Genomic DNA, 144,179 nt, shown 5'->3' with positions numbered 1-144,179 from the left:
CAAAGATTGTCATAATCAAGATCTTACTCATCCTCATTAAAGTGAAAACTAATATTCAATTTGAATTTTGTTTGACGTTTGATTACTTCCCTCCATTCTCACTTCTTTTTTTCCCATCCTTACTAGTTTCTTCTTCGTTTTCCTTCTTGTTTCTAATTCACATACTTTTTTCAGTCCAATCTTCTAATCACATCGTTAGCTATAAATAAGTCATCCAATGATCTCTACAGTTCTAGTAAAAGGCCTTTCTATCATCTTCATATTGAGTTGGATAATGAGTATGAACCAATAAGGAAGAGAACAAAATCCATTACTATTACAGAGTCTACAAAACATATACTTAGGTTTGAAGGAAAGAAGAATCTTGATCTTTGGCTAGATGGTAGGCTATATCCCAAAGATCCTAGCAAACATAGCACTTCGCCTTTCTATAATAGCTCTTTATTGTTGAGGTTCATTGGTGATGGTTATAATGGGTTTTTAGGCTATACACTTAACTTGGTTGCAGAAAAGGATGTCCTCAAATTGGAGAACCATCTTTTATCAAAACATAACAATGAGTTATTGCAAAAGCTAGAAGGCTATCAATAGAGGATTCATTTGTTGGAGAAATGCATCAAATCTTATCAAGGAAAGCAAAACTATTTTAGGACTTTGAAATCAACAAAAGGCTCTTAGAAATATTGAGAGTCTTAGACAAGGAGGAGGTGGTTGTAGTAAAAGAATCCAAGCAGCAAGGTAGATTTTTGTTCAACTTTAAAAATATGAAATGTGACTTTGTTTATAATTAATTGTATTGATTTGTGATGTTGATTTTGTTTAGGTCTCTTCTTCAACCAAATGCAAGTGAAAGAGATTCTTTCAAAGCATCTCAGTTTTATTATCATCTTCTTCCTTTAGTAGTTTTAAAAGATATTTTGGAGGAGAAGAAATTTAAAAAGGCAAAGAAACAATGCTTATAGTCATTTATAAAGGATCTCTCTTAGGATACTGAGTTAGTGCAGAAGACACTAGATAATATTGGTATCAGTCGAGATGCTTATATACAACTTTTTCAGCTTTACAGTCAAATATGAAGTAAGGAAAAGTACATAATTGCATACTTCCAAGGCCATTTGTTATTAGAACTATTAGACAGAGAGTGAATAACAAGGTAATGGAGATTCTGGGTGAGCCTTTTCATATCAAGACTACCTTCAAGGGCAAGAAAAAGGAAGTTGTATTCAATGAATTTAACAATATTTTCCTTGACTTTCCCACCCTACAATGCTTAATGATTAGATTCTATGACTTGTTACTAGAAGAGACACAAGGAGTGGCTAGTTTTGAGGTTAAACTTGATGAAAGTGAGATTCTCAAATGTACAAAACTAGAGAGGATCTCTATTACCTTGATGAATAGAGAACTTTCATTAGATCATTACTATCACTCAATGCCATTCAGTGTTCAATCGAAACACAACATCTGGTGTCTAGGAGCATTCGAAGTAGATATAGAGGATTTTGATATATTGTACTGGGTTTTTCATTGAACACCAATACCTGATGTTATTAAGAGACAACAAGTAGGAGAAGAGCTATTTGTTGAAGGATTTGGAAACTATAAGATTGAGTGGCACATAGCTGGTGACTTAAAAATACTTAAATGTATGTACAATATATCAAAGGGAGCCAATTCTAGATCTCCTTGCCTATATTGCATGTCCCCAGCCAGAGAGTTAAACTCAAGCAATTGGAATAGAGCTCCCTCTGGGCACAACAAAGATCCACAATTTAAGCTAGTCCTAGATATTCCTTTAGTGAATGTCCATATCATTCACTTTGTAGGATAATTGAAAAGATTGTTCATATTTATATAGGATTTGTATGGAAGATGAAGCCATTATCATCTAGAACAAATGCTATAACAAAGATTGAAAAAGTCTTATCTGCAATTGGTTTACATGGTGGTAATGTTGTTATTGAACCAGATCTTCAAAAGTCTAAGGATGGCAATTGTGTCCCCAAAAAGCCATCTATTGGTGGAGTGAAGGCTAGAAGGTTCCTAGACTTTCATGGGAGACTTGGTAAGATAAAGTCTGGGAATGGTGGCTCAACTATTAGATACAATCAATGGAGGTGCCTACATAATGCAGTTAAGGATCATGCAGATAATAGATAAGCTCGGAATATAAAAGCCAATGTTTGGAAAACACTAGGCAAAGTATTCTTTTATTGCGATAAAACAGAGTGGAATGATGATGATCTCAAAGACTTCAAAAACAAATTTAACCTTTTTAAAAAGACAATGATAGAAGCGTGGGATAATCAACACTTCACTCACTATATGGTAAGAAGTTTGCATATGTATGTCTCTTTATTGTTTGACTCATATAGGGTTTTCTAATTGAATTTTTTTAATTTGTTAACTATGTAGCATATTTTATACAACCATACTCCATATTTTATCAAGAAATATGGATCTCTATCTATTTAGTCAACCCAAGGTATGGAAAAATCACATTATCAAGCAAGAACAAAATACTTTAGACACACAAGACATGGAGGTGGAAGATATTAAAAAAAAAAGTTTATTAGAGGTCTTTCAATGGTTCTATAGACAAATTTGGCACAAATTCAAGCTCAAAGACACAATCGCATCATGCAATACATCATCTTTGGCAAGGACTATATCCACTATTACCCAAAGAAGAAAAGAGGGATATTTAAACTCTTGTGTAAAGCAGAGATATTCCGAATGGTTAAAACTAGAAAAAGAGATGGAAAAAGATGGGGTTTCAAGAAACCCTTAACATATTTTAGACTGACTCTGTTGTAGAAGAGCCTTTAGTTTCAGGAAATTCACTAGGTCCTCTAAGGGAACCTATTGTTTCATCCCACTTGATGAGACCTCTACATTTTAGGAACTCTTGTTTCCTATAGCCTAGAAGGAGCTTCAAATTATTGGCATCTCCTACATGGGAGAGCAAATAAGAGGCAACAACTCCAAAGTATCCTGCCCTAGATCCACTATATCCAGGCATGAAGCCAAAAACTCTTACATCTTCTTCCTTATCCACCAAAATTATCCTGTCTGAACCTCTATTGAAAGCTTGGGATTCAATCACCTTGGAGATAGCTTTCAAAGCCATTATTGGTAAGCTTGGAGAGCCTGACAACTTGCTATGATAAATTGCAACTGTTTGATTATTTAAGCTTTCAATATAATGACCAAGGCCTTGACTTTTGCCAAGCTTCAATGGCCTTGAGCCCTTGGCTCTTCCAAGAAAGTTGTCTGCATCTTCAATTTCTATCTACACAATAAACCACAATTGTATAAGATGTCAGTAGATAAATATCCAAAAATATTTGTGTATAATGCATAACATACTCTAATATAAATCACAATGGATATCTTAGAATCATCTTTCATATCTTAGGGTTTTCATCTTCTTCAAGAAGACTATCATCATATAGATTTATTGAACTTTTTGGTTTCTCCTCTAATGGAGACTTCAATTTCTCTTCATATCCCATGTTATTAATACTAAATCTCTTTTGAATTTGTAAGTACTCTTCCTCTGAAGGTATCCCCCCCTTTTCATATTCCACGATGTGATTAATACAAGAATGCAAGGCTACAGAACTGTCTTGAAAATTCTCTCCCTCTACGTCAAGAGTTGCTAGCAATTCCTCTTCATAACCTATAAAATTCTTATTATTTTGATGGCATGCAGCAGCAAGGATTGCCAAGCGGTAATCTTCTCTAAGATTAAAAAGGTGTTGAATATCATTTAGCAATACATATCTCTTTTTGTTGATGAGATAACTGGGAAACGTTGGGACACATTCAAGAGGATCTGTTTCAATCTCTGCACTCAACTCTATCTCCTTTTCTTCCACTTTTGTAATGTTCTCACTTTTAAACAAAGCAACATCAAATCCCTACACTAATTGGTTCTCAATATCCTCTTGAAATATTTCACCCTTCTCTTCAACTTGTTTGTCTTTGCATGCAATATCCTCCATCTTCTTCTCTTGTATTGTATATGAAGAACAACTATCCATATATTGAAGATATACAAGAAATCCAACATCCTTCTGTACAAGAAGACATTGTTGTTGATTTTGATGAAAAGGGCAATCCGCTTTCCACTTCTTGAATTCTTCATCAATAAGGCTAAACCTTGTTTGCAAAGTTATTCTAGCAGCATTAGAAGCTTCCATTACATCGCTATAATGGACAAATCCCTCAATCTCTAGGCCTTCCATATGTCTATCATAAAACACCTTAAAACCCTTCAGTTTATCTTCAAGATCCTTCAAAAGCTCTTGCAAATCAAAGGGAACATTGAGCATATCTTTGATGTAAATAAATCTAGATGAATTTCTAGTTGCATGAAGAAAATCAAATAACTTTTCATTACAGGTGACCTCCAGATCCTCCTCCTCCATTCCCTTTAAAGAAAACTTCATTTTAGTCATCCTGATTACTCACAAAAGAAAATCCATAAAACAAAAATAAGGGTCATAATATACAAATCCACATTTGCTCATATGTAGTAGACTAAAGAAAGATTGCTAAGAAAATTTAGGAAATACAAGATAAAAGAAATGAATTAAAACTTTATGCAACAGATAAAGCATGAAATTCCAAGTCTCATCAATCAAACTTTGTTTAACATTTTCGACTCATGAAACATGAAAACAATGATTCAGACCGCCTCACAGTTCACAAAACCACGTTTCACATGTCACTTATAAAAAAAATTTGACCAATTCGTGTTTTATACATCCGAAAAATTTGATTAAAACAATGTCTCAAGAACATTAAACTCCATCATTTTACATGTTTACTAGACCAATATCCCTTGAAAAACAAAGTAAAACCATTATAGAATTTCTAAGTCCATAATGTATCTTTCTCCTTTTAAACCAACTAACATCTTCAATGCCTCGAAATTCAGGATTGCAAAGAAAACTATTAAGAAAGGTGTGATACCTGATATTTTCAGACCTTGCTCCTGAGAATAAATGGTTTTTTGTAAGCATATGCTTGGTTTGGCTTGTGATGCTTACAAGATAAAAACCTGGTCAAAGACAAGACAAAATACCTGAGAGAAACAGTAACCAAAACCCAAACCTGAGTGTTCATATATATATATGCCAATGGTCACCGCATGCTTGATCAAAAAGTAAGCTGCACTAATTTGGAGGACATGTGCTTAAAAAGAAAAAGAAAAAGAAAAAGGCTTGAAAATCAGAGCTATAAAAGCGCTATCATGCCGAAAAAGTAAGTGACACATGGCACAACTTCCTACATAAAACAATCTTCAGTTGCACATGTGAAATTAACTACACATTACAGCCGCCACACATGTAAACCAATATCATTATAAACCCGATTTTTGAACCGCAAAAGAGTTATTTTGAAGACAAAACCCTCTCTATGCTCAACCACACCAACACAACACTAATTTGCAGTACAAAATTATTCTTCCACGCAAGGGTACTAAAGGAGGTTTCATCGACAGCATAGGTACTCAACACTCAAAAATGTAAGTTTTTTTCTAAAATATGAGTAAGTTCTGAATCGCTTGAATACTCCTACTAAATTATCCCCAAAAATGCTAAACATATGAAACGTGATGGGTGCTAGGTTTCTCTTGTCCACATGAGACCTCCTTGTGTTTCATACGACTAAGGCCTGCAAGTTTCTGTTGTGATGTGGATGCTAGGTTTCCTCTGTGGAAAAACATATACTACAAAGTCAAAATTTAAAAAAATTAACAATCAAGAAGGATAAAGACGTTTAGGGTGAATAATTTTACCCAAAACATAGTCTAAAAGCTGAGTTGATTCTCATAGAAGGTTAAAGGTGAAGATACCTCTCGTAGGATAGATGAGTTGAATACAACTAGGCCTGCCATACTTGTTATGTGACGTATGAAACATGAATGGTGTTAGGTTCTTTTTTTCAAGTAAGTCCATATTGTGTTTTATCCAACTTGAGCCTGTATTGTTCCCCTTGTGCCATACGAAATGCGATATGGTGTTGAGTTCCCTGGTCTTCAAGGCTTACTCGCGTTTCATACATCTTGTGTATTGTTTTATTAAAATTGGATTTAGACTTTGTGATTAGTGTTTACCTGTTGCTTCATGATTATAGATATATTGATATGAGAGATTAGGATATCTTTCCTAATTTGTTCGTATTATTTGTTTTTTTGGAAGTTTCAGATGACTAGAACTAAGTCCAATGCAAGAAGTAGAAAGTTGATCCTAGAGGTCTTACTTCAAAGATAGATCAGTCCTCCAAGCCTTCCAAACTTTCAAGGAAATCAAATCCAAGAAGAAAGTTCTCACAGCATGTGAGGTGCCGTAAGGAGATTAGAAGTGCAATGAAGGCTCTGAATAATGCTATTCCAAAGTTGTCTTTTTAGAGGCTTGCTAGAGAAATATGTGACAAGCATAGTCTATAGAGTTTTAGATGGACTAGGGTAGGTCTCAACCGTATTTAGGAGGCTAGAGAGGATTTTTTGATTGAGTTTTTCCAAGATTCTTATATCTGTGCGGCTCATGCACATAGGCTTACACTTATGGATAAATACATGATTATTCTTAGAAGATTGAGATACAAGTTTTCAAAGGTCATTGAGCCAGTCCCTCTTTTTGGTGTTAAGGCTTTCAATATTTTAAATGTGCTTCCATATAGAAAGAAGAAAAATGATAATGGTCTGAAGGTTGAAGATGTTACGCATGAAAGTGACACAAGACAACATGAGAAAAAGGCCACAGTAGAGCAGGGAGATAAATGGAGGGAGTTTAAAAGAAAGAAGGAAGAAGAAAAGGAAGCATAAAAACTCCCATCTTTTGAAGAGGAGTTATCTACCCTGAGTTATCTACCCTTCTTGAAAGGGCTGACCCTAAGGGCTTCAATGTTTCTTGCTTTTTATCTGCTGATATTAATAAGAGATCTGATATGGTATTTTTGGACTCTGATTGTGTTCTAATTCTCGAGAACAAAGTGAGAGAAGTAAATGACTCGTTCTTCTTGTTGGGATGAGGTATAGTTTACCAAAATTTGTTTAAACTCACCATATTCTTCTAGCAATAGACGTTCATGTTGATGCTTACTATCTCCATTCCTTTGCTAGGTGTGTAATGTATGAGCTTCCCTTTGATATACAACAAAAGATTGAGGTTCTTGATCCGTCCATCTCATGCTATATGAGGAGTGAGCTTGATCCAAGTGCTTTTGACCATTGGTTCAATTCAATTGACTTTGAATCTTTGGAGTTTCTTCTAATTCCATACAATGAAAAGTAAGTAATTTGATATTTCCAAAGATCTTATGAGATCTTGTTTTGCTAGATTATTGAAGGAGAGGAGGTGCATGTAGATATAGCAGGTGAAGCTATGCCTTCAACAACCAAAGCATAAAAGATAGGAAAAAGGACTCCTAGAAAGGATGTTCATTCTCAAAAAAAGTAGCTTTGCCTCAGATTGTAATCCCTTGTGTATAAGTCATGGAGATGGCTGACAAAAATTTGTACATGTATTTTATATTGATAGTAAAGAGATATTTTCTTCAATATCCTTGCATTTTATATTATTCTCTCTCCTCATCGATATCTTAAAAAAAATACGTTACAAATATTCATTAATTAAGAAGTGAAATCAGATATACAACAAAAAAAAAAGAAATAAAAATTTACTCGTTTGTTATTTAGTTGGAACACAAATGAGTATGGTACTTCAATATCTTCATTCTGTAAATCCATCCTCACTTGATGTAACGTACATGATGATCTAACCTTTAGGATTGCAATAATGTCCTCATTGTACCAAACATCAAGATCCATTATAGGATCTTTGCTAAAATGATTAAGATTTTGGTTTAAAGTGACTAAACTACCACCAACATAATGCCATCTTAGATATAATTTTTTCTTCTGTCCTAGTGTCCCATCCCTCATCAACAAATTGTATAACATGATCATATGTTTTGTCTCTTCACTGAAAGCATAATCTTTGATTTTCTTATCTCAGCATTAGAAAAGAAGTCAACAAATATATTAATAGGCATGAATAAAGTAACTTTTCTTAGCCTACTTGAGATACTAGGTTTTAATGCTCTTTGTATCTCAAAAAATATTTTACATCTATAGCCAACACTAGTAGTTGGACTTGGCAAAGGCCACTCAAAGCTTGAAAAATCTGGCAAAGGAAGGGGGGATATTGATCCCCATTGGCTACGCTGCATGGGGACAATATAAGAATGGTCATAGAAGAATATTCCATTGTCTGCAAGCTCTGTCTTCTTTCTACCTTTGTACATCTCTTCTCCAATCAAGCCATGAATCGCATCAATCACATCAACAATAGACTCGACCAATTGCCATTCCTTAAGATTATAGGGATAGACATCTAGAAGATAAATGAGCAAATGTTATAATGGAAAATCTTAAACCAAGTTCAAGAAAAGAAAGACTTTATGAATTAAGTCCTTACAATTTGGTTTATGCATTCGAAAATTTGAACTTCCAGGTTCCAAATATAGCTCTCTATGCATAAACACATGTTGCACCATAACCTCTTTTATGCTATTTTTATTTACTCCAAGCTTGAAATCTCGGATTCTACCATTCCAAGCAAAGATGAACGAGCTCTCATATCTTCGCCTTTTCCCATGTTTTTCCTGTTGCATGGTGATCCAACTACCTTTGCTAATGATTGTAGGAATCTATCTTTCATCTTTTTCGAATGAGTTAAACACTCATATGGATGTGATTTGGGAGCTTGGACGCCTTGTTGAAGGTTGAATTTCTGTATCCATAGCACATTGAGAGAGAGAGAGAGAGAGAGAGAGAGAGAGAGAGAGAGAGAGAGAGAGAGAGAGAGAGAGAGAGAGAGAGAGAGAGAGAGAGAGAAGGCTATCATGAGAGGGATAAAAGAAAGGAGGGAAAAAAATATGTGCCAAGCTTTTTACTAATTTGAATTTAGAGTAAACATGTCATTATCATTAATTTAGACATATCATTAAATAAAAGAGGTCGGGACTGTATATCATTAATGCAAAGAATGTCATAATCATGAATATAAGAGGCTAAAAATAGATATTGATAATACAAATTTGTAATATTATTATATATGTATCTTTTTGTAAAATAATTTTTTACATTTTTAAAAATAGAAGTTCCGTTATGGAGGCTTTCCTCCCATTGGTCTAGAGCACTCTCTTTCTATCTCCTAAAAGGCATTTTCGAGACCTCAAAACTCCCCTAATGATTCTACACAAGTGCATAAGAGGCAAAGAGACAATAGAAAAAAAAAGTGAGCGACATAACATATGAAGAGACAATTGGGGGAAGAGTTGTGTGCCTGAGAGATGTTTGACATCTCCAATATTGATTGTGCTTTGGCTTGTGCTAGTGTAAGTTTATTTGTGATCCATACATTTCTTTTCTTAAAACATTTTGATTTATTGTGTTTTAAGAAGAGAATACTTCAAATTTATCTTGAATGTTTCCAAACTACAAAGTTGCTTGATTCTTTCCTTGCTTAATGACTCACCATGGTACCATCCAGTTGAATCCTTTTTCTTTCAATATTGGCCTTAGTTAGATCTCTAGCCTATATGACAGTGAGCATTCTTGCCATTCTTCATTAGCTAGTTCCTCTTGTGTTTCTTCATGCCATCCCTTAAGGAAATTATGGGTAAGAGCTTGTTAGCCTAGGGCTACCATGAAGAAAATTTCTAATGCATTGGTTAAATGCCTTGGCCCTGATTGCAAAAGAAAGTCCTTAGCAAGAATCCCCAAGGGCAACCACACCATCTACTTTCTTGGATGCTACTTGGGAGAATGAGCCACCTACATTGCTTAAACTACAAAAGAAGAAGCTACACTAACCACCCAACTCTTGAAAAAATAGTAGCAAAGTGATTCAATGTCAATGAAAGGGATGTAGCAGACGCGAGAGAGAAGAGCACACACAATGTAGGTGCTATCAACAATGTTATGACAGCCTTATTGCACTTTCATATATATATGAATAAAGAATATGGGCGGTCATTGTACACGAGCAGGCCCAAGGGCCTTTTACCCCAATAGTCAATAGGAATTCTCTACTAATTGATTATCACATTCTCATATGCTAATTGATTATCACATTCTCGTTTGCCCAAGGAGATCCACAAACTCTCAAGTAGCTAATTAAGATGTTCATGTCAACCACGCCATACCCTAACGTTCCACTCAACCCAAGAGAGATAGAAACAATCATGACCTTGAGCCACTAAATGAGGAGTTTATGGACTCTCAAGTTAGATGTGACATTCTATCGCTCTTGATTGTGTGATCTCACAACACCTCAAACACATTTTCCCTATGCTTATTGTCTCAGGTCAACAGTTGATATAGCAATGAACTGGCTCATCCACATTGATGAAGAAGCCTTTATCTAATCTTGTAGAAATAACAAGGTTTGGCATGCAAAGTATGGCCTAAAGCTAGGAGAAGCATATGGAGAATAACCCCCACAATAGCACAATATCTTCGATATAACAACCTTGCATGGTTTGCTTTCCACAACAAAGAAAGAGAGGATTCTCCGTTTTGCCCCTATCTATAGAGACATGGACCTTTCTAGAAACTAAGCATGATAGGCACAATTTCTCAAGATTCACAATGTCAATGCTAGCCACATGGATGTCTATTTCTAAGTGGTGCTTCAACTCTTATGGATAAGGCTTGGTGGTTATATTTTCTAGTCTCATTATCTCCAAATGTTTAAAGCAAATAAAATAAGAACTACAAAAGAGCAAAAGCTCTACCCTTAAAATTAGGCGTGCACACTCACATTGCACCTAGGGTCATCAGGTTTGTATTTTCTAGTAACCTCAATTGGTCAACTAATACACAAACACCATGATTTGTTACAAAACATATGTAATGATCATGAAGATGTCAAGAAAGAACAAAATGTCCATGGGAATGATTTCAAGGGAAGAAGGGGTTTGGGGGGGGGGGGGGCGGGGGTTGGGGTTGAGAGAGATGGGGGGATAGGGGGATGGGAAATTTTCCATTTTTTATTTAAATAGTTGATTTTTTCCTTGCTTTTCTATTCTTATGAGATGGGTGTTGCCCTTGGTTTACGCTTATCCGAGATACGAGTGTTGACAATGAGGGCTTGGAACAAAAAGGAGGACGTCGAGGGAAAAAAAAGTTAAGGATGATATTTGGAAATGAAACATGAAAGGTGGAGCTAGAGTGAGAGCACAAGTAGAAGCAAGAGGATGCAAGAGCTATGGAGGTTCAACAAGAGAAAGAAAGGCAATATGTGGGAACTCTAATAGTTACACATATTGCCCTTTCTTATTCTATTGTCATATAAAGAATAAAGAATAAAGTGACAATGATAGACAACCACCACTTGTAGTGTATAGGTGTGCAAACAATAAGTAAATAGTAGGTGGCTAGGCATAGGTAGCCTTTAACCCTCAAAAACTTCCCATGTGTTTGAGTGTGGAGAAAAAAAGGAAAAAGTGATAGAGTACAATGTGTACATAAAAGTACAACACGATAAGAAATAGATATCATCTTATCCTACGTGCATCATCTTCCTAAGGAAGGTATAATGTTCCATTGGGATACTTTTAGTGAGCAGATCCATAGGATTCTCATCAATCAATATCTTAACAAGCTCTATCTACTTGTCCTCAATCACCTCTTTGATGAAGTGATAATAGACCTGAATGTGCTTGGTCTTTGCATATAAAAGTTTAGATTACGTGCCAACTGAATGGCACTCATAGAGTTCAAATGCAATGTAGCAGATAAGGCTATGCATTTCTGTACCATGGACATACAAGAAATAATACCTCCAACAAAGATGAAGACATAGCTAGAGGTGAACTTCTTACTATCTATGTGTGCTACATAGTTAGAGTTTGTGTAGCCCATGACTCTAGTATCTCGGCTACCATAATAGATGCACATATTTATAGTGCTCCTAAGGTATCTCTTGATATTCTTCACAACATCTCAATGTTGTTAACCAGGTGTCACCATATAAATGAACCACAATTCCTATTGCAAATGCTATGTGTATATGGGATCTTGGCCATTTCATCTTTCTCGTCATTTAACTAGGGACAACTTGCTTGATTGACCTTCACATGAGAAGGTAACAGGCAACCGATAGGCTTACCACCCTACATATGGAATTACTTGAAACACTCAATGTATGTACTCTTTCTAGAACCATAAGAGAAGTATTGTAGAATAATTGTGCATAATGTGTATACAAAAATGATAAGGTTACCATCAGGGGCCTTCTTCATGTAAAGACATGGATACATAGTGTTACGAGAACAACCCTACAAATGAATAAAAGCATCAAATTTGTGGTACCATTTCTTAGGTGCATGCTTAAGTCTATAGAGATTCTTTCTCATTTTCCACAAATCCCTTAGGCTGCTGCATATAAATACCCAAACAAAGTGCGAGGTAGTCATCTTGATCACATGGGAGAATATCTCATCAAAGTCAATTCTCTTTTCCTATTTAAAACCCTTAGCAACCAAATGTTCCTTGTATGCTACCTTAGGGAAACCAAATGTACTCTTCAATTTATATACCCACTTACATGGCAATGCATGTTTACCATTTGGCAAGAAACCAAGTCTCACATATGATTTTTCTACAGTGAATTAAACTTAGATTTCATGGCCCCCTCCCAAGAGTGACTATTACCTTCGCGGATAGCTTCCTCATAAGAAAGGGACTCATTAAAATCTATCATCAAGATGTAATGCATAGAGGGCTTAAAAGGATCAAGAGGATGTAAGGCTCTAGTGGGGCATCCCAAGACCAGATGTGTTGTCTCTATCGTGTGTCCTCTATGTCTAACATCATAATTCTACACAATGGGTGGATTCTAGGTCACTACATCATTAACAATCTTCTACAGGCTATCTAACAAGGGCTGGCTATACCATAACAAGAGGCTCTTATTGAAAGATCACCCTATGGACTTCAACCATATGCTTTGGTCTCATATGCATCTTTTCCTCATGAAATACAATATTATGGCTATGGATAACCTTTCGAGTCTATAGATCCCAAAGGCACTAGCCCATCTCACCTGCATCACCATATCCTACAAAAATGCATTTAACAGAATTTGGATCCAACTTGTTGCATTTGTCTTTGGAAATATGACCAAAAGCCTCACATCCAAAGACTTGCAAGTATGCATATGAGGGAGGTTTACCAAACCATACCTCCTGTGCAACTCAACCACCAAGAGCAGTGCATGGAAATCTAATCAAACAAACATAACTAGTAATTGCCTTAGCAAAAATATTGTGGTAAGGTTGCATGACTTAGCATATTGTGGACTCTTTCCTAAATGGTCCTATTCATGCACTCTACAACACCATTTTGTGGTGGAATGTAAGGGGTAGTCGATTGAAGTTTAATATCCCTGCCATCACAAGACTGCTCAAATGTCTTAGAAACATATTCATCCCTATTGTTAGATTGTAAGCATTTCAGTCTATGCCTAGACTAAGCATAGCTAGAAAGTGTTGGATCGTAGGCAAGACTTTTGCCTTTGCCTTATGGGATATGCCCAGATCTTATGCATGTAATCATCAATGAATCTAACAAAATACCTTGCACCACCTTATTGACAAGGCATGGGATAACAAGCATTTGAATGCACAAGAGAAAATGACTAACTCATGCGCATATACCTAAAATTTTTATGCGAGTTATGAGTTTGCTTGCCATGTAAACAATGATCACATGAATCAAAACATGAGTAGTCAAGAGGTAGTAAATGCTGCAAACAAGTCAAGACTTTCATTCCTGTAAGGAATATATGCCCAAGACAGTGATGTTGAAGAGATACATGGTCAATAGATCCAAATATAAGCATGGGATCCAAGTTTCCAACCTTGGTACCTCTACCAAAAATGAGGTTTTCACATGTAATCTTCCATACAAAATTGCAAAAAGATATTGAAAGGTGAGAAGGATCGAAGCTTGCTTGGAAGTGAGCTATGACGGAGAGCAAGAGCAAGAAGAGAGAGAGACACAAATGGGAACTCCAATAGTCACAATGTGTGATCGGGCCTTCCTTTATTCAAACTATCACTAAAAGAATAAAGAATAAAGTGACAGTGACGGGCGCCTGCCACGTGCAGTGTGCAGTGGCGGGTACTGTTTACTGTAGTAATACACAGGCAGCTAGGCAGAGGCTCCTTTACCCCCAACAACCTTCCACTTAAAGGAAAATCTGCCCTAGTGAGGAGTGAAAAGAAAAAGAAAAGACAGTACAATGTACACATGTACAATGAGATGAGGAAAAATGTCATCTCATCCAATGCCCTTCAATCTCATGAGGAAGGCAAAGTGCTCAATAGTGAGGCTTTTCGTGAGCAGATCTGGAGGATTTTTGTTAGTGGAGATCTTGATAAGGTCAATAGACTTGTCCTCCATGACCCCACGTATGAAGTGATACCTCACCTCAATGTGTTTTGTCTTCGCCTGGAAGATCGGATTCTTGGCTAGTTGAATAGCACTCATAGAATCTGAATATGCAGTGTAGGTATAGTATCAATCCCAAGGTCATGAACCAAACGGCCCAACCATATGGCCTCCTTGCAAGCCTCAGTGGCGCAACATACTCGGCCTCAGTGGTAGAGAGAGCCGTACACTTCTGAACACTGGACATCCAAGAAATAACACCTCCAGCATAGGTAAAGACATAGTCAAAAGTGGACTTTCTACTATCTACATGTCCTACATAATCGGAGTTTGTGTAGCCCACAACTTTTGTATCCTAGCTACCATAACAAATACACATATCTACAATTCCCTTCGGGTATCTCATGATACCCTTTATATGGCATCCCAATGCTTTTGCCAGGTGTAGCTATATAGCATGCCACAACACCAATTGCAAAGGCAATATCTTGATGAGTGGCTATCATGGCATACATCAAACTGCCCACCATGGCTGATGCATAAGGGATCTTGGCCATCTCGGCCCTCTGCTCATCCGTCTGCGGACAATCGACTCGTGAAACCTTCACATAAGAAGATAATGGACAGCCAATAGGCTTTACGTCCTGCATGCGAAAACACTCAAGGACTTTATGAATGTACTCCCTCTGTGAGAGGTAGAGTAGTCCCTGATGCCTGTCGCACTTAATGTGCATACCAAGAATGTGAGAGGCCTGTCCCAAATCTTTCATCTCAAAGCTCTTCTTCAGCTGAGGTTTAAGAGCATCCAACTCATCATGAGCTTTCCCTGTTATCGGCATATCATCCACATAAAGTACCAAAATAAGTAATGAGTCATCATGGGCTTTCTTCGTGTAAAGACACTGATCCATAGCATTCCTGCTGTAGCCTGTGACTGCATAAATGCATCAAACTTATGATACCACTCTCTAGGTTCTTGCTTCAAGCCATAAAGACTTTTCTTCAACTTGCACACTAGGTGCTCCTTGCCAGGTTCTACAAAGCCCTTAGGCTATTCCATGTATATCTCATCATGCAAATCCTCATACAAGAATGCAGTTTTGACATCCATCTGATACATGTCCAAGTCAAGTTACGCAACTAAGGCCAAAACCAAGCATAGGGTGGTCATCTTGACCACAAGAGAAAAGACTTCATTAAAGTCAACTCCATGCTCCTGTTTAAAACCCTTAGCGAAAAGTCTAGCCATATAAGCCGGCTTGAGGTTTCTAGGGGCACTTTTTAGCTCGTACACCCACTTGCATGGCAAAGTCTTCTTGTTCTAAGGCAGTGCAACCAAATCCTAAGTCATATTCTTGTGTAGGGAGTCTATCTTAGACTGCATAGCCATCTCTGAAACACAGCCAAGACTTCTGACTTAAGCTTAATGGGGTAAGCCTGGACTTTACACGAAAAATTGTCAATGAATGTCACAAAATACTTTGCACCACCCATAGACTGACAGGGCATGGGCCTAGAGACATCCAAATGTACCAATGCTAGGGGCTCACTCATGCATGTCCTACCAGACTTCTTATGCGTATTCCTAGTCTGTCTGCCATAAAGACAATGCTCACATGAATCAAAACATGCGTAGTCAAGGGGTGGTAAGTACTGCAAACTAGAAAGCATTTTCATTCCCTTTAAAGACATACGGCCCAAACGGGCATGCCAAAGAGATACAGGTGGGATGGAACCCACTGATAAAACATGATCAACAGAGGACCCATCAACTACAAGAGGATAGAGACTGCCAGCTTTGGCACCTTTAGCAAGCACAAGTCTGCCCACGGGTGATCTTCCAGGCAGAATCCCCAAATGAAACATGAAACCCAACATCATCAAGCTGCCCTTTGTAGACATAAGACTGTATATAAGCGCAAGTACATGATGTATATCCTATAATAGAAAAGTACTGTCAATAGAGAACTGTAGCCGTACATCCGCAATGCCAACAATAGCAAGTGACCTGTCATCACCCAAGTGAATTGAACCAGAGACAGTGTGGTAGAAGTGGAACCACTCATGGCATGGTGTAACATGAAATGAAGCACCAGAATCCAAAAGCCAACACTGCACATACATAGAGTGAACATCGGTCAATGACATAGCATTACAAGAACTAGCTGCAAGTATGTACTCTCCATCGGAGTTATTAGTCTGCATGACATTTATCTTCTTGATTTTCACACTGGATTTTGCAGGCATAATGCTGCGATTAGAGGACTTTTCTTGTACTTTGTCTTTCCCCTTCTCTTTGTGCTTCTCATTGCGGAACTCATGACATTGTGGGCATATATGACCCTTCTTGCCACAATGATGACATGCCACATTAGCATTTCTCCCACGAGACTTGCTGCGCGACTTACCACACGACTTAGACCTAGACTTCTATGAGTCTCTACCACGGCCATTCCCACACTCATTCTTGCCATTACCATCTCTGCCTCTAACTGTGGGAGCTTTCGCTCAGCCGCCAAGACCCTTGGACCGCTTATTGTTTCAAGCGTTCCAAGCCGAGCACTAATGGCTACCTCTCACATAGCTGATGCACCATCCATATCTACGAGTGTAGTGAGCTTACCTCCATGCCGATCGAGTTGCCTCCTCTCCCGCACATTTCGGTGGCTCCACGATCCAAGTGCAAGCTTCAAGCAAGCTCTATCCTCAAGCTCCATTACCGCGAGCAAGAGAAGAGAAGAGAAGAGAAGAGAAGAAGAGAGGAGAAGATGGAGAACTTCTCCTCCCCGGTCCCTCACCCTCACACACTCACTCCCTCACACTCTCACACTCCCTCTCTCAAGCACAAGCTCAAGCAAGCAAGAAGAAGAAGAAGAAGAAGAAGAAGAGGAGAGCTACTTTTGGCCACACACAAGAATGAGCTTCTCATTCACTTTTCAACTTTATATACAAAACCCTAAATCCCTTTTGGGCGGTCATCCCCTTTTTCCCTTTTTACATGGCCGGCCGTAGCCTAGGCCCTTTTTCCCATTGTCCTTCTATCTTCCTAGCTTCCTTTCCACCGCCCATCTACATTTACAATTTGCACGGGTGAGAGCCGGCGCTCCTTGAATTAAACCATGATGCACTTGCACTCTTTTACAAAAGTTTTGACTTGCACTTTTCCTTGTGTGCCTTTCTCCCTTATTTAAGACTCTTCTCCTTGTGCGTCTTTGTCTTCCGTTTCTCTTTTCCTTGGCCTTTTTCTTTGTCTTCTGCTTTAGCTTTTCTGGATTTTCCACCTTCATTTGTTTGAGGGTTAATATTACCCCCTCCTAGACGAGTGCCAGTCCCATGGCACTCACCATCGTAGGTAGCAGGCTGTAGCATGTACCAAAGACGTTGGTGACAAGGATGCCTATGGTGTCCATGGAGGAGTGTTGGTGGTGGTGTGAAAGAGGGTCCTCGGGGCCTGTTGGTGGGTTAAGTGGTAGGTGGTAGGGCGATGGGAGTTGGTGGTAGGGCTGTTTTTTTTTTTTTTTGGGAATTGCACTGATGGAGTACAAGTGGCAGTTTGTTGGGGATCCTGTACATGCTGGTTCTTGGCAGGCTTACAGGGTGATAAGGATAGGAATTCAGAGTTGAGTGTTAATGAAGAGCGAACGACACCTTCGTTGGAGTCTTCAATACCTGCAATTGAAAACCTCTCATGTGGTCTCTCCCTAAGGGGTAGTGCTAGTCTTCTTATCGTGCACAAGACATATTTGATTAGTTTGGGAGACAGGTCAAAGTCTAAGCAGCTGAGAGCGTTGGCCTGCACTTGAGGACCCAAACTGCGTATATACTTCGGTGCAGATATTATGTAAGTGCTTGTGCATACTTAGATGTTACGTAGTTAGAAGACCGTGGGCTAGTTTCTCGTAACGGTGTGTGGATGAAGCAAAGTTGTCCATGTTGAGAAGAAGTACATGTGAAGGTATATGAGACATCCTTTGCATTGTGACTGCACGACGTAGCATAATTGAATACAGGGACACCGCACTTTCGGTAGTTGGAAGCTATTGGACTTGCTTGATGAGGACGGTGCACTTTTCATGGCGAATCGTGCGGTGGTTACCACCACTGATTGCAATGGTACTAAGGCAGAGTGCAAGAGAGAATTGTACAAGTGGGTCAGGGTGACAAGTCTAACCATAGGCGAGACAAGCTCCCTAGGTATGTCCTGCCCTTGATGTGCCCTGAACAATTGTGGGTGATGCTAAAGGGCTAGGGGACTAGGGACGGAGCCAGTTGATCAAGGTCACTGGACGTACCTAATTTGAGGACCCCTAGGTGCGATGCTGTGATCGTGGGTTTTTTTTTTTTGCTTTTCCCTTTCTTTCTTTCTTTCTTGCCGGAGTACAACCATTAGAATATGTTGAGGCTATTAGCCTTTCAATGGGTTGGAAAATGTCAAGCTTCGAAGGCTCAGGAAATGGACATTAGAGTGATGATTGTGCCCTAGCCTCATTGTTAGAGAAGCAGTTGTTGAGATGGGGAGATACACTTGAGATATTGCGCACCTCCTTGCGACACACGCGATGTTGGTACAATTGAGGTAACGACTGTCGTGAGTCAACTATAGAGCTTGACCCAGAAAGGGGGCGTGGCCCATGAATGTGCGTTGGGCCATGCGATGTGGGTGGTCGGCAAGGGTGATTTTTGCTTTCGGCAGCGTGGCTTTGTCGTGGCTCTTTGTGGGATCAATGGTCTTGCAGTGATCGGGCACTGAGAACTTTCGCACAAGAACCTGTATTATCCTGCATCCACTTGTCACTTCGTGAGAGTATATGCTCGTTTGTGTTAAGTGCATCGAAAAATTATTATGATAAGACATAATTTTTCAGAATTCTATGATGTCCATTGGGATGCCTGTTTCATTGCTTATTAAGGTCGCATACATTAACGAGAAGTAACGGGAATGTGTACAAGTGGGGGATGTCCCTTTACTCATAAAAAAACAAAATGTTCTGGCATGCCGACTTGTCGAGCTACTTGTACATTATAGGGTTTCAGTCGATAGGTACGAGGCGGGGTGAGTCCGGTTGGTTAGGCGACCGGGGCGGTGCTAGTGCGGGGCTCTCGTGAGGCTGGGCAAGGAACATGTTGGTCGGGACATGAATGGTGTAGTTTCGGGTCACTGCCATTTCCAAAATGTCTTTAAGCAATTTATTAAATTCTGCCCTATCCCTGGCCGCTTTGTCACTTCGTGAGCATCTAGTGCCCGAGCGTGTGTTGGGGGTTTGTGCAACTGGCGTTGCCTCATGCTGTGCGTTTCTTTGAGTCGCGACACTCTTGGCCCGAGGATTTTTCGACCTTTGTTCGAAGCGGGACGGTGTCGTTTAGGGCCTTGCTTCTTCGCGTACCTTTTGAGGGTGGGCACGTAGCGCACCGGTGGAGGGGCACGTGCCGCACGTTCTCGTTGGTTGCAAGCTAGCTGTTTTTGGCTCTCCATGCTTTCCTCGTAGGGAGACCTGTAAGATGCGAATGAAGGATTAGGATTCGTTTCATGATAATATCATTTATATGTAAGGGATTATGTTGGGTCGTCAAGCGCATAGGACGAGAAGGGGAGGGGTAGTGCATGCAGTGATTGTTATAGAGGGATGGCCCCCGTGATGTATATTTAGCCTCCTGCCATTAGCAGATCTTGGTTCACGCCGAGTTACGTTGGCTGGCGGTCACCGATTTAGGCAGGGCTCCTTCTCGGAAGGGTAGACCCGGAAAGGGAAGAAGGTGTGTAGGAAGGGACTATACCCTGTCTACACCATCAGAGTTGTTGGTCAAGGCTCCCTAGGGCGGTAATGTGGGTTGCATGCCCTTCACTTGGAGATGGGGATGGTCATACGGCTTTTAAATGCATGATGAGAGGAGGATTTGAGAAGCTTTGCCCGTCCGACCGAACTCTTCTCCTTGCGCTTGACTATCATTGCTTGTGTGTGTTGATGTTGTTTATACATGGTGGCACAAACATCAGTGTTTATTTATATACACATTCATGGATCCATGTCACTTCACGAGGATAAGAACCAATTGTAGAACTCAGGGTTGTACTGGAGCGTGGCAGCTTACTTAGTACCGATAGATATTTTGCCACATCGAGCAGCATGGAACCTTGTTCGAGTCTACTGGCAATTTGTAACTCCTCCTCAGTGAGAACCTTATCAATCAAGGGGCTCTCTAGGCTAGTTCCAGCTGAGTCCATACCCCAAATGCCAGTTAGCACTCGAAGGGAAGTTGGTGCCACATAGGTTGGGTCTCTTTGAGACTGCCATTTGGCCAATCGCTCCTCAGAGACTGTCATGATCCGAGCCCCTAGTTCGGCCATTACCATGCGACATTCACACTAATGCTGCTCAAATTGACTCTGGCCTACTGACAATCGCTTTAGTTGCTCTATGTCCACGAGATTCGGTCGGCAGAGCACTTCATTGAATGTGACGGTTAAGCACAATTCGTCGGTTTCCTTGTCAGCGACGAGGAGTCGCATGCGTTCATGCAAAAGCCTATCATAGTGCTCATTAAGATGTTCTTGCTCCTTCCAGGATAGAGGGAAGGGCAAGTAATCTCCAAGTTGCTCCTTGGGGATTGTGCCCACGTTCGCAAGGATGTAGACTCGTGCAAACACCTTGAGCTTAGCATCCAACTCAGATAAGCAGTCTGCGACACTTCTATGTTCAACGAGGGCTTGCTCTGTTGCCATCTCATGCAAGGTTCTAGGAATTTGTCTAGGCTTTAGCCTAGTTGGGGGTTCAGGCCTAGATGAGCAAGATTGGTCAATGCTAGGATTGCTTATGCTCTCAGGGATCGTGCGTTTTTCCTGGGGTTTTGCTGCTATTTTGTCATGGTTCTTCTTGGATGTGACTGGTATAGATTTGTCACCCTGTTGTGACGACGTTGTATCCGCTCTTGATTGATCGATGTGAGTTTTATTGTCGGTGGATTGCGTGCTGGAAGCAACTGTTGATGGCAACGGCTGCTTTAATTTTTCAGAGCACACAGATGTGACTGTGGTTTCAACGCTATCAGGAGAGGCATCGATGGGTTCATTGGTGGATGGACTTGATGCTTTATTCCCCATCTCTCCGTCACTCTTGGTCTCAATGCTCTTGGGGTCCACATCCACCTGTGACTACTGTTGTCTTTGTTGTTTTCTCCTCTTTTTCCTAGTTAGTGAAGGTGCATCGCTCAACGACTCAAGACCCTGGACCAGTTCAGCCGGCCGTTGATGTGTTGGTTGGGCCTCAGCATTCTCTTTCTCTACTGTGTCCTTATGGGACATGGCCGTGGCCTGCTGAATAGCCTTACCAGGCTGTGAGGGCACAACTGCCTCCCTTTTCGGGAAGTCTAGCTCTTCAGTCAGCTCCCTTGTGATTAACTCCTCCAGCTTAGGCTTTAGGCACTTTGAAAGTGCTAGAGTTTTCGAGGAAGTTGGTTGCAACACCTCCTCCAGAGGTAAACCACTAAGGACACATTCCATACGGGGCATTGCCACAGCCAAGGGCTATGACTGCTATGATCCCTGTTTGGAAGTAGTAGCAGCTAGTTTAGTGGGCTGGCTACCCTTGGTGGATTGCGGTATTAAGTCCCTAGGGCGGCCGAAAGTGGCCGTGTTTTTTGTTGCCCTTTGAGCACTCATCTGTGTAGATCCGAGCATGAGTTGATCTAGCCACATTAGGTTGCTCATGCATATCCTTGGGTTGAGAGCTACAGATGGCGTCATGTCCCTCCTCTTGGACATTTGGAAGCTTAGATGGAGATAGAGATTGGAATTGAGCAGTTTCCCTTAACAACCGCTGTTGTGCTTCCTGTGTCTGTTTGGAAAAAGAGGATGTAGAAGATCTAGGGTTCTTAGGTGGACTTGGCGCTGACTGAATGATTTGCTCGAGGCTATTAGACGATTGTGCCATTTGATTTGTTGAGTGATCAGCCTTGCCTTGAGTAATGTTGTGTCTATGATGCTTGTTCTTCCCTTGGGAAATCAAAGGCTCTTTGGGCACTAACGATTGTTGTGCATGCTCAATGGCTACACATGACATCTGTCTATTTAGCAGGCTAGCTGAGGCTCTTTCCTTTGAACAATCATGTCTAGTTTCTTGCCTCGAGCCCTAGAGTTTCTCTTAGATTTTCTCCTGTGCTTCATTGCTTTTGATGCACCCTGGCCTTCAGCTGATAGGGGCGGTTTAGCAGGGGATTTTGATATCCAAATCCATCGGTTACCTGTGTAGTACCCTTGCGCACACAGCAACGCTATGGATATCCATCGCTGCGTTGTGTTGACCTCCATCGATGCTTGCATCTATAAGGCTTGGACTTCCTTGGGGTCTTCTACGATATTTGTAAGTCCCAAGGCCATCCTTGGCATTGTCTCCTAACCTTCTTGTTTCCGGCATGGCCTCACTCACTAGTTCTCGCGCTGTTCGACCTGCGCTTGTATTAACTCTTCCAACAAGTCCCCACTCTCATCAGTAGGCTTGACTGTCATGTGAGCACCTTGCTTGCCTTTCCCTCGAGGTTCGATGAGGTCACCCTTGCTAAAGGTCATGACTATTCTCACACCCGGTAGTGTCAGGTGTATCCTTTGTGCTACATAGTCAGCCTCACACTTGGTCACCCTTTTGAAGGGTCTTCCTAGGAGGGTTTCTTTCCAGCAGCTAGCATTATTTGGAGGAACATGAAATAGGATAGGCAAGCTTTCCGTTTCAATTGTCACAAGGATTCTGCACTTCCCTATGAGTGCTTGTGGGTGTCCCCCATAAGGGCTAAGAGTTGCACTAGTCGGTGTGAGCTCTGGTTGGCCTAGTAGGGCCCATAATTCATAGGTCAAGATGTTAAAATCTGCTCCTTCATCAATCAGAGCATCGATAGTATGCTCTCTTTTCGTGGTGAGTTTGACCCTAAGATAAGCAGGTGGTACTATGTCTTCATCTTTCGGGTCCTGGCTTGTAAATTTAAGCCTTCTGACAGATGCGCTTGAGCCCCCAACTACACGACCAGATGTGGATTCTCCATTGGTGCCTTGGATCGTCGGTGTAGTGCTATTCAAGGAGCATCTATCGTTAGGACTGTCATATCTAGTCATTCTCACGATTGTAGCTTGATATTGTTGCTTTCCGCCTTGAATAGATGCAATCCGAATGCAACATGTATGTGTTTTTGCAGTGTGGCCTTTTTGCCCCTGTTGGCTAGATGGGCCTGTTGAGGTTCTAGGGTCTCTGTTGGTCTCTATTCGGGCAGGGGCTTTTGGTTGCTCTTTTGCCAGGACGAATCCATGCTCGTGTAGAGCTATTGCTACGCTAGGGTCCACTTTGGAGGACCTATCACGACGCACGTTTTCTCTCCAACCTGCTTGGGGGAGGTGCAGAGGGGGTAGGGCCCGCTCTGCGGGGGTCCTCTCCTACTGGCGGGGTCCTTGAGTGGTTTATTTGGGTGAGTTCCTTTATCGAATACAATCCTCAATTTATGGCCACTCAACGTGTGTGTCCTTTCTTGTGCGCTTGTGCTCAATCATGCTTTCAGTTTCCTTAAGTGTACTTCAAGCGCGAAAATTCAGGGTGAGTGCGGCAACTAATTTCTAGGTGTCTTACGCACTCTCGCGTCGTTTTGTCCTGATAGGTTTGTTGGTCAATTTTCTGGTCGTCTTGGTGGGTTCAGCGGCTTTTTAATATGTTGCAGCGTTCGTTTTTGGCCAATCAAGTTTTGCAACTCAGCGGTTTGCGTCTAAGTCTATGTGTCTCGCAATTGCCTACCTCTGGCTGCTAAGCAGCTGTCGCTACAGTTTTTTTTTTCCTATTACATGTATTAGAATCAAGTTCTGAGCACCCGAAGGATTTCGACAAGATACGCCACTACATAGTTGCCGGGTCGGGTCAAATTTCTGACAGATTTGATAGAAAATTGCACTCGGACCAACTGGTCCGAATTGCAGGGTCCGAGTGGGTCACTTGGACGGGCCGAATAGCTCGGGGTCAAGGGCCCAATCTCCAGATCTGACTCGGGTGATTTTTATTCGGACGGGCCGAATGACATGTTCGGACAAGATAACTCGGACGGACCGAACGACAGTTGGCCGAGGGCCGAATGTGCCACGTGGCGAAGAGCTTGACTCGGACGGCCGAGTGGGTTGACTCGGACAGTTGCCTCGGACGGGTCCGAGGGACGACTAGGGTTTCAGACCGAGTGGCCGAATGGTAAGGGGCCGAGGGCCGATTCTGGGACTTGGCCCAGAAGCGACCGCTTGGATGGGCCGAATGCGGTGCGACAGAAACAACGCGATGCCGATCTTGCTTGATTCTTGTGATTTACTCAACCATTCCAAGCACGAACCTTCAGGTCCTATCTAGAATGATAGGGGAAGGGTTTTATGTACCTGGTTAGCGTAGTAGGCTCATCAATGGCTAGATCGGGCAGATCGTGCAATGGCTCCCTCTCTCTCTCCCTCTCTTTCTCAAACTGAACAGTCACAAATGAACTCTCCCTTGGCCTTCTGGCTCTTATACCCCTTCCCGGGCATGGTGTTGGTGCCCCCAATCATTCACATGCCGATCTTAGGCATCACTAGCAAGCGTTTTGCCAATTCTTACACGATTTTTGCCCTGTTTTGCAACAGTAAACCCTGGTGCTTGTTTTCTTTGTTTTTCCTTGTTTTCTCCTACTCTAATGCATCCAAATCACAAAGTAAATACCTACACTACTCCATCTCTCAACATAAACCTCAAACAAAACAAAAACCTACTTGCCAAGGAGATTAAATACCATCTTCAACCCCCTCACTTCCTACCTATCTCAAGTACGGTTCGAGGAGACCCTTACTTTGATACTCGATTCGAAGCGCGCAAGCGCTCAAGGCTTGAATTCGTTGGTCCCAGCAACGGAACCAAAATGTGGGAGCTTTCGCTCAACCGCCAAGACCCTCGGACCGCTTATTGTTTCAAGCGTTCCAAGCCGAGCACTAATGGCTACCTCTCACATAGCCGATGCGCCATCCATATCTACGGGTGTAGTGAGCTTACCTCCATGCCGATCGAGTTGCCTCCTCTCCCGCGCACTTCGGTAGCTCCACGATCCAAGTGCAAGCTTCAAGCAAGCTCCATCCTCAAGCTTCACGCTCCAAGCTCCATTGCCGCGAGCAAGACAAGAGAAGAGAAGAGAAGAGAAGAAGAGAGGAGAAGATGGAGAGCTTCTCCTCCCCGGTCCCTCACGCTCACACACCCACTCCCTCACACTCTCACACTCCCTCTCTCAAGCACAAGCTCAAGCAAGCAAGAAGAAGAAGAAGAAGAAGAAGAGGAGAGCTACTTTTGGCCACACACAAGAATGAGCTTCTCATTCACTTTTCAACTTTATATACAAAACCCTAAATCCCTTTTGGGCGGTCATCCCCTTTTTCCCTTTTTACATGGCCGGCCGTAGCCTAGGCCCTTTTTCCCATTGTCCTTCTATCTTCCTATCTTCCTTTCCACCGCCCATCTACATTTACAATTTGCGCGGGTGAGAGCCGGCGCTCCTTGAATTAAACCATGATGCACTTGCGCTCTTTTACAAAAGTTTTGACTTGCGCTTTTCCTTGTGCGCCTTTCTCCCTTATTTAAGACTCTTCTCCTTGTGCGTTTTTGTCTTCCGTTTCTCTTTTCCTTGGCCTTTGTCTTTGTCTTCTGCTTTAGCTTTTCTGGATTTTCCACCTTCGTTCGTTTGAGGGTTAACACTAACAATCAAAGCATGCGACACACGAGAGGCATCCAAGTTCTTACGATTGATCTCTTCCTACAGAAGAGCACTCTCTACATCAAGCAAGTTTAAAATAGTAGCAGGAGCACATAAAGTAGTGCGGAATACATCCCATGACTCACTTAGAGTCCCAAGCAAAAACAATGGAGTAACCTCATCATTAAAGGTAATACCTTGCAAAGTCAAGTTTTTGAGAATAGCATGGAAATGAGCAGACATTGTCATATTCTCCTTCATGCGTAGGTCCATAATTTGCTTCAGCCACCAATACGTATGACTTGCCGGACTTTTCTTGTCATAGAGGTTCTTAATTTTATTCCAAAGCTGCCAAGCACTCTGTGCTTCCTCAACCACATTGTAATGCACCTGTTTAGTGAGAGACAAGATGAGGATGGACTTGCATAACTCATCAAGCTCATCCCATTCATCATCAGTCATAGTTTCAGGCTGCTTGCCATACATTCTTAGTGGCTTTATATGCGATTTTTGCACCAATACCTACCAAAATTGGCTCTTCCAATAGGCATAATTCGTACTATCAAGCTTAGTGATGTTGAAGATAGCACTGTCACTGGAAGAATAACCCATAATGCAGGCCAAAATAGTGCAGACAATTCAAAACTACTTGTTTTCTGTTGTAAACAACCAAAATATCACCAATACCAAGGCAAAATGACCACGAACTGATAGCCAATGATGCTACCCACCAAGTACCATCAAAAGTACATAAAATTAGGATGATTCAGCATAAAAATTCCACATCAGTCCATACATAACTACTTGTAATAAATTACAGTCAGGTACAATAAGAGCAAATTGTAGGCAAAATCAATGCACCAAGTCAACCACTGACTGTCAAAGCATAACCAACATCAAGCGGGCATAAATCAACATATGATAGTCATACGGACATGAGCAAACACCCAAGCATATCAAACAAATCCGTCAGTAAGCCAGCACACCCCATGTGTAATAGGGCAAAGTGTACACAACACTGGCAAGACCTGACACAAAGAGGTGTATGCTCAGGGAGTGTGAACCCCAAATTAGCCCAAGTACATATATGTGGACCATGACATATCAATCATGCAGCATCCAAGTGAAGAAGATCCGAGTCTCAGAAGACTCAAAGCTCAATAGCATAAACCACCTGCTCAATGTCTGTCAAATATCCAACGATGCTCCCACTGGCACAAAATCCATATGGATCAAGCCAAGAAGCTCAAGAAAGATATATGAGAGCACCAGTGAGACGAAAGATCCAAGACCAGACATCAATAAGACATCATGAGCATATAGGCTCTTTAGTCTCCAATTAGAGCATCCATAGACATCAATTGTATCCCAAATACAACTCTGGCAAGCCAAGAAATATCCCAAGTAAGTTCCAAGAAGCGAGATGCAAGCCAAGACAAGGCACTAGTAGCAATCGGCTCCAAGCAATGTAACTAGCATGTAGTAGTGGCATAGGCCAAGCATGTCAAGACTGGTCAGACATAGGTAACATACATGCCATATGTACATCCAAGACGGAGCATCAAATGCATTCCAAAGTCGAGCTCAAGCTCCAATGAAGATCCATAATCAAAGACAAACTCGATGTCGTACCTCGAAGGTCAATACTTCATTGCATATCCCAAAGACATAGCCCGAAACCAATAGGCATAACCAAACTGGAGGTAAAATAACTTGTCAACCAAGGTAGCATAAATCCCAACAACGAAGTGTCCGCATCCAAATCAAGGCTCAATAACTCTCAAATAGCATATCCGAGCATAAACCATGATGACCAAGCATCAATACATCCAATATCACACTCGAATGTCAACAAAGAGCATTATGGATAAGCCATCCCTAATAAAACCTTGCTGCAGCAGTCCAAACAATGTACAACAGTAAATCCTTGCATAATTTGAGCTGTGGAAGCTCAAACCAAGTCCTAAAGCATCTCAAAACATTAGGCAAACATCCCCAAAGCATTTTGACATCAAATACCAAGCCTCGGGAGCATCACATAAGCTAAGAGCATGACATTTTCTTACTGTAAATCAACTCAAATATGTTGCAAAAAATGATATGATCAAAATTTGGCAGATTTGACATCGCCATCACGTCCGGAGTGTGCCAAAACCCCAAGTTAGACTCTTATCTTGTCTAAATCGGGTTTCGGATGCCAGAGATATGAGAAAAAATGGGATTTTTGAGCTAGATTTTGAAATAAGTGATAAAAGAAAAACATGAGCTACTACTATGGGGCACGGTGGTTATGCTGAGGATAAGGGGGCAAATGGGGGCATACAAGGCGCCCAATGAAGTCAAGGAACACCTGCAAAGAGCCTATGAGAGCCAGGAAGAGGCAAGAGATGAAATCCTACCTCAGGCGGAAGAAGCCATGACTGGCATTGAAGCTCCAAGCTCTAGGTCTTCAATCCAGACTGAAGTAATGCCGGGCCAAGCTCCATGATCAAGCTCTGATCTAAAGCTCTGATACTAGTTGAAAGGTGAGAAAAACGAGATATGACGGAGAGCAAGAGCAAGAAGAGAGAGAGACACAAATGGAAACTCCAACAATCACGATGTGTGATCGGGCCTTTCTTTATTCAAACTCTCACTAAAAGAATAAAGAATAAAGTGACAATGATGGGCGCCCGCCACCTGCAGTGTGCAGTGGCGGGTACTGTCAGTGTAGTAATACACGGGCGGCTAGGCAGAGGCACCTTTACCCCCAACAGATATATGATATCTATCATTATCCAATTGTATAGTTGAGAGAATGCTTTTAGTCAAAACTAGGATATGACGCACATCATGCAATGTAAATGGAGCATCAATACGAAACTATAGTCTCATATAACTTATGCCAACAATATCACATACATGATCATCACTCAGTCTAACGAAACATGTAATAGTGTGGTAGGTATAAAACCAATGACAATACAAGGTAACATGGAAGAAAGCCTCCCAATCAAGAAGCCAACACTAAGAGTAAGTAGATTGAACATCAAGAAACTACGTAGCATCAAATGAAGAAGTAGCAAGTACGTAGTCATTTGAACTATACTCCAAGGCATTTATCTCTTCAATCTTAACAGTGAATTTAACAATGCTACGATCATCAGAAGACTTGGCATTTTCCTACACTTTACCATTGTCTTTTCTGTGCCTATCATTATGCATCTTATGGCATTGCAACCTTATGTGACCCTGATGCCTCCAAGGCATTTATCTTATCAATCTTAATGATGGACTTAACAATGTTGCAATAATTAAAAGACACGGCATTTTTCTACACTTTTCCTTTGGCTTTTTTGGGCCTATCATTGTGCATCTTATGGCACTGCAACCTTACCTGACCCCACTCCCCACAATAATGACAAGTGAGAGAGGACTTGCGTTCATAGGACTTATTATGTGATTACCCATGAGGCTAATGACTTGCCCTTGTTGGGCTATGAGTCTCTATAATAGTTACCTTTACCATCGTGTTTGCCTCTAACTATAAGTGCATGGGAAGTACGAGTTGCATTAATGTTCTTCATATTCACTTCTTTTTTAAGTAAGGCTCCCTCTACATCAAAGCATTTAAACCTACACTCAAGGGGATTAGCACTCATAATAGTACGAAATGTATCTCAAGACTTGGGTAGTGTAACAAGCAAGAATATAGACTTTATATTATCCTCAAGCTTAATGCTGTGTAAGATAATATGGTTGATAATGGAGTGGAACTCATTCAAATGAGTGGACATAAAAGTGCCCTCCTCCATGTGAAGGTCCACAAGCTTATTTAACCAATACAATTGAGATGTAAGACATATCTTTTTTCATAAATCATAAGCAACACCTTCTGTCTTAATAACAATGGAATAAACCTACTTGGACAACAACAAGATAATGGTAGACTTACATAGCTCATCCAAATCAACCCATGCCTTTGCATTAAACTCCTTGTTATATTTTAATGATCAGATTTGCTTCTTTTGCATTGATACCTACCAAATATGGATCTTATAATAATTGAACATAGTGCCATCTAACTTGTCTATGTTAAAGATGGCACTATCCCCAATATAGCAGATGCCATGATAAGTGCAAAGCACAGAGTGAACAAGTTGCTATAATAACAATATCTACACTTAAAGGATTGCTCAAAGCTAAAATTTCAACATGGCTAGCCACAAAACTATAGTAAATGAGTGTATAACTGTGAGGAAAAAACCAAATACAAAATTTCCACTACCAGGAATATTAGGGTAGTAATCAAGATATGTAATACAACTAGCAGTGCAAGATAGGCATAAACCACAAGGGTAACAAATATTGTCAGAGTTCCAAAGATGTTAGGAACATAGACGCAATCCCAAAAAAGAGAATAGCATGTATCCAAAATTGACAAACTCGTTTGATAGAAGGAAGTACCGGGTATACAAACAAAAGCTAAATCAGCCCACAATCATCAATGCTTGCAAGACAATGTGCACCAAAACCAACTGGGCATATATGCATAAGCAAGAGATTTCCTTTGTCTCAAATAAACCAAGATCTACAATGAGAAAATATCAATGTGCTCCCACACAAGCAAATCCAAAATGTCCAAGCGCAAATTGAAGCTCAATACATATGTCTTATAACATCCAGGTGCCCAAAGACATGAATCAATACATATACAAGAGTATATATCCACAATAATCCTTCGAACCTGTAAATGGAAAACCACATAAACAAATAGCCACTACAAATATATATCCAACAGAGCTCAAAACCAAGGATTAGAGCTCAACATAAGCATATCCAATGCCAAGCATCAATATATCCATGTATCATCTGAAAGTACATGCAAATATGCAATACATAAGCTTTCAACCAGTAATCTTACTGTCCATAGTGTATAACAATAAAGAACATTCCAAATACCAAGCTAAACAAACTCTAATCGATCCAAAAGCCTTTCTTGAGTATCAATATATCATATGGGCATAACTACCCCATAAGCATTAATAGAGCATTAAATTAGTCAAATCCTTATTGTCTAGACAGTATATAGCAATCTATCCTAAACAATAGTGAACAACAAGTCTTTTTTGAACACAATGAACAACAGGCTTGTTCTCAATATAGTAAACAATAGGTCTTTCCACAACATAGTGAACAGAAGATCTCTTGCACATAGTGAATAACAAGTCTATCTTGCTCACAGTGAATAGCAGGTATATCATGAAAAAGTGTAGGTTTTGACATATATGATAGGATAGATATCTAGGACTAAATGTATGACACACACACACACAGAGAGAGAGAGAGAGAGAGAGAGAGAGAGAGAGAGAGAGAGAGAGAGAGAGAGAGAGAGAGAGAGAGAGAGAGAGATCCTTTTAGATGCACAAATGTTTATAGAATATACACAGATTAAAGTTTTTGGTTACAATCCACTTCAAGAAGCCATTGGTACAAAAAAAACCGATGGCAAGGCACTATTGGTACAAAAAAGAAAACCACACTATGACCCAAAAGTAACTTTGTGCTTTTGTGATGAGTTTGCCACCTCAATAAATTGTCCACTTGCCCCAAAGCAACTTAGCACTTAGACTACTTGAACTCCTCTATGGTGACTTTGCCACCTCTACAAACTACCCATATGCCCTCCTTTCCAGTTGCCTTCATCTTGGCAACTTTAATTGATTGTGCTTTGAGTTAATCTAGTGTAAGTTTATTTGTGATCCATAAATTTCTTTCCTTGAAACATATTGATTAAGACTTCAACTTTATCTTCAATGTTTCCAAACTCCAAAGTTGCTTGTTTTTTTCCTTGCTTAATGACTCGCCATGATACTATCCACCTGAACCCTTTTTCTTCCAATATTGGCCTTAGTTTGACCTCTAGCATGTATGACTTTGAGCATTCTTGACATTCTTCATGAACTAGTTCCTCTTGTGTTTCTTCATGCCATCCCTCAAGGAGGGCACCTATGTATGCATAGAATACTATCTTAACCAATACTTATTCTTTATGGTAATTTCTTGGCTTCATCTTCAATCTTTTTATTGGTTGTAATCACTTTTGTTGTTAGCTTTTCCTCTAATTCTTGTAAGCACTTTGACAAAGTGAGTCCAAAATCAGATTCTCAACTTCCAATTTGCTACCTCATAGACATAAATACCCCTCCCATAAGACTTGGACTCCCTTTTTTTTTTGTCGAGGGGGGGGGGAGTGGGCAAGGTGTGAGGGGGGGAATGATGTTTGAGAGAGAGTGTATACAATTAAGAATATAGCTACTTCAATGTGAATTGAAAAAGATACACACACATGTAGTGTGCACACTAAGAAGTATGTGTGATTGAGACAACTGGGATACAAGTGTGCGTACTTACATGTTTTCATGTTTATATGGCATTACCTAATTTGCAACACTTAAGGTGTGAGGTATATAGGATATAGGAATTAGGAACTAGGGCTTAGAATTTCTACTATGAGTACAAGTTTAGGATTTAGAGTTTTTGACATTCAAAATGTTGAGTTATGTAGTTTGAGATTGAGGGGGTCTATTGCCCCCATTTCTATTTAGGATTGTATATACGTTTTAGGAGATGGGATAGAGTAGGTCTAGCATGGAGAGAGAGGGAGAGCCCTATGCAATATATAAAAGAATTAGTGGTGTTACAACTCAATTACACATGAAGACAAAAGATATTGAGGATGAGGGAATATCCCCTTTTTCCTTTTTTGTTGTGTGTGTGTGTGTTTTTTTTTGTGGGGGGGAGGGGGTGGGGGGTGTGTTGTAGTAGTCAAAAGCTCAATAAGTGGCGTGGTGGTGGTCTCCTAGTCATCGTTGTCATCGAAAGCTCAATGCACAGTTATTTCTTCTATGTTCTCAATGTTTCAGTTGTGGTGGGTGGTCTCCTAGTCGTCATGGTCATCAAAAGCTCAATGCACAGTTATTTCTTTGTTCTCAATGTTTCAGTTGACTGTTTGCAAATACCAACCAATGGAAAATTGAGTTAGACCAATCATGTATTCATGTACAGTACATATGGACTTTAAAGTCTAAATTGGGCAGCAAACAAAAAACCAGATCTTAGAGCTTGAAATGCACAAGCACCTTGATTTTGAAAGATAAACAAGCTAGTTCTGACTCATTGTACATCACAACTGAAGCCTGGATGTACATGCAAGCAATGCAAGCAATGAAAGATTTTATGTTGAATGATCTAAGGAAATTGTTTGCGAAGGGTAAAATGCATATGCAACTTAAATTGGAGCCCCAGTAGGTGACTCTTTTTGACTCCACATTCCAACTTTAGAAAACCCAGATGTTGACACCTATCACCATCTTTGAAGATCTACTAAGAACTACCATTTCCTTCTCAGCTCCAAAAGGAAATTTTAAAATTGATATCAACACTGTAGATACAACCTTATTGATCTAGTGTTACAATGGTATGTTTGCTCTAACTTCAGAAAGTAGCAGGAGCTGAAAAGGTGCTGCTCTTTTTCGTCAAATGGCATAAATACACCAATTTACAAACCGCTATGACCAAAAAGCTACCCCTGGATTCTTTTGCATGGTCATCAAGCAACTCAAATTCTTGGGAAATGATTGCAGATGATGAGAGAGATTAGGATTCCAGCAAGGTCCACAGAAGAAAAGCCTACATGTATAGCATGTAGTTAGAATCAGCAAACCTAAGTATGTCTTCTCATCAGGGAATGCAAAGGACAATTCAGAACCATGAGCTTATGGCTTCATATTTCTACCTATTGTCAACAAATGAGGTGACCTCCAACAGTAGAAAATTTCAAAATTGCCAGCCTTGGAAAAACTTAGTAATACCCTGCTTCATTTACTCCATGAGAGTCGCATCTGTTTCACAAAGAGGTGCTGCCCACTTCACATGATAACCTGCACTTTTTGCTGTATGCACATTTGACAAATTACTGCTACAGATCAGGTGGAAAATTGTTGATCTGGCCTTGCTCGAGTGCATCCTGTCCATTTGCTTTATATCCAAATCTTAGCCTCATAGCAAGACTTTTCTGCACATTGGATAACAGAATCACCAAAGGTTCTTTTCACATTGATCCACTGAAGCAGACCACTTGAACAAGACACATTTTACCAAGAGATCCTGCCCTATCAAAAATCGTAAGACAGTATTGACTTCAAAAAGTGCACTTTGCCAATCAAAATATTGTAAGTAACTTGACCTGCCCATGCATGTTGTTGTGCACGACCATTGTCTGTGTAATAACACCATCTCCCTTTGGAGGTAGCATATTGCTGCTTGCAGGATCGAGATGTAGTTGCATAAACTGGATATATATGGAAAGTTAACAAATCAGTTGCATAAACTGAAAGTGTACCCTTGAAATTCAGTAAGAAAAAAAAAGCGCACACACACACACACACACAATTCCCAACTTTCAAATTGATGTGATCAATGGAAAGGTAAAATGAGGAGACAATAAAACCTTTTAACTCTGCAAAAGAGCAGAACATCTAAAAATTTAACTCTCGACATAATTTAAAAGTAATGTGTTTACTTACCTTGGGAACAGCTGCTTGAAAAATAAAATCTGAATATGGAGTAGATGACAGATTTGCATAAGTGGCTTTTATCATTGTTGTTTGAGGTTTTCCTGAAGGCTTTGAGAAGCTAAATGTCACTTTCAGCGCTTTACTTTGAAACACATCTACAGAAGGAAACTGTGGCTCCTCTGCAATCGAAGGGATCAATCATATTTAGGCAAGAGTCTTGAGGTGTTATTAAATAACATAGACAGTTCTGTTGAGTAAATCGGCATTTAGAAAGGGGTTTCAGGTGATATAAAACGAACTCAAAGAACTCATAACGATGCAATCAGCACCTTTTTTAGTAGACAGTTCCGTTCCAAAGTCGCTCAATAAATCAGCTGCTGTGGATGCTGGTGTACTAACTGAGGCACCATTCCCGGAAGGAATTAGGTTTGTATCAACTAGTGATGGCCCAGAGAAGGTCGAGACCGACAAGGAGTCTATAAGATTATTCTGCATGGTTCCCACTACTGAAGGAGAACTTTGTGTAGATGAGATGCTGGGCACAGACAAAGGTGTTGCCACAGATGCGGGTGCCGCTGAAATTGGACCACTAAGTGATAGGAGATCCAGCAATGCATCGGCTCCTCCAATTGTAGTCTGTCCTGTATCAGTCATACATACATGTACATACATATGAGAGAGAGAGAGAGAGAGAGTGAAATATAATGCTTCCCTTAAAGAAACACAACACATTAGAAATTTGATATTGAAAGTTATGGCAATTTCAACCCTTCTCAAAGCATCCAAATGGCTTTTCACTAACATAAGCTCGCAAGCAACCTACTTTAGGTGTTAAGGCTATCAACTTGAATCTCCATCATTCTAGAGCTTCTAGCAGTAGGCCCTTTGTTACAGGTTGCTTCATTTACTTCAGGAGTCCAAAAGCAATTTTCATCAATACCTGGTTGTGTGATGTTTGTTGAAGAAGAAGCAGAGCTGACACCAAGAAGATCTTGCAAGAAATCACCAGCAGACTCTGGCCGTGTGGTAGGTGTATCATCCACACTCAAGTCAAGAAGGTCCATAAGAGCATTTGCTGGTGTAATGTTCGTCTTTGTTGACCCATTAGCAACAGGTTTGGTTGTTGATACAGGAGAACTAGGTACTACTTTCCCATCAGCCAGCCCAACACTAGCCTCATCAGCCTTCTTGGCCGCATAACTGGCTTCATCTAGTGCTGGCATTCGTTCAACTAAGGCTGCCCTGCATTGATAAGAATAAAAGCAAGACCATTGGAAACCATTAGTAACAAATCACACATGATGAAATTGATTTACTTGCAGATATACCTATCTCCACTTATCAATTCACAAAATGGTTGACAAACAATTAAGTCATTTATTACTATTAGACAAAAGAATTCTCATATATGACACAATTTGATTTTTTGTGATAGCTAAATAATAAATTGAAAGCTTTAGTGAGAAGAAATTTAAATGCTATTGAGCATTCTGTCTGTTCTGACGAGCAAGATGCTTTGTAGACTATTTTATCCAGCTTAGCTCATGTTGCAATTCTATCACAAAAGTAAAAGGGTGCACTCCGAAACTGCTAATCAAATGAAACTGGAAAGAATGGTTCACTTTTTGACATGACTAGAGTTTATAGTGACATGGAGCAGGTTTTGGGAATGGGGACAGGGACTGGAATTCCATCCCCTGTCATCATCAGAGGGGGCTCTAACATTCAAGGACAGCTGGCTGGATCTGGGACTGGAAGCTAGAAAATGGCCATCCTATGTCCCTATGCTAGAGAACCTCTTGTCACATTGATAAAAAAATGTAAGACAACCCATCAACAATAAACGATTCCAACAAGACCAATCCATGCATAAAAACTTAGATCTCTTTTCCAAACAGGACATCTTACTAGGGGTCATTGCAACTGCTAGAGACAAGAGCTTCACCTTCACAGTTGAGGATTATGGCTGACATCAGAGAGAGGACTTGGATCTGGCAGAGTCTCAAGATGTTCTAGGAAGAGAATCAAAGAATGGGGGATGGTGCATTGACCCGGATCTAGCTACTTGCTTATAGATAGATGGAGACTTTGGGCCTATCAGAGTAGGCCCCTAAAAAGATTACAATGAAACCCAGAAGAGTGGGTCTGGATAGATCCATTCCTGGGAAAACCATGTGATGTGGCTTTCTTCAACTACACTACCAGGTTAGGGAGGAGGATATAGATGAGCAAGGTCAAAGCAGAGTCATCAGCCAGCAGCACTAACTGCTGGTACAGAGGCACAGACAGGGCATCTCAGGGCCCCTCTTGATATATTTTTGGAGGATATTGGACGATAGCTTCAAGACCAAGAAGATGTCACTCTTCCTATGACTTTTAGCTCATAAGACTGTTAGGTTAGGGTTCAGCAGCACATGCACACTCACCTAGAAGGTCACATCCACTATGTGAGAATGAATATGAGTACAATCCCTAAGGTACCAAGTACCACACCCATTGATGGGTGTTCACACAGGGGAAAAACTCTTCTTGAGCTAGAAGGTAAAAAGTGCCCGTGGATAAGGGAGAGTTCACACCAAAACATAAGAGGAACACAATAAGTGTAACGAAACCCCCTTGAGTGAATGATGTGAACGTATACAAGGAATAGGCAGATTAATCCCCAAATGATGTCAAGCCTAGAACCTTGCAAAAGGCTTCAAACTTCTCCGTAGAGAGAGGATTGGTACAAGCTATATCCTTAACTTTCCGCACTATAACCAATAAAAATACATTTGACAGCCTTGTCTTGCAGTTTATGTCTTCATGGTTGTGGAGCCAAAGCATATGCAAAACACTCAAAGACATGAACATGCAACACCGTTGGTTTCCGGCCATTCCAAGCCTCATAAGGTATACATTCAGCCAATGCTTTAGTTGGGCTGTGATTTAGCATATACACTTCCCACATGATAGCATCAAGCTAAAATTTTGGAGGCAACTTATTGTGTGACAATATACAACGTGCCATTTTAATCAAAGTGTGGTTTTTTTCTTTTAGCCACACCGTTTTGTTGAGGTGTGTAAGGTGTAGTATAATGATGGATAATGCTCCTTTCAGCCAAAAAAGAGTTGAAATCCCGTGACATCTACTCTCCTCCTTGATCAGTATGTAGTGTAATTAGCTTGCATCCATTGCCATTTTTAGCCAAGGCCAAGAATGTTTTAAAGCATGCAAACACTTCAAATTTGTGCCTCAAAGCATATGCAAAACAATGAGTCATGTTATCAATGAAGGTAACAAAGTACAAGTATCCTTCAATGGATTTGATACGCATGGGTCCACAAACATCAATATGCACAAGCTGTAATTTCTGATCCGCACACATAGAACCACCCTTGGAAAATGAAGCATGATACATTTTGCCAAGTACACAACTTTCACATACATTGTGAGTAGGTGCTTTCAATAGAGAGCCCTATATTTTTGCTTTTTGGGCAAAGCAAACTACCATAACTAATATGACCAAACTGAGAATGCCATAACTCAATGTCATCCACAATGGTGGCATCAACCTATAATGCATCCTCTGATGCTCTCCTCTTATATAAATCAAGCCGATAGAGTCCATTGTACAAAGTCTTAGTGACAATGAGGGAATCCCCATCACTACAGTTGATATTGCATCGGTCCACGTGGAATTTAAACACAAAACCAACACATGCAATGACTGAAACTAAAAGCAAAATTTTCTTTATGCCTCGCATATATAAGACATTTTTAAGCATGATAGTTTTTCCATACACTGCAATAATGGGAATCTAACCAGTGCCTTCAATTGCATACGAAGCTTTGTTTGCACATACAACGGATCCCCGCTTTGTACATTTGCATATGATACAAATAAGTCACGAAAGGACATTACGTGCTTAGAAGCTCCACTCTCAAAATATCATGCGCTGCAATTTTCAGCAAATAAAAGACCATGCTCATGTGAAGAAGGATCATACAAGCAACACACAACAAAGGTATAAGATTGACCAATGTCCAAGCTTGCCAAATGTGTGGTTGCATCCTTCGCATTTGCTGCATTTTTAGCAACACTCATGCCCGATTGTTTCTTCTTTTCACTTGCCATTCTCTTTTTGCATTCTTCAATAATTTGCCCCTTCTTCCTGCAATAATTGCCCCTCTTTTTCTTTGCACCATCATCCTTGGTGCTTAAGGAGTCCATAGAAAAACTTACTTTGCCTTTACCCTTTGAGTTTGAAGGCTGTCATGACTTCTCTTTGTTTCGATGGACTGGCTGCAAATGCTTGATTGCCCATACTTATATTAGAGCAATTCAGTGTTGATTGCTCTTCTTGTAACAATAGTGATACCAATGAATTAAATGTGTATGCATAAGCATCTCCTTTTGTAAGTAAATGAAGTGTAGTAGCAAAGCTTTGATAAGTATCAAGTAGACTAGCCAAGACTGTAGATACAAGAGAGGCACAAGAATTATTTCATCAATATTAGCAAGTTGCTCTGTAACGTCCTTGAAAAGTGTAATGTATGTATCCATAGATTCACCCTTTGTCATGTGCTCCATCTCAAGTTGCTTATGCAAATAGGCTACACAAGCTTCATGGCCTACCTGATACAATGAAGCAAGCTTATCCCAAGCATCCTTGGCTGTTGTACATGACCGAATATGTAGGACAACTTGTCTCTTGCACGAAAGTGAAATCAAAGTATGAGCCTAGACAACATGCCCATCCCATTTTAATTGATCTGTTGTGGAAGGTGCAAGAGTTGGAGCAGAACATTCACTAGTGATAGTGGATGAGCTAGAAGAACTTGTAGCATTCTATGTAACCGGGTCTACAAGCCTAACTTCTAAACCACATACATAACCCCAAAGTTGCTTGGCAACAAGTACATGCCTCATCATGTATGCCCACATGATATAATTAGTGCCATCCAAATTGTCTGAGTCCCCAAACATGTTGACCAAATCATTTTTCCTTGCCATTGCTTGCTGAAAATTCTGGTTGTTTTTAACCAGCTGCTGTCCAAAGTACAAATGCACTTGCAGCATAAAAATAAAGCAAAGAAAAGACCGCAAACTCACAATTTTTCGAAATATTAATGGCTTGATAAAGAATATGCAGTTAAAAGGGCTTTGATGTGTGCAAATATTGACATACACCGTAAGGTGTAATTGGCCTCAATGCCAATGAATTTGGAAAATTTTAACAAAACACCCATACTTATGAGTGAAATTTGATGAAATTTGAGCTCAAATGTGAAAAGCTAAAAATTTTGACACAAGATCGAGCAACTTTTGAGCATTGAGTGAAAAATCCCCAACAATTTGATGAGCTTTGGGAACTATGACAAAAGCCCTAAACTTCTTGAAGAAATTTGGGAAAATTTAAGGTTTGATGTTAAATTCCCAAAATTTGTGTTTGGCAAGGATATGGCACGCAAACATGAGCAATTTAAAGTAGCTTAATGTTGATTAAGGCTTGGGAGATGAATATTTTAATGTAAAATGATGTTGAATAGTGCCATGGATTAAGAATTAGCATGTGCAAGTTTAATCAAGCATGTGCAAGTTTAATCAATGCTTGGTGGGAGCATCGAGATGAAAAACGTGTGCCATTTGCGTTGAACATAACTACTGTATTAGCATAAAGGTGTCAAGCATAGTCACATGAAACGGGAAATGGAAAGGGCTATGAATTACCATTTCATGTGACTATGAATTACCATTTCATGTGACTATAGTCACATGCAATAGGCTTGAAATGGGAACTAGGAATACGGAATGGGGATAGAAGACCCAAGAATGGCCATTCCATGTGACTATGGTATCAAGCTTGTTGGCAGGGATGTTGGGCCTCCGCAACATGCGAAACAGGTGCAGGCGATGTGGGAATGTGTGTTGTCCTGTTTGTTGCATTAGCTACTATAGGTGCAAGAGATGTGTGAATAGTAGTTGGGCAGTCTTGTCACCTGCTCAACCTGTTGATTTAGCACAAGATTGTCAAGAGCACAAAGCAAACTGGCAAAGGCTGATAGGCACAATCAAGTGCATGTGTGAGTGTTGGAACAGGTTAGAGAACACAACGAGCAGCTAAGCATTGCTGACAAGCAAGGAGAAGAGCAGCCAAGCATAGGTCTCAATGGTGGCTATGGCAGTGTGTAAGCAAAGTGGTAGTAGCAAAAAGATATGGCTTTGATTATTGATACCACTCTTAGGTTAGGGTTCAACAGTATGCACACACTCAGTGAACAAGCAAACAACTAGAGAGAAGAGAGTGCTCGAAGGTCACATTCACTATGTAAGAATGAATATGAAAGTACGATCGCTAAGGTATTCAGTACCACACCCATTGATGGGAGTTCACATGGGCAAAAAAACCCTTCTCCAACTAAAAGGGAAGCAGTACCCATGGATAAGGGAGTGGGAGTGTTCACACTAGAACATAAGAGGAACATAATAAGTGTAGCAAAGACTTACACCACTTGGCACATGGCTTGACTATGGCAAGGCTCCACTAGCATGTGCAAGATGCAGAGAATTAGAGGAGATCGAAAGATAGAGTTTGTAGGATTGCCTCGCCCAATAGGTGTGAAGAAGAGATCTCTAGATGATCTTTCATTGCACAATTGAGACTATGTTTTGTTTTGTAGTTAGGTATACCATATGCATAAGTTATGCAAGCACTATTAGAAGACCAAACCCTTTCACCCTTAGTTTCATCAAATGGGGCTGCTCATTTTCACTTCCTTTAGTTGATAGCTTCGAGAAGACCAATGCTTGATTAGTCGGGATATGCACTAAGCATCTCATATAGGGGCCTAGATAACAGGGGACTTAAGAAAGAATAACCCTAAACTTTAGCCACTAAAGCGCCTTATCCCAACTAGTTTTTGCATGATGAGTGACATGCCCATCTTGGATGTCGGCTCCTAGGAGGTGTCCATCCCCATGGGCTACCACTAGACCCCTAGACTAATGGTAGCTTGTTTTGATGGAGTTAACTGTGTGGTGATATCACAAGAACTAAGCTATTCGGCACATGGATATTATGCCTCTGAGATCATCATCTTCCAAGGGGATTGGAAGTTATGAGCTATTCCCAAAGATATCATACTATAGCTTCATAGAGGAATGCAACGACTAGCCACTACATCCCCAAACGTGCTTTCAAAGCCACCTAGTTGGATAGTCTTTCCTTGTGAGCCATCTCTCCAAGGAGACATATTACAACTCCTTAAATGACTCATGTGGAACATTGGATAAACTCATATTTTCAAAGGCAAATCAAGCTCATAGGACACACTACTTATCTTCTTAGTAATGTAGAAAAGATCACAATACCTCAAAGATAACTTAATGCAGTTGCTGCTAGTTATTGGATTGAAGTTCTTTGGGACTTTAAGGTAAACCCACATGCCCTCCTGGAGCTCTCTAGGAGTACAATATAGGTTAGTATGAAACATAGCACCATCCTTGGCTATTTTAATGTTTTTCCTTGCAATAGTCAAGATCTCCTACATATTGTCTAAAAAATCATCTATGGACTATATTTTCACCCCCTTGAACTTGACAACAATTGGTGGCTTTGGTTCAAAACCATATGTCAACAAAAGTGGACTATATCTACTTAGCACTATTATAAGCAAAATCAATCTTAGGAATGTTAACACTCCCAATCAAATTGTCTACAAGAGACATATGCATGCAACATATTGTCCATAGTTTAATTTGTCCTTTCAATCTATTGGTCGGTCTCAGATGCTCCAAGCACAACATGGATAATTAAGTTTCCATTTTTTGGAAGACCATCTATCAAAATTGCCAATGAACTTGGGATCTCAATCACTCACTATTTCATCAGGCAAACCATAAGGTCTATAAAGGTGCTCAATAAAGAGACTAGTCAATTCATTGCTTTTAACGATCATCTTTGTTAAAATAAATCCAGCAATTCTTATCACTCATTGACCATGATCCAAATTACATCATGATCTCAATTGTACGGGGTAATCCTACTACAAAATCCATAAAAATGCTCCTATGTTTCTTATAGGGAATTTATACATGATATAACGTCTCCTCTTGTTTGTGCCATTCAGCTTTATTAAGTTGGCATTGTGGGTACTCAAGCACGTAAGGCTCTACTGTTGGCAAGTAACAAAGGCCAAAGTCTAATATATACAAGGATATCCCATGCTCAATGTGTCATGACACTTTATTCCACCAGAGGTGGTCTGCTCATGGAAGGCCAAAAATACTCCGCTATCATTGAGTTGATGTAAGGTCTATTACCTGAATTCCACTTGCAACTACAACACTTTGCCCTAGCTTTAAAGCAGTGGACCAGATGGTGGCACCAGCACTGGCAGCAGCAAAAGTAGCTAGGCAGCACATGTGGCAGATGAGTGGCAACCTTGGAGTGATGGCAGCACCACTGGCAGCAAGGGCAGACCCTCAAGATAATGAGGGCAGGAAATCCAACAGGTGATGATGGAGAGCTTTGGCACAATGTGGATGTCAAAAAGAATTAAGAGGGATCAAGATAGATGCCCACAACATGTCCTTATATATAGGGTATTTTTTGGCATTTGACCTACTGCCAAAAAAAAAAAGCATTTTTAATGTATAAATCTTTTTGGGGCTGTTTTTGTGGAGCTAAAGCAGGACTAAATGCACGATAATTTGTATTAATGCAGTCTGATTTTGGTGCTAAATAGTTGCTAGAGCTTTGCAATCTCCTCCCCTTAAAAACGGCCCATCAAGTATTGATTCAGGCTCTCGGACTTCAGTGATCACCCTCCTGGTACTCTACCAAGCAGTCTCTCTTCTCTCTCTCATAACCTGGATGTCTAGTTGTGGAATTCAGCAGCTGATGAAGCTCTAGCAGCCCTCTCACTTTCCAAGAGATCCTCTCTCATGCTCCTGGCCTCCTCTCTCAAGAAAGAGTTGATCTAAAGTGACCTAGAATTCTAACATTGGTAGTCAGTCCCATGACTCCCTCCACAAGAACCAATTACACCAGTCCGCAATTGCATAAAGTGGCTCCATGAACAATGCCAACTACATAGGCTCAATCATCTACATAAAATTTGTCTATCTACGAGAGTATCATGAACCCTTCTACCCTCTCTCTCCTCAAGGACTGAAGAGAGCCTGCAAATCTACCAAACTCTGCATGAACCAAGGGTGGTCATGCCCCTAATCCAGAAGATAAAATCTTCAAAAGCTGCCTGCTCTTTTCATAGTCATCGTTTCAGATAAAAATGGGTGGCATCAGGTACATCACAATGTGTCATATTCCATCACAGAAACATGGGATATTTCCTAGTGATGGCCACATAAACATACATAGTCTGCAAACTTCCTAACATTTATAGGCTTGCAATTGGGAATTAGTATGTTGAGCAGACCTTGCAAAAGAGAAACATATATTCAAACAAGTATTGCACGTGTCCTACAATGCATAGCCAAACTGGAAAATGAAGATTTGTCACTACACAAAGGATTTTACCGATTCATGGCCTGGTCAAATCTCTACTTGTTTGAAGCCTTTTTGATGAGGAAATCCAGATTGGAACCTTCTGTAACATAACCACCTTAGAAGGTGGACAGATGGCTACTATAATCACAAAAGTATCAATAACCTTCAGGTTCTACTGATGTCCAAGCTCAGTACTTGATAGACAAGAGACTGCTATGTATCAACTGTTTTACATTGCATGCATAACACATGCATAGCAATAACTTAGTACAGTATTTTTTAACAATTATTCTGCCTGTAGTGTACTCATCCAACAAACAAGGCTTGTAACTATATAAAAGTGAAGATCAAAATACACAGCAACTATATGAACAACACTAAACAAGCAAGAAGGAAGCATGAACCAAGACAATACATCTCAAAGAGTGAATGTTCTTTCTACAAGTAAATCAGTAAAACACTGAGAAAACTATACAAGCCCGGTCTGTATATGAAGAACAGAGTAGTTCATTACACCATCTTTGCTATAACAAGAGAATACCACACATCAGGAATTTGCAGGGATGTTGTAGACTGACTTGATGTTTTGATGTTTGGAAAGAATAGAGCCGAACTCAATTGCTCTTTGTTGCAGCTCCAAGACAAAACTGCTTTTGTTTTGTGATATTAACTCTTTGATATGTCTGTTTACAAAAGGGAAGAGGGGAGTATATAACAAGGAAAGTGTTAACCATTGTTTAGAACCAGAGTGCTCTATGAAGCAAAGAAAGAAGCTGCATATTATCCATTCTTATGCCAAGAGAAACACATTAATATCCATGAAAAGCCAAACTGATCTGTGAGACCAAAAGATGAACACAACCCATCCATGGAATATTACCTGTCAATAAATGTAAGAAATAAACAAGAAAATAACTAGCAAACCATTTCTCTCAATGTATACAAGCAGTGTGAGTTTTTCTTGCTTATGCTAAAAGATCCAACATAGGATTATGATGGGAAGATCTCCCCCAATACAAGACTATAGGGGAACCCCCTATGGTGATGGAAACTATGGCCTAGATCCTCATATAATCACATGGATGCAACCTTGTACCAAGGAATCTCCCTTTTCCCCCAAAAAAGGGGGAGGAGAGGACAGCAGAAAACCCGCTCAGTGAGCCTCCACCCCTCCACCTATCATCCCTGCATCCCTTTCTCAGAAACTTTCAGCCCACCCCCCAGTCAAACACAATAAGGAGAGTTTCCTGCCTATGTGCAATGGCCTGCAGTTTACAGCATGCCCTGCCATTCCTCTGCAGGGTTCTTCATGGCAAGTGTAAGGATAAGTGCTTAGCACTTATCCACTTTGTTCATTGGGTGGATTTTTGGGATGCTTGGACAACAAAGAATGAGTTCATTGTTATTCTCCTTTTTGCATCCACATACATGTTTTGTTATTCACCTTTGGACTCACAAATTTTCTCCTTTGGGCATCCACATCCACACGCATAGATATGTGGCTGGGATCTCTAGCAGTGCCGATACAAGCTTCTTATGATGTCTTTGTAGCTCTGTGAGGAAAACACAGTACCATCTGTAATCATGGTATAGAACTCAGCTAAGCTGGAACATCCATGTCATGTCTTCCCTAGGCATGTGTGCTGCGTCCTGCCCTACACCTAAATCTCAAGAGTGTGGGATGATCATTTGGACTCTCCTAGCATAGAACACACGTGGATCCATGTAAATAGGACATTAGGTAATCCTCTCATTCTTGAATTAAAGAAAATGATCTGCAGAGTGCTAGAACTTGGTAGTAGAGAACAGAACAGACCAAGTCTCTGGACTGTACAACCATATCAAATCCTATCTCAAAATTGCATTCCTTGCCTTTAAAGGGAGTCTTTAGTATGGGGAGTCATCATCATACTGGAGGGTGATAATCAATTAATGTCCAGCCCATGCTCTACCAACGAATGCAATGTGCCAGCATAGTATGATGCATTACAGCCATGTGTCGAAATATCTAGCAATGACTAAAAGGCTCACCATGATAGTCTATCTGGGTCCATGGCCCTAATGGTCTTAAGAAGGCTGCTGGTTTGAAAGTCTTTACTAGCTCTTCTTTACTGTGGATTTGGTATCCATTATCTTGAATATAATAAGGATCAACAGACTCTCCATCCATTGTCGCCAACCAGGCAAGAAGAGGCTCATGAAGGTGACGGATTATAGCAAGGGATGACTGATGTATCAAAAGTCATACTTTCTATGCCTAGTAACATTATCACTCCAACTTGTGCAAGTGCAAAATACCCTCATATGAGCCTACCTTGTGATGCTTGTCAGATGTAGAAACAGCCTCCTATGTTAAACACCATGCCCACATATGCATATGGTCTATCACCTCCACCTTCTTACCTCCTTTTGGCCATGATCTTGATATGGTTCACTACAACTCTAGAGCCCACTCCAAGCAAAATCTTCTAATGCATCCATGTGGCACTATAATCCCACATGTGAGTCGAATGCCAGGATCATGTCATTAGCATAGAGCAGTAAAGTAACCAAACAGTAAAGAATTACCAATATCACATCCTCTGTATATAAACTTAGTGAGGCATTGTCTAGGCCAAAAAGTGTCATGAAGTGTGGGCAGCATTGCTTTACCTCCAAATTTTTTTCATATATCCTCTTAAACAATCTATGAGTAGGAAACAAACAACTATTTGATACTCTTCTTTCTTTCCATATAGAGAAGTTCATTCAGAGTAGATACTAATGAGTAATCACCTGAGAGCTGATTATTAATGAGTGATCACATGCAATTGCGGACCCACACAATGGATTAGAATAAAAATCATGATTCTAAAGATAATACACACTTCCACCTTTATGGAGGGTGGTCATAGGTTGTAGTGGACCCATGTAGTCAGTTTGAAGTCCACACTTCCACCTATATGATCTGATTCAGTGCATGTAACCAGAACTCAAGCAAATAAGGGCCTTGCTTGCACGAATGAATGATTAATTACTTGGAGTTTGGGCTAGATCCATCAAATTACACGTACAATCAAGAAGTCACCATGATCATGAAAGTTGTTCAATGTGCATATTTAGGCTGAGAGGTTCAAATGCATATATCTATATAAAGCCTCAAATTGATAAGTAAGTTGAAATATTTCAGATGCATATCTAGGCTGAAGCTCAAATTCAGGTGGTTGTTGTCGGTACCCTGTAAATTGCTAAATAACGACAAATCACTTTTGCCAAACAACTGGGAAAATCCATATATCAAAAGAAAGAGAAAAGGAAAACAAACAGAATAAGTACAGAAGCTTCTCTTGAATATTTACAGGTACAATACACAGATGTGGAAAATCTTACCCAGAGCATAAGGGAAAGCGAGAAGAGAGCTTCAACAGTGCTGTAAGGGCAATTGCACGTGTTTCAGGTTTCACTCCAGGGTCCTTGATAACTTTCTCTACAAGGTCTACAGCATCTGATTCAGTGACCTGTTCCAGAAACAGAGGAGAGTACATGGCAAATATTACAGACTACAAAGATGACAATCTCCACAACATCTTTGCTTTAAAACAGAATTTAAAAAACAAACAGAACAAAGCGACTAATGACTCTCCTAACTATGCAAGATAAAACTAGGCCCCACCTACAACAATAAAAGCAGTCGAGAGTATGTAAATGTTTGACCCATGGCCCATACCAAGTTATACAAAGTAAAACAAGTAACCCTTAATGCTCTGTAGTCACCCAAAAACTGCAAAGAATACTAACCGTTATTGGTTCCTCTGCTTCTAGTTCACCGGCATGATTTACAAGCATCTCACCAAACTCTCCAATGCACCAAACTGTCACTTGTGCAAAGCTTTCCTATGTATGTTGATCCAGTATCAGTAACACTGCTTACAAAAATATGTACCACAATCATCAGAGACTTGATTCACCTGTCCATTCCAATCTTGAAAAGCACGATAAAGAGATCGCACGGTGTATCCTTGTAATTCTAAAGCATTACTTATAACTACCACTAACGCATTAGTGACTTCATCTGTCACGTCATTCCCAGCCTGGAAAACAAAGTGGTAACCTTTAGATCATAGAACTAAAGAAAGAGTATGTTGAATGACATTAGAAATGCGGATTAAACATTTTCACGTGACAATGTGAGAATACATATGTAGAGACAGTTCCACATATCTCAATATGCTAGCATGTTCAAGTGTTATAAAAAAAGGTTCATAAGGATGCTTATCTGCAAAGGGTGTATGCAAAAGCTATGTCATGTATTAAGCCAAACCATATGACATTTAAACCTGAGAAAGGGAAAGCCATTTACTGTGCAACACTGCACATAAAGATATGTCAAGGTACTCCTTTGCTTTGTTTCAGAGAAAGGAAAATTCAGTTAATAAAGCCCCTCGGGACCAAGTATTCAAAGGCGAGTACAAAAAACTACCCTGCAAGGGATTTTCCCATTAAAACACACACACACACACACACACACACAGAGTGAAAGTCTACTGCAAGGCCTGAGTAAATAGCAATATAGTGCCAAACCATGTGTGGGCGAGTACAAAAAACTACCCTGCAAGGGACTTTCCCATTAAAACACACACACACACACACAGTGAAAGTCTACTGCAAGGCCTGAGTAAATAGCAATATAGTGCCAAACCATGTGTGGCTGATAGTGAAAGGAAGTGCAAGAATCCCAAGTCATGAGAAAAGCTCTCCTCCTCGTAGTCTCCGAATCACCTTGTATCCTCTTCCATCTCCCTTGAAGAGTATGGAAAATCGCTCTACGGCATGACTACATGTGGCAGTCCAAATATATCAAGCAAACATGCTAGCTATGAGCTCCCATCTATGGAAATGCCCTTGAGTCCACACTAAAGCTAAAAAACCAAGTGTGGCAATCCTGCTCAAGAGGCATTACTCCTCTATGTATCCTCACGTCCATAGCCTTGTACTCTATCCATGAACCATGCAAATGCCTCCCATGTCACAATCACTCGTAGACTCTGCTGAGCCATGAAACACCATCCTGAGGACTCTCCTCCACACCTCCTAGGTCCGAGGGGAAACTCTGTATGCAGTGTCTTTGTGTCTCCTCCGGGTCCCCACATGTTAAATGGGCAAATGGATCTTTGCCATAACCAATCCACCTGCCAACTGCCAAACTCATATGCGCTATTAACCACAAAAAGAGTGAGATCTTTTTAGGACTAAAGCTATCCTTCAATCTCCTCTAGAGGTTAGCAAGGAAATGTTCTTGGAAAATTGGAATGCAACAAAATGGGATCAAGCAACACATCACAAAAAGAACATTCTTAGAAGGTTATGTTCTTATTGAAAATGAAACTTATTTGGCCTATAGATATGTTAAATTGGACAGGTGGGTGAATTAAACAGCCATGTAAGACTAGACAAAAGCAATTGGGCCATTAAAATGCTACATTGTATCATTAAAATGGCCCAAAAAAACTAAACGTGAATGCTAAAATGTCTACTAAAACATGAAAATCAAAATGCTATTAACTAAAATGTTGAACTGAAAATCATTTAACGATAAACTACCAAAAAAACTGAAACAGAAAGATTCAAACATTTAAACTGAAGCTTAAAAACACAAAAACCTTTCAATTAAAACATATTCAACCAAGATATTTAATTTAAAACATATTAAGAAAGACAATAGAACATCCTTTTTTACGCAATCATATTTTCCCAAGACTCAACCATGCTGAAAAGAAGAGCACTGCCAAATTCCCCATCATCTCCACATTCTACCAGATGCTTTGTCTCTGTTTGTATTTTATGACACCCCAGCATATTTAAGCACTGCTCTCTTTCTAATCAACATCTATTTCTGTTCCTTGATTGTTGCTCTGAGACTACTGTCATAACTTTTTAGATGCTCTCTTGGTGGAAAAATATAAAATATGTTTGGTTTAAATCTGACTTATGTTGAATGCATGATTTGAGCACTAACAGTTAAAAACTTCCTGGAAGATAAACATCATTTGATTTGTTAGTGTGGCTGCGAAGCCAAGAGAAGTTGCCGCATAGCTGTCACCGCTACACTTTGGTGGAGCTTGGTTTTGATTGCGTCAGACCCCTATTGGCTGGTGAAGCAGTTTGGCGCCCAGCAGCAGAGTTGCCAACTGGATTTTGCAGTTTGGAAGCCTGGCAGAGCAAAGCTGCATGTTAGCAGAGCTGCCTGCTGGCTAAATAGGAGCTGCAACCTGCATTTTTCAGTTTCCTGATGGAAAAAGCTGTTCTACATCTTCAGTTAGTGCCTTGCCTGACTGCTCACAACAGTTCACAACTGTTTGGAATACGTTTTTGCTATCAACAACAAGGAACAGCTGCATTATGCTTTTGTTCAAGGCTGGACAAGTTTTCATTGAAAACAAGCAGCTTAAAAGGTTAAAGCTGCTAATTTTGAAGCTGGATTTATGTGTTCGGGAGCTGTTCCACTAGCCTGGCAAGCTATCTCAAGGAAAGTTGTTATTTGTTTTGTTTTTCTTAACTGTGGCAATCTGATTCTCACCTTGCTTTGCAGTGAAAAAGGCTGTACGCTGTTAGGTGGTAAAGAGAAGACATTTAGCGATGGTGCATTTTGGCTCATAGCAGGCCAAATTACAAATATTTTGGGATCCATCAACCTTGCCTGGGCTGTGTAGGCTGCTCAAATAATCAATCATGTGGATCTTATCACAAGGGCTTCAGTTTTTCGCATAGGAGCCACTGTGTGCAACTTTCTCCTTAAATTAAAAGGTTGGCATGAAGATCCCAGGGTTCTTATCCATATTGTTAAGGGGGTTTTGGCCCGTCTCATAAACCGGAAAAATTCTATATAACAGATGGATGATGTCAGCAGGTAAGATTCACATTTCCCTTTAAACAATGATACTATCTTCCCATGTTTGACCATATGTCCAGACATATAAACAGACCCCCCTCTCTTCATTGTCTGATTCATCTGCTGGAATTGGGCTATTCAGCTACTTATCAATTTTACTTGTTCAATATCTATATCATTCAATGCAACTCTCTACATAGCATAATTCCACACTAAGCCAAGAATCACAATCAGGATTACTAGAGAAAATCCTACATCATGACGAGGAGAAAACTTGTAAGACCAGGAAATAAGTCATACCTCTGCCATCACTTTGATCATCTGGTCTATGTACCAGATTTTGTCAGGGGCAAACCTACAACCAGAAAACTGCATCAAGAACACCAAAAACAACAAAACTGGGCAGGAAAAGAACACATGCATAAAACTTGGCAGTCCAATATCTACAATGTGATCCTATGACTACAATTTGATCCTATGAAAGTGTGCATGCCCACAGAATCCAGATGTTCATACGTGCATGCATGTAAAACACAGAAAAAAGGTATAGTTTCTGTCTATGCAGTGTGGGGCAATTTCCCCATGATAAAGCATTGAACTTACTTTTCCACAATAGAGCAGATTTTGCCTGTCAAGATCCCCTTAAAATCAGAGTCACTCGTCTTCAAAAAATCCAGTAACTCTTTAGTTAAGGCCTTCACATTGCTTTTGTTCACCAGTGCATAGACCAATTCCAAGGCTCTTTTACGGATGGAAATATCTGTGTCCTGCACCAGAAAAAGATGATAATATAAATTATGTGCAACCATCTAAAAGAGAGCTTCAGGTTCAGTGGACAACAAACATCTCACACCATGAGTTGAGAATATCACAAAATACACAAAAATGGAATGCTGGCAGGCATCAGCATTAGAAGCATGCAAGTGCATGTGCATGCACACACACAATAAGATATGCATGAGTGTGGCCTCCACATGTTCATTTTCAAATAGTTCAGTACTTACGTTCAGTTTTTCTTGCAACTTATAGTCAGGAAAAAGTGGATATTAATGCATTATGTCCATGGCAATTGAGGTCTTCTCTGAAAAGTAAACCATGCAAGAAAGGTATCAAAGTCCTGCCTGCTGGTAAAGTATGCTCTCTAAACAAGCAAGGGGGTTAATATTTTGGATATGCATTATCAAAAATTGGCCAGGAAGCCAACTTTTGTCTCAAATGTTAGCTGCAACATGTACTAATATGTCCAGGTAGATCCTAACTGAAATGCCAGATGAAAAGGAAGAATGACACATTTAGGATGCACATATTCGGCAGTTTTTAATATAATTGGTTCATTTCCCCCTTGGAGTGAAAGGGGGGGATGAAACGTTCACTAATGAAAGGGCCATAGAGAGGTTATCTCATTGTTAAAAAGGGAATGACCTATATACTGGATGTGAGGATGGATATGTGATTTCGTTCATTGTTGTGTCTAGCTTGCTCATAAACTATAGGCCAATTTGGAGGAAAATTCAAGAATTTATAAGATCTTTTCAGCATAATCCCACTTTAGGCTCGACTTATTGGAGTTGGTCACAAATTACCAGTCAACAGGCATGCCCTTGCAAATGTTGTTGTGTCTGGCCTGGGCATTTAGGCTAGTCCAGGGAAAATTCGAGAGCTTTTAAGACCTTTTGCGCATGTAACTCCACTCAATCAAACTTTTATGTCACAACACAACAAAAAAGGAATTTGTATCCTTTCTAATTAATTTGCAGAATCAATTGACATTGGCACTTTCATGACATTTTGAATGCTTCAGCTCTCTTTTTGGAAACTTTTAGGGTTACAGGCATATAATATTTTTCATGCTTTGTTGATTGGCAGTCAAATTTGTATCTGTACTTCTTTAGAGCGAGTTATCTGGGAAGCAGTCCCCCTGTTTGAAGCAGCCCCCTGCTTCCAGCAGGCCCCCTGCCTGACAAGTCAATGCATGACCAGCTGTGTCTGACAAGATGTATGATAAACATCTGACCTGCTGAACAACTGGCTTCATCTGACCCAACAGTCCTGATAGCACTGGCCCTGACCTGTGTAGCACCAATCACTGACCTGCCTGCCGCTAGACCTGCACAGCCACCACAGACCATGACAACCCACCTGAAAACAGAGACCTGCCTCCCACCACAGAACTGCCTGCCACCAACTCTCCTGCCTGTCCACTATTCTCCTGCCACCTGCCTACCTGCCACCACAGCCCTGCTTGTTGCCATCATCCTGGTCAGTGAATCACCACCCCACCCATCTGTCAACCAGCATCTGCCCTACCCACCACCATCTTGATCCTGTCCGTCATCTTCCTGCCTTCTTGGCAGGCTGATTTGCTTCACCCCCATCCAGCCACAGTCCCCCCTCCTCCTACCTCAGCAAATAGGCGCTCCCTTCCATCCACAACACATCCACATCACAAACATGGATGCATCTTCAGCTGCTTCATCCAAACTCACTGCTTTTGTCCGGTTCCTCGCTCAAGTTGCATCCATCTCCCCTACTTTGACACATCCTCCGTCAAGCACCAGAATCACCAGAGCAAAGCTTGGCACCAATTGTCCTAACAAAGCCAGCACCACAGTCACATAGACCTAGCCCATCATGAGAGATTGCAGCTGGTCCCCCACCACCACCAAGCGGCTCTAGTGCAGCCCCCCACACATATTCAGCCAATGCCTTCCTGTTAATTCGCTTCACTCCAAACACAAACTTGGCACTCGAGGATAGAGTGACAATCCTTCATGCATCTTAAGGACTCCATCCAGTCGGAGACAGCCCACCCATTCACATTCCCAAGGAGTCAATCTAGTCGACCCTTACCAGCACCCCATCCAGGGCCAAATGAGTGGTACCCTTGGGAGAGGGGTGCTTTTAGTTCCAGTTCAGCTCACCCAAGCAGATGGAAAGTAGTGCTTTCAGCTCTAACTCATCTCAGTCAAGGAGATGGAGGTAGCGCTTGCCACCAACTGGCTCAGTGTCAAATCTTTAGTAGCATACTTCGACAAATGGATTGAGGGTGGGTTGAGACTACTCATCACTCAGAGATGGCACTACCATCACCATCTCTTTTCTTGGTCTTGATGAGTACTTTGCACCATAACTTTTCAAGATTGGTAGCACCTTCAACCACGAGAAGAGGGAGATTTCATTGCCCTTTTCAAGAAGGATTTGGGCCTCTCCACAAGGTGGAGTGCAAGGACAAGAGATGGCAACGACTCTTCTAATTGGAGCTCTGAGCATAAAAAGATAAGCTTCTGAGGTAAGATAAGATTTTGAGGAGCAAGATAAAAATAGAGGTAGAGTTGGTGAGACAACAGGTTCTTACAAAGGTTTTTCAGTACTAGCTCCGGAGCTAGCTTACTACATGCTACTATTATAGATGCTACCATTACCGCAATGCCACCACACCATCCACGAGTCAAAGGGGACAAAATAGACCATGCAGCCACACTTTGTAGAGTACAACGCCCACCACCTTGTCGCCGTGCTCGACATCTTTACCTCTGATAGATTTGATCCATCATCACTTGCTATCAAAGTCAAGTACCTCCCCTTAGTGGACTCAATGTCTTGGACCACCCCATGACAGATATTCTTGCCTCCAGGAGGATACATTTTTTCTAGAGAGTCATATTGATCAAGGTGGGATCCTACACGTTAGTTGAAGGATCACAAAGTGATCATTTTGTACATGACGGTAGCCTATACTGGTAGTAGCCATAGTTAGTCGTTTTCATTTTCATTGTTGCTCTCTAGTCAAGAACACATGGTCAGATGTACTCATTTCTTGGTCTCATGGGCCATTTTGGCTCTATGTGTGTATGTGCGCGCGTGTGTTCCCTGCCCCGATCCCACCTAGTACTTATCAATTTTAGAGTTTGCATACAATAGTGTCGAGCATAACCATTAGATATAGTCCATCTATGTTGATATAAGGGTTTCATCCTAGAGCTCCTTATTCAATAGGACTACAAAAGGAAAAGGTCTCAGTAGCTAAGAATGCCTTGGAATATATTCAACAAAATACTAAGGCTAGCAAATGCAATATTAGAAAGGCACAAGATAGAGCCAATGAATTAAAATTTCCAAAGTGTCACAAGGCCTATCGGGCAAACAAGATTTACAATTTGTTTTTCCGGGTTGTTGGATTTGTGTGTGCATGTGCACAGCAGAGGGGGTTTGGGCCCTTGGGGCGGGGGGGGGGGGGGGGGGGGGGGGGGGGGGCGTGTTTTGCAGAAATGAAATGAATGAACTAATTTATTTACGTACGAAAGTCCAAAGTGACTTCTGAGATCAAGAGTTACAATCATCTAGTGTGTGTAATGAAATGAATGAACTAATTTATTTACGTACGAAAGTCCAAAGTGACTTCTGAGATCAAGAGTTACAATCATCTAGTGTGTATGCGTGTGTGTGAAAGAGAGAGAAATGATGAGAAATGGTATATATTAACGTCTACAAAAGGCCAAAATGACCTATGAGACCATGAGTTACAATCATGGGTATGATGGTACAATCTGTCTGGGAAAAATATGTAGCACAAAGCAAAATAAGAACGGAAACTAACTATGGCTATGTGTAAAACATAGAGCTCTATCTAGTAATAATGAAATGGTACAATCTCATGTGGGTATGGAGGGCCTAGCTCTAGACAAAGCAATAATCCCCTATATCCGCCTCTGAAGGTATTGTCGGTGTCTGTGTCGAGGCCTAGGACATCTGGATCGGCTAAGCTGAATGGCTCGATCAATCAGTATTCCTTGTCTATGTGTGGACTGTGGCGGTGAGAGAGGCTCTTGTGTGGACTGTGGCCGTAACTGTATCGAAGTCTTTGGAGTCTCCTTTGCAAAGAAGTCTGTGAGCTACCTCTGTGAAGGGCCTCGGTGTTCTGGAGCAGCTGTTCTCCTAAGGTGCATGTCACGAAGCCATCATATCTCTAGAAGAAAGAGGCCAAGGTATCGCTGATCGGTAAAATTCATGACTTTGGATAGTAGTCCAAATCCATCTCTAAAGAGACAGTGGAAACGACCACCGACCTCATAATACATTGGGCAGCGGCAAATATAATGCTCCTCTGTCTCTGGCTCTAATTGGCATATCTAGCATATGCGCTTCTCTGGTGGGGTGGATCTATATCTGCCAGTCTCAATCTCTAGCTGATGTGAGGAGGTGAGCGACTGGCCAATAGTTCATCTGATCCCATGGGAAAGGTGGGTATCCATGTATCTCAGGCGAACAATAAATTCATCATCTGTAGTATGAAGGAAATGCTCACAGTAGAAATCCATCTTTGTCCCTAGCTCCTGCCTTGGTGTAAACGCCCCGAACAACGTAGTATGCTTAACAATTATGATATTTGCTTGTTTTCGAGATTTAATATAAAAGAGAATGAACACTTAAAGCTGAAAATGAAAATTACTCACAAAATTGCAGCCATGAAAATGTAAAAGTAATGGAGACAAGATTGAGGGTTGAAGATGGGCAAAACCGCCCCCCCCCTCTCCGAAGGAATGTATTTCTGCTCAACCCAAGTCCCTTAGGGAAGAGCTCAGTTACAATCAACCTGAGAGTGAGAAGAAGTAATTCTCACTCTCCTAAGATCATGCAAAGATGTACAAACACACATGCATTATCTATTATGCAATGATAAGAATTGATTTCTTTACAGTATGAGAGAAGAAAGAGGGGAAATCAGCCTTTCTCCATCGTTGAACAGTAGTACATGGATAGAGCTTGCTTCTTGTTGCTAAAATGGAAGAAAGAGCTTGAGAAGAAGGTGTTGTAATGAATTTACAGCCTTGCTGTCCTGTAAACCAGCAGTGGTAGAAGAGGGAATATGGAGGAATTTGATAATGCAGAAGTGGGGGATGATGACGGGGATGAATGGGGCCAGTTTCTGGCTATCTATGGGTGCTGTACATGAGTTTACAGCAAAGAAAAATGATACTGAATGAAGAAAAACGAGCTCTTATTTATAGGAGAGGGAAGAGCTAGTACAAAAGGAGAAAGTGGAGTAGCACAAGACAAGTGTCCAGCCACATGTCATGAGATGTTACAAGTGGTGGGACACTTGGAAACTTGTGTGACAAGTGTCTTGACACTTGTCTCTTCTCTATTGCCTTCCTTTTTGGGCTGAATACTGTCAAGAATAGAAACAACCAAATTTAGTAAGCACAGTCAGAGTACAGAACTTACTATTTTTAGAATGACATCCCTATTTTTTTGGACTAGCATTTTTAGGCTAATTCGAGGCTCCTAAAATTTAGGAACCTCCTAAAATTTAGGGACCCCCCCAATATGGGTGTCATATGAAAGCTTTTTCCGTGTACATCGCAAAAACGGTATTAGAATCTTCATGTGACTTTCCTATGCAAAGAAATGTGCATTTCAAGCTTTCAGCCCACACATGCACATTATACAAGCATTTCATGATCATGCCATCTTGTTGATTGTAACTGTTTGTTCTGGTGGATCTAGCCCACACTTCAAGGCATCAATCTTTACTGTGTGCGAGTCTAACCCTGATATGCGTGAGTTCTGGTCACAGGTGCCCAATCGGGCCATATAGGTGGAAGTGTGAACTATCTTTTCTCTAACCCACCACGTGGGTCCACCATAACCTGAACACTCATCAGTGGCCAGCTCCAATGCACTTTTCTTTATATCTAATTAGTGCAAAGGAAATAAATTTAATAAATCATTATATAGACAAATTAATGAAAAAGGATACAAATTCTGTTTCTATAGAGTTATGACACTTGGCATCAACCATGTCCACCTGATATCCAACTGGGTAAGATCCATCCTGATGATCTTGTGAATCTCTAACCTACTTAGATCAAGAGATGGTGCATCAAGGGAGTACTGGAAGGGGGTTAACTTGTCCATGCTAAAGCCATGCAGCTCAAACCAGGCCGACATCTGTGCATACCAACATGAAGTATCACCCTCTCTAGCAAGCTACCTGGAGGACTCAAGGGCCAACCGTACATATCTGTGTCTGGGTAAGTCCCATAGGCTATGTATGTATGCGACCGATCAAGTGAGGGCCTCTACCACAATTGGTGTAGCTACTAGCTCGGCTTTGATGATCTCATGCAGCACTAAGGCCTTACATTTGATCATCCTAGATATCATGGACACTAGGGGTTTCTCCATCGATCTCCATCCATCATAAGTGCGCCCTGATCTACTACGGTGGTCAAGACTGGGCCCCCATATCTGTACTCCATAAAGTAGTGTAGATGTGACCAATGTATCTAAGAGCCATAGCTTGGTGCAGGGTTCTTGGAATTGCACCTGTGAGCACATCCTCTCCAAACCACCTAGTGCTGTGTATCCACGAGTCACTCTAGTATTTGCTGCCTCTCACATAGAAAAGGTGGGCCCTGTGAATAAGACTCTCAAGTATGTATAAGAATCCACATACTCCAGCTCCTCAGATCCATATGTGAATTTAGATGCTGATCTCCTGACCCACTGTGGTGTAGTATTAAATACCATCACCTTGGTTTTACCAAGGTTCACTGAAAGCCCACTGTCCAAAGTATAGAAGCGTAATGCATCCAAGTGTCTCTGTAGACCCTCTAGAGAGTCAGCTATCAATGCAATGTCATCTGCATACAATAGGGGAGATATCCAAGTGCCAGCTAGGAGCTCCTCTATCTCCTTCCTGTGAAATATAATCAGCGATCCCATCAATGTACATGCCAAATAATGTCGGAGAGAGGGGGCATTCCTACTTCACCCCAATGGTGGAGTAAATAGGTGCCGAAAGGCCCTCAGGTGTCCAAATTCTGCCCACAACTCTCTCATGCAATGCCAAAATACCCCAACTGAGCTCTTTCGGTACTCCCATGGCATGCAATCTATGTATTAGCCTGTCTCTCAGTACTGTGTCAAAGGCTTTGCGTAAGTCCACAAAGCAGCAGTAGGTCCGTTGGCCATGGGCCCTTCCCTCCTCAATGATCGCTCTGAGTGTGAGGATGTGATCCAATGTGGAGAAGCCTCTCCTAAAGCCAGTATGTCCCTGTGCTCTAAGACCCCACCTCTCTGCCCACCTGCTTAACTCATGCTCAAGGATGGAAGCATATAACTTAGCCAATGTATGCCCAACCATGATAGTCTGATAGTTACTAGGTAGAGTAGGGTTCCCTGACCTGAGGATAGGCACAATAGTGTTCGTGCTCCAACTTTTTGGTAGGCCTTCACATATGGCTCTGTTAAACATGTAAGCTAGGAATCCTGCCACCAAGTGCTTGGCTACTAATCCATCATGATCTTGTGCCTTTCCTCTACTAAGTCTGTCAATGGCCTCTCGGACCCTACTTTCTATAAAGAAAGTGGTGGTTTTTGGACAAGGCTCAAGTGGGTCATGAAGAGGTGACTGACTCTCCACAGTATAAAGACTAGCTGCATACTCCTCCCATACAGCGGTGGACGTAATAGGTGTGGTCGGGCAATGCTCTCTGAAAAGCCTCCAAACCTCTCTAGAGTCCTGGCTCAAGAATAACTAATATAGGTCTCGCTCCATCTGGGCCAAGAATGTCCTCTTCTTCCACCGTGTGAGGCGTCTAAAGAGTATCTGTGCCTGTCTGTGGGTAGTGGACCCCAATGCTATCTCTCTCTGTAGCCGTGCTCTGGTCTCACGGCACTCATCATCGTACCAATTGTTCCGAGCTGTCACGCCGGTGGAGGCTCTCTGTGTGGGTCGTGAGTGTGGGAAGGCTACACCTGCAACGATGTGCAGGGCCTCACTGAACTGCTAAGTCAGCTCCTGTAATGGAATGTCAGGGTCTGCATCATGTAACAATCTAAGGATCTCCGCCTCATAGATATCCTCTCTCTCTTTGGAAAAGAGGTATCTCAGGTGTCGAGGAGCTACATGATGGGTCTGTGTGTCAGTGAATTGGAGTTCGATGGTGAATGACAGGAAGGCATGATCCACTACAACTCCGAGAAGGCGTGGGGATACTCAGAGGTCCTGGATGTGAGATATCAGCATCGATGGGGCAAGAACATAGTCTACTATGCTGGCACTGTGTTGATGAGCATAATATATTAAGGCACCGGATAGGGGGTATCTAGCTAGGCCATTGAGAATGGCCAACTTGTGTGTTGTGCCCATCTCCGCAAGGTATCTCCCTTATTCGGTGACTTCCCCCATATCCTGAGATGTCCTCTCCAACTGTAGCTCTAACACACCTTGCTCTTGTAGCATCTCCTCAAATGCATCAAAGAAAGACACCTGATGGGAGGTTGTCCTTGCATTAAAGTCTCCTAGTAGGATAATCTCTCCCTCCTTCGAGAACTCCCAAATATCCTCATCCAAAGCCACATATGGTAATTGCCTCATGGATGGGGCGTATCGAGACGTCATACGGGGGAAATAGCATATGACAACATACAAAGTGTGTTCCTCACCACGCACTCTCACCCACATGTATCTGGCCTGCTCATCTCTGTGAACTACCTGGATCATCTGCTGTAGCTCCTCCCGACCTGCGATTACTGTGGTCTGTATGTGTCTCCTTCCTGCAAGCTGACTCCCACCTATAGCTTGTCACCCGTGGAAGTGTAGTATCTGGTCCCTAATGTGTCTCTGAGTAGAACACTATATCTCTCCCTCTGAATGTCTCCTCAAAAGCTCCCACATCCAATCGGAGGGATCCATTACAGTTCCAAACTGCCACTGCAAGGCTGGTCCCATACGTCTCACACCGTCATTTGTGGCGCCTCTCCATGACTACCACTCTCCCTCCTCTGTAGAAGGCGAGTTTGCCCTCCTCCCTGGCTGCCTTAATTTTTGGCATGCACTCCCTCATGTGGGCTAGTTGGGTCGGTGTGAGATCGTCACCCAGAAACACACCAATCCCTTGCAATGTACAGCATTGAGCTAGGAAGTCTCTCCTAGCCTCCATGGTGGGGAAGCGGAGAATGAGTGCACGCTCTTTTGAGCTCTCTCCTTCTGTGCTTTTCTTGCCTACTCTCCAAGCGGAGACATGCGTATCTTTCTTAATATTCATTAACGTGTATAGCACCTTGGTGTCCTCATCCACTTTTTCATGTATCTTCAGCCCCGTCACCCGAACATGGAGTACTCTCATTTTCCTTTTTTGTTCCTCCTCCAATGTGTCATTGATTATGGTTGTTGTAGGTGCCTGTGCTAGGTGTTTCCCCTTCTTTGCAATTTGAATCCTTTGCTCCGCCTCCTCTACTTGCTGTTGGGTTTTCTTGAGCATCTTTGCCCAAGAAACAGCCTCCTTCATCGTCTCCTCCTTTTTTTGGAGTTGTTGTACTTCCTCTTTGATACGGGTGCGCTACTCGGTCATTGCTAGGTTGAATTTCTCCTTCCTCTAGCTTGGGGCTAAGCTGAATGTCAGTCAATTAGCTGCCTAAGTGATCGAATCTCCCCATCTTAGGCTTCTATCTTCAATTCCGGCTTTTTATTCTTATCGTTCAGCTGCATGTTCACTATGCTCAGTCCATTGTCATACTCCTTGACTTTGTTGATGGCATTGATAATCATCTGCTCTATTTGGACCTTCTCCATTCTCGGGGCGAACTCCGTCTTGTTGTGTTGGGCCTGTGGTGGAGCTCGATTCAGAGTTCAAAATAGAGGATAACCATTTCAATGAATGTGAGGAACAGCCATTTCATAACAGGTTTACTGTCTGCAACAAGAGGGACTATGGACTAGGAGATGGCAGTAGGGAACTGGGGGCTGTAGAGGTGGTGGGTGGGGAGCTGATGGATGGTGGGAGAGGCTGGCATTAGGTGGCGCAGATAAAGCAGGCGACGAAGGGCTGAGGTGGCGCAGGTGACGAGGGGTTGCAGGATGGCGAGGGATGTGACGGCAAGGCCGACGGGTAGAAGCTGGCTAGCAGGCGCTGCCGGCAGAATGGAATCGCGACCTGACATGGAGCTGTCGGACAAAAACTGCCTATCGTCCTATCGCGTGTCATGCCAGCTGACATGGAGAGAGAGAGAGAGAGACGCGTGTGTCCAGCTGACATGGGGAGAGAGAGAGAGAGAGAGAGAGAGAGAGAGAGAGAGAGACACACACACACACACATGCACGCACAGAGAAATGTTTATTGAAGACCAAATGACCTATCAGACCAAAATGGTGAATACAAGTATTCCATGATACGTCTTATCATGGATTTAAACATGACATAATAAAGAAATTAGATCCATCTTTGTATGGATTAAAAAAATGCCACAATTAAGAACCTAGATCCATCCATGTGTACAACCTACAAGAGTTCTTTACTCTCGTACTATCCTAAAATATCTAGCATGGGAACGATGGAGGGATCTCAGCACATGTATGGTGGTATCTCTTGAAATGAGCCTCCTTGAGAATGTCCAACTATGATAGGATGGTGCATGATACCCTAGATCTATTGGAATACATGTTATTATATTTCTTTTGTGTACACCTCCTACTTGTGAGCCCTTAGTTTGAATCGGATGAGGATGTGGGGAGCTCTGTTGTTGTTTGTCTGACCTTCGTGATTGTGTCAGCCTTCTCCATTTCAGGCATATTATGTGGAGACTAGGGTTTCTTCTCCATTTCAGCCACCATCTATTTGAGCTTGTCCACACTACCAACCACTTAGTGGAGTAAATTCCTACTTTAGCCACATGAGCAGCTGGATGCATTTGTCTTCGTCTTGGGCAGCCTGTTTTAGGCATCTTTTGGCAGTGAAGCAGGTCAGCCTGTTCATGGCTATTGCCTATTTAGAGGCTGCCCCAATCCATGCATCCACCCATTTTCTGATCATCTTTCCAGCCATCATCAGTCTTACTCTTCTTCAATCAGATCTTCTACTCCTGGACACACCTCTAGAGAGTGCAGGGGCTGATTGTGTGCAGTCTTGTATCAATGTTTTCAAATCAGTGTTCCTTCTGTACTTTTGTGTTTCATGTCTGCTCTTTTTCTTCTCTTCGTGTTCTTGCTTCCGTTGCACACTCTTGCAAGATCCTCACATAATCTCGCAGGCATTCCCTGGCACCAAAGGGTGGCCTGCCTGCTCTACAAAGCTAGGTTACTCTACCAATGGCCACCCAGATGGTCCTCTACTTGGAGAACTGGCCTTGATGGTGGGGCCCGTGCTCATGCTATGTTACTAAGGTCCTCAAAAGGTTTAAAACCCTATGAGTCATTTATTACATATTGATATCTTAAAAAAAGAAAACTTTGCAAACACTCAAAGTAAAAGCCTACGAAACAAGGCTATGAACCCTCCACATAAGTCCACCAGTCATCTTGGAGGGAGCTCTAGCATCTCTGGACTCCCAATGTATGTCCTAAGTTATAGATGATAGCAGTTTGTAGAGCAAAGAAAAACCTACTCCCACTATAAATAAAGAGATCTAACCAATCATGCTGGTACAAACAATTTGTCATTTGACAATATAAGGAACAGGTTATATGAAACATAACTACCTTTTATTTGACAACAGCTTACTCAAAGATCACGTGACTCTTTTTTCCATATTGCCAACAACCAGCAAAACAACAAGCAAAATGTCCAAAACCTTTGTCTTGTTCTGAAAGGAGCTCGTGCATGCAAAAACATGTCCAAATAATTTTTATTGGGTTCATTGTTAGACACATCAACAGCTATATTCTTGCATAGGATTAACTTTAAAAGAAAGAACCTCTTATGACTCAGTTGCATGACAAACTTGTGCACCCACCTGCAAGTTGCAACAGTACTCTCGAGACAGTGATTTCACCCAAAAAGAAAAAATAAAAGATACCGGTTCTTCTTTTGTTTTGAAAGGAGTTTGTCCATGCCAAAATACATTATATGATTTTCATTGACTTAACTGGACATACATCTAAAGGTATCTTCATGTGTACAATTAACTTTACCAGACAAAACCTCTTCTGATTAGGTTGCATGACAAACTCATGCATCCCCCTGTGATAGTAGTTTCTGACAATGGGTTCACCCCAGGGGGGAAAAAAGGATAGTAGTTTCAAGACAACTCCAAGTGCATACCCTATCATTGATTGTCTGCTCCAATGTCAAATTCTGAACTAAATTCACCTACTCAACTTTTGCAAAGTCCAACATTCCAGGTGAGAAGGTGGATAACAGTAGTCAGGTTCCTAGGCTATGCATACCACACTTGAAAGAAAGAAATTCCCAGCCTGCATAAAGGAAGAAATGCAGAGAACAGGCAACAAGCATTGTATAAAAGTCTATTTGCATACACGGAGGATTTATATGGCACTGCTAAAGCCTTAGTCAGAAGGGGCATGCATTCCAGGAAGACATCACACACCCCTAAATGTCCTCTGCAGAAAAATGGAAGAGAAATTGACTGCCTATATATGCAACTTACAGGTATTTTGACTCTAATACATTTACACATTCAACAGCTGTAAGTTCTAAATTTCTACTAAATTTATGCAAACTTTTTTCCCATTGCCCTACCTTTACACAATCAACAATAGTTGCCCTGTGTCTCTGAACGGCTTGTGTATCAACTGCCACAACCCTCAGGAGCATATTCAATGCAACATACCTGCCAACCAAAATATCTGAGTCACAACTATGTCTACTAGAAGATGGTCAATGAAAGAAACAAGAGCATTCAAAGGAAATGGCAAAACAGAGATTACAGAACAGCACGACCAATTTCACTTAGCCCTTAATTCCTGGAAACAAGGAATTTCTGAAAAAGGATTTGAGAGTTGATTGTTACACAACGGAGGCTTAAGGAACCTATTGCCTGCCAATCCAACTCCCCTGGGTAGATTGGCAGCCCCTGTTGAGCTAAAATATGCATTACTTGTTGATTAGCCTCTTAAACAGCCCCAAAACACACTAAAAATGCTCTTTTAGAGTAAAACCCTAAAACGGGGAGCGGTTCGAGCGAATTCAGTGGAAACCCTAAAACGGGGAGTGGTTCAAGAGAGTTTAATAGAAACCCTAATTTTTGGGGCGCCCTTCCACATCTATAAATAGATAGGCTGCCCCCATTCAGCCATCATCCTTGTTTGTAGGTTATACCAGCCCACACACCCTCTGTTGCTGTTGGCGCCCAGTTTCAATGCCTACAGCCCACCTCCATTTGCTGTCCAGCCATCATCGACTGCAGCCACATTATCTTCAGCATGTCCATTGCTGCAGGCAACAGATCTCAGCTGCTGGCGACTGCTCCAAACTGTCCTAGACTGTTGTTCAGCTTGCTGTCCATCATCTCCAGGGTCAGCCAGCCTGCCTTTTCAACATTGCAAGCCCTAACACTCTCAGACACTGTTTCAGCCTGCTGTTTACAGCAGACTGTGCACAGTTTCCAGCCTCCGATCGGTGGTACACTGCTGCATTTACCAGTTTCCAGCCTCCAGACTGCTGCATTTTGGTGGCCAGCCTGCTCTCATTCACTATTCAGCACTCCTACACTCCGACTGGTGGTCACAGACTTGGGATTCGTCTTCGGTGGACGTCACACTCCGACATTGCTCTGCCCTTGAACACACTATACACTCTTACATTCATTTACAGCATTCATTCACTTCAGAGTTGTGTTCTCTCTCTCCCTTCTTCTGTTTGTGTTTGAGTTTTGAGTTTTGCGTTTAGCGTTTGAGTTTTTTAGATTTGCGTTTAGGTTTGATTTTTTCCCTCTATATTTGTGTTTGTCTCTTTGTGTTTTTGTCGTGGTCGTACACTCTGCGTGTCCTCAGTGCAAACCCTAGCAGTTTCCTTCACATGGTATCAAAGCCAGTGCTCTTGTAAAGAGTATCCTCCGGATATTGTGGAGAGCTAGTCTTTATGCGAGGCACACAATGCAACTTGTAACCGAATCACAATGTCCTAGACACCTTCTTCTCCAGTTCCTATGATGTCTTATCAAGCTTCTCCATCATTGGAAGCCTTAAGACGGCATTATGGACTCGGCGAGCAGGACGACACTCCACCTTCACCAGATTTTACTAACATGACAGAGGAGGACTTTGAGGAGTACTATCGCAACAAGTGTGGTGATGTTAACACCTCTCCTACTAGTTTTGCTACCACATCTGGCCTATACCGGACCCTCGACTAGCTCACCCTTATTACATCCGTCAATGGAGAGCCCGCAATGGCACAACGAATATTGAGCTGATGCACAGATTGCTTCTTGAGTTTCACTCTCAGTTGCAGCACTTCCCACTCGCGTCAAAGCATTGCAGTCACCTTCTCAACCGCTATGCAGCTCGTGATCGTACTCGGCACATCAATCTTGACTTTGAGCTTCAAGAGTTCATTATTAAGGAAGGGGATGATCTGAAAGTCAAGCTAGCTGAATATAGGCGGTCACTTGCCGAGTTCACCACTACTAGCTCTTCAAAGTCAGATGACAATCAGGTTACATTTTTCTTGAATAACTTGCCCAACAAGTACTTCAATTTCATTCAACACATCATCTCCCAACCTAGATTGCCAACCTTCTACGAGTTTGAGTGCCAGTTCTTGCGTTACACGAGGCTATATGATCAAGTCCACAAAAAATCCTCATCACAGCCTTATTCAGAGTAGAGGGGGTTGGTTGCCTCTTCTTCGAGGACAACCACTGGTGGCAAGAACCCGCTAGATGCAAAGGCAAGCCCATCAAAGGGTGACTCCTCTTCCTCAGATGGAACCAAAGAATCCAGACCTATCTGGCGGCAACTCCCTAAGAAAAACCGATTTTGCACACATTGCCAGAGAGCAGGCCATGTGGACGAGGAGTGTCGCTCCAAGGCCCAAGGTCGTCCACCTAAAAAGCCTCCGTAGACCACTGCAACTGCACAGTCTAGTGGGGCAAAGCCCTCCGCTCCTGCTTCATCTGCTCCTTCAACACCTGTTGTTGCTGCTGTTGGACATGTGGCTCAAGTACATCCTCAGCGGCCCCCCTCTTTCACTACCCCTAAGCGATTGGCTGATTGGTCTGCAGGTTCTGATCCTGTTGCACTTCATGCATCCATCTCACCTTCTTCTCCACCTCGTCTTTCCCTTGGCAAAGCTCTGTTGCTGGACATACACGATGGTAGCCACTTCTTCGACTCTTATGCCTCTAGGTCCTTTCGGATACCCTAGGTCAGTCTAGCATTCATTTTTCTCACTCTTAGAGTCGGGCCCATAGGATTCATTATTCTTAGTTTTTCCATTTTTTGTCTTCCGCTACATTTTCTCACACACATACACATTCATTGTATTTATTTTGCGTTAGATTTTCTTATTGTTTTGTTTTTCTTTGGAATATCTCGCCACTAACCTCTGTGTTTACAGATTCTCATCTCTTTTGCAGGGTTTTGTCTTTCAGAGTAGGGCTAACTTGCAGATTGCTTTGGTCCTCCCTGGGCTAGAGACGTGGGGATGCGCACCATTCCTTTCATGGTTTCATCATCCCATGAGTGCTTACTCGTCTTCTAGCATGGCGGTTTCTCCTCCTGAGGAGGATCGTGTAGTATCTCTCTCGATGCTATCATGGCGGTGACTTCTACCTTACTCTCCTAGCGGGGTGCTTCATCCACTTCATCTTCTTTCATTCCTTATGGTTCTTGGTACCATATGAAACCGACATCAGGCTCCTCTTCCTTCTTGGGCATCTACATCGAGGTTGAGAGGGAGTTGCTACCCTTCTTGGTATTCTACAGGCTTCCACACTTTGTCTTCGACATCGGCTTCTTCCCCTTGTTGTACCTTACCCTTTGCATTGCATGATTACATTATCCTTGTACTAAGGCGCTTGGGCAAGTGAACAATTTCCCAACGAGGGACACTGTCCAAGTGGCACCTGCTGCATGAGCATTCTTCACCATGTACCATACTTTGCATCTGGTTGTGCAGAGCACCACTTACGCGGATACTAAGCTGTTTCCACCGGTGACTGTTATTACCACACCACCATCCTTCTTCATCACATGGATACCTCATCACCTATTTTTCCTCGTCATCGACACCCTGAGTGGATGGATTAGATTGTACTATTTTGTGATGTGTTGGGTATACCCTCCCTACTCCCGTCTTCTGGGTCACTTTTACTCAATCGGCCGCATCCCATCAAATTTACTTCACTTATTCAAAAAAAAATATTAAAAATTAAAAATTCATGTAGTTCCATCTGCCTTTGTAGGGCTTGGTAGGCCACTGGGCAGCCGACGTGCACCCTTTGTCCGATGCCCTGTCCTCACTGGGGTGACTACTTGGATTAGCTTGGTAAGATAACCATCGCCTCTGTAGTCTTGGTAGGCTACTGGGCAGCCAACGTGCACTCTTTGTCTGATGCCTTGACTGCTTTGGGGTGGGACGCCTTGGGATACATAAACATCACATTGGCTGGTCTAATCTTTCAGCTCAATTTTGGGCCTAAGATGGGGTGTTGAGCTAAAATATGCATTACTTGCTGATTAGCCTCTTAAACAACCCCAAATCACACTAAAAATGCTCTCTTAGAGTAAAACCCTAAAACGAGGAGTGGTTCAAGAGAGTTCAATGGAAACCCTAAAACAGGGAGAGGTTCGCAAGAGTTTAGTGGAAACCCTAATTTTTGGGACGCCCTTCCACATCTATAAATAGACAGGCTGCCCCCATTCAGCCATCATCGTTGTTTGCAGATTACACCAGCCCACATACCCTCTGTTTGCTGTTGGCGTCCAATTTCAACCTTGCAGCCCGCCTCCATTTGCTATCCAACCATCATCGACTGCAGCCACATTATCTTCAGCCTGTCCATTGCTGTAGGCGACGGCGCTCAGCTGCTCCCGACTGTCCCAGACTGCTGTCCAGCCTGCTGTCCATCATCTCTAGGATCAGCCAGCCTGCATTTTCAGCATTGCAGACTCTGACACTCTTAGACACTGTTTCAGCTTACTGTTTACAGCAGACTGTGCATAGTTTCCAGCCTCTGATCAGTGGTACACTACTGCGTTTACTAGTTTCCAGCCTCCAAACTGCTGTGTTTTGATGACTAGCCTGTTGCCATTCACTATTCAGCACTCCTACACTCCGACTGGTAGTCACAGACTTAGGATCCGTCTTCAATGGACGATCCGTCTTCAGTGGACGTTACACTCCGACATTGCTTTGCCTTGAGCATAGTACACTCTTACACTCATTTACAGCATTCATTCACTTCAGAGTTGTGTTCTCTCTCCCTTCTTCTGTTTGTCTTTGAGTTTCTATGTTTGAGTTTTGAGTTTTGCGTTTAGAGTTTGAGTTTTTAAGTTTTGCGTTTAGGGTTTGAGTTTTGCCCTCTGTGTCTGTGTCTGTCTCTTTGTGTTTCTGTCGTGGTCGTACACTCTGTGTGTCCTCAGTGCAAACCCTAGCAATTTCCTTCACAGCCCCTACTAATATCCCGGCCAAAACTCCAGAAGACCTCTAAAGCACAATTGTGTATATGCCTATGTGCACTCCTCCCTTAGAATGGCCACCATCCATGGCCTTAAAAATCAAACCACCACTAAAATAGCCAAGGTTTTGAAGATGGACCTTGCTGTTGGAAAAAGGAGGTAGAAATGAAAAATATTGAGACGGGAACTACTGTGAAGGACATTGTTGGAAAGGGACAAGCTGGAACAGGTAGAAAAAGATTGGTTTTGTTGTATGCTGACCTGCTGGGACGGAATCTAGTGCATAGGGGGCCGAGGAGATAAGGGCTGGGAAGGAAGCTAGGGTGCTGGCTGATCAAGAACTGCACCTAAAGCCACTTAAGCAGAGCCCCAAAACAACTTATTTTGTGCCTATTTTAGGCTTATTTTAGTTAAAACCCTAAAATGGGGCACAGATCGAGAGAGTTAAGTGGGGGATCCCAAACTTTCTATAATAAGCAGCTTGCCCTCCACTCTTCCCATCTCATTTTTGCAGTTTTCAGGTCTTTCAGCTTGTTGCCGACACCCAGATGCAGAGGACATTGCAGTCCAAGCTGGCCATTGCTATCTACATCAATCCTCTGAGAGAGAGGGGACAGATCGAAGCTCAGCTCAGAGTACATAGTTGACAGCGAAGAGAGTGGAGAGTGAAGACACGACTCCCAATGCAATAATCAAAGGGTAATGTGCTAGTACAAGGTACAACCCTTAAACCTTAGGGTTATCAATGTGCGTTCACACCCAAATGGTGTAAAACATGATAAGTGCCCAAACTGTGTAACATAAGCACATAACATAAAGGAGAATAAATCTGGGGGAAAAAACCCCTCACAAGGAGAGTAAAACGTGTCCCAATGTCCTACCGAGGATCACCAACACTCCTCTGTGAGCATAGGCATAAGTCAAACCCAACAAACCCCCCTGGAGTGAAGACTCATCAGCATACAAGGATCATCCACCAAAGGAGATCAAATTTAAAGCATTGCAGAATGCTTCAAATGTGTCATGGGGAAGAGCTTTCGTGAAGATATCTGCCACATTATTGGTGATAGGACAGTAGACAAGGCTGATATCTCTTGCATGTAGCCTTTCTCTGACAAAGTGATAGTGGACCTCTATGTGTTTCGTGTGTGCATGAAACATTGGGTTCCATGCCATACAATAGCACTCTGACTATCAATAAACAAAGGAGTAGGCTCCGTGACAGATACATCAAGATCAGCCAACAAACGTCTCGGCCATATACATTCAATTGTAGTACTGAAAGTTGCTTTATATTCAACTTCACAAGACGATGTGGCAACAATGGATTGTTTCTTGCTAAGCCAAGAGTTGCAAGATGAGCCAAGAAAAAAACAGTTTCCACTTGTAGAGTGATGTGAATCAAAATCACTAGCCCAATCTAAATCACTGTAAGTATGTAGTTGCAGTGGTCTCCCCTTGGCATAAAGCAATCCAAGAGTCCTAGTCCCCTGCAAGTAATGAAAAATAACACTTCACAACTTGCCAATGTGACATGCCTGGGATGTGCAAATATTTGCTCACGACTGAATATATGGCCTTGTATTGCATAAATAAATGAGACATTCAACTGTTGGAGCATACGTATGGATGTCAAACAAATCACTCTCATCATGCAAGGACAGCTTGAGTCCAAGCTCCATTGGTTTGTAAATTGGTTTGCAATCCTATAAGCCAAACCTCTCAAAAAGTCTACCAATATATATGGACTGTGAGAATGCAATGCCTCTAGCATCATGAATGAAATGAATGCCCAAATAGTAGTGCAAAGGCCCCAAGTCTAATATCTCAAAAGTTTACTACAAACTTTGTTTGAATGCTGAAATCTAATTAGCATGTGTCCTAGTGAGCAGAAGATTATCTACATAAAGACATGACCAGCAAGGATCCCCCTCTTTACATATGTGAAAAGTAGACTCTAATGAGCTGTTAATAAACCCTAAAAGGCATCAATTTTTGCATATCAAGCTCGGGAAGCTTCTTTTAAACTATGGAAAGCTTTTTTCAGCTTGCATACCAAGTGTTCAAATCCCTCAATTGCAAAACCAATGGGCTGCTGTACATACACTTCTTCTTGAGGTTCCCCATATAAAAATGCAATCTTAATATTAAGCTGGCAAGCATGATGGGCAGCCAAAGCAACCATAGACCGAATGGTATTCATACGGGATGTAGGCGCAAATGTCTCCTCATAGTCAATGCCTTTCTTTTACGCGTAGCCTTTGGCCACAAGCCTAGCTTTATACTTGTCAATGGATCCATCTGCATTTCTTTTTAGCTTATAGACCCACTTTGTACCAATGGCTTTCTTCCCAACAGGCAATGTCACAAAATCCCATATTTAATTCTTTATGATAGAATAAAATTTAGCTTGCATTGCTGCCATCCAATGCACACTTTGCTATGCATTCTCAAAAAATCCAAGCTCCTCATCCTCAAGTGTGTGTGCTGCCATAACAAATCCATCGTATTAGCATGCTCACATAGACGGGCTTCTCTTCTAGTATGACCAGCAATAGGAGCATCCAAATGACTATCTTTCATAGTCTGCAATTACCATCTAGGCATCTGCCTAGTTTCTTGATTGTGTGCAAGCTCCTCCTGAATCTTAAATTCAGGGTCTTGTTGAATATTCAGATTAGCCATAAGCTGAATTACTACATTGCTCAATGAAGCAACTGACTGAACATTTGTTCATTTACTAAAGCTCCAACTGTATCACCAAAAGAAATGGGCAATAGCCCTTCAAACACATCATTTGCAGTCTGATATGTATCAAAACTAGCAAGGGATAATTCTGATTTTTCATCAAAAACCACATCCCTACTGACAAAGACTTTCTTGGAAATAGGATCATACGGGTATATCTTGTGCCCTCATTGTTGTACCCTACAAAAATGCATTTAACAGTCTTGTTGTCCAACTTCTTTCTTAGTACTTCGGAAATATGAGCATACACAAGACACCCAAAAGTACGAAAATGGCCAACTAAAGGTTTCTAGCTATTCCAAGTCTCAAAAGACATAACATTCTTTAATGCCTTGGTCGGGCACTTGTTCAAAACATGGCAAACACACATAACTGCTTTCACCCAAAAACCATGTGGCAAACTCTTAGCTTTCAGCTTAAATCTAGCTATCTCCATGAGTGACCAATCTTCCTCTCTGCAAACCCATTCTGCTGTGGAGTATGTGCAATAGTATACTAATGGACAATGCCTTTCTTTATTAAAGAATCAGATTTAGCTTGCATTGCTGCCATCCAATGCACACTTTGTTATGCATCCTCAAAACATTCACGTTCCTCATCATCAAGTGTATGTGATGCCATAACAAACTCCATTGTATTAACATGATCATGTAGATGAGCTTGTCTTCAAGCTCCTTGCCAACGCACTGTTGCCCACCATCGCGCCTCCCCCATCCCTCCTACCACCATCACGCTTTCCCCCCCTCCTGGCCGCCATCGCGCCCCCCCCTTCCTGGCCGCCACTGCGCCCCCCGCCTAGCTACCATCAGGCTTCCCCCTCCAATAGCCATCGCATCTTCCCCCTTCCTGGCCACCACTACGCCATCGCCCCCCCCCCCCCCCCTTTTTGGCCGCCACTGCGCCTCCCACCTGTCCGTCATTGTGCCTTCCCTCTTCTCTCCATCACCTTGAGCGCCACCACCTTCTTGACGCGCTACCCCCCTTACTCGTCAGCTTCTTCTCCTCATGCTTCACAACCCCCCTCCCCCCGCCCTGCTGGCAGCCGCGACAATGTCTTCACCTTCTTTGAGGCGACAGAGTGAGCCCATCACAGTGGTCAAGGATTGGCGATACTACTCTTGGATTTCGAGAAAGCCTATGACAACGTTGACTGGGACTTCTCAGAGAGCACCATGGTAAGGTTGGGCTTTCCTGAGGCATGCATCCACAAGGTCTCCGCACTTTACAGATCAGCTACCAGCAGGGTTCTCATAGGTGGCAGGCAAGGGGAGGAGTTTTGGTTAGAGAGATCGGTCCAGCAAGGCTGCCCTCTGGCCCCATATCTATTCCTACTCTTTGCAAAGGCGATGTCACACTTCCTCAGGTCACGTGCGAGAGAGTTACATGGCCTCCGACTTCTGGTGAGAGAGGAGACGGAGCTATTAGACTCAGAGTATGCGGATGATACAACACTCTACATAGAGAACGATGAGCTGATGCTGGAGAGAGTGAGACTAGTTCTCGAGGTGTTTTGCACTGCAACGGCAGTGAAAATCAACTGGTAAAAGTCAATTGGTTTCCTGACGAATTTGGACTCCAGTAAGGAGTGGAGCGTCCACTTCGGATTTAGATGGGTGTGCAAAGGACAGACTGTCCGTTACCTAGGATTCCAACTGGGACTCGACATCACTCTTGCCCAGCAGTTTCTTCTAGTCCTCGACTCTATTCAGAGGAATTGACCTACTGGAGTACAACTCACCTTTCCCTAGCGGGCCAAGCCCTGGTGGTTAACCAAGTCCTAGCGAAGGCTTGGTGCATCACCTCATGTCCGTGCTTCTCTTCACCCTGTGTAGTTCAACTTCACTACCTAGTGTGGAACTTTCTCTGGGCTGGGTTAGACGATTCTAGGGACTCCCGGGCCAAGGTGGCATGCGCGACCGTCATCTGGCATCGGTTAGAGGGAGGGCTTGGGATAATAGACCCAGAGTATCAGAGTCTGGCCCTTTCGGGCAAGCTAGTAGTCCGCGGTCTCACACCGGGAGAGCAGACATGGAAGGTCCTATTGCATGAGGGTCTCCAGGAGTGTAGACCGAGACTTGGCAGTGATTGAAGACTGTCCTTGAGATGGATCTTCATGACGGCCCAAATCATGCCCCCCAGATCCTCCTTCCTACGCAACTTACTTCGTGTGTGGCAAGGCCTCCGTAAGGCCCTAATTTAGAGCCCCCCTGATATGCCATGAGGAGATAGACTGCCAGCCGGTGATCTAGAATCCCCAAGTCAAAGATCGGGATGGGGTTAGGAGGCCGGCCCAGCTTGTACCATTAGGATATGGCCAGAGGTGTACAAGATGGTGGACCAGGAGGTGTTGCAGGGAGCATCAGGTTCCCAAAGAGGAGTCAAGTTGAGGAGAAGGGAGATTGACGCAACAATACCTCAAGAGTGGCTTGACCCCCCAATACGAGAGCCGGTAGAGCCCGGTGAGGTATGGGCCGCTAGGTTTTCACCAACAGGCATCCCCATACACGTGGCAGGTAGAGTGGGCGGTGCCCCACATGGGACTTTCTTTACCATGCAGGAGGGGGGGCGTCTAGTCCTTGATAGAGGGCAACAAGATGAGGGGTTATGTGTCCTTTCGTAGAGGAGGATTCGAGTGGTTGGCCTTCAAGGAAAGACATGGCGTCTGGACCCTTATGTGTTCTGGGAGGAGCTCCGAGAGTGGCGTCTCTGGATTTGGGAGGTAGGCCACTTGATGAGCTGGAGTGGGATCCTAACGAGTGGCTATGGTTGGCCACTGTAGTCGCCAAGAAGCCACCAAGGTCCCTGGAATACACAACCAGGATTGGCAGACACGTACTAATGCAAGAGAGCATGGACTGGGCGCCTCCACGTAGCAAGTACTAGGCAAAGCACAACATCACGGATGCTTTCTGACGGACCTTCTGGCACCACCTATGGGACAACTAGAGACTGAGGAGGGTTTCATACTTCTTATGGCAGTTGGCACATGGAGGCTTGGTGGTGGGGAGTTGGTTAGCCTAAATGCAGAAGGATGGAGGTTGTAAACGCTGCTCATAGCAGGTTCTGAAAACTCCAAAGAACTGTCTTTAGTCATGTGAGGCAACGCAGCTCACGTGGGGATGAGCATGCCTCATTCTCCACCGTATAGCACCCAGCCTGGGGGGATGTATCTCATGGGGAGCTTTCTGATAGCAGGCAATCAGCCAGGGCCGTCACCTTTTATATGAGGCCGAGATGTAGGACACGATCTTCATCATTGAGATTGAGAATGGGTCTTGCACAATGGTCGGTTTGGAGGCTCTACCCATCTGCCAGATACTAGAGCCCACAGCAGACCGCTCCAAGGTACGAGAGATCGTAGGGAATCTTACTGGATAGCACATAGTAGGTTCTGAAAACTCCAAAGAACTGTCTTTAGTCATGTGAGGCAACGCAGCTCACATGGGGATGAGCATGCCTCATTCTCCACCGTATAGCACCCAGCCTAGGGGGATGTATCTCATGGGGAGCTTTCTGATAGCAGGCAATCAGCCAGGGCCATCACCTTTTATATGAGGCCGAGATGTAGGACACGATCTTCATCATTGAGGATGGGTCTTGCACAATGGTCGGTTTGGAGGCTCTACCCATCCGCCAGGTACTAGAGCCCACAGCAGACCGCTCCAAGGTACGGGAGATCATAGGGAGTCTTACTGGATAGCACATTTGGAAGACGCTGTGTCAAGAGGTTTTTGGCGGGGAGAGACTTTCAGTACAAGCGACTTTGACAGAGCTCTGGACCTCCATCATTTGCTCCCTCCACGGCCGATGGGACCAGGTGCAAGGCGAGTCTCGAGCTCATCAGGAGCTCCGTTTTTACTTCATGCGCACTTGGGGCAGCCATGACCTATTCTTCATGATGCAGGCAAGCAGCCCCAAATGGCGATACACCCCCCCCCCCCCCCCCCCAAATGGCTTCTTGGCCCCATCCCCCCTAGACTGCCTTGAGAGGCTTGTACACATGATTTATTTATGACCTTGCACCAGGTCCAGCTAGTCTGTTGAGCATGAGCATCCCGTTGTAATCAATCTTTTCGAGTAATATAATGAGCCACATTTTATTTGCAAAAAAAGATGAGCTTGTCTTCTAGTACAACCAACAATAGGAGCATCCAAATGACTATCTTTCACAGTCTGCAAGTAACATCTAGGCATCTGCCTAGCTTCCTAATTGTGTACAAGCTCCTATTGAATCTCAAATTTAGTATCTTGCTGAATATTCAGTTCAGCCATAAGCTGAATTTTCTGCATTGCTCAATGGAGCAGTTGGCTGAACATTATGTTCAATTGTTAAAGCGCCAGCTATATCACCAAAAGAAACGGGCAGCAGCCCCTCAAGCACATCACTGGCAGCCTACTATGTATCAAAACCAGCAAGGGATAATTCTGATTTTTCATCAAAAACCACATTCCTACTGACAAACAATTTCTTGGAAATAGGATTATACATTCTATATCCTTTGTTCTCACTACTGTACCCTACAAAAATGCATTTAACAACCTTGTTGTCCAACTTCTTTCTTAGTACCTTGGGAATATGAGTATACGCAACACAACCAAATGTACAAAAATGGCCAACTAAAGGTTTTCGGCTATTCCAAGCCTCAAAAGGCGTAACATTCTTTAATGCCTTGGTAGGGCCCCTGTTCAAGCCATGGCAAGCACACATAACTACTTCCGTCCAAAAACCATATAGCAAACTCTTAGCTTTCAACATACATCTGGCCATCTCCGTGAGTGACTAATCCTTCCTCTCTGCAACCCCATTATGCTATGGAGTATATACAATAGTATACTAATGGACAATGCCTTTCTACTTCAAAAAATTATTCAACATGGAAGACATGTATTTTCCCCCTCGGTCCGAACGGAGAGTCTTAATACTACAGCCAGACTAATTTTCGGCAACTGCAACAAAAACCAAAAATGCATCATACACCTCTGACTTTTTCACCAATGAGTAGATTCAACAAAAACGAGTAAATCCATCAATGAAGGTGATGAAATAATAACCTCCACCCAATGATTTTGTCTACATAGGTCCACATACATCCGAATGCACAATCTGTAATCTAGAAGCTACTTCAAAAGTAGCATCATGAGGAAACGAGAATCGTTGAATTTTCTCCAAAATGCGTCTCTCACAAATATGCTTAGGGAGTCTCTCCAAGAGAGGTAAGCCATCTGGCATCTGTATACGTTGCATAAGCATCAAACTCCCATAGTTGGCATGCCCCATGCGAGCATGCCATAACTCTGCCTGTGACATAGCAAGAGTAAGAGTAGATACTAAATAGACTGACTGCTCAACCAAGTAAGCATCTAACTCATAGAGTCCATGACATAATATGCCAATCAAAACCAAAGTCATGAAATCTTTATCCCTGACCATATATTTATCATCATCAAATGTAACTTGTATACCACACTTTGCCAAAGAAAAAATGAACAATAGATTCTTCTTTACGCCTGGCACATATAATGCATCCTATAAACGAAGAGTAGAGCCATCAATGGCTATCAACACAATCTCCCCAATACCTCTAACAGGGTAAGATGCATTGTTGGCACACTGCACAGACTTGCTAACAGGAGTTGCAATAACAAAGGAAAACAAATCCCTGTGGGATGTAATGTGTCTAGAAGCACCACTGTCAAAGAACTAAGAGCTAGTATCCTTAATAGAGCTAAATGCTCTATCAACCTCAAAAGAGTCATAACTGCAAGTGTAGAAACACTAGTCACGGTCTATAACAAAAGACGCGGACTCAGTAGTAGTAAAAGGTGCATTAAAAAAAAACATCCCTAACTCCTCCTTCTCCTTTGCTATAGGCTTCTTACATTCCGTAATGTAATGACCTGGCTTCTAGCAATAGTGACACTTGCCCTTCTTGGCTTGCGTACCCCCATGTTTCTTGCTGCTCTGTGAACTGAACTCCTAGAACTTTGCGGAGCATTTTTAGACTGGTTGCCCTTGCTCTTCCTCCTTACCAAAAAAGCCTATTCAGAGGTTATTGCATGCACCCCACTATTCTTTCTTGTTTGCTTTTCTTTTAGGAGCAAACTAACCAACTGAAGAACAGTAAGTGGCTACGGAGAAATTCTCATGTGAGATTTAAGGCCATATGAAATGCCAAATAAAAGGGCGGCAATGAATTCAGAGTAGAAGAGATTAACGGTGCATCCAAATAATACTCGTCTACATTCATTAACTACTCACGCAAGTCTTGAATTTTGGTAAGATGATCTTGCATGGAATCACCTTCATCCATCTTCACATTCTCAAGCTCTTTTATCAAGAAAGAGAGTCTCATTTTTTCCAACAAACATCTGCTCAAGTGCCAGCCATGCTTCTCGTGAAGAAACTACAGACTGTATGTGCAGATTATAGACCGTTGCTGAACTGCCAATGCAATCAATGACAATGCTTGAGCATCCCCCCGTGTATCCCAAGCCTTTTGTGCTGCTAATCCTTGGGGAAGTGGCTGAGCTGGAGCGGGCAGAGTAGGCCTTTGACCACGTCCTTGTAGAGAAGGTGTTGCAAGAGCCACAACTCCAAGATGAACTTCTTCACCACTAACGTAATCCAAAAGATTTTCTGAAATCAACACATTTTTTATCATAAAAGACCATAGAGAATAATCGTTGCCATCCAGTCTATCCTCCTTGGATACATATGTGAATACATCACTTTGTCCCTGATTTCCCATGGCAAACGTCACCTCTTCAAAGAGCACAAGAGCAAGACCTAAAGTTGAACCAACCTGGAAATCTGAGAATTTCCAGAAATTACAGCGAGCATCACGCTATAATTAACAAATTTGATCACACTTTGTCAAAACTATTCAATGTACACGCTGTCTAATGCACAAACAGTGCTTAGCAACACAGAAAATGCAAAACCCCAATATTTTGTTTCCCAAAATGCACAATTTCAGTCTATTTCAGAATGATCCTGATGTATATTTGCCAATGTTTGAACTAAACCAAAAAGCCCCAAATTCTTGGCCCGAAATTCAAGAAATTACTGCAATAATTGTGTCCCAAACATGTGCAAGAGCAAAAATAGCCTGCCCGGGCAAAAGCTCCTCTCTGAAATTCAAATCTGAATGAAAAATGAATAAATTTCTCCTTTTACCTTTACAATGCTGGAAGAATGGAGCTGGAGCAAAGATAGGTGGCAAACAAGCAAGCTGGTGGGCGGACCAGGCTGGTGGTGGCATCAGGACCACGACGCAGTTGGCACAAGCGGACTGCAGAGGCAGAGGTATGCGGCATTGGCAGATAGGGCAACTAGAGGCGCTATAGGTGGTGGCATCTGAGGCAGGGCGCCAGGCAGCATGCTGGCTGCTGGTGACTCTGCTGGTGTCGCTGCTGGCAGCAGTGCAGAAAGCTGCACAGGCAGTTGGGGGTTCCCTTGCAGGCGGAGGCAGCAGCTGACCAAGCTGGAGCTAGAGCTCGGCAATCGAGTGCTGCTGGTACAAGGACTCCACAATGCAAGAAACTGAGCTGAACTCAGCTCTGATACCAAATGTGAGAGAGAGGGGACAGATTGAAGCTCAGCTCAAAGTACACACTTGGCAGTGAAGAGGGTGTGAGAGTGAAGACATGACTTCCAATGCAATAATTAAATAGTAATGTGCAAGTACAAAGTACAACCCTTAAACCTTAGGGTTGTTGTTAATGTGCATTCACACCCAAAAGGTGTAAAACATTAAAAGTGTCCAAACTATGTAACATAAGCACATAAAATAAAGGAGAATAAAATTGGGGAAAAAAACCTCTCATAAGGAGAGTAAAAAGTGCCCCAATGTCCTACCAAAGATAACGAACACTCCTCTATGAGCGTAAACGTGAGTCAAACCCAACAAGTCTGGTGCCTATTTTCAACCTTTTCCATGCTGATTGGAGCTCATTACAGCCAGGTGACTGTTGCTGCTGACATCAGCCTACCACATCATCATCCTTGCTAGCGACTCGTGATTTGCTGCTGTACAGAGTTTTCTCTCTCCTCCAGCTGTCGCCCTGCTGTGTTTGGCAGACTCTCACCTCAGCCAGTTGTCGCCCAGCCTGGACAGGTTGCGTTTTGCCGTTTTCTCTATCCTCATTTTGCATTGGCAGGTTTTCACTCTCCTCACTCTGCATTTGCAGATTTTCTCTCCTCGGCTTGCATTCGCTGCTGCACACTGCCATCTGGTCAGATCAAGCACACTTGCTGCTGCATTTGCTGGTGTTCAACATCCGAAGGCTGCCTTGCTGCATTTTGGGATCCATTCAAAGTGCGACACACTCTCCAACTCATTACCCCTACCCTAATCCTCGAGATACAGGAGTTTGTGGTACAATATTCACTCTTTGCATAGTGTGTTTGCTGCATGAGCATTGTATATTCAGCAGTCATGCACTTCATTATTCTTTGTGCTCATTATCTCTAAGTTACCCTAACCCTAACTATGCTCTGTGTTATCAGTTTGTGCTTTATCATACGATTGATATTGTGTTTTCTGTGTTTAGAGCCTTTCCTCACATCGTTTCAAAGCCAAGTTGTGCATGAGCATTGTATATTCAGCAGTCATGCACTTCATTATTCTTTGTGCTCACTGTCTCTAAGTTACCCTAACCCTAACTATGTTCTGTGTTATCAGTTTGTGCTTTGTCATATACTTGATATTGTGTTTTCTGTGTTTAGAGCCTTCCCTCACATGGTATCAAAGCCAAGTTGTATTTGAGAAACCTTGGACTTGATCAAAGAGCTCATCCGCAGAAGCAAGAACAACAGAAGGTTTGGATGACTTTAAACACCGACACACCGCCCCAGACTCCACAAACAAGCACGTCAAGAAACGAGTAGGAGTGGGCCTCCCAACTTGCCCCTGCAAGATCTGGCATGGGTGGAGAGACATTGGACTACCATGGAGACCATCAATCGTACGAGATTTCAACCATTGAGTACGATCTCATCCTTATGCATAGGTAAGGTAAGCTTGAGTTTCCTTCTTTAGTTTTGGTGCACAAAACTATTGACCATGTAGATACAATAGAATCTCCACTAGGGACTGGCCATTCTCAAGTGGAACCTAGCACTGACTACATACCACTTCCATCTTACTTCTTTTCTCCAGTGCCAAGTATGAACAACTTCGTTTCTAATTCTATGAAATCTAATTCCTCTAATCCTCATGGGACAGGAGATCCTCTTGGAAAAAAATTAAAACATAACATTTTTTGGTTTTGAAGTAATAAGGAAGATAGATATTTCTTTGAAAACTCCAAACAAGGTAAGCAAAAGAAGAAAGAACTGGTAAGTATCCCTTCTCTTTCTTTTCCTTCAAATGATTTTGTTTGTCATGGTCATACTGAAGTAGGAACATCTCATTCTTTTGCATTTAATGGACAAAAGGAACCAATGATGTTTCCCACATCTTCACCCATCACAAATCCATTTGGGCTTCCACCCATCCCTTCCTCATCTTTCGCTGCACATTCTTTTCGGCCTCCATTAAGTGCACCTATGTTTCCATACACACCACACCAAGGGGTCCTCCATTAGGCATAGCCTTTAGCACTTCTTTCTCTTATTCGAGTGGTGTCCCTATGATGGGAGCTCATCCTCCCACACACACATTTTCGAATTTTCCCCCTCTAGGATATTCTTCGAGTGTGGATCATTTGATACCACAATTTGCCTCTATGACTTTACCCAATGGACTGATTGATTACTCTGTTGTGCCCTAACAAACTCTTAGACAAGGCTACTGTGTCCCAATGCCTCCACCTTCGGCAACTTATGGAAGCACTTTTGTTCCAATCCCTCCGCAGCAATCGACATTCATTGGACATCAACAACCTATTTTTACCTACCCTACTTATTCCCCTCCCTATCTTCCTTCATCTTATCCACCACCACATCACACTTATCCACCTCCACCGGCCCCTCATGGTTCTAGCTCCTCATCTGCCAAGAATTCATTCAATGACAAGACTCATTTCAACGCCTCTAACTACACCACTTGGTCTAATTTGATGAGGTATATCTTAGATTCCCAAAACCTATATGATCTCGTGCAAGGGTTGGAATCATTCCAACCCGATGCCACACTTGTTCCATATGAGGTTCCATATGAGGTCGTCCACTCATGGAAGGCTTATAATGTCTCTGCTATAGTTGAACTAATGCACGGCTTAGTTTGATTCTCAACTTTAGCATTTTGACTTAGCGTCAGAGCATTGGGCATACTTGATTGTCCGCTGCGCGGCTCAATATAGAATCCACCACATTAATCTTGATCATGTGCTTCAGATTTTTACTATCAATGCTAAGGATGACCTTAAGGTCAAGTTGTTAGAGTATCGGTGTCACAACTCTATAGAAACAGAATTTGTATCCTTTTTCATTAATTTGTCTATATAATGATTTATTAAATTTATTTCCTTTGCACTAATTAGATATAAAGAAAAGTGCATTGGAGCTGGCCACTAATGAGTGGTCACAGGTTATGGTGGACCCACGCGGTGGGTTAGAGAAAAGATAGTTCACACTTCCACCTATATGGCCCGATTGGGCGCCTGTGACCAAAACTCGCGCATATCAGGGTTAGACTCACACACAGAAAAGATTGATGCCTTGAAGTGTGGGCTAGATCCCCCAAAACAGACAGTTACAATCAACAAGATGGCATGATCATGAAATGCTTGTACAATGTGCATGTGTGGGCTGAAAGCTTAAAATGCACATTTCTTTATATCTAATTAGTGCAAAGGAAATAAATTTAATAAATCATTATATAGACAAATTAATGAAAAATGATACAAATTCTGTTTCTATAGAGTTGTGACAAAAAAAGGATACAAATTCTGTTTCTATAGAGTTGTGACAATCGGTGACTCCTCATCACTGAGTTCTCTACGACGGGGGCTTCTAAGTCTCCTAATGACTAGGTCACGTTGTTCCTAAACAAGTTACCAAGGAAATATTTAAACTTTCTACAGCGGGTCATCTCACAGGCCTCTACGCCCACATTCTATGAATTTGAGTATTAGCTCTTGCATTGTGCCAGGTTGTTCGATCAATTTCATAGGTCATCTCCTACAGTGGGGGCTCTTATTGCCACTTCCCAAAAGGGGCAACAAGGAAAGGGTAAGAAATCATAAACTTCCACTCAAACCTCATCTAGTGAGACCTAAGGGAACAATCAATCCTCTCTCAAATAGGGCGGCAGAATGTACCTATGAAAAACAGGTATTGTCAACATTTCAAAAGACTACCCATTTTTACGACGAGTGTCAATCAAAGGCATGAGGCACACAGCCAAAATCCAAGTCTTAGATCCCCACACCCCAGCAAGGTAACCCCCCGCAAGGGAAGCAAGGTGGTGGCAATCAATCTCAAAGGCAATGGAAAGCTTAGACTCACACTACCACCAATCAGGCACCACAATTAACAACATTCTCAACTCCAGAGGGCTTGTCTGATTGGTTTACAGAGGTCCACATTGTCTCCTTAGAGACATCAGATGCAAGTCTCGTCCACATTTGTAAGCTATCTTCAGGAAAAAAGAATGCATAGCCCACTTATCACAACCCAGCACTTTTGCTCATACTTGGATTGTGGACAGTGGAGCTACTCATCACATGACCCCTATAGATGGCATTTTTCTCACCAAACATCCCGTAGCTGGTAGAGTCAGAGTAGGGAACAACAAGATCCAAGCTTGTGGTCACATTAGTTTTGCAACTAATGAGAGCCAAGATCATGCTATGTTGGACAACGTATATCATGTCCCCCAACTTGGGATGAACTTATTGTCTATTCAACAACTTTTCCGATTGGAGCAAGCAATCTTCTTTACATCGACTGCAATCGAAGTCATTGATGACAAGACTAATTTAGTCCTTGCTCGTGGCAAGGCACAACCTAGTGGCCTCTATCACATGATGCACTTTCTTACCGTGCCAATAATTGAGAACTCGGAATTCCATCACTTCTAGGCTTTAGCCACTACACAGGAGCCTTTGAGCATTGAGTATCTCTGGCATTACTGCTTAGGAAATCATGTATATTACTCTCTTTATAAGTTATCGCATCACCAAATGGTTGACGATGTTCCCCGCCTAAAGCTATCTCGAGAGGTCTGTAAAGCATGTTAACTCAATAAGCAACATCGTACCCTATTTCCACAATAGTCCAATCATCGAGCTTAGGCTCCATTGAGATTAATTCACGTTGATCTTTGTGGCCCAACACCCATTGCTTCCTTAAACGGCACACTTTACTTCTTTTTGATAGCAAATGATTTCTCTAGGTACATGTGGGTGTACTTTCTCAAGCACAAGTTTGATGCTTTCACCTATTTTAGTCCTTCGTTGCTGCTGGTTCATAACCAGACTGGACATTGTGTCAGTATCATAAGGAGTGATAGTGGTGGCGAGTTTATCTTCCACAAGTTTTCTGAGTTTCTACAAGAGCATGGCATCTCTCGCCAGCTCACCTCTACCAACACCCCTTCCCAAAATGGAGTCATAGAGCGTAGAAACTAGACGGTTTATAACGTGGCACACTCTATGTTGTTCACAACAAAGCTTCCCAATCATCTATGGGTTGAGGTTGTTAGCACTGCAATGTACATCCTCAACCGTTGTCCAACCATAGTAGTCCCTCAACAAACTCCCTACAAGGCATTCTTTGGCAAGAGGCCTGTTATTTTCCACTTTAGAGTCTTCGGGAGTCGTGCATACACACAAACCCTTGACGACAAGATAGGAAAGCTCACTCCCCGAGCTGATCTATTAATCTTTGTGGGTTATTCTTCCAAAGTGAAAGTCTATCATTTGTTTGATCCTCAGACAAACAAGGTGATCATTAGGAGGGATGTCGTCTTTGATGAGAGGGACATAGTGTGGTCATATGCATCGAACTCCAAGTCCTTACCTCAACCCACATCATCCGATATCGTGCCTTTTGAGCCGGGTCTATTGCTCGCCCCTGACCTTCCTACACATTCTTTAGGCTCCCAAGCCCCCTTCGTCAGACATGTTACCTCGCTACTACTAGCAAACCATGTGGGATTCGAGGATCCTTCCACCGGATTGCATTTTGGAGAGCCCTAGAAGATCCGCTTGGCTTGCCCCTCAAGTTTTATATACTTTAGTCTTTACGGTTGATTACATTGCACATTCTGAGCCGGATACTTGGTAGGAGGCCCTCCAGGACCCTCTATGGTGTGAGGCCATGGAAAAGAAACCAGATAGTATTGGCCGGAATGAGAATTGGACCCTAGTGGATCATCCTAGTCACAAGAAGATCATCAGGACGAAGTGGATTTTTTGGACCAAGCTAAAGGGTGATGAGACTTTAGACGAGTACAAGGCTCGCCTTGTAGTGCAAGGTTTTTATCAAAAGCAAGGTATTGATTATGAAGAGACCTTCGCACCTACTACTCTGATAACATCTTTCTATTTGCTAGTTGCGCTCGCCACTTACCACAATTGGCCACGACATTAGATAGATGTCAAGAGTGTCTTTTTCAATGGTTATTTGGAGGAGGAAGTCTATATGGAACAACCACCAAGGTTTCCTTCTGCACACCGTCAGAATAAGGTGTTACATTTACGGAAATCTCTTTATGGGCTGAAGCAAGCTCCATGGTCTTCGTTCCAGAGGATGGATGAGTTCTTACAAACTCATGGATATCATTCTACCCCCTATGATCTAAATCTCTACGTGCGCACCACACGCAAGGGGATCAGCTATATCCTCTTGTATGTCGATGACTTATTTATCACTGGCTTAGATTTTGCTACCATAGTAGAAATTAAGGCCAAGCTTTGTGCTACCTTTGAGATGACTTAACCTTAGACTGTCCTCTTATTTCTTGGGGATGGAGGTAGTTTGATCTGGGGGAAATAATTTTGTCTCCCGGTAGAAGTATGCCCTTCAACTGATGGAGCAGTATTGCACACATCAAACATGACCTATGGTCACTCCTCTTGATCCCACTCTCCATCTGTTGAAGGATACCCTAGGTCAACCCTTTGATACACACACCTATCAATCTGTTGTAGGGAAGCTTCTTTGGTTGATTCATACTAGGCTAGATTTAGCATACTCAATTAGTGTACTTAGTATTTTTCAACACCTAGGATATTACATTGGATTGCTTATCTTCATGTGTTGAGATATTTGCGGTGTACTTTTAATTATGGCCTGACTTATGGACATGGTTTATGCTTGCAAGTTTACACTCATTCTAACTGGGTGACAGATCCTGACACCCGGCGTTTCTATGGCGGTTACCTCTTTTCCTTAGGCACGGCTTCCATTTATTGATCAAGCCATAAGCACAAGATGGTGGCAATCTCTACGGACGATGCTGAGTATAGATCTCTCTTTGATGATACCACTGAGGCCATCTATCTAAGGAGCTTACTGGCTGCGCTTCAATTTACTTGTGATTCTCCTGCAATTGTCTACTGCAACACTTGGAGTACCATTGCGCTTGCAGGCAACCCAATCATCACACCTCAAACGTAGCATGTGGAAGTCCACTTCCACTTTCCTAAAGAGCAGGTTCAACTAGACACTATTTGCCTAGAGTTTGTGCCTTCAAGCGACAATTTTGCAGATATTTTGACCAAAGCGGTTAACCGGCCGATCCTACAGCACATCCTATCTTGGATTGGCTTGGGTGCACCTTCCTTTACTTCTTCAGATTGACGGAGCAGAGCTGCTTCCCTCTTGCTTTTCTCTCCAATTTGGGAGGGAGTAGTTTTATCTTTTGATCAATGACAATGATTATGTTTACATTTTAGCTTTAGATATTTCAAACATTTATTATTCTTTGTAATAGTATTTAAAAACACTTGTAACTTCATCCGCACTGTCAGGATGACATGATTGCAAAGGGGCATTGGGACAAGTGAACAATTTCCCTACGAGGGCACTGTCCAATGGCACCATTGCATCACATTTTGCATGAGCATGACATCTTACATACCTCTTTGTATTACCCCATGCATTGACATTCTGTTCATGTTAACATGCATCTATGTGCATTTATCACTTTTCGGTCTTTCATGAGTGGTCGACTCTAGATCCACCATATTTGTGGCATTGCACATGGCAATTTTCCAAGGTTGTTCCCCCATGCTTGTTTGCTTGCTTTGCTTATCTTGCTAAGCTCACCATCATCTTTTTTGCCTCTCCACATATTCTCCATATGATTGGCACACACATACACTTCCATTATCCTTAGGCACTTATCCTAATAGTGTGTGGGATAGGTTTGCTTGTTTCATGAGGGAGTTGGGCCTATTTCCTCTCTGATACTTCATTGGTTGTTGCCCCACCATTACTCATGTATTCTTTTATAAAAAACAAAAAGTCTATTGTTGATTCCATCCGCCTTTACATGCCTTGGTAGGCCCTTGGGCAGTCGACGAGCACCCTTGGTCCAATGCCCTGGTCTCTCTCGGGTGATCACTTGGGCTCCCTTGGTAAAATAACCATCACCTCTATAGTCTTGGTAGCCACTGGGCAATCACTATACACCCTTTGACCGATACCCTAGCTACTTTGGGATGGGACGCCTTCGGATAAAATAAAAACTTTTGACTGACCCCCCTTTTTAGCTCAATTTTGGGCCTGAGAGGAGGTGTTGAGCTAAGAAATGCACTAAGCCACTTTAACAGTCCCAAAACAACTTATTTTATGTCTATTTTAGGCTTACTTTAGCTAAAACCCTAAAATGGGGCACGGATCGAGAGAGTTAGGTAGGGGCTCCCAAACTTTCTAAAAATAGGTAGCTTGCCCTCCACTCTTCCCATCTCGTTTTTGCAGTTTTCAGGTCTTTCACTTGCTGCCCACACCCCGGACCCAGACAACATTAGTTCAGTGCCTGTTTTCAACCTTTTTCATGATCGGAGCTGATTACAGCCAGGCAACTGTTGCTGCTGCTGCTAACCCCAGTCTAACACATCATCATCCTTGCTCGCAACTGCTGATTTGCTGCTGTATGGACAGTTTTCTCTCTCCTCTAGTTGTCAACCTACTGCATTTGGCAGTCTCTCACCTCAGCCAACTGTCGCCCAGCTTGCACAAGCTGTGTTTTGCTGTTTTCTCTCTCCTTACTCTACATTTGCCAGTTTTCTCTCCTCTCACTCTGCGTTTGCAGATTTTCTCTCTCAGCTTGCGTTCCTATTGCACACTGCCGTCTGCATCAAATCCAACACACCTGCTCCTACGTTTGCTGGTTTTCAACATCCATAGGCTGCCTTGCTGCATTTCAGGATCCATTCAGAGTACAACACACTCAAGCTTATTACCCCTGCCCTAATCCTCAAGATACAAGAGTTTTGTGGTACAGTATTCACTCTCTGCATAGTGTGTTTGCTGCATGAGCATTGTATATTCAACAATCGTTCACTTCATTATTCTCTATGCCCATTGTCTCTGAGTTACCCTAACCCTAACTGTGTTCTGTGATATTAGTTTGTGACTTGTCGTATGATTGGTATTGTGTTTTCTATGTTTAGAGCCTTTCTTTACACTCCTCTGTCCTCAGTTGTGGCTTTGAGGGTGGCCAAGAACCTCTCATCTCTGAAGAGATCAGCAATAGCCTCAAAAGCACTCTGCACAGTGCATCATCATCACCTAGAGGGTACTGGAGGGCCTCATCCAGATGAAATTCTTTGGTCTAAAGTGGCTGAACTGCTACCTGTCGACCATTCAACAACTACACCCAAACATCATCATCACCTAGAGGCTACTGGAGGGCCTCATCCAGATGAAATTCTTTGGTCCAGAGTGGCTGAACTGCTACCTGTCGACCATTCCACAACTACACCAAAAAAACCTACTAGCAAGTGGTTGTTCCTCACTGTGTGATATGGTGGATCTGTTGGGTGTGCACCCACAGATCTCAAGCTTAACTCCTTCAGAAAGCAGATGATGAGTGAGAGAGGGTGGAAATGTTCTAGACAATAAAGATATATGTAATTCAGAAATAGCAAGCCAAAAGCAACCGTGGGTTAGCAGCCAACTTCAAGTCACTGCAACAGTATGACATTGTAGTACATACTGCAAGTATCTGCCTGTATTTTCCAGTGCATGTACACATTACAGCTACCTGAGAGGCGCTACAGTACTTCAAAAATATTGATAATGATACTTGTATCCTTCTCACTCTTCCAGTGCAGGATTACAGCTACCTGAGAGGCACTACAGTACTTAAAAAATGTTGCTAATGATACTTGTATCCTTCTCGCTCTTCTAGAGACTAGCCTGCATGGTTGTTAGGACTTACACAATGACACAACAATTGAGGCATAGACCAAACTTCCTTGATGATCTTCAAGTTCAACTAAAATTTCAAAAAACAATGCCCATGGACACTCAAAAATATTTTGCACACAAATCAAGAGGGAACTTCAATTGGCTACCTTATATTGTTGTCACGGTTAGATAAGAAACGGCCAAGAATATTGATAGCTAGTACACGCAGCCCACTTGTTGCTTCTATGCCCATTATTGTTTGGACACATTCGTATAATATAGCATTGCCTGCATTCTTGTTTGATTCAGTATTTGTTGCCACCTGAAAATTTTCGCAGCACAATATCAGCAGAAAATCTAGCACTGCACTAAAACATTCTCATAATCATGTGAAATTTTTTTAAAAACACATGACTATGTTCTAAGAGAACCAACATAACCACAATAAATGCTTTTGCTCAAACAGACTGGTGCCATTCTGGTTGAGCTGACCAGGACATTTGACATGCTGTGGATGATAAAAATGAAAGTATTAAAAGGAGAGACGCACGCACACACAAAAAATTTACTTTGTGGAAGAATCCAATCCTTTAGTGGCAAGGCTATCAGAAAGCGATTGGTGTAGACATCTCCAAACGGAGTAGCACTCGTTGAAGGGCAGGTTTGCTGACCCAAATTTTAGAGTCTCCAATGCCATTGAATAGAAAACTTTATACTTTTAGAGAGTCTTCAATGGCATGGAATAGAAGACTATGGACGATGCCATAATGCAATGGCATGCTCAGACATCCACAGCTCATTCACATACCCTACTAATAAGGGCTTTGGGGCATACAAAATATTGGGCTATGTCAGAGCTCCCCTCACAAGGTTTGTGTTCTTTTTCATAGTGCACAAAACCATTTCTTACCATGGACGTTTCAAAATTTAATTATTTGCGTAGCTTGGAAGAAAATTTCAAGAGTTCCAATTATATTCTATTATCCATATATCCAGAAGTATGCAAGGTACCTTCTATGAATATCCAAAACAGGATCCACCAATAGGATCATCTGCCAGACCAGGTATAACCTACACAACAACTAGAGGGTTGCTCTTAAGCTTTTATTGATAATATTGGATTACAAGCATGTGACAACACTGGCACATTTATTGCATCTATGGTTCTATAGTGTCATCTTTTTCCATTTTAGAAACTAATAGAGTATCATAACAATGCTTCCACAATGTTTTTTTCAATTCTCTGACTGTTCAGAGGCAACACTAAAAAACATGCAGAACTCGAAGTGGTTTGATAAATCAATCTACTTCTTGTATGCCATCCATAACCAATAGGGAACGTTGCACACAAGAATGACCATATGAGGCTCAAAGATTTGAAGTTAAATTTAAAAATCAAGTATGAGCTTCACTAACCCCAAAAGGTCACAAAAATGTTCTGGTAGCCTGAGGCATATGTGTTAAACAAACAGAGCCATGAATACACTGCTCCAAGCAGGTCAATCTTGACTTTCTCAAAAGAAGCCATTATGTAACTTGATTTGAAAAGAAAACTGACTTTATAAAAAATTTTGCCACTTCAAAACAAGAACACTGTATTATTACAGAGACAAACTCCTTCAAAGACCATCAAAAGGACAGGACTTCCATGTAGCAGACTAGTCCAAAAGCTCACTTGTGCAAGAATATCACTCATCACATCACTTGTGTTGGGATCATTGTGGCCAACAAGCTGAAGCAACCTTAAAACCCGAATCTGAAGAAATGGATCAGTAAAGCCACTAATATCATACTCATGTGCATAACCACTAGTAAGCATGTTCTTGAGGATCCGAACCAAAGTTGTTGTTTGCTGCAAAACAAGTAGAAAATTATGATGCAACTCCAAAGCTTGGCAAAAATGTTAGCAACCAGCTGTAAACAGCAGACTACAAGGCAAGCAACAATATCCAGTAAATATATAGACAACTTAAAGGCAAAACAGGTCATCACTCAACTGTTTAAAAAACTATTTGAATAGACTGAATAGATATAGGAAACCACTCTTAGAAAACAGAGAGGCTGTGGGAATAAATAGGTGATCTCAAGGCCTCCTATAAAAGGCAGTATGAATGCTACCCAAAAACGTTTTCAAGCTCAAAAACTAAATAATCAACCCTGCACGATAAGGATGAAACCATAATCAAGAGTGGTTTCTCTAAGTATGCTAAGATTTCCTCAATCTTGGAAAGCAATATGTTTTCTGATCATATACCAGTCATTTTGCACTGCTAATTTTGCAAATCTGTGAAGTAGTGCAGGATGCATAAAGAGTGTCTTCTAACATAGCATTTCAGCAAGTGTCCTGCAAAAATAGCTATAGCTATTCTCGTTTATTTCTGCCTTGTAAATTTGCAATGGTTTTTCAGCCAAGATGGCTTTTTCAATTAAAATCTCTTACCAGTCACTCAAGCGAGACAGTCTTGTACAGTGTGCTCAATGAACATCCATTACACAGGAGTAGGCTGCCACGTCATTTGGCGAAATAAATGAAACAAGGTGTCTGAGTGCCATGTGGGAAGGAATGTCTCAATCCCTTTGCATGCTCCCTGAATTTCCCCCAAGTGTATTCCATCTGCCTTGGGAAGCTATGAGTAATCTCTATCCAAATTGCATGTGGCAGTCAAGACTCCAAATATGCATGCAATAATGCAAGCAAGAGGGTCCAATATATTTTTATGTCCTGCAGGTCCTAGAAGTCCAAATCTGAATCACTCTCAGTCCATGATCTGAGATGACATGAGAGATGCTCCCCTGATTATCATCATGGACCAAACTCGACCCCTACAGTTGACCCAGGCTATTGCTCTCCAAGTTTATTATAATGCGGTAAATAACATTAATGAGGAAAATATTTACATCTGCCACAAACTGGTGACGTGTCAATCAAAAAAAACAGTTACAGACTTTTCAAAGACTTGAGTCTTGAAGTAGGCCCTAAAGATGGCCTTCTTCTTTCCAAGCCCTTTCAGCACTATTAGCACTTCTTCCTCTTTACATCTCAGGACATCAATATTCCTAGTTACAGCTCTATCAAAAAGCTTGGAATTTCTGAGTTTCCAAATACTTCATATCACAATCGCCCTGAAGACATTCCATAATTTGGCTGCAGATTCATTGAGATCACCATAGTCGCCAAAAAGCAAGGCATTGCAGTAAGCTCCTAGTTTTCAGGCACTCCCAAAACCAGTGTTGAAATGATTCAATGTGTTATTTGCACAGGACACTTGTTCCTTATTCTCTTCCACAACACCAGGTTGAGCCTGGATGAGGGAGTACTGCCCCGTACTCTTCCAACTCTCTTTTTCCAAGCTGAATTTAGATCTGGGATAGATTCTTTTCCAGCCCTCATACACCTTGAAAATGTGTCTCCCATCTCTTTTCCTGAAGTCCTCTCATTTACACATGCTCTAGGGGTACTCCTTTGTCAGTGTGGAGGCATTTCAGGACGTTAGCTCTTTGGGAATATGAGAAGTTGGCCACTCTTCCTTGTGCTTAAGTAGGATTCTTCTTAGCCAGTGGAACTCCCTGTGAGTAAGGTCAAAATGCCTTTCCACCTCTTCCGATGAGAGCCACGTCAACTGTCCCTTGTCCCACAAATCAATCCAGCGATGGATGCTCTTCTTGTGAATGGCTCTAGCCAGCCTCAGCTCGTCTAAGATTGCAAGCTTGGGATGCTGTGACCATTTTGGATCCCAACCCAATCGGTTTCCTTAAGGAGAATTTTCCATTCTTGCACCATCTTCTGAATTAGCTCTGAGCCACTAAGCTTAACCTGCAAGCCTTTATAAAAAAATATATATCAGACCATCTGAGGCCTTCCCAGTGACAACCTAGGATCTTCCCATGGACCAACCAGTGTCTTACCAGTATGGCCCAAGGTTGGGTAGAATTGAGGCCTTTCAGTACCTTGAAAAGCAGCCTTCTTCTTAGGGCTCAATCATAAGTCCTCCTCCAGCTTTATCAGCACTGAGAAGCTCCCACAGAATTGCATGCCACTGGTGTTTGTCCTCATGTGACCACAGGAAATTGTGGAAAGACTTTTCGAGTGCATTCCAACACTGCATGCTAAAACCAAAGACAGATGCTATGAAGACTATCATCGCCGCCAACATGGAGTTTAGGATTACTATCCTAGCACCAAAAGTTGCATTTTCAGAAGCCCACTTGGGGAGCTTTCCTTGAGCCTTGCTGAGAAAACAATTAAATCTCTGCTGCTGAGTCAGATGAGCCCTAATGGGCAACCTAAGTATCTGAAAATTTCACCCTGCCTGATGACTCTGAAGCCATGCTCATAAATCCAGTCAAGCGGGTCCTCCACACCCCTATACAGCAGCTCAGTTTGCTGCCACTTAAGTGAGAGCCAGAAACATCTGAAAACAGCTGGTAGACTTCTAGAAGCTGATCAACCTGCTCCTTTTCTGCTGAGACAATGTTCGAATTGCCATCAGCAAGGAATTGTGCTACTAGATAGTCTTCATCTGGAAGCATCAATGGTTTGAGCGATCCCCTCCACACCAACCAATCCAACCTCCTAAGTAGTGGGTATATAAAAATAGCAAAGAGAAGGGATGCCCGCTCCCCTCGATGATAATTTAGTAAGCGAGCCACATATCCACGCATCGTGAAGCTTTGTACTTTGTCTGGACTCTGCATTGATCTGTTGGGTAGGACTCACACCTACGCTCACAAATCTTTTGAGGTCAAATAATTTAGTAAGTGAACCATATATCTAGGCATCGTGAAGCTTTGTACTTTGTCTAGACTGTGCATTGATCTGTTGGGTATGACTCATGCCTACGCTCACAAAGGAGTGTCGCTGATCCGCAATAGAACACTGCGGCACTTCTTACTCTCCTTATGAGAGGTTTCTCCCCCAATTATATTCTCTTTACTTTATGTGCTTATGTTACATAGTTCGGGCACTTATCGTGTTTTACACCTTTTGGGTGTGAATGCACATTAACAACCCTAAGGTTTAAGGGTTGTACTTTGTACTTGCATTACACTTTTTGGAAATTGCATTGGGAGTCGTGTCTTCGCTCTCTCACTCTCTTCACTATCAACTATGTACTCTCAGTTGAGCTTCGATCTTCCCCATCTCACATTTGGTCTCTCTCAGCCCGAAACTCATCAGCTCCAACACCTCGTACTGTTGCAGCCTAGCTGCCCCCAACAGCAGCTGTCACCACCTCATTGAACTCAACCCTGCCGTCTACAGCTTGCAGCCCACGCCCTGGTCCACCAGCAACAACGCCAATGCGACCAGCAGCAACTTCAACAGCCAGCGCACTGCCTACAGTGCCTCCCTTGCCCTGGCCACCTACGCCAATGCTGTCAACGCTTGCTCCAGCCAGCTTGTGCCACCTGTGCCCTAGTCCTGCGCTGCATGTAGCGCAGCTGCCTGCGTCCTCTGCTCCAGCTCGTCCATCTCTTAAGCACCGCCTCGTTCCCCCACCACCTGTCCGCCAAGCCTGCCAGCATAGCGCTGCTCCACCATGCAATCAACTCTAGGAGGCCCTCAATACAGAAGGTAACAAAGACATTTTTTTATATATTCAAAATTTTGAATTTCAGAAAGGGGCTTCTTGCCCGGGCAGTCTCGTGTCTTCGACACACTTTTGGCAGTAATTTATTGGGAAGCGAGCCAAGAAATTCGGGGTTTTTTGGTTTAGTGCAAACATTCACACATGTACTATATGTTTAGTTTGAAATAGACTAGCATTGTGCATTTTGGACAACAAAATCTTGGGGCTTTTACATTGATTGTATTGCTAAGCACTATTTGTGCATTGGACAATTTCGACAGAGTGTGACACGGATTTGTCAATTACAGCATGGTGCATGCTGTAATTTCTGGAAATTACCAAATTTCCAAGTTGTTCCAGCTTTAGCTCTTGCTCTTGTGCTCTTTGAAACAATGACATTTGTTGTGGCCAATCAAGGACAAAGTGATGTATTCACATATGTATCCAAGGAGGATAGATTGGAGGGCAATAATTATTCTCTATGGTCTTTCATAATGAAGAATGTGCTGATTGCGAAAAATCTTTGGGATTATGTTAGTGGTGAGGAAGTCTGTCTTAGAGTTGTGTGAAAACCAACCTTTGTCCTCAGATAGGGTGGTAAATAACATGATTAAGCACTATTTATAGCAATTAACAAATTCCCAAAACTGAAATGCACACTTTACCATATAATCTTGGACATTGAACACCTTGTTGGCCCCAAAATTGGCGCCCTGTTCGGTATTTATTTAACTTAATTGAAGAAGAAGTTGATGTACAATGGGATTCTCCCAATCCCTTTCAGTATTCCAACTTCCCTTGTTGTCCAAAATGACCAACAAGTCTTCAATCTAATTTTCCCCTTGATTTGGATAGTCAATTGGCCTTCACCCACTTTGATGGAGATGGAAAATGCCCCAATTTCATTGATTTGTTCGTCCCTCCACTTGAGTTTGACTAAAAACAACATCAGCTCTGTTGAATCCAAGTCTTGAAGCTTCCAATTTTTGGCACACTTCTCGAGTCAAAGAAATCTGAAATTTCTCAGCTTGTGGTGATCTCAATGCTATAATCTTCAAAGCAAGGCTATAGAAATGCTGGGAGATGAGAGAGAAATTTCAGACTTTCTTCATGAAGAACTAAAGGGAATCTATCATTTACTGCTGCTGCCCTATCTTAACAGCCTGAAGATGCAAAGAATTGAAGAAAATCAATCATTTATTGCTCCCACCCTATCTCAACAGCTTGTAGATGTTATTACCTACTGTTGATTGGTCTTCTAATGTCCTTGGTTGCCTTAGAAGGTCCTCCAATGGCTGCAAATTGGACCAATAGCATCTCCTCCCTCTCTTTTGCAAGCTGAATACACTAAAAATACCTCTCTCCAACCTCTAAAGACATTTTTCAGTCCTGCATGGGCATCTTTGATAAGTGGCAAACTTCCCAAATAGTTTTTTCAGCATTATCCATAATTAAATATCAATTTTTGGTCTCTAAATACTGAAAATTAATCTAATAATTATTTCGGTACTCTAAAAAATAGTCTAACTGGCCAATAATTAAATTGGCGAGACAACTTCCATTCCCTAGTGTCTCTACACCATCTTTGACCACCAAATTGGTGTTAGATACCATTAAACATTACTTCTCTAGTGTCACCAACTAACACTTATGGCCAAATGAATGACCTAGACCAACAACTAGCACTAGATACCACCAAGTACCTTTGCGGCATAACTTAAAGCAACTTTTGCCTTTGAAATTCCATGATTTCCTCGAGTCCTAGACTTGTAAACTTACTCAAACCCCAGTTACACCTCATATATGCAACATTTACTTGATGATGTGATTAAAAACTAATCCACATGTTAAGTGAGATTTCAAAAATACATGTCCTCACGACATGTGACTCCTGCAACACCTACAGGAGGACGTGGTAAAAGGCTCACTCCAACTTAGCCACTTTCCCAAAGATCAACAACACAAAAGGCTTGGGATACACGACATGCTCAAGCCAAGAAGAAAACTGTTGGGATTTGCACTGAGGACACACAGAGTGTACGACCATGACAGAAACACAAAGAGACAGACATAAACACACAGTGCAAAACTCAAACCCTAAACGCAAAACTCAAAACTCAAACATAAACAGAAGAAGGGGGAGAGAGAATACAACTCTGAAGTGAATGAATGTTGTAAATGAATGTAAGAGTGTAAAGTATGCTCAAGGGCAGAGCAATGTCGAAGTGTGACGTCCACCGAAGACGGATCCCAAGTCTGTGACCATAATCGAAGTGTAGGAGTGCTGAATAGTGAATGGCAGCAGCCTGGTCATTAAAATGCAATAGTCTGGAGGCTGGAAACTGGTAAACGCAGCAGTGTACCACCGATCAGAGGCTGGAAACTGTGCACAGTCTACTGTAAACAACAGGCTGAAACAGTATTTGAGAGTGTCAGGGCCTGCAATGCTGAAAACGCAGGCTGCCTGACCCTGGAGATGATGGACAGCAAGCTGAACAACAGTCTGGGAAAGTCATAGAGCAGTCGCCAGCTGAGCGTTGTCGCCTATAGCAATGGACACGCTAACGATAATGTGGCTGCAGTCGATGATGGCTGGACAGTAGATGGAGGCAGGCTACAGGCTGGAAACTGGGCGCCAACAGAAGCAGCAGAGAGTGTATGGGCTGCTATAACCTACAAACAAGGATGATGGCTGAATCCGGGTAGCCCATCTATTTATAGATGTGGAAGGGCGCCCCAAAAATTAGGGTTTTCACTAAACTCTCTCAAACCGCTCCCCGTTTTAGGGTTTTACTCTAAAAGAGTATGTTTAGTGTGTTTTGGGGCTGTTTAAAAGGCTAATCAACAAGTAATGAATATTTTAGCTCAACACCCCCTCTCAAGCCCAAAACTGAGATGAAAGGTTAGGCCAACCATTGTAATGTTTATGTACCCCAAGGCGTCCCACCCCAAAGCAGCCAAGGCATTGCACAAAGGGTGCACGTTGGCTACCCAATGGCCTTTGAAGACTATAGAGGCGATGGTTATGGTAGCAAGGGAATCCAAGTAGTCACCCTAGAGAGGACAGGGCATCGAACAAAGGGTGCACGTCAGTTGGCCAGTGGCCTACCATACCCTACAAAGGCGGATGGAACTACATGGATTTTTTTTTTTTCAATTAGTGAAGTAAATTTGATGGGATGTGGCCGATTGAGTAAAAGTGACCCAGAAGACGGAAGTAGGGAGGATACACCCAACACATCACAAAAGAGTACAATCTAACCCATGCACTCAGGGTGTCGATGACAAGAAAAAATAGGTGATGAGCTATCCATGTGATGAAGAAAGATGGTGGTTTGGTAACAACAGCCGCCGGTGGAAACAGCTTAGGATCCGCGCAAGTGGTGCTCTGCACAATGAGATGCAAAGTATGCTATATGTTGAAGAATGCTCATGCAGTAGGTGCCACTTGGACAGTGTCCCTCATGGGAAAATTGTTCACTTGCCCAAGCACCCTAGTACAAGGATGATGTAATCATGCAATGCAAAGGGTAAGATACAACAAGGGGAAGAAGCCGATGTCAAAACAGTGCGGAAGCTTGTAGAATACCAAGAAGGGTAGGGACCCCTGTCAACCTGGATGTAGATGCCCAAGAAGGAAGAGGAGCCTGATGTCGGTCTTCATATGGTACCTAGAACCATAAGGAATGAAAGAAGATAAAGTGGATGAAGTGGATGAAGCAACCCACTAGAAGAGCAAAGTAGAAGTCACTACTATGATAGCATCGAGAGAGATACTGCACGATCCGCCTCGAGAGGGGAAACCGCCGTGTTGGAAGAAGAGCAAGCACTCGTAGGATGATGAGACCATGAAAGGAACAGTACGCATCATCACGTCTCTAGCCCAGGGAGGACCAAAGCAATCTGCAAGTTAGCCCTATACTAAAAGACAAAACCTTGCAAAAGAGATGAGAATCTGCAAACACAGAGGTTAATGGTGAGATATTCCAAAGCAAAACAGAACAAAAAGAAAATCTAACGCAAAATAAATGCAATGAATGTGCATGTGTGTAAGTAAATGTAGTGGAAGATAAAAAATGAAAAAACTAAGAATAATGAATCCTATGGACCCGACTCTAAGAGTGCGAAAAATGAATACTAGACTAACCTAGGGTATCCGAAAGGACCTAGAGGCATGCGAGTCGAAGAAGGTGGCTACCATCGAGTATGTCTAGCAACAGGGCTCTACCAACGAAATGCCTGACGAGGTGGAGAAGAAGGTGAGATGGATGCATGAAGTGCAACGGGATCAGAACCTACAGACCAATCAACCAATCCCTCATGGGTAGTAAAAGAGATGAGACAGCTGACGTTGTATTTGAGCCACATGTCCAATAGCAACAACAACGGGTGCTGAAGGAGCAGATGAAGCAGGAGCGGAGAGCGTACCCCCACTGGACTGTGCAGTCGCAACGGTCTGCGGAGGCTTTTTAGATGAAAGACCTTAGGCCTTGGAGTGACACTCCTCGTCCACATGGCCTGCTCTCTAGCAATGTGTGCAAAACCGATTTTTCTTAGGGAGTTGCTACCAAATAGGACTAGATTCTTTGGTTCCATCTGAGGAAGAGGAGTCGCCCTTTGATGGGCTTACCTTTGTATCTAGCGAGTTTTCGCCACTAGTGGTTGTCCCTCCCGAAGAAGAGGCAACCAACCCCCTCTGCTCTGAATAAGGCTGTGATGAGAATTTTTTGTGGACTTGATCATACAACCTCGCGTAACGCAAGAACTGACACTCAAACTCGTAGAAGGTTGGCAATCTAGGTTGAGAGATAATGTGTTGAATGAAATTGAAGTACTTGTCGGGCAACTTATTCAAGAAGAATGTAACCTGATCGTCATTTGACTTTGGAGAGCCAGTCGTGGCGAACTCGGCAAGTAACCACCTATATTTAGTCAGCTTGACTTTCACATCATCCCCTTCCTTAATAGAGAACTCTTGAAGCTCAAAGTCAAGATTGATGCCTCGAGTACGATCACGAGCCGCATAGCGGTCGAGAAGGTGACTCCAACGCTCTAATGCGAGTAGGAAGTGCTACAACTGAGAGTGAAACTCAGAAAGCAATCTATGCATCAACTCAACATTCGTTGTGGCATTGCGAGCTCTCCATTGACGGATGTAATCAGGGTGAGCTAATTGAGGGTCCGGTATAGGCTCTAGACCAATGACGAGGTCCCAAAGATCCTGAGACTCAAGCACTTGTTGCATGAAATTAGACCAAGTGGTGAAATTTGACCCGTTAAAACGTGTCTTATCCGTGAAGGCATTCTTAGCCGTTGCAACAGGAGTGGTAGTGCTCCGAGATGGATAGTGTGAAAAAGTGTAGTGTGGGTAGGATGGGGAAGTGGAGTACACTTGGGAATGGGCCCCAGAGTGCCCACCAGGTATGCGTGCAGTGTGCAAGGTGGATCCATAGGTACAGATGGGTTGACTAAGCATGGGCATGGTAGCCACATAAGGAACCCAAGGAGGTGGGACGGGAACATGGTGAACAAAAGATAGGGGAGGATGGAAACCCTTGCGTATGAGTAGTCATGGGAGATGTGAAGCTAGGGATAGTGAGGGGGATGCCCATCACAGTCGTCCCAGATGTTATGGGTGTGCTCATGTGCTGAAAGGTGAGAGGCATTGTGTTAAAGGGTGGCATTCCCCCTAACGAAGTACCATGGTGCAAAGAGGTAGAGAATGGGATGGAGAAAGAAAAGGTACTAGGAGCGGAGATGAAAGATCCAAACCCTAGGGTGTGTGATGCAGATGTGGAGTGTAATCCAAGGTTTTGGAAAGATGATGAGAGGTGTGATATAGAAGAGGGTGGGATGGGAGGGAAGTGAGAAGTGTCTGTAATATGCTCAAATGAAACAAAAGATGTAGATGTACCTGAATTTCGTGTGCTTCGTGAGTCCCCCTCTATTGAAGTTCACATACGCAAAGCCATCCGGATCCTGTACCTCAAAAAAAAAAACAAGTGAGGTTTTTGATTCATGCAAAACAAAAGAATTATACAAACCTGACATTGGACCTGGCTAAGATGATGAAGATGGATCGCCAGACGTTCCGAATGCCGTATGTCCTCCATGATTGGAGAGATGGCCAACCTCACCAACCGGTCCGGATGTGGTAGCAAAACTGGTAGAAGGGGTGTAAACATCACCATACTTATTGCGATAGTCCTCCTCTGTCATGTTAGTGAAATCTGGTGAAGATGGAGTGTCGTCCTCTTCATCGAGTCCATAATGCTGTCTCAAGGCCTCCAATGATGGAGAAGCCTGATAAGACATCATAAGAACTGGAGAAGAAGGTGTCTGGGACATTGTGATTCGGTTACGAGTCATATTGTGTGCCTTGCACAAAGACTAGCTCTCCACAATATCCGCAAGATACTCTTTACAAGGGCACCGGCTCAGATACCATGTGAAGGAAACTGCTAGGGTTTGCACTGAGAACACACAGTACGACCACGACAGAAACATAAAGAGATAGACACAAACACAGAGGGAAAAACTCAAACCCTAAATGCAAAACTCAAAAACTCAAACCCTAAACGCAAAACTCAAAACTCAAACACAAACAGAAAAAAGAAGAGAGTAAACACAACTCTGAAGTAAATGAATGCTGTAAATGAATGTAAATGTGTAAAATGTGCTCAAGGGCATAGCAATGTTGGAGTGTGACGTCCACCGAAGGTGGATCCCAAGTCTGTGACTACCAGTCGGAGTGTAGGAGTGCTGAATAGTGAACGGCAGCAGCCTAGTCACCAAAACGCAGTAGTCCTAAGGCTGGAAGCTGGTAAGCGCAACAGTGTACCACCGATCGGAGGCTGGAAACTGTGCACAGTCTACTGTCAACAGCAGGCTGAAACAATGTCTGAGATTTTCAGGGCCTGCAATGCTGAAAACGCAGGCTGGTTGACCTTGGAGATGATGGACAGCAGGCTGAACAGTAGTCTAGGACAGTCTGGAGCAATTCGCCAGCAGCTGAGAGCTGTCGCCTATAGCAATGGATAGGCTAAAGATAATGTGGCTGCAATCGATGATGGCTGGACAGCAGATGGAGGCGGGCTGCAGGCTGGAAACTAGACGCCAACAGCAGCAGAGGGTGTGTGGGCTGGTGTAACCTGCAAACAAGGATGATGGCTGAATGGGGACAGCCTGTCTATTTATAGATGTGGTAGGGCGCCCCAAAAATTAGGGTTTCCACTAAACTCTCTCGAACATGTTATTCCAACTCCTGTTGGCAAGTCTGTGCAGTGTGCCAACAATGCATCTTACCCTATTAGAGGTATTAGGGGGATTGTCTTGACAGCCATTAATGGCTCTACTCTCTGTTTACAGGATGCATTATATGTGCTAAGCATAAAGAAAAATTTGTTGTTCATTTCTTCTTTAGCAAAGTGTGGTATGCAAGTCAAATTTGATTATAAAAAAGGTATGGTCAGGGATAAAGAATTCTTGACTTTGGTTTTGACTAGCACATTATGTCATGGACTTTAAAAGTTAGATGCTTATTCAATTGATCAATCGGTCTATTTAGCATCTACTGTTACTTCTACTATGTCATAGGTAGAGTTATGGCATGCTTACATAGGGCATGTCAACTATGGGAGTTTGATGCTTATGCAGCATCCTCAGATGCTAGATGGCTTACCTCTCTTGGAGAGACCTCCTGAGCATATTTGTGAGGGATGCATTTTGGGAAAAATGCATCGATTCTCATTTCCTCGTAATGTTGTTTTCAAGGCAATTGCTAGATTACGGATAGTCCATTCAGTTGTATATGGACCTATACAGCCAAAGTCATTGGATGGATATTATTACTTCATGGCTTGTGGCCAAAGGCTACACGCAAAAGAAAGGCATTGACTATGAGGAGACATTTGCACCTTCATCCCATATGACTACTATTCAATCTATGGTTGCTTTGGCTACCCATCATGATTGGATTGTGCACCAACTTGATATTAAGACTACATTTTTACATGGGGAACTTCAAGAAGAAGTGTATGTACAACAGCCCATTGGTTTTGCAACTGAGGGATCCAAAGACTTGGTATGTAAGCTGAAAAAAAGGTTTTGTATAGTTTGAGGCAAGCTCCACAAGCTTGCTGTGCAAAAATTGATGCCTTTTTACTCAGCCAAGGGTTTATTAACAGCTCATCACAGTCTACTCTTTACGTATGCAAAAAGAGGGGATCCTTGCTGGTCATATGTCTTAATGTAGATGATCTTTTGCTCACAAGGACACATGCTGATCAGATTTCAGCATTCAAGAAAAATTTATAAAAAAACTTTTGAGATGTCAAACTTAGGACCTTTGTACTACTATTTGGGCATTCAGTTCATTCATGATGTTGGAGGCATTGGATCGTCATAGTCCAGATATATTGGTAGACTCCTTCAGAGGTTTGGCTTATAGGACTACAAGCCACTTCGCACACCAATGGAGATTGGACTCAAGCTGTCCTTGCATGATGATAGTGATTTGTTTGACGTCCATACATATGCTACAGCAATTGGATGTCTCATTTAATTATGCAACGCAAGGCCAAATATTCAGTTTGTAGTTTCAGCCCTGAGCAAATATATGCACAGCCCATGCATGTCACATTGGCAAGCTGTGAAGCGTGTTTTTCGTTAATTGCAAGGTACCAGGACTCTTGGACTGCTTTATGCCAAGAAGGGATCACTACAACTACATGCTTATAGTGATTCAAATTAGGCTAGTGATTTTGATTCACGTCACTCTACGAGTAACAATTGTTCCTTTCTTGGCTCATCTTGCATCTCTTGGCTTAGTAAGAAACAATCCACTATTGCCACATTATCTTGTGAAGCTAAATATAAGGCATCTTTCACTACCACAATTGAATGTGTATGGCTGAGACATTGGTTGGCTGATCTTGATGTATCTGTCACGGAGCCTACTCCTTTGTTTACTAATGGTTAGAGTGCCATTGCAATGGCACAGAACCCAGTGTTTCATACACACACGAAACACATAGAGATCCACTATCACTTTGTCAGGAAGGCTACATGCATGAGATATCAACCTTCTCTACTATCCTACCATCAATAATGTGGTCAACATCTTTACCAAAGCTCTTCCATTTGAGGCACTTCGCAATGCTTTAAATTTGATCTCCTTTGGTGGGTGATCCTTATATGCTGATCCCTTTTCACTCCAAGGGAGTTTGTTGGGTATGACTTATGCCTACGCTCACAGAGGTGTATCAGTGATCCGCAGTAGGACACAGGGGTACTTTTTACTCTACTTATGAGAGGTCATTTTCCCCCAGTTATAGTCTATTTTATTTTATGTGCTTATGTTACACAGTTCAGGAACTTATCGTGTTTTACACCTTTAGAGTGTGAACGCACATTAACCACCCTAAGGTTTAAGGGTTGTACTTTGTACTTGCATTACACTTTTTGGAAATTGAATTGGGATCGTGTCTTCACTTTCTCACTCTCTTCATTGTCGATTGTGTACTCTAAGCTGAGCTTCAATCTTCCCTATCTCACATAATCTTGATCTCCTAGATAGCCATAACATCTAGCCTCCTCTTCTTGATGACTCCATGCAATACCATTTTCCTTCTTTCAAAACAAAGACCCCACACATTCCATGTCACCACTATGATTTTTTAAAGGCAGAAACATCAATAGCTCACTGCCACTCTCAATGACAGCATAGTAATTCCAATCCATCAATGGTAGATGGGCTTGCTTCTTGAGGGAAATATTGCCTTGTCGCTTAGTTTGCTTAAAAGGACCATCATCAACCTTAGGATTGATATCTCCTTTTCCTCCCCTCTAATGTCTTTGACTGCAAGGACCAACAGCTTAGATACCTTGGCATCTTGTTTGGATGAGCCCTCCTGAGCCTCCTTTGGCTCCATTTTTCAACTCTCGGTGCATCTTTGCTCGTTTGTGGCCCAACCCACCCAATCTGTTGAATGCTAGTCTTCTAATTGGGGCTCTTCCTATTCGGTAACTTCCCCACTATTAGTTGAGTAATCTTTTGCAAAATGGCCACATTACCTACACAAATAGCAAGAGTCAAGAAAACTTCCAAATTTGACTTGGACAACATTGAACCAGCTCAAAACCCTCCTAGTCATACACTTTCAAATAATCCGACACTTCTTTTCTCCTGTCCCATAGGACACAAATTTTACTTTCAAGCCCAAGAGTGCAAAAAGAAGATGTGGCAGCAAGAACATAGAGTACTTTACCCAAGGCACTAGCATGTTGGCCACCTCATATCGTCAAGCTAGATTGGCAAGTCCAACAATGTGATCCAAACTAAACAATCTACCATATTGCCATTGAAACCAACAGTTCAATCGAGTGTTATAAGAGCAACAAGAACTTAGCAAGGACAATGATTGTCACCTCACAACTTACAAGAGACTAACTTGAAGAAGAAGAAAAACTTATTTCTTTATTACAAAAGGATGAAGTACAACAATATATTTCTTGATACAAGACAAGACCTCAATAGAAGGCTAGATCAAATTCAAGACAAGACAATAACTAAAGATACATGGCTTAAACTCAAACTAGAGAGGACTTACCTTGCAAGAGCCTCACAATTGATGTTGGCAAGATGGAAGGGCTTGTAGCCCAAGACTCTTATCTATACTAGAGTTGAGGATGTCAAGAGGAAGCTTCTAGATGATGACATCATTGTTGACATAAGCATTGTTAGCATAAGCAATGCTTATGTAAGCACTAATATAAGCACTCTTCTAAAAACCTTCCTAGCAATTTGCTAGAGCATTCTTAGAATCTTCTAGATCCTTCTTTGAATTTTCTAGAACTTTCTAGAAGATACTAGGTTTCTTAGTATCCATGATATTACCCCCTCCTTTATGAGGAGTGGTGGTGTTTCTTGGCAAGGCTCTTGGCCTTCAATGGACGTTGTTGATGAAACTCCTTTACTTTAGCAAGTGCTCAACGAAGATGGGAGGTTGGTTTCCATGGCGTTTCTTGGTAAGGCTCTTGACCTTCAAAGGATGTTGTTGATGAAACTTCTTTACTTTAGCAAGTGGTCGACAAAGATGGGACTCGGGAGGTTGGTTCCCATGTTCACTCACTAGCATCATAACCCTTCCACTAGACAAGATATTGTTCAGCCTTCCGCGAGAGATTCTAAAATCAAGGATAGTATCCACTTTGTACTTTGGGTGATCTTCGATTTCAACCTATGGCAAGACTAAAGGGCTTATAGCCCAAGACTCATTTTTATACTAGAGTTGAGGAGGTTAAGGGGAAGCTCCTCAATGATGACATAAGCATTGCTAACATAAGTGATGACATAAGCAATGCTTATGTAAGCATTGATGCAAGCACTCTTCTAAATCTTCCAAAGAACGTTCTAAAATGTTCTTAGAATCTTCTAGAGCTTTCTTGGATCTTCTAGAAGTCTAGAACATACTAGGTTTCTCGGCATCTATGACACCAAGAACCCAATCTTTCTCCTATGGAGAACATGGTAGTGCCATAAAAAAAAGTAAGGGTGCCATAAAACAGCCCTTGCCAACGAACCAATATTGTTGCAAAAATGCGCTACCTTGGTAGCTCGCCAAGAAACACCTAATGAAGTCCTCCTCCAATGGCAGGCACCCCAAAAAATAGAACACCCCAAACAACAAGTAGTTAGTGAACCTCTATCAGATCTTCTCCTGCAACAAGGCAACCAAAATTTGAGGCATTTCTCTCCAGCAGCTGCCACTTCAGCTTTCCTTCTTTCATTGATAGATGACTGCTCCTTCCAAACTCTACGTATCTACCATTGAAAGCAACCAGAATACCAAGCTGCTAGGAGAGGTGAGGACGGAAAGGAGAATTGAAGGCTGAGAACAGGGGGGAAAATAAATGTAAAACAGAATGGAGGAGAGAGGCATCCGGGAAGACTCATGGAGGAGATGGAGGAGACGTCCTAGGCAAGGCCAGCTGCCGCAACTGACATCAGCATATGTGAGATTGCATGAGCTCAGTCAAGGTTGACTGGAGAGAAAGGCAGCAACTCAGTAGGGCTCAGGGGGCAGCAGGTCAGAGTCAAAGAGTCTGATGTGACTCCGATACAATCAACAGGCCTGCACACAGCGGCAAAGGTAACAGGTGGACGGCTGGAGGCTGATGTTGTGTGCAGCATTTCACAGGGTTTCCACAATACTTTATCAAATGACAGGCGACTCTCTTCTTGCCACATAGACCTATTTGGTCTTCATAAGGTGTTAAACTCACTTTCTTTGCTTTGGATCAAAAGTGAATTGATTTTCTCTGAAAACATTTAAGCAGGTGGTTCAATTCCAATATCAGCGGGGAGGTAGAGAGAATCATGGGCTAGTTCTCTAATGATGTCCAGGGCTTGATAAATTCGGATCATGCATATGCAAATTCGTTTCTCAAGCACTTCAAACTATAGAGTCTCTTGTTAATACACAGGTGAAAAATAATAATTCAAGTTTGTGCATGAATACTTCTCCTATGAACAAGTTGCTTAAGAACAAGAACATATTTCGCTTCCTGAGTGCTAGGAAATTTCGTGCACCTAGGAATCTCCTGATTAAGCTAAATTACAGAGACATCATTGATGTGCTCAGTTGCAGCAGCAATGGATTCTTCTTGGGAAAAACATGTACAAGCTGGTGGCAGCATTTTTCTGCATAGAATCTTTTTCAGTATTGGCTCCAGCACCCAAGTTATCACACAGGTAAGAAAGAGTGGCAAGAAAGACTACAATCTGCTTCCCCCAAACCACAGGAATGGAAACACTCACAGCAGGAAACACAATGGCTCTCATCAGGAATTTCAGGACTACACTGAACATAATAGCTTGCTGTGAAGCCAGCACACCCAAAAAAGATATAATCCCTGTGTAGATAAAGAAACAAACTGGGACAAATTTCTCTCAGGTCCAGCCTTAAGCTTCCTACTATATATAGCAAAAAGCATTGGGAGGATAAAGAGCTTGCTTGCATTCAATACCACTCCATTTAAACCAGTATGCTCAGAGCTTGACAAACGAGCCACTATTAGACCCCACCAACAAGTATAAATGAAAATTTAAAGCTGATACTTTGACAGAAGATTAGGGTTGCAAAAGCATCAAGTATGGGAAGATTTGATCTTTCAAATAACCAACAAGGTAGAACATATACATGGAAGGCATGCATAAACTGTCAACACTCGCATAAAAAACATGCAGAAAATGCATAAGGCAGAAAAATTTTGAAATTTCTAAATTGATTTGCTAGCATGGATGCAGGTAACAATACCTTTCGGAAGTGCTCTAGTGCTAATGTGTTTGCCTTGCAGAGTTCTGTGCACAGCTTGACCCCTGAGATGAGGGCTCCATGGTGCTTATCAGATAGCAGTGCAGTTGCAGGCTTTAAGAAATTGTCTGCAAGGTCTGGAACTTTACGCAATATCCGGACTGAGCACAAAGCTGCCTAAATAACAATAATGTCACAACTTAACTTGTCAGGGGAAATTTTTTCAAAAACACTCCTTTTTCTTGCAACAAAGTGACTTTTCTGCAAGTCAAGTTTTGGATCAGAATTAAAATAGCAGAAACACAACTACTCTCAACAAACTAACTCTGTCTGCTGAGAATACCTTTTTTCTAATATAAGAATTGTTGCTTTGAAGAAGCTTTTCAACTTCTCCAGCAAGATCACGAGCCATTTCAGCTGAGCATATATTGCCCAGAGCACAAAGTGCAAGTCCAATGATGAACTGATTGCTGTGATTTAGGTCACTGTGAAATTAAAAAACAAAAACACAACTGTTGAAGCAAACCGGAATATGCAAAATCAAGCAGCAAGAACGTTGAAGATGCAAGGAAGCTGTATGCGCATACTTCTTTAAAGAATTTGTGACCAACATGAGCACTTCTTGTCTTTCATCTAATAAAAGCATTAGCCCTAGATAACCTATCCGCTTTTCTGGAAAGCCTGATGAAGCAATCAACTTCAGGCATTCCATTTGGCCAAAGTGTGTAGGATAGCCAAGCATGTGTATGAACATGAGTTTGGCCAAATTTCGATGACTATATCCCTGCTCATTCTCATTAAAAGCAGTGCGTAAAGCTGCACATTCTTTCTTCACAACAGCCCGTTCTTCAGCTGCAGTTTTGCACGCCCGGATAGCACGAATCATATCCCTGTTGAAATGAGTCCCAATTCAATCAGGTAGTGAAAAGATAAAATATACCACAAATGTTAAATATTAGTTTATCTTTGAAGGTAGCAGTTTCATCAATAAAATTGGTGCCGCACCACTAGCTTGCATTGTTGCAAACATTAGAACTTTGACATTACAGCTTGCATACAAAATCCAAATAAGCCACTACTATCATAAAATTTCATTACTTTGAAAAGACTTCTAGTTTTTACTGAATAAACCATGTGTACAATGTCAAATAATGTAACGGTAAGCATATGGTGTGCAATGTACTCTTGTACATGGTTTTGTCTCATATAACGTTTTTGGCCTCAATAGACATTAATGTGTGTGTGTGTGTGTGTGTGTGTGTGTGTGTGTGTGTGTGTGTGTGCACATATATATACATATACATATATACATGCATGTACCTCTAGATGGTGGAAATGAAGGCTGAATAGAAGGATCGTCCATGAAATCATTATGAAAGAGTGGTAGGCTGTCTAAGATGTTTGAAGCATCAATAATAGGCTGTTTTTGACAGTCCAGCAAAGGATGAGCAGCACTTTCAGCAAAGATAAAATCTTGGCTCATGATAATATTGCCTGTAGAAGGCTGATGGAGTTAATACCCTTTGCTTTCATCACTATAACCAATAGATATGCAATGAACCACCTTATCATCTAGCTAATCATATGTATCAAGACCATATAGGCCTTTAGTGAGGGTGCTTGTCAAGACAATGGAAGAAGAAACTTGATCATCATATACCGCACATCAGGGGCCATCAAAAATGATTCAAAACCCTGAAGTTGCAAGGGCTGAAATCGAAATAAGATTGTTCTTGATGCCGGGCACATAAAGAACACCGTATAATGTCATAGGAGTGTCCAAAATAGAAACAACTGCATAGGAGGCGTTGTTGGCACACACAATTGTGCCCCCCTTAGGTACATGAGAGAGATCAAAATACTGCTCAACAAAAGGTGATGTGCTTAGAAGCACCATTGTCGAAATACCAAGAGAAAGTCACATCAATAAGAGAAAAACAAGTATTATGAATATAAGGATTATATTGACATTGAATGAAAAAGTATAATCCTTTGATTCAATATAGTTAGTAATCTCACGTGTGATAGCAAGACCAAACTCTTTCTTCTTCTTCTCTAATGCGATACACTTTCAACATTCAGTGACATCATGCCCTGTCTTTCGGCTGTAATTGCACCTCTTGGGTTTGTTGGATGTAAAGGTTTGCCCTTTCCACAATGATAGATGGAAAAGGCTTGTTCGGTGGCCAAAGTAGTGTTGTGGTTGAGACGGCTTTGTTCTTCTTGCAACAAAAGAAACACAAGAGGTATAGATAACTCAGTTGCCCATAGTTACCAACCGCAAAGTGGTAGCAAAACCTTGATAGGATTCAAATAGACCATTCAAAGTGGTAGAAACAAGCTGATTATCTAACACTACTACATCAATATTTAATACTTTTTCTCGAAGATCTTTGATGCCGGTGAGATAGGCATCCATATTACCTCCTTCCATGCACATATCTTCCAATGGCTTATGCTTACACTTCATTGTGCATTACATATAATACGCAAGTCGATCCAATGCATCCTTGGCTGATTTGCACGATTGAATATGTGGAATGATACCTCTCTTCAGTGACAGGGCAAGATGATTGAGGCAGGTGCTTGGGTATCTCAGTTGTCCCATTAGATTTCCTCGAGTAGGGACCGGTGTGGAAGAGGAGGATGACTCAACATAATGAGATCCACCTCTCGATGTGGAGGTAGGAGGTGGTGCCAATGTTAGAGAAGCCGGCCTTCACTCGATGCCAATCACAATACTCCATAGATTCGTTGTGACAAGAACATGTCACATTATATATGCCTATATCAAGTAATTGGAGCCATCGAGCCTGTCATTGGCACCAAGCATGCCCAACAAATGATTATATTGCTGGTCGTGAGTGTAGATCAACAATAAAATAATATTTTCCAAATGAAGAGAGAAAATAAATCCTCTACTGATGAATCATTGATAGAAAAGTCGATGGCTACTTCATAGTAATATTTTTCTTTTGCCATTTTCCTACTGAGAGGAGAAAAATATATTGAAAATAATCGTTTTGCGAAATAAATTATTGCTCAGACAAGGTAGCAATCAGCAATATGCTGAAATCACAAATAAATTGCCACACATAGAGTTGCAAAAGTGAAGGCCCTTTCTTTTGGATACAAGGTTGTCAAAGTGAAGCAATGTGGAACCGAATGGCTGTGACAAAGAGTCAATAGAGAGAGAAGAGAGAGAGAGAGAAAGAGATAGTGAAACGCAGAAAATCCACAGTGAAGAATGCTGTATAAGGATGCAGAATTATACACGGGTGGAGAGAAAATAACTGTGTATGTCTCCACCTTGAGGACCTCGATCTCCGTCAACCCCAAGTGCAATCTCCGTCAACCAACAGGCTGAAATCTATCAGATACAAGTGTAAGACCGCTGGAAACTCAGCCTTACAAAAGGCTGAAAAGAATGCCTCAAAAAATGACCCAAAATAACCAGGTCCGCTGCATTTAATGCAGCCGACCGCAATCGGATAGTCCGACTGCTGCCACGTGGCACTGCTGACGTGGCGCAAGAGATGACTCTCAACACCCCCTCTGAGATCTTGGACAAGGCAACAGATGGAGGGATCTGGAATGTCGATGAAGTAAAGCCTGGGGAAGTGCCTTCGTAAACAAATCTGCAAGATTGTCTTCAGTCTTACAACACTCCACATCAATGGTCGCATCCAAAAGCTTCTCCCTAAGATAGATGACCTTTGGTCTATCCAATTGTGGTTTCCGTGGCAAGTGCAGATTGCATTTCCAAGAACCTTATCGCTTGTCAATAACCCATATAAGTGTATGCAACAAATGATGCATAAGAGGCTATGAGGCCTTTATACTATGAGGCTTTTTTGCATGAGAAAAGGCATGTCCGATAGCCAAAGTAGTGTTAAGCTGGTGGAAGGTATACGTAGCTTGATTGCCCATAGTTACTAACCACAAAGCGGTAGCAAAACCCTGATAGGATTCAGATAGACCATTCAAAGTGGTAGAAACAAGCTGATTATCTAGCACTACTTCATCAATAATTTTTCTCGAAGATCTTTGATGCCAGTAAGATAGGCATCCATATTACCTCCTTCTTCCATGCAAATATCTTCCAATGGCTTATGCTCATGCTTCATTGCGCACTTAATATAATGATGCAAGTTGATCCAATGCATCCTTGGCTAATCTACACGATTGGATATGTGGAATGATACCTCTCTTCCGTGATAGGGTGAGGCGATTAAGGCATGTTCTTGGGCAAGTTGGCTGTCCCATCAGATTTTCTCTTGAGTAGGGACCGGTGTGGAAGAGGAGGATGACTTGGCATCATGAGATCCACCTCTCAATATAGAGGTGACAGGTGGTGCCAGTGTTTAAGAAGCCGGCCTTCACTCAATGCCAATCACAATACTATCATATATGCCTACATCAAGTAATTGGAGCCACTAGTCTTGTCATCAGCATCAAGCATGCCCAACAAATCATTATATTGCTGGTCGTGAGTGTAGATCAACAATAAAATAATATATTCCAAATGAAGAGAGAAAATAAATTTTATAATAATGAATCACTCATAGAAAAGTTGATAGCTACTTCATAGTAATATTTTTCTCTTACCATTTTCTTGCTGAGGAGAGAGAAACACACTCTGAAAATAATAGTTTAGTGAAATAAATTATTGTTCAAACAAGGGAGCAATCAGTACTATGTTGATCAGTAGTATGCATTGAATTGGTTAACAAGTACCTTTGACGTGGAGATCATGACAACTTGGAATAAGCTGAATGCTAAGGAATGTAAGAATTTAAAACAATATAATAAGAAGTTTTGGGATGCATTACTACATATTACTTCTTATCCCCCCATACCCCTTCATGAACAAGTGGAAAATTTTGTTTGTGGGCTGCCCAAAGGAATCGGGGATTTTTGAATTAAATCCACCATATCTAGCATGTCTCAACTCATAGAGACCGATGCTTTGTTGCGTGGGAAGGACTTGGGCTTCCTAGAATGTGGGGTGAAACCAAATAAAAAGTTGTTTAAGGCTAAGAAAAGGGGCAGATCTGAAAATCAACCTGAAAAAAAGCCAAAATAGCTAAGAAAGGGCTCAAAGACATTGGCGCAACATAGGGAATTGATAGCAGGAAATAAATGTTTTATTTGTGAACAAGAAGGGTCACAGTGCAATCAAGGAGATTCTAAAGGAAAGAAGCCCAAAACATCAGTGGGATTGGTACCCGATATTGTTAGTAATCAGCCCAATGATGATTCTACTGAGTTGTGCAAAGCATGGGGCAAAATTAGCCATCAGCATGCATTGATTTTCTTTGATAATGGTACACCAGCCAACTTTATCTCTGTTGACATGGGATCCCGTCTAGGCATCAAAGCGAATGAGATAGGATCCATGGGGGAAGTAAGAATGGCATGTAAAGGCTATGCAAAGCCCGTCACACCACTCATTGGAAAGCTTCGCTTGCATATACAGGGATATGTGGACACCAAAGAGTTCTTCATTGCTCCACTTGAGGGTTGTGACGTATTGCTTGGTATGCCATGGTATCACCATATGCATGCACTGATTAATTCTCATGCAAAAAAGATCACGATTCAGCATAAGGAAAACGTACTCACACTTGATGTAAAGTTAAAAGGTGAATATGTCTCTATTGTATCTACAGCTGCCATTTCTAAAGTAATGCAAAATCATCTTTCAGTGAACTTGGTTTTTACTAGGAATAAAGATAATAGTGAGAATGCTGGAAACATGTCTAAGTTAAAGAAGGATCACATGCCATTTCTGAAAATGTATGTTGATTGCTTCTCTTAGTCACTTCCAAGGCAGCTACCGCCTGAAAGGCTAGAAGATCATAGCATAGATCTTAGCCTTGGAAGTAGCCCGCCTAATAAGCCACCTTATAAAGCCAATGGAGCCCAACAGGAGGAGATTATGACTCAAGTAAATGAGCTGTTAGAAAAAAGATTGACTCAACCCAGCTCATCTCCTTTTGTTCTCCAATGCTTTTGGTGCAAAAAAAGGATGGTTCATGGCATATGTGCATTGATTATCGTGCTCTAAACAAGATAACGATAAAGAATCGCTTTCCGATTCCTCGGATCAATGATGTTATGGATAGATTGCAAGGGGCAGTCATATTCAATCATATAGATTTGAAAAGTGGGTATCATCATATGCGCATTAGACTGGAAGATGTACCTAAGACAACTTTTAGGACATCTTTTGGATTGTCTGAATTTCTTGTTATGCCTTTTAGACTTGCGAATGCTTCTACCACTTTTAATCGGATGATGGATTGCATCTTCAGGCCACATACAAGATTTGTGGACACTTTCTTTGATGACATGATTATCTATTCAAAGAACAAGGCAGAGTATAGAAGACACTTGGACATTGTGTTCAATGAACTGCATGAGCATATGTTGGTTATCAATGACTAGAAAAGTGAATTCTTCTTGCATGAAATCCAATTTTTTTTTTAGCATACTGTATCGCCTGATGGTATTCGCATAGACCCTACAAAGGTTGAGGCAATACGATCATGGCCACCTTTGAGGAATGTGCATGAGATCCACATCTTCTCAGGTTTATGTTATCACTATAGAATGTATATACGCGGGTTTGCTGAAATTGCATCTCCATTGCATGCTTTGCAAAAGAAGGATGTGCCATTTAGATGGACAGTAGTGAAAATTTCAGCATTTGAAAAGTTAAAGGAAAAAATGACTTCAAATCATGTGCTTCTATTACCTGATCTAAGGAAGTCATTTGTAATTCAATGTGATGCATGTGGTAACAGCATTGGGGCTGTTCTTATGCAGGACGGCCAAGTTGTGGCTTATGAGAGCCGAATTCTTCACTGTGCAGAAAAGAATTTGCAAGTCTATGAGAAAGAGCTCTTGGTTGTAATTCATGCACTGCCTATATGGAAACATTATTTGCTGGGGGCTGATTTTACAGTGCAGACAGACCATCAAACTTTGAGATACTTTCTAACGTAGACAGAGTTGTCAGAGAAGCATATGAGATGGGCAAATTTTCTCTCTATGTTTCACTTTCAAATTGTACATATTGATAGTAAAAAGAATGTTGTGGCTGATGCACTATCATGTAAGCCACAAATTTCAGCCCTCAACATGGTTTATCACACTAAGTTGAATGCCCCATAAAAGAGCAATATGTTGCTAATTCGAACTTTGCTAATGTTTATGATTAGCTTTTCAATGGCCAAAGGCATGAACACCTTGTGCTAAGAGATGGTTTTTTTATGATGCATGGACGACTGGGTGTCACAAAGCAGTTAAGGCCTAGAGTTATCACTGAAAGTCATGCTCCTCCGTATGCAAGATACGGAGGTATTGATGTCACAATCAAGGCAGTGGAGCATTTCTTTTATTGCCCAGCTTTGAGACATAATGTAAAATAGTTTGTTGAGACATGCATCGTATGTTAGAAGGTAAAGCATAATAGGCAAAAGATGTCAGTTTGTTACAGCCCTTGCCTATTCCAAATAGACCTTGGCAAAGCATTGCAATGGACTTTATCTTTGAGCTTTCTAAAATACCTACAGGGAATGATGGGATATGGACTATCATTTGCAGGTTTAGCAAACAAGCCCATTTTATTCCGATGAGAAAAAAAATAAAGATTGATCATATGGCACGATTGTTTTAGCAACATATCTTTAAGTATCATGGTATGCCAAAGTCGATCACTAGTGATCGAGACCCTCGGATTACCAATTTATTTTGGAAGGGGTTGTTTGAGAATATGGATACCATACTAAAATTCTCATCATCCTTCCATCCGCAAACGAATGGTCAATTTGAGGAAGCAAATTCCTAGGTGTTAGATCTTCTAAGATGCTATGTTTCAAACCACAAGACACAGTGTGAGTAATATTTGCCCTTGGTTGAGTTTGCTTACAACAACACAGTGCATAGTTCCATGGGCAAAGCTCCGTTTGAGGTGGTTGAGGGTGGCAAGAAGATACTGCATATTCTACAAACTAAGGATAAGATTTTTTAGGCTAATTGTTAAGTGAAAAACTTGGATGTGGCCTATGCAAAGATAAAATAGACACTTCATCGCCACAGACATGCTTTGCAGTTTGCAGAGAGTGATTATGTATTGCTGCAATTTGAACAGGCAAGGCTGAAAAAGATGAAAAGAAGAGAAAGATTGTATCTGAAGTTAAGTATGAGATATTATAGGCCCTTCCAAGTGTTGGAGAAGATCAGCAATGTGGCATACTGGCTGAAATTACTTCCACATTGGCAGATAAGAAAATTTTGGTACATAAGGAAAGAAAGATCCAAAGTAAAGTTTCCATGAGATACTTGGTGAAATTTCGGAATGATTCACCAATGAATGCCAAATGGATGGAAGAGGATGACTTAGTAGACCATCCTCAATTGTTGCAACTTTACCTACATGCCTTTCAATTAGAGCCGACTTTAGTTTGAGTTTCATCAAGTTCAATACACCAGGGGTTTGGAGTATTGCCTAATGCTAAAGGGGGAGGTAGCACTTCCAGTCCTCTAGTTATGGACAGCTCTCATATGTAGTGAATCTTGGATGTATTCAACGTGCACTATGCTGATAGTATGTTTGCCATGAGGTCACTACTTAGTGTACTAGTCACTGTCAAATGTATGTAGATGAGCATGACTTTCACCTGGGCACTGGAACTATACTTTTGCATCAACTTATGATCAATTTGGCATGAATTTTGCTCAATTTTGAGACAAAAATTCTAATTAATTTCAGCTCAGCTTTTGATTAGCCTGAGAACCATTATGGTCACTTTTGGGATTAGTTTTGCATCAATTTTTGCATTGATTGCTGGTTAGTTTTTGCAATGAGTTTGTGATCACCTTGGGGTCACATTTGTAACAGTTTGTGATCAATTCTCACATCAGTAAGTGATCAGTTTATGATCAGATTATGCTCAATTTTCAATGGTTTACATCTGGTTCTATGGATAACAGCATATGTTATAATGCCATTGATGTTTTAGCCATGGTTTATGCTTAGTTATGCCATATGGTTTGGTTTTGCCAAATGAATTGAGCTCATGAGAAATAGACATGTCATATGATAATCTGGCATGGTTTTTGAGATTCTTTGTGAGCCTTATGTTATGTTATGTTGGCTAGTAATTTTCAGTATGTGTTGGGCATATGGAATGGTTCAGCAGCAATGCACAATATTGTGTTAACTATGATACCTTGTGGAAATTCCAGTTCACTATGTTGCTTTTGATGCATCTCTAGTGCACTCCAAGATGATTGCAAGGATTTTAGGGGGAAGAGTTGTCATGAGGACATGTATTTTTGAAACCTCACTTAACATGTGGATTAATCTTTAATCACATGGTTCAGTAAATGTTGCACATGTGAGGTGTAACTAGGATTAGAGTAAATTTAGGAGCCAATAACCCAAGGAAATCACGAGATATCAAAGGCAAAAGTTGCTATAAGTTATGCCACACAAGTACTTGTTAGGATTCAGATCCTGTCGGAGGGCAGTCGGACTGCCACGTGGCAGTCCGACCTGTTTCTGGACAGTCGGCTGCATTTAATACAGCCGACCTGCATTTATTGGACGCCTGTTTTGTGGCTATTTATAGCCGATTTTCCAACAGTCTTCTCCCACTTCTGATCGCAGATTCAGGCTGGAGATTCGTGCGGATTCCGTCTCTATTCATAGATTTCAGGCAGGAGATCATGCAGACTGCAGCGGACTTCGAGGTGAACAGCAGGTTGCATCGTCGAGGTGGAGACACGCAATCCAGCGCACTGCGCCCGTGTATAGATCTGCATATCTTTGTATACAGCACACTTATACAGCAGATCTTCATCTTCCACTGTCTCTTTCTCTCTCCTCTCTGCGTTCTCTCACTCTCTCAGTCTTGGTCCCACGCTTCCGCATCGCTGCACTCTGACATGGTATTAGAGCAATGAAGAAGGGCTGACTGAGTGAAGAACCAACCTGAAGAGGAGTTTCCATCGCGACACAAGGCTGCGTTTCCAGCATTTGAGGGCGAGCGGGAGGGCTGCACCTCGGAACAAGGCTGAAGCGAGCATGGGCGCACGGGAAAGGAGTCCAATTGGTGGATTTGTTGCTGTTTGCTGCTGTTTGAAGAGGAGGAAGACTGAGTTTTCAGTCTTCGAGTGCAGGTTTTGCTTTTTCATCGCCTCCGGCAGGTAAAGAAGGTTCGGGACGCGGAAGAAAGAGCCCTAGCAGGCTGCGTTTTCACAGTCAGAGGGGGTTGCTTTTGCGTTTGTGAAGGCATTACAGGTGAAGATGTCTACAGAGATTGACTTGGAGTTCCAGACGATCATGGACCGGAAGGTGCCTGTCTTACCGGCTCTTCCCGCAGATCAAAAGCTCGACGGCGACAATTACCGCATTTGGCGCATGATGATATTGGCCATCCTTGAGTCCTACGATTTGGCGGAGCTTGTACAGGAGATCGACCGGCCCTCGGTGAGAGATGAGTCCAAACTCTCTTCCGATGCTCGTGCGGAGTTGGCCAAGGCACAGTCTCACTGGGACAAACTGAATGCCCGGATTCGTTCTTTTCTTTTTCTGTCTTGTACTACAGCCGTGATAGCCCACATCGAGCACTTGACGGTGGCTCGGGAGATATGGCTGGAGCTTGATCAGATGTATAACCGGATGACCCTTATGAAGCGGGTTTCTTTGGAGGTGCAGATGCGGACCCTGTCCGTGAACAAGTCTTCGTTGCGGGAGCACATCAACAAGCTTAGACAGCTTCAGATGCAGGTTCAAAATGCAAGGAAGTCAATTTCCTCCGAAGACATGGCGATCACACTTTTGTCCCAGTTGCCGCCACGATTCAGTGCTTTCTACTCTGTCCTTATTGCTTCGGGGCGTGAGTCTACTCTTCGGTGGGAAGAGCTGGTTCCTATGGTCTTGGACCAAGAGGAACAACTGAAGGGACAGCATGCTTCCAAGTCGGAAGCCTTGACAGGTCAAGCCTCTCAAAAGAAGGGGAAGGACCAAAAGAAGAAAAAGGAGGACAACAAGTCAAAGAAGGACAAGGACAAAGAATCCACATGCCATATTTGTGGAAAGACTGGCCATTGGAAGAAGGATTGCCCTGACAAAGACAAGAAGGACACCAACAAGAAGGACACGAAGGATTCTGGAGAGGTGGTTGCACCCTCATCAACTGCGTTTCTTCATCTAGTTGTCATTGAGGACTCTACACCGAATGCTTCTCATGCTGCGATGACCGCTCCCCCGGCTCGAGAGTGGATCATTGACAGTGGTGCCTCCCAGCATATGACTCCTTCATCAGATGGTGTTGCCCAATTGCAACCTTCACGTGGGCAGATTCTCATTGGAGATAGGTCTTCGGTGTCTATTGCAGGATGGAGTGAGATGCAGCTTATTCAAGATGGACGTGGTGGTACCCATACCTCAGAGGTCTTGCATGTGCCAAGTTTAGGGTATCATCTACTTTCGGTTCATAAGATTTGTTCCCTTGGACTTTTGGTGGAGTTTGACAGTGATTCGGTGCGAGTCCTTGATCGTGGGTCGAGGAAGGTTCTCTCATCAAGATATGAGAAGAACAGCATCTACAAACTGACGTCTTCTATTGCCCTCCCTACTCTTCTTCTTATCTCTCAGACACAATCAAAGCTATGGCATGCTCGGTTCGATCACGTCAACTGATTATCTTCGGAGGGCGTCACGTGGACAGCTTGTTCGAGGGTTGCCGAACATAGTGGTGAGCCAGCAGCCATGCGTCTCCTGCATTCGTGGGAAACAGCATAGGGATGCGATTCCCACGAAAGCTTCGCAGCGGTCTACTTCATCGATGGAGCTTGTATCTACGGATCTTTGTGGCCCTATGAGAAACGAGTCCTTGAGAGGAAGCTCCTACTTCATGTTGATCGTAGATGACTACAGCAGGATGACTTGGGCCTATTTCTTGGCATTGTAGTCGGAGGCTTTCTCCCACTTCAAGGATTGGCTTCTCTTTGAGGAGAACCGATCAGGCTGGCGATTGAAGACCTTGCAATCTGACAAGGGTGGTGAATTTGTTTCTAATGAGTTTGCTCGTTTTTGTGTAGATAACGGTATTCACCAGGAGTTTGCTAATACCAACACTCCTCAAGAAAATGGCATTCTTGAACAGAAGAACCGAAGTGTGATCGAGATGGCGCGCACCATAATGGAGCACCAACAGACACCTCAGTTTCTGTGGGCCGAGGCTGTGGCTACTGCAGTCCACATCCTTAACCGATCTCCCACTTCGGCTGTTGATGGGATGACCCCTTTTGAGGCTTACTTTGGGACTAAGCCCGATGTTTCTTATTTTAGGGTTTTTGGGTGTGATGTCTATGTTCACATTCCCAAGGCTCATCGTGATAAATTTGAAGCAGCTTCCCGAAGACAGGTGTTTGTTGGCTACAGCTCTTAGTCCCAAGGCTATCGTTTGTATGACCCCGTCAAGCGGGATGTGTACACCAGTCGAGATGTACGGTTCGTGGAGGTTCCGGACATAGCAGCGGGTGAGGAGCATCCCATACTTGGAGATCCAAGGGAGAGTTGGGCTCCCGAGACAGTTCCTTTGGAGCCCGTGCCTTTTGATTTCGATTCTGTTTCCAATACAGAGTCTACTGTTCCACCAATCACCCTCGAGGAGTTACCACCGGTGGATATCCCAGAGTCTTCAGCTGATGGAGAGAGACGAGGAGTGATCGGACCTCCTCCTCGTTGGGCCCGTGACACACTCCGTGATTCAGGGATCGAGGGGGTCCCTAAGGAGTGGGGACCGCAGGATGGTCCACGGCGGTCACAGAGGCACCAGACACTTTCTACGGAGCTTGTTTGCTCTAACTATTGTTTGATGACCCGTGTTATGCAGGATCGAGAGCCCACCTCCGTGAAGGAGGCTTTACAGTCCGCACCATGGAAGAAAACTATGGAAGCCGAGTTGGAGGCTATTGAGAGGAACGGCACTTGGTATCTCATGCCTTGCCCCCTGCATAAGGTGATTGGCGTCAAATGGGTCTTCAAGACCAAGTACCTTAGCGATGGTTCTTTGGACAAGCACAAGGCTCGCCTTGTTGCTAAAGGTTTTGCACTGCGCCCAGGGATTGATTGTCATGACACTTTTGCTCCCACTGCTCGTATGGCGACTATTCGAGTTGTTCTTGCCTTGGCTGGCCATAGGAGATGGCCTGTCTACCAGTTGGATGTGAAGTCAGCCTTCCTCAATGGTGATTTGAAGGAGGAGATCTATGTCGAGCAGCCTCCTGGCTTTGGATCTTCAGATGGGAAAGTCTACAGGTTGAAGAAGGTCTTGTATGGCCTCAAGCAGGCTCTGCGTGCATGGAACAAGAAGATTGATTCATTCCTTCAGTCACAGTTAGGATATCGGCATTCCAAGGCCGATCCACAGCTTTATGTACACACTTCCGAGGCTGGTTGTGTGCTTTTTGTGTTGTATGTTGATGATTTGATTGTCACAGGTGATCATGCACAGAAGGTCAAAGAGACGAAGGCAGCTTTACATCAGACGTTCGAGATGACGGATTTAGGTCTACTCCATTTCTTCTTGGGCCATGAGATTTATCAGTCTCAGAGGGGGATTTTCATCTCTCAGCAGAGATATGTACAGGAGCTCTTGGTTTCTTTTGCGATGGAGGATTGTCGGACCATTTCTACTCATATGGATCTGAACTGGAAGGCCACTTCACATTCAGCTTCTCCAATGGTGGATGCTTCCCGCTATCGCCAGTTGATTGAATCATTGATTTGGCTCCTCAACACTCGTGTTGATCTTTGTTTTGCTGTTGGGCTCTTGGCAGGGTTCATGAGTGAACCTCAAACAGTGCATTGAGGATACTTCGGTATTTGAGGGGGACATCTGATTTAGAGATTCATTATCCAACAGGCACAAGTGGTTCAGATCTTGTACTTACAGGTTGGAGCAACTCGGATTTGGCTGGTGATGTGGACCACATGCGGTCTACAACAGGTTACTATTTTAACTTGGGTGCAGGTGTTATCTCATGGAGTAGCAAGAAGCAGCCCACAGTAGCACTTTCGTCTACTGAGGTGGAGTATCGGGCCGCGTCTTCCACCACGTGAGGCTGTGTGGCTTCAGAGATTGTTGGAGGAGCTTGGCTGCCCCCAGACTCGTCCTACTTTGCTGAATGCGACAATGAGAGTTGCATTGCCTTGGCACGGAATCCCGTTTTCTATGCCCGGACGAAGCACATAGAAATCCAGAACCACTTCATCAGAGAGAAGCTTCTGGATGAGACCATCGTTGTGGAGTACTGCAAGACGGAGAACAATCTTGCAGATTTGTTTACGAAGGCACTTCTCCAAGCTCTACTTCGGAGACATGCCAGATCCCTCAGGCTTCTGCCCCGCCCAGGCTTTGAGAGGGGGTGTTAGGATTCAGATCCAGTCGGAGGGCAGTCGGACTGCCACGTGGCAGTCCGACCTGTTTCTGGACAGTCGGCTGCATTTAATGCAACCGACCTGCATTTATTGGGCGCCTGTTTTGTGGCTATTTATAGCCGATTTTCCAGCAGTCTTCTCCCACTTCTGATCGCAGATTCAGGCTGGAGATTCGTGCAAATTCCATCTCTGTTCGCAAATTTCAGGTAGAAGATCGTGCAGACTGCAGCGGACTTTGAGGTGAACAGCAAGTTGCATCGTCGAGGTGAAGACACGCAGTCCAGCGCACTGCGCCCGTGTATATATCTGCATATCTTTGTATACAGCACACTTATACAGCAGATCTTCATCTTCCACTCTCTCTTTCTCTCTCTTCTCTCTGCGTTCTCTCAATCTTGGTCCCACGCTTCCGCATCGCTGCACTCTGACAGTACTTGGTTATCCTATGCCAGTTGTTGGCCTAGGTCATTCATTTGGCCATAAGTGTCAGTTGGTAACACTAGAGAAGTGGCATTTAATGGTACCTAACGCCAATCTGATGGTCAAATACCGCCAAAGACACTCAAGAATGGAAGTTGATCAACTAATTTAATTATTGGTCAATCAGATAATTTTTCAAGGCACCGAATTAATTATTTGAATAATTTTCAGTATTTAAAGACTGAAAATTAATATTTAATTATGGATAATGCTGGGAAAACCATTTGAAAAGGTTGTCACTTGTCAAAAATGCCCATGCAAGACTGAAAAACGTCTTTAGAGGCTGGAGAGAGGCATTTTAGTGCACTCAACTTGCAAGAGAGAGGGAGGAGATATTGCTCGTTGTTGAGAAACCCTTCATCCGCAGTTTGCGTTTTTGCGATTAGGGTTTGCAACCCCAAAAAGGGGCACCATCCAAGACTGATTGTGCCTATTTATAAGCCACTCTCTCATTCATTCCTCACGGCTGATTCATTCAATCCGTCACCTCCTCTCCAGCCTCTCCACTACCCTCACACCCCTTTAGGAGAACATTGCGGTTAGTGGTTCATGGCTGTCTTCATCATCTTCCTTGTGCTACGGCACCCTTGGTCCCTTGTATCACATTCACTCCATGATTCGGAACTTCATCATTCCATTCATTAGAGTTTCTGCTCTCTTCTCTTCTCTTCTCCATGTTTGCCGAGTTCACTCTATGTTCCTCCCCGCCAACCCTACTGTCTCGTTGGTACGTCATCTTTTTACATGGTATCAGAGCTGGATCTGCTCAAACAGCAGCAAAGATACTCCACTCTAGTGAAGGCAAAGACCGGTGGCGGGTTCGGCTTCCACTTCTCTTCTTTTTCGGTTGCTTCAAAATCTCGTTTTTGCAGGTTCCAAGTGTTCTCAGCTTGCTGCCCACACCCCTTTCGCGGAGGATATCACAGTCTCAATTGTCCCTTGCTGTCATCTACAGTTTGGCGCCTATTTCCAGTCTTCTACCTGCAATTTGCAGTTGTTTACAGAAAAACGACTATTGCTGATCACTCTCCATTTAGAAAACAATCTCGTTTTTGCAGATTTTAGGTCTTTCAGCTTGCTACCCACACCCCAAACGTAGAGGACATCGCGGTCCAAGCTGGCCATTGCTGTCTATAACAGTCTGGCGCCTATTTCCAGCCTATCACACACTGTTCGGAGCTGATTTCAGCATATTGACTGCTGCTGCTTTTTTTTCCTGCGTTTTTAGTCTTTCTCTCTCTTGCAGGCTGTCCTGCCTGCGTTTTTACTCTCTCTCTCCTACAAACTATCCTGCCTGCGTTTTTAGTATTTCTCTCTCCTCACCTACGTTTTTCAACCGGTTGCAATCTCTTACTGTTGTTCGCATCCTCCTCCCACTGGCAGCTCACTTCCAGCCCTTCCACTACCTTTCCACCCCTTGAGGCGGACATTGCGGTTCGTGCTTCACATTGCCCTCACACCCCTTGAGACAAACGTTGCGGTTCGTGGTTCATGGTGGCTGATCTCTTCCTTCTTCAGCAAGGCAAACTAATATCCATGGCTTCTTCACCGACAAATTGCCAATTTACTGGATGTTCCTACTGCAGCAAGAATGGTCATTCCATTGATGACTATCAACATCGACCTTTGCTCCCCACCCCCCGCAGTAAATGTGTCTTTCACCAGGCATTCCTAGTGCCACCTCTCCTTTCTGGGCCACAGAGATCATTATGCATCAGCTATCGGAGTATTATGCTCAAGGCAATAAGCTGCACCCGATGCGCAGTAAGTCCTTTCGAGCATACGGAGGCTCTAAGACCTTACGAGGCGATAAGCCCTCCTGGAGACCATCCCACTGCGCAGAGGTTTTCCCCACCTACTTCCAGGTCCAGTGGCTTCCACAACCCACATCTCCTCCACAGTCCACTCTCCTGAGAGCCCATGATTGTTTCCCACCCTTGGCTTATCCTGAGCCTCCTTCTTCCCCACCCTCTTCCACTCAGGTTCGAGAGGCCACTTCTAGGTGCTTTTCGGCTTCTTCTTCCGAGCCACAGATATCTTCTTTGGCACAAACGGCGGCACTTCGTTCGTCATCTGATGCTTCACAGTCCATGAGCCATGAGTGGTTGGATTCCCTTTCTCTCTCAGACTGGGATTTTCTTACTTCGCCCTCAGAGGGGGCTTCCAATTCTTCTTCGGCTTCAGAGGGGGCTCCTACTTCTAGTCCTTTCAATTCAGAGATGGACCCTATGTGCCATGAAGTTCCTCACACATCACCACCTTTGACTTTCGAGGAGTGTATCTCCTTTGAGCAATCATTCCCTCTACTCATACCCAGGATCTAGAGAATCTACCTAGATCAAGGCCCTTGGGTCTTCAGCAGCGACTTGGTGGCTAGGCCTTTGTATTCCTTCCAGCATGGAGTCATGAAGCTAGTGGCTTCTCTCCCGAGGTTGAGTTTCGGGTTATACAGCTCATCCAGTCTCCTGACTATTTTCAAAGGTCTCCTTTCAGGTGGTATTCTCAGATTACAGGGTGGATCTTCTTCGTCCCTTGGTCAGCATGGAGCCATCTCCCAAGATCGAGTATGGGCATATCCTTATGGTTCTCGACACCGCACAAAGTCTGATATTCCTCCTATACATTGCATTTTTCATCATCTTTGTACTAGGGCGCTTGGGCAAGTGAATAATTTACCCACAAGGAACACTGTCCAAGTGGCACCTGCTACATGAGCATTCTTCAGCATGTAGCATTCCATCTCCACCTCACTCTTCTCTTCTTCCACTTTTTGGGCCTGAGAGGGGGTGTTGAGAAACCCTTCACCCACAGTTTGCGTTTTTTGCGTTTCTGCATTTTACATTTAGGGTTTGTGGCCCCAAAAAGGGGCACCATCCTAGACTGACTATGCCTATTTACAGGCCACTCTCGCATTCATTCTTCGCGGCTGATTCATTCAGTCCGTCACCTCTTCTCTCCAGTCTCTCCACTACCCTCACACCCCTTCAGGAGGACATTGTGATTAGTGGTTCATGGCTGTCTTCGTCATCTTCCTTGTGCTACGGCACCTTTGTTCCCTTGTATCACATTCACTCCATGATTCAAATCTTCATCATTCCATTCATCAAAGTTTCTTCTCTCTTCTCTTCTCTTCTCCATGTTTGCTGAGTTCACTCTGTGTTCCTCCCCGCAAACCCTATTGTCTCGCTGGTATGTCATCTTTTGACACCTCGCCCACTATCAAAAATCGACTCTAATACCAATCCTCAAATCTTTATTGCAACACTTAATGGAGATTTGTACATGTGTCAACTTCAAGAGGCAAGCATTAACCAGCACTCTTCACTTTGATTTCTCGAAACCGCCTCTCTATCTTGCCTAAGACAACTCTTCTATGCCACACTCTCACCCACGGTTAGTCCTCACCAGCAACTACCAAGAGGACTCCAAATTGTCGATCTCTAAAACACTCTAGCTAACCAACCAGGCTTCTCTTTGTTGCTCTTCACAATAGGCCCGAAAATAAGGTGAAGAAGAAGATTGTTTTTGTTGAACTCCTTCCAACCACAATGCTAGATGCAATCATCACAATGAGCTTCTGTTTCCCTTTTGGTAAATCATGCAGCCATAATTAACTGCCATGTCATCAAACATTATTATGTGTCCTATGCAACATTTGCAATAATTATGCAATCCATTGCTCCAGATCCGACACACAACTGTTACTGCAGGTCTGCTGCTTATGCAATCCTTCAACTCTCCTGCTTTGTCATCCACGCACTTGCATCCATCGCCTGCTCGACATATGAGTATGTGTATTGGGCCATGTTTAAGTGTGTTACAGTGTGGCAAAGCAGTAGGGAACTGACAGTTGAAATACACAGTGTAGGAGGTCGTGAGCTGCAGATAAACTGTAGCAATGAAAATGCAGGTATAGAAGACTGCGCACAGGCTGCTAAAGATGGTGAAATACAGAAAATACAACTGGTAGGGGTAAGCAAACACAAGGCTTGGCAAGGGGGTTTCCGGGGTGGCTGTGAAGTAAGTAGCTCATCACAAAGCTATGAGAATGATACCACATCAGAATGGCAGCAAAAGAGGAACTTGCAAATAGAAGACAAGAACATTGAAGAGCAAGGTGAAGGCAATAAAGAGCTCAAACTAATGCAAAAAGAGCCTGACACAGGAATAGCCCCTACAGATGCTACATTCTATAGCTGCAATTAGGGTGCTAAGAGAATGAAGGCAGGAGATAGAAGAAGTCTAACAACTAAATGCATGTCGATCAACTGACAGTGCAGCCTATACATAGGCAGAAAACCCTAGACAAGATCTAGAAAGGAATCCCATGCCCAAAACATGGGTGGGCCCAAAAACAGGGGCATTGACCAAAAGAAGACCAAACTAACCCAAGTGCTCCTAATGTCCCTTGCTTACTCAGTGTAAGGCTCGCGACCAATAGATGACTGTGACCACTCACAGATTTCTCTTATGCTCTGCCACTGTAGCTCGATTCTGGCACACATGGCACTAGTAGAGAACTTTCCCATACACAAAGTATGCACACCAGCACCCCCATTCGCAGATCCAGCAACCCCATGGATCCAGGGAATTGCAGGATCATCCTGGTTAGACATATATCTGGCAGATATATGTATGGCTTATCATGTCATGTGTGCAATTTGAATCTATATGGCCATGAACCTATGAGCATTGGCAGCATCCCTTGCTCCATAATTGTCGCAGGTATTTTATAGTTCTTTCCAAACTTTACTGTACTTACCAGCCAGTGTTTACATATACAGGCCAACCTGATTATTAGTTATCTGGCCAACCAGCAATTAAATTTACTGATGGGACCTGTTCCAAAGATTTATTGAATCCCCCTTATTAGGAAAAGAAACAACAAACTGCTACTGCCAACAATTTATGCAGGAGATGACGATATTTGTCTATTTTCCAATCCATTACACGATATTGAGAGATCCGCCTAGGAAAAACTCAGAAGACCAAAGTAAACTTGTGATCCTCTGTTGAATGATTCTGTGCTGCATTTCCAAACTGTACCTGTTGCATACCTTATGGAATAAGAGAATAGACCCATCCTGCTCGACCCTTGGCCTAACTAGACCTTACCTCCAAAGTAGTTGAGAAATAAGCCCTTCTTGGCTCCTGGAGAACTAGAAGTTGCTCAAAATAAAGCTACTGAATTGGAGTTACTGGCTCAGTTTCGGCATGCACTTTCTAATCAAAGGAGAGGAGATCCAACGTTTCACAAGCATGTGCACCTCATCTTCCACCACACACTCCTGATATATGATCTCACATTTGGCACAGGCAGGAGATAAAGCACTTGGTCTACCAAAAGCCCAGATTTATGGATTGATGCTAAAGTATTGCCATTTCAGGAAATCAGCAGAATTTGTGGCTATCGAGCACTGCATTAGCAACAACAGGTACGATCACGTCTTTGTCTTGAATTTGATCGAAGTCCGGAATGTGCCAAAGCTGCGTAGTTCGAGAATCTAAAAGAATTGTGATCGGAAGGTTTATGATCCCTATGCAGATACCAAAATCGATCGCTCCATACGAAGCATCGGTCCGATTTCAGAATGTCCACAGAATCAAAAATGCTTCTGGTCTTCTCTCGCAAAGTATAACGAAGCAGAGATTGCTAGGGTTGCAGCGTACCTCAAACGAGTTCCCATGGCGTGTGAGAGTTCAAATGAAGGGGCGGATCCAGAGGCAATCGGGTAGAAGGCGAGTCCGAAGGTCGAGTAAAGGCAATGAGACCAGAATAAGCCCCCTCGCCGTAGCCACCAAAAGGTTGGCAGGTGCAGATCCAGCTATGGCGATGGAAGATCGGGTGAGAACGGAGGCACCACTCTGTAATAGTCTTTGTATGGGTGTGTTTGTGTTGTTTTTACGGCTCTATTTAATTATTAACCCCTCTAAGGTGCATGTGGGTTACCACGCGCTTTTTATGTCATGTTTCACAAGCTTTCTTATAACCAATTCCCCTAAAATTACCCTATAGTTCAAAGGTCTTTTCTTAAACCTCATGTGGTGGTGAGGTGGCGGGTTAAACCCCAAGGTCAATGGTTCCATCATCTCTCAGGCAATGGTGAAAGCACCTTGTTTATTTGTAAAATTCGATTATGGCTCCACTTGGTTGGGCACCAAGATAGACATTATAATGGGAGCATATGTTGACCTCGTAGTCAAAGGTTTGAGAGCCCCTTGATCACAAGTATCAATGTAAGCCTTGATAACCCTTCTAAGTTATCCCTTGGAGATAAGGTGCAAAGCTTTCTGTTAGACCCCCTTCAAACAGAAGCTGCTTGTATGAGATTTTCGCGATTACATAGAAAAGCCCTAATGTTCCATAAGTGCAAGGCAATGGTAGTGGCATGTATCCTTTGCAATGATATCTGATAGAGTCACGTACACAAAGTTATCTACCTTAGAAGGTAGCTAGATGATAGCCATTGCCCATAATAGCCCTTGTGTTCCCCATGCCCCACAAGGTAAAAGGAGTGACATGCACATCATATCGAAACAATTAAATGTTTTCAGTCACATGGATTTACTATTGGTTATCTAGTGCATATGCAAGAGTGGAGGCCCTTTCTTTTGGACACAAGGTTGTCATCAATTGCATCCATAAGATTAAATCTCAAGGCCTTGTACAAAAGTAACAATTTCATTTGAGAAATATATATTTGCAACTATGTGCTAATCACAAGCTCTTTGGGTGTTACTTGGAAATGCATTATACTCCTATAAGGTGATGAAAAAAAAGCATCTTACTTCATACATATCTCACTATTTCACAAGTCAAGCTCTTTGTGTCTAATTCATTATTTGAATTGTTGATGAGTCTTATCTAGCCTCCACTATGTCATTCACTATGCAAGCTTAATTTGAAAGATAAATAATGTGCAAAATAGTCCTTAAAAGCTTTTAATGATTAAAACATGTGTTTTTATTATAGATTTTCTCACCATACCCAATACATCCCCCCCTATTGATTTGCCCTTGCCCTCCCAAATTGAGCATCAACCCAATATACTCAAAGAAGAATTCTTGAATTTAGACTAAAGTGCTTTCTAATAGTGTATCATTCCCCCTCAACTTCCCAATGTTGGATTGCTTCAAATGAGTCCTCCCACCGAATGAAGTCAACTAATTAATCCATACATGTAGCTTCAAAAACATTTTCCATGTTCTATTTTACATCCCCTGTATTTTGGAGCTTTAACTTGAGAGGTGAGCTCTATATCATAAAAAATTTACCATAAAAGTAAGGAATGTAAGATTACAAACATATTCAACTATGATTTTCCATCTCTAAATGATAGTCACCTCTAATTAGAAACTGCGTAGGGTCCCCTATACCTCCCCTTCCTAGGAAGTCACCTATCCATTACTATTCATCCAAATGCACACTTAACTAGAAGATTCCCACAATTTGGATTAGCCATCTATCCCACAAAACCTTGAGGTGATTGATGACCTCTGATCTATCCAATTATGGAAATCTTCCTCCATTTGGCTTAGGATTCAAACCCATTCTCAACACATCGTTGATGCACCGATCGTGAGCCATTTTTCTCTAACAAGTGTGCATTGCATTTCCAACACCCCCCTCAAGATACACCTTAGTTGAGGTCCTAGTGTCGCCAAGCTCAACAACCTAAGCTTTGATACCAAGTTAGAATTTGGGTGGGGGCCCCTACACCTCCCTTTCCAAGGAGGTCACCCATCCCAATACTATTCACACCAATGCACGCTTAACTGGAAGATTCCCACGAATTGGACTAGCCATCTAGATGGCTAGCCCCCAAAACCTTAAGGTGATGGATGACCTTTGGTCTATCCAATTTTTGAAATCTTCTGCCATTTGGACTACAATTCAAACCCATTCTCAACACATCACTATTGCACCAATCATGAGCTAGTTTTCTCTAGCAAGTGTGGATTGCATTTCCAAGAACCTCATATTTTGTCAATAACCCATGTAAGTGTATGCAACAAATGATGCATTAGAGGCCACGAGGCCTTTGTGCTAGCAAGAGATGCTTCAAACATTAAATAATGAAGTGGTGCCCTTACTTTGTAAAATAACAAATAAATTTGTCTATCAAATGACAAGTTTGATGATTCCTTTTGCCTCTTGAAAGCCTTACACTTTTCTACGAACATGTGATGTATATCCTTCTCTAATTCAAACAAAGAAACTACAATGCACCAATTCAATCACTAGATGGCAACAAAAGATCTTAACCCTATAGTGTACCTTAGAAGTTCGCAAATGGTTGTAATCTAAAAACAACTTCTATCCTTCACCAACAAGCAACATCCCATTAATTGTGGGAGCATGTGTGAGCTAGAGGAGATCAAAGGTTCAAAATCCACAATTGGATGGCTTCACAATGGTTACTTTTTTGTTTTAGTTACTTACCTTATATTAGTTTAGTGAGATAGTTTATTATTGATCGATGAATGATTGATGATTGATTAGTAAGTTAACAGGTTTTACTTTTTTTTTTCTTTAATTGTTTGCAACTAGTAAGATTACGTGTGTTATTTTAATTTTTTATGTGTAGATATAGTAAGTTAGTAGGTTTGTATTATTTGATTAGTGAGTTAGTTGGCTAAATTCTTTTATTTTAATTTTTTATTTATAGAGTTTATAGATATAGTTTAGGGTTAGTTTAATTTTTTGTTTTGCCTTATTGATTGATTAGATTAGATTAGTTACTTACCTTAGATTAGTTTAATGATTGATAGATTAGTTTACTTTAAATTGTTTAAATTATTGATTTATGATCAATGATTGATTAGTAGGTTAGTTACTTACCTTAGGTCAGTTTAGTGAGATAGTTTATTATTGATCAATGAATGATTGATGATTGATTAGAAGTTAGTAGGTTTGTGTTATTTGAATTAAATTTTTAACTTTAATTGTTTGTGGTTAGTAAGTTTCTTGTGTTATTAGTTCGTAAGATTATGTGTGCTATTTTAAATATTTATTCATAGATATAGTAAGTCGGTAGGCTAGTTAGCTAGTTACTTTAGAGTATGTGTGTTATTTTAATTTTTTATTTATGGATATAGTTTAGGGTTAGTTTGATTTTTTGTTTTAGTTTATGGATATAGATTAGATTAGATTATGTGTGTTATGGGTTAGTTATGGGAGAGAGAGGGAGAGAGAGAGAGAGATGGTAGGTTGGTTTACTTGGTATGGTTTAATTTATTAGTGTTTTGGTTTTCTTGGTGTGGTTTTGTTTACGAGGATTGGTTGTTTGGCCAGTTTTTTGCGACTATTATTCAAGTTGGTGATCTCTCTCTCTCTCTCTCTCTCTCTCTCTCTCTCTCTCTCTCTCTCTCTCTCTCTCTCTCTTTGGTTGTAATTTTGATTTGTTGTATTTGTTGGTTTATTTGTTGTTATTATTGTTTTGCTGAGTAGATTGGTTAGTTGATAGGTTAGTTTGTTATTAGTTGGTTGGTTTTGTGATGTTAGTTTGTGTTAGTGTTAGTTGGTAGGTTAGTTAGTTAGGTGGTTACTGATATATATATATATGATATTAGTTGGTTGGTTAGCTATTAGTAGGTTCTCTCTCTTCCTCATCGTTGTCTCTCTCTCTTTCTCTCTCTCTCTCTCCTCGCCCTCTCTCTTCTTTTTCTTCTCTCTCTCTCTCTCTCTCTCTCTCTCTCTCTCTCTCTTAGTTGGTTAGTTAGTTAGTAGGTTGGTTAGTTGGATGGTTAGGTCTGTAGGTTTTGCCTTTTTTATTGTGAGTTAGTAAGTTTTTGTAAGTTTTTGTCTTCTTCTGCTTATTCTTATTCTTCTTCCTCTCTCTCTCTCTCTCTCTCTCTCTCTCCTAGTTGGTTAGCTATTAGTAGTTGGACACACAGAGAGAGATATGATATTAGTTGGTTGTTAGTTGGTTTGTTTTATGATGTTAGTTTGTGTTTGTGTTAGTTAGTGGGTTAGTTAGTTAGGTAATATAGAAGAGATCTATATAATATTTTTTTATTGTGAGTTAGTAAGTTTTTGTAAGTTTTTGTCTTCTTCTGCTTATTCTTCTTCTTCTTCCTCTCTCTCTCTCTCTCTCTCTCTCTCTCTCTCTCTCTCTCTCCTAGTTGGTTAGCTATTAGTAGTTGGACACACACAGAGAGATATGATATTAGTTGGTTGTTAGTTGGTTTGTTTTATGATGTTAGTTTGTGTTTGTGTTAGTTCGTGGGTTAGTTAGTTAGGTAGTATAGAAGAGATCTATATAATATTAGTTAGTTGGTTAGCTATTTTTAGGTTCTCTCTTCTTCTCTCTCTATCTTTGTCTCTGTCTCTCTCATTCTTCTTCTCCCTCTCACGCACATACACACTCTCTCTTCTCTCATTCTTCTTCATGTTAATGAGAGAGAGAGAGAGAGAGAGAGAGAGAGAGAGAGTGTGTGTGTGTGTGTGTGTGTGTGTGTGTGTGTGTGAGAGAGAGAGAGAGAGTGAGGGTTAGTTGAACTTTGTTGGTATTAGATCTAGGAGTTTTCACGATTTCTAAATTTTGAGAATATTTTATATATCCCTCAAGTTTAACGCATGCTTTTTGTCCAGTATGGAGGTTTTTGCAAAGCAAACAAGAATATATGTGTAGAAGATATTATACAGTGCGCTCCTAATGTGCAAATGAATGCACGTAAAATGAAGAAGGTCACAAGGAAAAAGGCAATTCGTTGTGCACTCAAGCATGTTGGAGGGCGTGATAGCTCTATTGGTTTCTTGAGGTTTATTTGTCGTTTGGATGGGATTGACAAGCAAGTGAATACATTGTTTTGGCGTCAAAAAGCTTCAATTTCTCTTTGTGAGAACATTGGTGACCGTCTACAAAGGATTGAGAGAATGTTGAAAGAGAAATATGAAGGGCACCTTGTTGATGGAGTAATGATACAGGGCGAGTTAGAAGAGATCAGGGGTTATATTGGTAACATTTATGAACAAAATCAGAAAAATTGGTGGTTGCGTGCTAGATGTTTGGATGATCAAGAAAAGAAGTTGAAGGACCATCTTAATAGTGCGGGTCGTATAGTGGATGGAGTATGAGTTAATTACTCACAAAAACGAGAGCTTGGTTGCACCGGAGAGCATTGCTCTTGATGTGCAACTTACTTCTTTGAAAGTTTATCTTAATAGATTTTCAGCAATGTTAACACAGATGAATCACTGTGCAAACTCATCTTCTTGCACTAGAGAACATCACCCTTGAAGATATGTAGCTATGTAATCCCTACAAGACTTCTTAAATGAGTTGTTTGATGAAAATCTCCATTTTGAAACACATTGTTTGTCTCTTGTAAATTATACAACTATTTTTTAACCATTTTAATTGTCTATCTTTCTCTCTATCTCTCTGTCTCGATTACTATATAATTTTAATTGTCTATCTTTCTCTCTGTCTCGATTACTATATAATTTTACTAAAGTGCTTTCGTAACTTAGATTAGATTAGATACAGAGAATGGTTGAAGCTTAGACATGCTGGGACTCTTTGTATAGTTTGGTTTTGCAATTATTATACATATGCCTCTCTCTCTCTTTCTCTCTCTTGTGGATGGCTTATGTGTGGCTCCCCTGCTATGTCTCACACTCTCTCTCATTCTTCTTCTCTCATGCACATACACACACACTCACTCACTCTCTCTCCTCTCATTCTTCTTCGTGTTTTTTATTCTTCCTCTTCTCTCTCTCTCCTCATTCTTCTTCGTGTTTTTTATTCTTCCTCTTCTCTCTCTCTCTCTCTCTCTCTCTCTTGGTTGGTTGATTGGGTGGTTAGGTTAGTAGGGTTCTGTCTTCGTTATTGTGAGTTGGTAAGTTATTGTAAGCCATCTCAAAATATAGTCCTATGGGATTGGCACCAATAAGTATTTTGAGACTTGAGACACCTTCCCGTATAGGATACGTTCTTTTCTCTCAAGAATGTGCAGATGTAGATGAATGAACATCCATTGGCAGGGCCTTTAGACAATGCTTGACTGGCCCTTAGTGAGTGCAATGTGTGCATGGCACTCGTGCATAGCTATACATGCATTCTTTTGTGCATTTAGGATTTGCAATTGCGAATGTGTCTATCGCTTTTGTCTTCAAGAGCTTTGAGATTTATTTGTTGTGTGACTCTTATAATCCCTTTAAAGTTTGGTGTAGTCATGGAACAAAGAGAAGCAATAGGAGATATTCATGATGTAGTGCTTTCGACTCCATTGAATGTAGTGGATTTAGTAGAATTAAACAAAACGACGATGACATCATCTCTTTGACGCTTGCCAGCTTGGTGTCGTTTGCATGGGTATGGAAGATAGTTTCTTTAATTGTGTTTGCATCAAAGTGCTATATATATTTTTGGAGATAATCATTTATATATTTCGTTGTAGCCAACGTATGGGCTCTAATAGAATGAACGTGTGAAAAATGAAAGAGGTGGTTAGGGGACAAGGGACGCATGTTGCTAAATGCACAAGAACTGCAAAGATTTGGAGAAATGTGAGGACTACTTCAAGTTCTTCAGATTATAAAAATCTTGAGGCCAAGATGAATGAGTTGATGGAAATACAGACGGGTCTATGCATGCATGTTGATCGTGGATTTGCCATGTACTCAATGGAGTTTTGGGGGCTTGGAGATGACCATGAGCTTGTGATTTTCCAGAGGGGTTGTCGATTATTGTTCTTGTAGTTTCAAATGAATGTTAGTAGGGTTAATGCCTTGCTACAATAATTGAGTCATCAAATGAACGGTCGCAACTAAGGAGAAAGAATCGCTTGGGTGGAACTTATAAGTTTGGATTGTCTTGCATGTTTTAAAGTGCTTGGGTTAGCACCTTTTTGTGATAATATATGCTTCTTTTTTGTGAAGCCTACATGGAATGCACTAAGATTTGCAATGCTTTTGACATAACAATGCATATTTTAGTAAAATGTATTGAGTACGTACAATGTGATGTCTCTTTCTCAAGGTTTACATGGAGCAGTTTTGATAATCTAGTAATGGTTGGTATATTTACATTTGAGATTTTATATTTGATATTTGAATATACCCAGTATATTTAAATTTGAAATCAAACCATGCCTTTGACAAAATGTGTTGATAACCATTTCTATGGTTGCATGTTTACTTTGTTTTGTTTATTAGTTGGAGCAAATGCATTGACTTGGTATTGTGTGTCGATATTTAATGTGCTTGTACGTATATGCTGAGTCATGCCTTCGATGGAATGCATTGATAGCAGATTCTGTGGCCATCCAATCAATATGGGATGCTCACATCATCGAGCTATTGGCAAAGACTATGTGTTGCGTGTTCGTAGGGGTGTGCTTACCTCTACAAGGTATGAGTGGCATCGAATTGCTAGGCTTAGGGATTGGAAATGGATTTTAGATCATGGCAGGCCCATTCATAGGGATGTTGAGAATCATTAGGGGATGTCGCCAAGGGATGCATAATGTTCAAAGTATGAATTTTCACACCGAGATTGCAAGTGGCAATAGTGAACGAGCTTGAGAACAATTTGGTGTGGATTTGACGAATGCTTTTCCATTGACGGGTGGTTGCAATGGCCTTGATCATGTGACTATCGAAATGGAAAATTAATGTAGCCACCATTGCAATGTCCACCATAGCCATTGCATGATTTGTTGCATGGTATGCACCCTCAGAGTAGGATATTTAAAAATAACATACAAGCATACAATAGTGCTCTTGCATTTGTATCACTTGGAGCTAATGTTGACGAGTTGCATGCTGTCACGAATGGTTACACCTTTAGAGTGCATGGCTTTGTTTATCACCATATAGGTCCTCTGCTTCCTAATGTGCAACATCAAGAAAGGCCAAGATTTGCACAACTCTATGTTTATGATACTGAGCATGAGTTGTTTAATCGACTGGGACTTATGCATGATTTATTACTAGATTTGCTAGGGGAGCTTTAGTGTATGATGCATCAACACAACATATATGCATATGCTTTTAGGTCTGTGGGTATTCAATTGCAAAATAATATCGTGCAATAACTAAGAATGAGTATTTTTGGTTTTTAAAGAACTAGCAAATAGTATCGTGCAAGAGCGAGTATTTTTGGTCTATGGGTATTCAATTGCAAAATAATATCGTGCAAGAACTAAGAATGAGTATTTTTGGTCTTTAAAGAACTAGCAAATAGTACTCCAGCTCCTGCAGTACTAACGTTGTAGCTATCATGGCGGGGCAAGGTGACGAGAATACTCTTGATCATTGGGATATTCATGTTTACACTCGGGGTGGTCGATGTGTTGCTATTTCGAACTTGCATAGAGCATATATGCCAATGCTATATGTCCTTCTTTTTCCTATGGAGATGATGGTTGGCATATAAGGTTCCCTACAATAATGTCAGTGTTCATGTTAACATATATGGATTGTCCAATAAAAATTGTGTTATCCAAATGCAAATTTATGCATTCTGTCTTCAAGTGCTCTATGCACTGAGGTGTGCATATTGCGCAGTGGTCAATTGTTGTAACCGTTTATTGTTGATGCCTATTGTAGTATAGAGCAATGCAAGTTAACTTGGTGCCATAAAAATGAGTTAGTGTTGCAACTGGAGGCCTACAAAGGCCTGGTAGACATGGTGAGGGCAAACGATAATGGGCCAATGTAGATGGTTGGTGCCTCTGTTGGCAAGTGGATAGTTTTAGCGTCGTCATTCACGGGTGGGCCAAAACACATGCATCAATTATATCAGAATGCCATGGCTATAGTGTGATGCAAGTGGAAACTTGACCTTTTTATAACAATGACATGCAATCCAAAGTGGTTAGAGATAACTAATGCTTTGTTGCCTAGACAACTATCATGCGGCCCATGTGATTACCAATAGAAACTGTGGGATCATTCCTTGCTTCGCCTTTGCATGTTTTGCTCGAGGATGAAGATTTTGCTTGATTCCTCAAAGAAGAGGAAGCTTTGTTTCTATTAGGCATTTTGAAGAAATTGTCTGTTTTGGTTTGGCATCAACCATTTACCTATGGTGCTTGGAAGCAATCGGGTGTCTTATACTTGGCCTTCATGGCTTGCTAATGGAAGGTAGGATGTGTTGTACCTTCCCAGCATGTCGTGATTGGTGGAAAGAGGCCAAAGATATTGGAGCTTGGCTCTACTTTGCCTGTGAATATCTTGCTTGGAGATAAGAATGATTCCTAAAAAAAGGAGAGAGCTTCGTTTTGATCAGGTCTCTTAAGAGAAATTCTTTTTGTGGTGCTTGGTCTTTGTTTCAATTATGAACCATTTCAATATAACATTATTGTTTCTAAATATTGCACGAAGCAAGTGTGTGATTTCTTACATTCGTGTCAAGAGGAAGGTCTGTAAGTATGGTGCATAGAAGAGATTGTTTCTATGTTCGGCGTTTTGTATTACAAATTTTATAAACTACTTTTAGTCTTAAGTTTGATGAGAGAGAGAGAGAGAGAGAGAGAGAGAGAGAGAGAGAGAGAGAGAGAGAGAGAGAGAGAGAGAGAGAGAGAGAGAGAGAGAGAGAGAGAGAGAGAGAGAGAGAGAGAGAGAGAGAGAGAGAGATCACAAGTCTTCTTACGGTTGTGTATAGGTGAGTTTGTATGTATATCTAGCATTCTCTATTTTATAATATGAGAGAGAAAGAGGAAATGAGGAGATGAGAGAAAATAAAATAAAACAAAAGGGAGAGATGGGAGAGGGAGAAAGAGGATTTATAGAGAGAATTGGGGGGAAAGAGAGAGAGAGAGAGAGAGAGAGAGAGAAATAAAACATCTTAGAAATGGAGAGGGGAAAGAGGAGAGAGAAAGAGGAGAAATGGGTTATTTAGCAAAGTTCACACGGAAACTTTATTTGTTGCTTTGCGTGCGAAGCTGCCACAAAGCGGCGCGCACAGAATGCTAGTATGGATTTAAAGGACAATGTGAATTTCACTTTGCATGCCAAGTTCCATCAACTATATGTCGCTACAAATTACTTGTACGGGTTGGTCAAAATTTACAAATGGATGTTAAATATTCATTTTTCAATGTAGAGCTTTGCAATTTGTTAATGAGAAGTAGTCTCTTGGGATGATGGATCCAATTCAAAGCAATAAAGATGTTTTTCAAGAGGCTTGTATATTAGTTTAAAGTTGGCTTCTTAGGCCTCTCACCAAGGAATGTATACTTTCTCAATTGAAGGTGGATTTGACAAATCTCACATTCATTTGAACACTCATTTGTGTATTTGACAATTATGAGTTTATTACTAGCCATCATATAAATGATATGATCCTAACATTTAAGCACCAAAATAATATTTGTTGTAAAATCACATGAAAGCAATAGTTTAAATTTTCTTGGTGAATAATTGTAGTACAACTCTTATTTAGTCTTTTTTGTTTTGTGATGAGTCATTGAACCATTATAAGATCCAAGATTGCAAGGTTGTTTCATGTCCTTTGGAAGCAAATTTGATTTTGGTTATAGTGGTCCTTTCTTACTTATTGATAATAAAATTAAGTACATGATGATCATTTCTCAAATTTGACCGTCCAAATAGTAATTATTGTTATGATGTCCCTTTCTTTTTTTAACAAGCCATCAAACAATTATAAGGTTACAAGGTTGTTTCGTGTTGTCTAGAAATGATCTAATATTTGTATTGATCATTCTTTGTTATAATTTTACCATGCAACTAAATTACATGATGATCCTTTCTTGGGTTTTGACCATTTAAAGAGATGCAAGTATTCCTTAGGTTTCTTGGGCAAGAAAGATAAACAATAAACTCACTTGAGTACAATATTATTCTGTTTATAAGAAGCATGTATTTGACCTTAGAGTACCAGAGATGTATTTGAAAGGCATTGATTGATATAAGAATACGATACATTAGTCAGAGACATGGTGACAAATTTTCTCATTTTGGTATTCCATAAAACTTTCCTGATCCAAATTTTTGCGCCAGTCGAAGTGCCATTCACTTATGAAAGAACCTATCGTTTGATTCTAGAAAGCAATTTTTAAAGTGGCCTATTGAATTGTATATTGTTTTAGGGGACCGGAATGGGACTTTACCCTATGGGTAGAGAGGTCGAGCGATGTATCCCTCTTATTTCCCATTCTCTTTGAATCAAGTGCGATATGAGTTCGCCTCAGTTTAGATGCTCTGTGCAAAGTAGATCGCTGACGCTAGAAGGCCATAGAATGACTCGACCATTAGAAACCCAGAAAAATTCATGTCAATCCTAACATGGTTGACTGATATGTTTCATTGTGGAGTAGACTTGGGAATCACTAATTGATAAACCCTGTGACATTCCGTGGGAGTGCCAGGCAGCGTCTTTTAGATTAGACTCCCTATGGACTACTGAAACGTGTCGCGACCCAAGCACGTTACAATATTATATTTTGTATGCACCTATTAATGCAAGGACTTTGCGTCTGTACATGCGCAATAGATTTATTTTGATGTATTTATTAGGGAAGTCTTTTTTGTAAAGCTATTAGAATAAAGCGTGTTTTGATTTATTTGCACAAAACTAAGTGTAGAGGCGAGCTCAAGCTCAATCGCCAAGACCCATGGACCGCTTATTGTTCAAGTGTTCCAAGCCGAGCACTAATGGCTACCTCTCATATAGCCGATGCGCTATCCATATCTACGAGTGTAGTGAGCTTACCTCCATGCCTGATCAAGTTTTCTCATCTCCCGAGCACTCCGGTAGCTCCATGATCCAAGTGCAAGCTTCAAGCAAGCTCCAAGCTCCAAGCTCCATTGCCGCGAGTAAGAGAAGAGAAGAGAATAAGAGAGGAGAAGATGGAGAGCTTCTTCACCACGGTCCCTCACCCTCACACACCCTTACACACTCACTCTCTTACACTCTCATACTCCCTCTCTCAAGCACAAGCTCAAGTAAGCAAGAAGAAGAAGAAAATAGCTACTTTTGGCCACACACAAGAATGAGCTTCTCATTCACTTTTCAACTTTATATACAAAGTCCTAAATCCCTTTTGGGCGGTTATTCCCTTATCCCCTTTCTTAGGCCCTTTTTCCCATTGTCCTCCTATCTTCCTAGCTTCCTTCCTGCCACCCATCTATTTTACAATTTGCACGGGTAAGAGCCCCAATGCTCTTAAAATAAATCATGGTGCGCCTTGCGCTCTTTTACAAAAATATTGACTTGCGCTTTTTCTAGTGCACCTTTCTCCTTGATTTAGGATTTTCTAGCACTTCTTGTGTTTCCATGTTTTTCTTAGCACACCTTCATCTTCCGTTTCACTTTTGCCTTGGCCTTGTCTTCTGCTTTAGATTTTCTAGATTTTCCACCTTGTTCATTTGAGGGTTGACACTAAGCCATGCAAAGGTGGTGAGGAAAAGTAAGAAATACAAAAAGAATGCTTTCAATGTATTTTGGGCATAAAACCTTATTCTAATATTATGAATGCATGCATGGGGGAGGTGCTCACCCTTGCACGGAGAGAGATTGTACCATTATTGTGTCATGCAAGCTTTTGGTGTTTTCTTCTATCATACTAATTGTTCAGTTCTTACTATATTCTCAATTAATATCTATCATATGATGAAGACAAGCAACATTAGGATTCGAGCGATGTGATTGGTCTATGCGAGCATCAACACCAAGAAGAGAGACATCCATTCATTTTGGAGACTATATCCTCATCCACGTTAGGCATTACCAAAATATCCATTGGACAAATGCTCTATCCAAAGGTTTCTGCCTAAGGGTTGGGTTTTTTCAAGGGTGCTACAATTACAAGGCTAAGGAATTGAAGAAGACTTCTTTAAGGCTCAATTAAAAGTCCTTTTTCCTCTTCTCAATTTGAAAACCCACAACATTTGTGATAAAACCACCTTTGTAAGTGGTTTTTCTCCTCCAAGTGGTTTTACTCCATAGAGATAAAGAGACAAAGCAGTCAACATAGATATTATCCCACCATCAAGCCAGTTGCCTATTGCCACTAAGATTGATGTCATCCTAGCTAGCCTCACCAATGGACGGCTACTGTTGGAGCTTGTCAAACTGCATGTTGCCCCATTGGAAATAGTGATGTGCAAGTTTTTAAGCTTTAATAACTTAAAGCTTTATTTTTTAAAACTTTAAGGTTGCTTTTTTCTTCAAAAAGGGGAGAGGATACCCATTATCAAAAGGCCCCCTTTAATTAACATTGGCCCTTGTCTCATCCACAGGCCCTATTCTCACGTGGTGACCTTTTACTCTCATCCCCTCAACACCCATAACAATAATTTCAGGCACTTGTTCTTGTACGAGAAAGCCTCAAAATGATTTTCTGTCATACATAGAGATATACATTGCCTAGTGCTTGTTTACACGTAAAGAATTTTATTCTATGGTATCTTTAAATGCTTATTCACATGTAGTGGGATTTATCTAAAACCTATTCTTTGTATGCTAAATTACTTTTATTATGTCGGGTCCTTCCAACATCGATGAAGTAAATAGGGAGAATAAAGAATCACCACTCTCGAAAATTACCTCGTGATAATAAATCAATCTTCTTCAACATAAATTAAATGCAGTCTTGTGAGCACTTCAAGAGCATGAATCTCAACCAAAATATACGGTTCAAGATGAAGATGATCATATTGCTCAGATCGTGAAGGGTGTCTTCGACATTCAACAAATCAAAAAGGACTAGATAATAAGCTGTAAGTCTTTCCAATTCACTAAATTTTATGGAAAAAATGATAAAAATGTTATTTTGTCTTGGTTGAGTGAGTTTGATGATTACTTTAATAAATAAGTTTTTCCTGGCAAGGATAAAATCAAGTCTGTAACCAATTATTATATCGATAAATCTTTGCTTTGGTGGAACATCCTACACCATAGCACCAACCATCCAAAGACATGGGCTAATTTTCAAAACAAAGTTAAATAATATATTTTTTTTGTCCTAGTTTCATCTTCAAGCGAGGTGTAATTGGTCCAATTTATCTTGGCAAGAAGGTGATAAGGTTTCTATCTACATAGAAAGATTTTGACAAAGACTTTTGATAGTATGTATGCTTGAGGAAGTTCTTGAGAGCACAATGCAATGCAAATATAAGGGTGGGTTTTCAATCTGACATTCAAGCTAAATTGAATTCCCTTAAACCCACTTCTCCTCATGATGCCATCTCTTATGGCCATGATGTTGAGAAATAATTATGATCTATTGCCCAGATGCTTTGGCAGACAACAACTCCCATACAACTTGTTCCTTCAACAACAACCGCAACCAAAAGAGACCTTTTGTTTTTTATCACCCTAATTCTGTTACGTCTAACATGTCTTCTAATTTCCAATCAAAATAGGTATCCAAACAACAATCCGAACAATAAGGTAAAGCTTCAAAACACAAATCTTAATATTTGAAATGAAAAGGCCAAATTTATTTGTCATTGTTGTGAAAATTTCAGACACCTTCGAGTGGATTGCTGAGTTCCATTACCACCCAACAACAACAACCAAAACGCCACTCAATTGCACAACATTGAAGGGGAACTTGACTACACTGTTGATTAGACTATCGATATGCTACAACAAGAAGCAGCATGCCGAAGAAAAATCAAGTATGCCTACCATTGAAGGTGAAAGATTTTGTGCATGATTTGGATGTGACTATTTTGCATGATGATAGTAGTTTTCATGAATTTATTTTGAATTTTTTGATCAAAAGATTGCAACTAGAAACCAGTGCTTCATTGTACAAGGTTAAATTTACATTTCAAAGTATTAAGTACAATGGTACAAGGAAAATCAAGGGGTTAGAAATTTCTATGAAAAAATA

The 144,179-nt window shown here is 41.9% G+C and overlaps 2 protein-coding genes across 3 annotated transcripts; both read right to left on the bottom strand.

Moving 5' to 3' along the window:
• Positions 1 to 33,588: 33,588 nt before the first annotated feature.
• LOC148020028 (AP-1 complex subunit gamma-2-like) lies at positions 33,589 to 129,267 on the bottom strand. Of its 2 annotated transcripts, XR_015694919.1 has the most exons (19): positions 129,036 to 129,267; positions 109,012 to 109,314; positions 108,768 to 108,909; positions 108,428 to 108,601; positions 91,217 to 91,393; positions 89,709 to 89,863; positions 64,603 to 64,693; positions 51,722 to 51,885; positions 51,419 to 51,473; positions 48,198 to 48,320; positions 48,028 to 48,123; positions 47,620 to 47,747; positions 44,829 to 44,933; positions 35,696 to 35,997; positions 35,085 to 35,396; positions 34,765 to 34,934; positions 34,425 to 34,529; positions 33,975 to 34,253; positions 33,589 to 33,868 (listed from the first exon to the last, which is right to left on the bottom strand). XR_015694919.1 is itself a non-coding variant. In XM_087700298.1 (18 exons), the coding sequence occupies exons 1-18, from the start codon at positions 129,050 to 129,052 to the stop codon at positions 34,158 to 34,160; spliced, it is 2,715 nt and encodes a 904-aa protein (XP_087556424.1). In that variant the 5' UTR covers positions 129,053 to 129,267; the 3' UTR covers positions 33,589 to 34,157. The 2 variants fall into 2 exon arrangements, 1 of the variants encoding a protein (XP_087556424.1); XM_087700298.1 differs by having other exon boundaries at positions 33,589 to 34,253.
• On the bottom strand, positions 60,871 to 61,997 carry LOC148020029 (uncharacterized). The gene has a single exon (XM_087700786.1). The coding sequence runs from the start codon at positions 61,414 to 61,416 to the stop codon at positions 60,871 to 60,873; it is 546 nt and encodes a 181-aa protein (XP_087556912.1). The 5' UTR covers positions 61,417 to 61,997.
• Positions 129,268 to 144,179: the final 14,912 nt, after the last annotated feature.

This window comes from Lygodium microphyllum, chromosome 19 (genome assembly GCF_053477565.2).
Source record: "Lygodium microphyllum isolate KBCC chromosome 19, Lygodium_microphyllum_v1.1.10, whole genome shotgun sequence".
NCBI lineage: Eukaryota > Viridiplantae > Streptophyta > Polypodiopsida > Schizaeales > Lygodiaceae > Lygodium > Lygodium microphyllum.
The sequence above is the reverse complement of the archived record's forward strand: the minus strand, read 5'-3'. Positions and strand labels throughout refer to the sequence as shown.

Excerpts from the sequence above, each read along its gene's own strand:
- LOC148020029 (XM_087700786.1), bottom strand. The coding sequence starts at position 61,416 with ATGAAGGAGGCTGTTTCTTGGGCAAAGATGCTCAAGAAAACCCAACAG.
- LOC148020028 (XM_087700298.1), bottom strand. Across the intron at positions 47,748-48,027 it reads AAGCAGAGGAACCAATAACG|GTCACTGAATCAGATGCTGT; the intron begins GTTAGTATTCTT and ends TTTCTGGAACAG. Across the intron at positions 44,934-47,619 it reads CGCTTTCCCTTATGCTCTGG|ACATATCAAAGAGTTAATAT; the intron begins GTAAGATTTTCC and ends TTTTGTAAACAG.